The sequence below is a fragment of the Vanessa atalanta genome, chromosome 7, assembly GCF_905147765.1.
Source record: "Vanessa atalanta chromosome 7, ilVanAtal1.2, whole genome shotgun sequence".
NCBI lineage: Eukaryota > Metazoa > Arthropoda > Insecta > Lepidoptera > Nymphalidae > Vanessa > Vanessa atalanta.
Genome location: NC_061877.1, coordinates 3,241,960 through 3,386,138, shown reverse-complemented (window position 1 = coordinate 3,386,138; position 144,179 = coordinate 3,241,960). Strand labels below are relative to the sequence as shown.

At 31.3% G+C, this 144,179-nt stretch overlaps 1 protein-coding gene across 1 annotated transcript; it reads right to left on the bottom strand.

Moving 5' to 3' along the window:
• Positions 1–61,214: 61,214 nt before the first annotated feature.
• Positions 61,215–118,969, bottom strand: LOC125065338 (lachesin-like). The gene is made up of 10 exons (XM_047672887.1): positions 118,774–118,969; positions 80,629–80,726; positions 77,948–78,152; positions 74,504–74,662; positions 68,803–68,931; positions 68,232–68,369; positions 66,910–67,059; positions 66,525–66,617; positions 62,337–62,441; positions 61,215–61,486 (listed from the first exon to the last, which is right to left on the bottom strand). The coding sequence occupies exons 1-10, from the start codon at positions 118,847–118,849 to the stop codon at positions 61,467–61,469; spliced, it is 1,173 nt and encodes a 390-aa protein (XP_047528843.1). The 5' UTR covers positions 118,850–118,969; the 3' UTR covers positions 61,215–61,466.
• Between the last annotated feature and the right edge of the window lie 25,210 nt (positions 118,970–144,179).

Genomic DNA, 144,179 nt, shown 5'->3' with positions numbered 1-144,179 from the left:
AACGGCCTCAAGCAAAAAGAAACTAGACTTCTATTGATTTTATTTTCTTTATTCTTATCTAACTCTCTTTAATCTGTTTTATAAAGCTAAAGGGGATGATTCTTAATGAGGCTTAAATATATCAATTCTCGGAAGGGTACAGTTTCCAAGAAAATCTGGTTAATCATTTTATCCTTGAGAGCTTGAGAGTACTATTGAAAATTATGAGATATTTTATAGTGTAACACATCACGAGGGTTGAACTGGAAGGAACGTATTTCAACGTTATGTGACAAAAAACGGATCAGTTACATCGTTGGGTCGGTCTTTATCGTAAAAAACGTACAATGAACCACGAAGATTAAATGTCCATATTAAGACGAATGCTAAGTTATACATATACCTACAAAACCTCAGTTATTATTTTTGTGGGTCAAAATTGTGAATGATTTTAAGCCCGTTGCATCAACTATTAAAGCTGAACTGTTGCAATTTTTTTTTTATATTGGTGACAATTCAACCTAATTTAAATACCCCGTTTATTTCTTCGGTAAAGACTTGCTTTCAAAAAAGTATCTTTACCAAGAATTATAAGTTACTAATTAAGTTACTCTTAAAAATCGAAGATTATTGCAAATATATAATAAAAAATATTTGATGATTACCACCGTCCATGGACATCTGCAACACCAGGGGGATTGCAGCTGCGTTGCCGGCCTTTAAAGAATAAATTAGCATACATTTAATCTTTTGGTAAATTTGTAAATATAATTTTAGTTGTATATTTTCCAAATAGGTATTATTATATTATTTACTAATGGAATTCATCTCTCAACTCAATAACGATTTGTTTTTTTTTTTAAATTTTTAATTAGGTCTTCATTACGATATCGAAGTAATTTTTATTCAACAGAGGTTGTTAAACTCCTATAATATAACAACTGGCAACAAGCAAAACCACACGAAGCTCACTTTGGCTAGATATACGTAGCCAACTCGGTATATTACACTGGTTATTTGTCGAGTTGGCAACAAAACGCTCGTTTCAGTACCGACACACTGTTTTTTCCAAGATTTGTGGTATCTGACCGCACTAGACTATTTTGTACTTAAAAAAATGACGATTTATGTATATTTTTCGTGTAAATGCTAGGAGAATAAAATACTATAAATATCAATCTCTTTTTTCTGAATTCTTTATTTTACTCGAAGATATGTTGTCTTGTTGTTTGTTTTGTCGTATTTTCTAGGATTTTTTTTATTTGTATCTTATTATTAAATACAAATAAGGTCCAGATTTGTTACACTCGACTCAAGTTTTGGAGAGCTCTGAGATTCCTAGCGACAATTTTGTGTGAACAATAATTCTTGATTGAAGGTTAAGAAAATTATCTTAAGCAATCTTGTTTGTACTGAAATTAATTCTGCGAAATCTATATTCTCTAAACATCATAAAAGCGTAGTACGCTGAGCTAATTTTTCTTTTTCTTAATAAGAAAACAAGTCCGTTGTGTAAAATACATTATCGGAAATATTACACTTATTTCTAAATTTAACTCGATACCTCCACGAGTTCTTGGGATAAAGGGTCTTGACAGATAGACAGACGGACAACCGTATATAATATATATAAGGAATCTTAAAAAGCTTAAGAAAGAACAATTTGTAGTTCTTGTAATTTATTTCACTCCGAGTTTAATTGCTCATGCGTAGCTGCAAGGAACGTGTAGCGGATGGCAATACGATTTCGTAGCAGAGCACGTAGCATCTGCTACGTTGTGCCTACTGCTTCTACGATTCATAGTAGCATGAGTTATTGAATCTGTACATTTTTAAAATTTGTATAACTCTATCAAAACGTATTATAAAATAAAAATAAAATTATTAGTACGGTATTAAAATTGACACTTACCCGTACCCGTTTTAGATAGAATAATCCGATATCTTTTTACTGATCAAACCCAGATTTATATCCGAAACTTTAGAACTTAAAATTTTATAAGCTACCTACTAGAGAACTACTTGACTGACTAGTAAATTTAAATCAGTTGTACTTCTGCTTACAGCAGGATCCGAAAAAGTCCTGACTCTCTCTGATGCTAAATCGAAAAGAATGTAATCGAATGTTTAGATGCAAAAGGTAAGGTCATTGACGATACTATCTCAAGGATGAAACGGTCGCCTAAGGCTGTTTCAAGTTTTAAGTTTGTCAAAAGAAATACTGAGATGTTTCATCTGTTCTTCTCAAGTCTAAATATGTACATAGTATGTAGTTACGCATCTACTATTAGATAAGGAAATTTGGATTTTATTTACTGTGACTATATCATAGATATTTGATCTATTAATTCTATTTGTGGTCGAAATGTTTCCAATTGATTTGCTTAATACAAGGATTATTCGTGTTTGTGAGTGGAACGGTGACGAGTTGTGGTTGGTTTGTAACCGAGCTTGTTTATCATGTGCGGGAACATTTGATTATACCTTAAGGTGTGTGCGTGTGTGTGCCATGTATTCTATAGTGAAATAGAATACACCAATAAATCTTAAAATGTATGCGACGCAACACACATTTGCATATGTGTGAGTGCGTCGCAACTAAATCTTATAAAATATACAAGCTACCTATTTCTTGTCCAAATGTAAGATAAAATCGTATGTTGCTTACATTCAAATATTAAAACAAAACGATCTTGGCTTATAATGTATACGTTTGGTTATCACCATCCAGTTAGCCGATGAAGCGATTTAAAACTTTACATAAAGATAGTAGCAAAAATATATCTAGCATTAACATACTAAAATAATAACTATAAATACTAAATTAAATAACGTAACAAATATTTTCAGTACGTCAAACATACATTCTTTAAAATAATATCAATCATTTTTTTTTAATAATTTAAACGAATGTTTATACATCTACATTATTAACCATTATTAAGATTATATACGCATCGCTGATAAAATGGGCATGAATTCTGCACGTGACCCGCCGTCTAACAGCTCTGCGATAGCAAACCCAACGTCGTGAGTGTTTCCAACGCATATACAATAATATTGTACTTTTATTATTTTCATTGATTAACATACATTACACAAAGATTTTTCATGTATTTGTTATAAAGAAATGTCAAAAATATTATTAGGTAGTTGGATTATATATTATAAAGAACTATGAAGAACTAAAGATTATACATTATTATAGTCACGTTCACCAAAAATGACAACAACAAAGTGGCAAATTTACTCTAAGCGTTGTTACGAAATTTTACTTTTAATTTGTTTCAGATAATTACTATTCCCAATGATAATAATCGACATGTGCCTAAGCATAAAAAATGAACATACTTAATGTTGCTGGAATCGTAGAATGCTTGTCTCCCAGATAAAGTGTATTGACAGCGATCCGCTCACATCGAAATGGGGGTGATGAACGAAAAGAAAACTGTTTTCATTATGTTTCTTGACTAATGCCACTCAAATCAAATCATTAAAATCAGCTTTTATTTATTCATTTAAAGTATTTTTTTATGGTATTAATTGGTGGACGAGCAAATGTTGGCACATTTGATGGTAAGTGGTCACCATCGTCCATAGACAAGGGCGCTGTAAGAAATATTAACCATTCCTTACATTGCCTAGGCGCCACCAACCTTTGAAATAAAGTTATGTGCCTTGTGCCTGTAGTTACACTGGCTCACTCACCCTTTAAACCAGAGCACAAAAATACTGAGTACTGCAGTGCTGTTTGGCGGTAGAATGTCTGATGAGTGGGTGTTACCTATACAGACAAGCTTTCGCAAACACCTAGTTAAGTTATGTATTATTTTCATGAAGTTAATGCTAATGGAATCATTATTAAGGCAAAATAAATAATTTGCCAGACATATTTATGTTGCCAAAATAATATACCTCTTTTATGTGTCGTTTTTATTTTACATTATATATATTTCTCGGAAAGCCATTAGTCCTCATTTCAAATTGTTGGATTGTCGTTTCATTAGACAATAAGAGTGAGTCAGTTAGACTTTGAACTTGAGTGTGTATGACTGAGTTTTTGAGGTTCACAAGGCGCCGGATTCTCCATCATAGTTTTGTAATTCATATAAAAGTATAAAAAACGTTTTCGTTCTAAAATAAAAATAGTCATAATATATATATATATATATATATATATATATATATATATATTTTCGACGTTCGCACATAGTCACATAATAGACAATAACATAAAAATCGCTATAATATACATTCTAGCTGTGAAAACAAGTCCCAAAACTAATTATTGTTATCGTGAATTCGAAATTACAATATGATTTTATAATGAGAGTGTGAGATGAAACTAAAATATATCACGTAGTTATGACATATTATAACGTGCTTATAATACTTGTTAATTTCATACTAAACATCAGAAATTATAGCGATAACCTTTCAGTACGAAATAATGGAATTGTTATGGGGCAGATAGTGCGTGAACTATTAACATAATGTTTTGTGCCGAGATGGCCCAGTGGTTAGAACGCGTGCATCTTAACCGATAATTTCGGGTTCAAACTCAGGCAAGCACCACTGAATTTCATGTGCTTAATTTGTGTTTATAATTCATTTCGTGTTCGGCGGTGAAGGAAAACACCGTGACGAAACCTGCATGTGTCTAATCTCAACGAAATTCTGCCACATGTGTATTCCACCAACCCGCATTGGAGCAGCGTGGTGGAATATACTCCAAACCTTCTCCTCAAAGGGGGAGGAGGCGTCAGTCCAGCAGTGGGAAATTTACAGTCTGCTAATGTAATGTATCTAAATGTTTGTGTTAATGTATGTGCTATGCAGATATGTGTTAGTAAATAGAAGTCTGTATATTTCCTACGGCTAAGCTAAGCTTCTTCTTTTGAATCCAGTCAGGTGAGCTGCTAGTTCTTTCAATATCTTAATACGAATGGAATGATTTATAAATAAATATCTAACCATTTCAATCCTTTCATGACTTTGGCCACAATTTTCGGTTAAAATACACAATATGTCCTAATCACTCGGACATAATTTATGTTTTAGTACGAGTCGTATTTTGAGAAGCCAAATAATAATGTCTTTTATCTACAAAAAGTATTCATATGTACGAGGTGTATCATATTAATACGAAAATCGCACAAAAAATATATTATAAATGATAAAAACCATGTTATTTGAATATTTCTATCTGATACAATGTTTTTGTATCAGATACAGCCGCAAAACCAAGTAACCAAACCATTTGTTAACTAGTATAGGAAATTAACGAAACACCTCTATAAATTTAACCGGATGCAAAAACAGATCTACCGTCACCTGAACACGTATTAAACTGAGTTTAAAATCTTCCAAATCGCCGTATATATCCCTAAATGGAACCTTTCCGGCCCCTTTTAGACATTTTGTGCCGTACGCTTTGTATTGGTATAACGTTTTTATACACATAGGATACAGTCGTTTCGATTGCGATGAGTGCCATTCACTGCGTATTCTAACACAAAAAGTAGCTTTACCATTTTATTAATAGAGCAATGTATATCATAGTAAGCCTAGTTTAGATCTTTAGAGTTACAATCAACTACCTTTATTCAATGTCATGTTCTATTCACACCCACTTACGACAGACAAACTAAGCAGGTATTGTAAAATAAACGACACCATTTTATGGCTTCTGTAATGTGAGGTTTATTCGTTTTTGTTAGATTCGTACCTCCACGTATGGTTGTTAACGAGATTTCATTATTAAATGGATTATGTTATGTAGATTCGCATTGAATATATTTGAATCACTAAATAATAATAATAATTAGTACGTTGGAAATACAATGATGTTCACTGTCGAATAATGGTTGAGGATGTGAACAATGTTTCAATGGTATTGTTTGCGGGTGGACAGATATTATTGATAACAAAATGTACCTTAATAAGGGCCGACATAATACTATATGACATAGAACATTGAATTTGAAAAAAAAAAAACAAAAAGTGGCGCTCATTGAATTTGTAATTAAGTGGTAGATTTTTGACAATCAATAAGCAAGTGTAAACACTTCTAAATTGAATAAAGATTTTTGACTTTGACTTTGACTTTGAGTGAAATCGATAAATAAATTTAAACTAAAATGTTTTTTTTTTTTTTATCACTTTGTATTAGATGCCTGAAGATATGTATACAAAGATATAGCAGCGAAGTGTATCATATACGCGCTACGCACAAACAAGCGAGGAGAGAGCGGCGGCGGAGGGGGCATTACGGCATAAGCGTCATGTTGCTTGCCGTCACACGAGTCTGACTTAACCTCAAAGCTGCAGCAATAAAAAAGATCTACTGTATTATTTGCTCCGGTCTGCCTCTGAAATTTATGTTTGTAATCCAATTGAAAACAATGAAAATGGAAAGGGAGTATATCTAGGTCTTTGTACTAATATTTTCTCTCATATTTAGGTACAAATGAATTCAATTGAGTAGAAAATCTCATCAGAAGTATACAATGAAAGACAATGTGAAAGACTGCATTAAAACGGTTCACCAAGATATTAAATGATGTATGTATTACAGCTAATTTTATTAAATTTTATATCATATGACTTTGTAATTAAGCACGAATATCGAATAACGCAAAGAGTATAAGAATATTCATCGCAGAACAGAAACAATATTATACAATGATGCTGCTCAGTGTACAGCAACGATTATGTAAAAAAATATTGCGTATCCCATTCGTGAAATGTTGTCAACCGACTTACCATGATACGCCATTTTAATACGTATATCCTATGAATTTTATAATTATTATATTCAAAGTCACATATCACATTCTCACATTTCATACTGTTTACCGATGTGTTTGGAATTTATTCTTTGAGTGTACCTCTGCAGATACTCGTTTATTTGTTTTCAAGCAAGTGTCAAATAACGAAAACATTCATCTGAAGTGACATTATGTGTTTACGTATACTATTCAGAAGGCCTGAGACCTATCAGCCGGATAACTACTCTAACTAATGAATAGATAAGTTAATTGTATACATAGTAATTGTCATAGAAAATATTATAGCGGATATTGGCTATGCACGGATTTATTCCTTGGGTATTTAAGTGATAACGTTTTCGTTTTATTGCAATCGAGGCCTGAGACGTACCATCTGGACTACCTTAATTATAATGGAACAGTTAATTTTATACATAGCAATTGTCACGAAAATATGATAGCATTATATGATGTTTATAGAATGATTTATTCCCTTGAAATGCTGGTAACGAAGTTTTAGTTTCATTGCAATCGATTCAAAATAATTAATAAGGTTATGTTAAATTTTATTAATTTGACAACTTATAAACGCACCTTATACCACAAAATGTAACCTAATTTATTATTGTTAAATTTCAGTTTGGCTATTGTTCAGTTAATAATAAAGAATAAAATAAAAGTGTTCTAAAATAATATAATAATAATAACGTAATACACGTTTTATACGATTAATTATATAATAATATAATAATTTAATAATATATGTGTATGAACATATACATATATATGTATGTCCAAATATAGCCTTTAGAATATAATTTTCATAATCCAATAAGAAGGCAAAACCAACACGACCGGACAGAGTTTAGACGCAGAACCAGAATGCCTTATGTGTTTTCGTAGGTACGGGAACACTGGAAGTGTTCCAGACCAGATCCAATCCAATCCAGACTCCAGGCTACTGACTGGAGACGGCTGAGGTGTTGATATTACATCTAACATCAACTTCCTTATTTAACAATCGAATTCGTGCATAAAATTCTTTGCCATTGTATTATTATATAAAAAGCAATGTAGTTATTTTGTATATAATTAATTAAATTATACAAATTAAAAATAATAATTAAAGAGACAAAAATATTATGTTAACGATGTTTAGTTTAATTTTAATACTTTAAATCAATCGCTCGCTCTGTAATCACCGCTCTTTGCCTTTGTAAAACAACTTGAAATTATAAGAACATTAAATATTTGTAGTTCATTTTGTAAGGCAAGGGTGGGGTTCGTTCAACAGCGAACGCAAACAGTGCGGTTATTAAATCCCGCTCTACTCATTGAGGCTGTCTCTGAGGTTTGGTTCTATGACATAAGCGTGAGCGATAACAATTTAAAAATATTAACAAAATGAAAGAAAAAGGATTTTTTTTTATTTATATGCTGAAAGAATAAAAAAAAATACATATTTAAAAACTAAGTCAGTCAGTAAGTTGTGTCAGTGCCTTTGATCTGTTAAGGATTGCCAATCTTGAGCTAATTCAGGTTATATAATCAGATTATGCTTATCAGAAATATGCGTCGTCATTTGCACTAAGCCTAAGTACAAAGCCTAAGAGGTTCAGCTTCCAAGATTTTAATTCTAAAACTTAGATCTAAGCAAACTACAAATATACATATAGCAAGTTAAATAAAAGTTTTTAAAAATTACCAAGATAGGCGACTATGCCAGTACCAGAAAAAATTTTAGGATTAAATCCGACACGTCCTTGGGCCAAGGCCGTACTTGATAAAGCAATATTTCAGTGACAAATACGATGAAAATTTGAGAAAAACAAATCACAATTCTAATAAAGTAACCGATGTCAATATTTTGAGAAAACTTGAAAACATTTAAATAAATAACTGTCCGCGAACAGGTATATTTGGCATATTAACTGGTCCTTTTTATCTACGTATTATAAGCTGTTAGAAAATAAGTTAAAGTGTTAAAGCTCTTCTAGAATGGGAGAAATACTAATATGAATGAGTTTGACCTAAGAGTACCAAGAACGGTTTTATAATAAAAATAATAGACCATATATTTCAACCTAAGAAAAAATTATCCCACAACCAATAAATCTTAGTCAAACCTATGTTCCACTACCCACCCTAATCGACAGCGCGCACAAATTCTTACGTGCAGTGGAGCGATAGATTTGGCTTTTGACGTAATTATTAACCATCACGGCGGTCATCAATCAGTATCGTTAGTTTATAATTTATGTCACTGCTTTAAAATGCTGTTTTTTGATGAGTTCAGCTTTGAAGTATTTCACTGTGAAATCCTTTAAATAGTGTGCATAGCGTATATGGTCTGTTTTATCTTTTTTTTTATACCCGAGGCTCATTTTTTGTTTGTATTAATGCATTAACCACTAAGTCGATAATCTTGTAAAATTTTGATATAAAATCTAACTGTGCTTATAAATTGTGAATTTAAACTTATGTGCTTATAAGCTTTGTTTTATAAATATCCAGATCCGAGGTTCTGGTTTCGTATTTAATCAAAGAAACGTTTTGTTTATTTCTCGAAGAAAAAAATATACTTTGTGCACACCTTAGCTCATTGCAACTTCATGGTGTATAAACCATTCCCTACGCCGTAAATGCAAGCAATGTAACCCTTTGTGTTTGTAATTGCCTCACAAACATTGTTCTACATCGCGAAATCGTCACCAACCTCGGATATCAAGATGTTACTTCCCTTGTGCCTGTACTAGCTCATTTGTTCTTCAAATATAAAACACATTATACGAATATGAGATAAGTGGGTTACTACATTACTGTTAGTGTTAGTGTTATTTTCTAAGCAAAGACAACTGTGAAATATTATAAAGTAATTAAAAAATATATATCAAACTTCTTGATATAACGACTCTTCATCTTATTAATTCATGAGACGAGTTTTCAACAATGTTATATGATAAAGTGGCCATTGCTAGCTCGTATATACAAAGTTCTACCGATTCTTCAAAGTTTGTATGAGCTCAAGTGGAAGCATTTCAGAGTTTTATCCTAACGCTTCGCACTTCCCTCGAGAGTAAAAAAGCAAGTAATGGTTATAATGTATTACGTATTATAATATGGAAGAGGTAATACGCAAATACGACAAAATTGTCGCATTCTCGTTTAAATATTAAAAGTAAATTAACTTATATTTGGTATAAACATTGGTCGATATTCATTATTAAGTTACTCATACGTTATAAAGAACAATTACAAATTAATTCAAATTAATCAATATTTTTTTTATTTTATTATTTTTTAAATAAAAATTAATAATAATAGTAACAAAGTTATTATTCGTAAAATACAAAAATTATGTTGTATGTGTATAATGAAATGAAAAATTAGATAGTTATTATTGCAAACTATTTTTAATATTTTATAAATGAGATGGTCATTAAAAAACGCAATTATATTTATATAGCTTTTCAGAAGTGTTTCAAACATAGTTGTACCAGATATCTATCATTATCACTCGGCCCAGAATATACGGAATATATCCTCATCATAATTATGGGTTAACAGAAAGATTAAGTTTGTAAAAATGCTATTACTTTTAAACACAATTGTTACTTCTCATGTGTGCACATTTTCAAACCATAAGGCGAGTTTATATCATTCTTTGTAAACAATATTCTATGAATACAAACCAGCCAAGCGTGAAAGTAATGTTATTTTATATCCTAGTACTTTGACATAAAAAATATCTAATAGTTTAGTTAGTTTATTAAATATCTAAAATCAAATAAAGTATATAATTGAAATCGGAAAACCTATACCTTAGCATTTTATAAAGAAGTTCCAGTTTTGCCAAAAAGTAAAAAAAGGTTTATCTTTACAAATTATACAAGACTTTACAAGACTCTACAATTAATAAATAAAATTTACCCTATAGTACCCAGGAATAATATGACTTTCTACCACTAAAAAATGTGGATTTTAATCGTTAGTTCCACAGTTTCCCCCTACATACAAAAAAACAAATTTTACCTCTTTATAATATTTTTATAGATTTAAGATTAGCATAGATGTCAGATACAGATACAATTTAGCTGATTTCAACTATTTCCTTAAGTCGGTAAATAATTCATTAAAATACAAGAATACTAGAGCTAATGCCGATATCATAATATTTACAGATTGCCCTCTTAACTTCAAAAGCATCATTAGATCAATGGATCCTTCTAATGGATGCAAATCAAAACAACGATGCGGAATTATACACGATTAATTCTGAATTAGTTTGAAGCGTTATACGATTGCCTTGTGAAAAAAAACATACGTGATGTTAAATCGTTCGAAATAATAGTTACAACGCAATTTTAACTAATTTCAAGTTCAAGCCCAGACCACAAAATTTTCATGTGCTTAGTTTGTGTTTGTAATTCATCTCGTGCTCAGCGATGAAGAAATTCATCATGAGGAAATCTGCAAGTGTCGACTGGAAAATGCTTATCCACCTGAAGTATAGCTTCTAATACGCTTCTCTTTAAAGGAGGTCTTTAAAGAGACCTTTTAAGAAGAGGTTTTATTAGGTAAGTATGACTACTGCTCAAAATAGTCCTGAATTCGTACCCACTAATGTAAATACATGTGTTTTATCTTTGTTGTTAATCATCTATGGGCATGCCTTGGAGACCGAAGGATACCGTGACGAGAAACGACACGACGTTGTCTTATGCCGACATATCTTATTGTGCTTCCTGAATGACGGCGCACTGCTCGTAGTCCGGTCATATTCAAACATTACGAATATTTTTTTAACTCAAAAACTACCAAACGGATTTTTTTATGGTTTTAACCAATATACAGAATCTATAAGGTTTGGGTATATAAGTCATTTGTCGGAAAAAAGAAGTGAGATTTTCTAGGAGCTCTACTGGTCTGTATCATGTTAATCAATAGAAGTATACATATGTCTATGTTGGTATACCCTTAGTCTACCTGTTACAGTTTGCGACATTTAGTAAAATATATCATAGAAGTAACATAGCAAGTAGAAGACGACCTTCAATTTAGAATATTTTTTGGCTTCGATTTAAATTAGGGTAGTAGTATTTTCTATTAATAACAACTAATTAAATCATTATAAATAATATAGTAATATATACAAATACTATTAAAAAAAAAAATACTGTATAAATCATGACTGCGTGGAATGGTGGCAAGAATGTTAGCAGTATTTCCCCATGGAATCTCAATTCCGATTCTTTGGGCAAAAATGAATCTGTTTTCCGACGAACTCCTGTCAGCAGTGGAGGCAATAATTCGAGGTGTTATACTTTTAATGAAGCTTTTTATACTAGTACTCCAAGGTCCAAGTGTTTTAACAACAAATGGGAAAATAATTAGAATCGTAAGGATATTTTTTAAGATTTTATCACGAACTTCTCAGCCAATAAACATAAAACTTACACTAGAGAATGCAGCAGGTTTGGAAGAAGGTTTTAATATATAGCATTATTAAATAACTAGCTACTCTTCGCAGTTTCATCCGCTTTAAATTAAGACTATGGACGTGACAAGCATGAATTTCACCTTTTTATATATGTACATACTAAAAGTAATACTTAAAGGTTGGTTGAATGTTAAGTAAATATCATAATAAAACAATTATATCTATATATAATTACATATACGAAGAATGAAACGGCTTTATTTATATAATCGTCAATAATTGCAGCAGAGAAATTAAATAAACCAAATTTTTGCCGTCGCTACTTTTTAATTCTTATATATTAATTTCTGAATTAGTGGTGGTTTTTTGAAGTTTAAGAAGCAAGTAAAATACTTCTATTATTAAATAAATATTTCGTTAAAGTAACGTCTTTCGTATAATATGAACTTGATTAACAAGATCTATAATCAGATTGTGATATTATTTTTTTGATTTTAAGTAACGTAACTATATTTCTCTACAAACAAAGATTCGGTCAAAACCAACGTCGTGACCTGAAATTTAAAATCTTAGTCTTACTTAGTCTGGGTAGGTACCATCGATTCATCATATATTCTACCGCCAAACAGGTATAGTAGAGCCGAGTTGGCCCAGTGGTTAGAACGCGTGCATCTTAACCGATGATTTCGGGTTCAAACCCAGACAGGCACCACTGAAAATTTCATGTGCTTAATTTGTGCTTATAATTCATCTCGTGCTCGGCGGTGAAGGAAAACATCGTAAGGAAACCTGCATGTGTCTAATTTCAACGAAATTCTGCCACATGTGTATTCCGCCAACCCGCATTGGAGCAGCGTGGTGGAATATGCTCCAAACCTTCTCCTCAAAGGGAGAGGAGGCCTTTATCCCAGCAGTGGGACATTTACGGGCTGCTAATATTTAATTTTAAATAAATTTTATTTTTTATTTTATTTTATTTTATTTTATTTGGGAAACAAACAGTACAATAAGTCTTAATATTAACAAATACAAATTAAATCACAAGCCAATCAAGTTTCCACTCATAAATAATATACATTATTAGAGCAACAAGAAAAAAAGGAGGATATTACATAATTACAATTTTATTTTAATTTAAAGGGTAATTTATATAATTAACAAAATTAAAATAATCTGAGCTTGTCTATAAGATAAATTATGAAATCAATAAGCAATTATCAAGAATAATTATAAACATTAAATCAGTTATGTAAGATACAAAATTATAAATTAAATTATTAAACAAATAGAAAATTTATATATATTATTAAATTATAAATTATTATTATTATCATTAAGCAATTGCAATATCTTTATTTTCAATTTATTAGCATTATCTACTTCAAACAGATCAATATTATTAAATTTTTCATTATAATAATTACATGCACGATTAATAAAAACGTTTTGAGCATATTTACTTCGTGTTAAAGGCACATTAAACAGTAGATGTTTACGAGCAGCTAACCTGGGACATCGAAAGTTTACACAATTTAGCAAGTATGGAGAGTCTATGAAACCTCGAACCAATTTATACAGAAAAATTTGGTCCCTTAAAATTCTTCGATCAGCAAGAGAGAGTATACTAGTGCTGTTATTGAGCTTATGAGTGTTGTCATTAAATTTAAACTGTAGGTGTTTTAAGTACTTCCTCTGTACACTTTCCAAGCGGTTGATGTGCAATTTATAGTGCGGATTCCAAACAATGGATCCATATTCTAATATGGGTCTCACGAGAGAATTAAATAAATGAGAAAGTGTGGAGACGTTTTTAAAGTCCTTAGCAGTTCTAATTACAAAACCAAGCACACGGAATGCTCTTGCTACCGTCAGATTAATATGGGACTTAAAAGTGAGCTTTTGATCGAGATGTATCCCTAGGTCTCTCACCTCGGTCACACGATTTATTATCGTATTATTCAGACAATAGTCATGTGTAAAAAGACTATGCCTCCTAGTGAAGGAAATGATGTTGCATTTTTTTACATTTAAGAATAAAGAATTGTTCTTGCAATATGCACATAGGTTATCAAGGTCATCTTGAAGAAGTAAGCAGTCCGTAGGAGACGTAATCCTTTTACAAAGCTTAATATCATCTGCATATAGTAAGATTGAGGAGTGCTTAATAATTTTTGAGATATCATTTACATACAAGATAAATACAGGTATACTTAGTATTGTTGTGTTCCGAAGGGTCATTAAGACAGTATATAACGATAAGGGACATAACGTCTAAGTTGTCAAGGTTGGTGGTGCATTAGCGATATAAGGTGATTATTTCTTACAGTGATAATGACTATGGGGGTTAGCAAAATGTTACCATCAAGTGGAATATTTATCCATCCGCCAAACTGTTACAAATTTAAAAAAAAGTAGAATCTTGCATATTTTACGTAGATATTATTTATAATCAAAAGGATATTATTTATGGGTTATATATAAATCAAATCATATGGTAAAATATACATTTGTAAATATTAGGCGTTATTTTTTTTTTTTGGAATAGTCGGCAAACGAGCGACTTTTGTCCGTCCAACAAATTGTTTGAAGTAAAAAACAAGTAGAACTCGTTGGCTTTTTCAAAAAGTCACATAGTGTTAAATATTTGTAGTCTAATGCTATATGCGTGTAAACAAATACTTTTTGCCCGTATGTTGTTAAGCCTTTATCAGTTTTTGCCGTGGACGTTCGATTTGTTGAATCTAAGGGCGCGATATCTGACTTGATTAATCCATCCCTTCTATCGCTACGTAAAGTCCATTTTTGTTTTAAATTATTGGAGAGATTGAACGACATCTAAACGTGAAACAGTTTGATAATTTATATTACAGTTAATTCTCTGAAAGCTCTTTGCTAAATTTAATTCAAAGACAAGAATCTCGGCTCTTAAATTGATTTTGAAGGATTTCAAATTTTGCGCTGTCACTGTCTTAGAAAGGTGTTATTTTTTCGATCCTAATTTAACTTGACAAATTTTCTCAATTTATTTCAAAGTTTCATTTCAACTTTTATGTGATTACTTCGAATATTGATTGAATTCGAATTAAAATTAAAATTGATAGAACAGTTTATAGCGCTTGCCAACACGGGACTTTAGGGAACAAGAACATTTTTAGTGAAAAAATATTTAGTAGATAATCGTCGTTTTTACTGATAAGCTTGTACGTAGATATTTATAACAAATATTAAGCTTTATCATATCATATCATATCATATCATATCATATCATATCATATCATATCATATCATATCATATCATATCATATCATATCATATCATATCATATCATATCATATCATATCATATCATATCATATCATATCATATCATATCATATCATATCATATCATATCATATCATATCATATCATATCATATCATATCATATCATATCATATCATATCATATCATATCATATCATATCATATCATATCATATCATATCATATCATATCATATCATATCATATCATATCATATCATATCATATCATATCATATCATATCATATCATATCATATCATATCATATCATATCATATCATATCATATCATATCATATCATATCATATCATATCATATCATATCATATCATATCATATCATATCATATCATATCATATCATATCATATCATATCATATCATATCATATCATATCATATCATATCATATCATATCATATCATATCATATCATATCATATCATATCATATCATATCATATCATATCATATCATATCATATCATATCATATCATATCATATCATATCATATCATATCATATCATATCATATCATATCATATCATATCATATCATATCATATCATTTCACAGCGCTGTTTTCATACAGCTTGGTGTATGGCAGAATATCATCAGACATAAAGTGCATGAAAACTCTGTGGCGCTTTTCTGGATTTGAACCTGTAATCTTCTGTTAAGACTAACGTGTTCTTAAAAAAATTCTAGTAAATTGTCGAATGTACATTTTATAAAATATACTAAGTATTCACTATACTATATAAATACTATATGTTAATTTAGTGTAATTATATATATATAAATACACTAAATTAATTAATAACTAAAGATTTATATAATAAGACTTTTTAATGCGAAGTAATGTCTGCCAAAAGTAATACTTAAAATATATTTCAAATAAGGCTAGAAATTTAACAGGTCTGTAGTAAAAATTGTAACACAGTGTTAAGCCTCTGAAAGATCGCAATCTATACAAAAAGTTTTTGTTACCTAAAATGCACGAAACATTTCACAAAATTTTAGGTTCGCCCTTTTAGCAAACAAAACGTAATATACCCTTGGGCTTTACTGCGACATGGTTCTTAATTAGTCTATATTTGGCTTTGGTTGGTTCCTTTGTTTTTGTGTATTCACAGGCTGGTAAAGGAGATAAAATAATCGATTATAATTTTTCAAATGTATGTTCGTTTTAGGGTTCAACATATTATAATATATAACACAATGTATTAAAAAACAAAACGGAGTTAAAAGAAAGATTAAAATATCAGGCCTGTTTCATTACTTACAGAGTTGCTAACTAAAACATTAACTTGGAAAAACACTATGACTATGTATGTCTATGAATTTTTCTGAACGTGATACTGTATATTTATACTGCCTTTGTTTTATTTGAAATAAGGTCATTTCACACTATAAACTTAAAAGTACAGATAAGCATAAATTGATGGTCAATGAAATTTAATATATATATATATATATAATTTACGCACCAAGGACATTCAAAAGAGTAGAGAACGACGGTTGAGACGGTTGACAGTATAGGAGCTAAAACCGTTATATTGTTCCGTATTAGTTCCGGGTCATGCTCTAAGTCAGGTTCCAGATCAATAACAATAAAAAAATATAAAAAGATCACTTAATATAAAATGAACATAATTTATGATGAATAACCATAAAATCATGTTCACATATATAATATTACTGCAATAATCGACGTGAACATTTGAGGGTTCAGTCGATTACTTATAATAAAATCGATTTTATAGTTTATATTTAAATACTACAGATTTATAAATTAATGAAATCGTAATTAAATATCAACTACACAAACCTGTAGCGTGTGTTTTGTTTACATCTCTCAGATTGTAAATACATTCGACTCGTTAGTATATAGAGCTTAGTTCCATTTGATTGCAGAGCGCACGAGGTATTGAATTGATCGACAAAATGAATTTAGATTTAACGGTTATAAAAATTGCAAAGTTCTAAAATGAATTTCCGAACTGCAATTTTGGTTTTAAATTTCGTCCCGTGCGTTGAAAGAAAATATTTAAGTAAAATCTGCATATGACGTGTTATGTTGTAGTTCGTGTGTATCTATCAGCCAGCAATGGATAAGGTTAAAATATACTGAGATTATTTATGATTACAAAAATTAAATCTAATGTTTTTCATTTCCATTGGTGCCCGTGGTCGGACTTTCAATTATTTTAATAGAGTTTGAGTTTAATGAGCCGAGATGGCCCAGTGGTTAGAACGCGTGCATCTTAACCGATGATTTCGGGTTCAAACCTAGGCAGGCACCACTGAAATTTCATGTGCTTAATTTGTGTTTATAATTCATCTCGTGCTCGGCGGTGAAGGAAAACATCGTGAGGAAACCTGCATGTGTCTAATTTCAACGAAATTCTGCCACATGTGTATTCCGCCAACCCGCATTGGAGCAGCGTGGTGGAATATGCTCCAAACCTTCTCCTCAAAGGGAGAGGAGGCCTTTATCCCAGCAGTGGGACATTTACGGGCTGCTAATGCTAAAAAAAAAAAAATAGAGTTTGGTCGTTTGATGTGCCTGCAAGTTTATATAACAATGCAGCTAGAGCATCATAATCAAAATTTCAGGATAACTATTTGATTTCGTATTTTTTTTACTATTCATACCAAACAAATAAAAAACTTTTGATTTCCTCAATACAAATCGGAATCGTTTTATTGAACTGAGATGGCATATTGGTTCGAATAATTAAAACTTTTCTTATCCTTGACGGATATATTTATATTATCATATTTTTAATCACGGGAATGAACATCAAATATTTCCTTGAACGATAGTAAAATTAATTTAGATATTAAAAAAAAAAAAAAAAACATTCAAATTATCGAATAACACTTAAATAGGTTTCAATGAGCTTAAAGCTTTCAATATCACACAGGTCAGTTTAATTGTTTCAGATCCTTACTGACCCCACTATTATACCCCGATTTTCACTTCATTCCAGCATTTAAAATAACCAATTCGTTTCGTAAATCGACTGTGTATTGCCCAATATTGGATTAAATCTGAATGAAACCCGGCGTAATTGTTTATTATAGTTCTGTATGAACAATCTCTAAAGTATTTGTAAATTGAAAAAAAAGTACATTGCGCATTTAAATACAATTATTTGAATAAGCTTCACCTTTTGTAGAAATATTGTACATGTACCGTAAGTAAAAATCATTTAGATATTTTATTTTTGCCAAGTTAAAATATATTTTTCATGTTGTAATACTTTTATTTAATAAAATCAAAAAAGTATTACTTAGATGGTAAAAAGCGTGGATTGCGTATTCGCCGTATTATGTTAAAAGATCAGGGTAGATAATAATTTCACTGTATTTAATAAACATTAAACATTTCTTTATTGTTTGATCATTTGGTAAGCTGAATATTTTACCGGTTGCTGTCAGTATTATATACATTGCAAACTAGATCTGTAAGTTTAATTTAATCTTATATGAATGAAAATTCAAAAGCGCTTATTAGAACATACTTGAATAAAGAGTATTATTAAGAGCTTCTTATAACCGCAATCACAATCGTAAATAGAGTCCACAACGTATATAAAATATACGTGTTATATGTTTAAATTAAGTTTAAATTTATTAAATATGCAGTTATATACAAGCTATGTATACATTGTTAAACGTTTTAAACTTTGATTTAAATGTTTTTTTTTTTTTTTTTAATTAATCGTAATATGTTTTGAAACGTGTTTATGTTTAAAGATAAGTGCTTACATAGTTTATTATTTTGAGTGAGAGTGTACACAAAAATGTAATATTACTTTTTAATATGTTAAGATAACATCTTATTACTTAATTCAAAACAAATAAGAGGCGCGGTAAAACAAAAAGATGTTTGTACGATAAAATATAAATAAATATTCGAATAAACGCAAACCCTTATAATTAGGTTTGATATTTTGTTCTACGTTTGGTGGAATTGCGAAGTCAGAGGTCGCGATCCGATCGCAGGACTTTTGATCAAGGTCGTGACTCGGGGACTCGTAAGGGGCCAGTCCCTTATATCTTCAAGATCGCTGACCGCTCGTATTTGATGTCTTTGATTCTAGTATGTCCAAACAGGAAATGCTAGAATACGTTGGTAATTTTTTTAGACGTTTCTAAGCTATGTTGTAAAACATAATCATTTTTTTTATTCTATTACTCGCTAGATTAAATTGGCTTAGACTGAAATAAAAGAAATGGATACATACAAATTATATATTCACGTATATTATATAATATTTAATAATAAAAGATCGTACACACAACAATAGCTTCCAAATTGGATATTAAAGTTCATAAAATTTAGTATAATAATAGTACTTAGTATTATATTTATTCATGCATCTAGTTACACCAAAGAAGAAAATACCACCTGATAATTATGTAATTAAAATTAATTTAGTTCTATACGCAAAAAATGTTTACAGATTTTTTTTCGGCCTTCTATTTAATAAAATACTCTTGCGATAATGAGATTAATAATTTCTAAGAATTTATTTACCTATTTGCGATTAATAAGAACTTAAATGGCTATTGAATATACTTTAATTTGTTTTTATAAATAATTAAACTAGCTTACTGGAAACATCATAACTTGGTATAATAGTTTTTATAAATGTCATTCAGACAGACTGTCACAAGTATTACTATCAGTTAAATAATTCATATTTTATTCAAATAGATTTAACACAGGCTTTTAAATCTTAAAGTGTTATTACCACTGGATGAGGATGATGATTTTATTAAGACGAGCAAGAAAATTTACGGTGACTCGTTATATTGTGAACGCCGATGAATTAATTTAATTTAATTTAATTTGATGATTAATTTTTAAATTAAATTCAATAGTTAGGAAAATTTGTCACCTATTTAAGTTTAGATTTTTGTTATTTCACGATATTATAATTAGAATCTTAAAAAACAATTGTAATTCATTTAAAGAAAAAACTCTATCGTTTAATTGGTAGATTTAAATTGAATTTAACCCTGTAAAATGATAATGAAAAAAAAATCTTGTTAGATCCAACTTTGATATTAATTTAATATACGAATTTGTTTTTTAATAGTTTATTCCTCAAACGAAGCAAGTCTTCGTTTTAGTTTTATTGTTTATTAACAAAATATATTAAACATATTTTTTGCGAAAGAGAATTCTTTAAGCGTATTATCTAAAAACTTCTAACTAATAAAGTTAACATGAATAACGGAAAAAGTTGATAAAAGTTACGCAATACGAAAATAAAGTGAGTTTTATTCTGAACTAAGCTATCGATAAAAGTACTGGGAACAAAATAAGTCCTCGGTTCAAGGCCGTCTAGATATATCAGACAGAGATCGACCATATTTCACAACCATGCGATATTATTTTTTCAGATTGAAGGTTAATTTCTTACGTTGATTCCCAATTCGAGCATATTTCAAAATCTAATATTTAATTGATATGTTATTTTTAGGATTTGACATATTTATAATATAGTAATTATTGTTTTTAATTGACTTCTTCGTTTTTCTAGTAGCCTGGGTTTAAAGGCTGCTTTCGGTCATGACGATAAAATATTATGGAGCTTTTTTGTCGAGAAATTCTCAATAGTTTAGAATCTGGGCCCCTATGAAGACTGAAAACCTCAATAATCCAAAATTTTTCCAAGACACGGGAGTACACACTTCCGACTTCTGGAAGTTGAAAGTGTATACTCCAGTGCCGTGCCTAAAGCTGGTTTTGCGCCTGCATTTATTCCGATCCCGTTTGAAAGGATCTGTCGATACCTATTAAGCACGCTTATTATTTATTTAGCAAGATGACCTTGGAAATACACAACGTCCGTTTTCATGTAACACACTGTATAATATATCTGCTGAATGTCATTAAAATTGACCTAGTTATTTCCACTTGACGAATTAATTTCCAGCTGGACTTGTATAAAATAAATTCAAATATACTCATGTATTTGTAATATAGCGTTACTATAAAATATGTTTTATTCTGTGGGGACGGTATTGTTTACTTCATAATATTTACAAAGGATAAAAATATCTTCATATCTCGCTTTTTGTTTCAAATACGTACCTAAACCAACATAAATTGATCCGTACTTAATTGGAAAAGTTATTGGACAATATTATTCAGCAATTAAGATATTTGTAAAAAAAATATTGCGAGCAAGCAATGTGTAAGTTTTATATATTATGGAGCAATTTATTTAAAATGTAAATAAGAAATGCGCTTAGGAAGAAAAAAATTAAGAGAGGAAGGATATTTATTTTAAAACGTTCATTTTTTTAGTTAATGTGAATATGAAAATAATAATACATACTTAATCATATATATGCACATAAATGAGAAATGGAAATAATAATTTTATCGATTAAAATCTCAATTGTTTATAGATTCAAATTTATATATTCAATTTATTATAATTTTAACCACCAAGGTCAAAATTTTATTGATATTATTCAAATATTTATTTGACGTATAAAGTCGTTGGTTCTGTCCTGTAATAAATTGTATGTAGCTGAAATATTTAAGATAGGTGTATGGAGAAACAAGAATGGATATAATAATAATAAATGGAACCCTGAAATTAACGCCAATAACAGAGAAAGTGAAACTGTTCGAGTTGGTATGGACATGTGTGGCGCAGAGAGAAAACACACTTAACTAAAAGAGTTATGAGCATGGGTGTAGAGGAGTGAAGGGGAAGATGATGACCTTAGAAGACATGGATATGAACGATAAGATGATGAATAACAGAGGATAATGAAAGCGAAAGACATTCTATGCCGAACCCTTATCCATAGCTAGGGATAAGGACAGGGGAAAAGAAACAGCTTGCTTCCATAAAAATATTAAAATCGAAAAAATCTAGTTTATACAGTTCAAAGTTTTGTGAATGCAAATAATTATGATTGGACTTTAAAATATAAATATGGCGACTTAAACTTTTCTCAAGACATTTCAGACACCAAATGATACAATTCTTCAATACAATCTTTTATACCTGTAACAATTTTACAAGCAACGTCTCAAAGGAGTAGTATTGTAGTAATATTAATATAGCGTAGTTATATTGTAAAATTTTTATTCACTTCCGAGCAAGAGATAAATTATAAACATAAATTAAGAACATGAAAATAACCAATATTTTAAAAAGGTTAAAATACTTTTTTTTTGCCATAACATGAGCGGTTGAGATCTACAATTTTCTATTTTTGAATTGTATACTTTAAAAATATGATATCATAAGTACTTAATTATACTGCACGATTTTAAAATAGCCATTCAACTGTTCCGTCTTTCCATGCCGACCATTAATCTCGCTCATGAGATGGAAAAATTGCGTAGGTCTTAAGGGCGGTGGAAATAATGTGGAAACGAATGGAAACGAGCACTAACGTTTGATTTATACTCGCGAAGAATTTATATTACCCTTGATTAAAGTCTTTAAAACGTTTGGGAATTCACTCGATAGCGTACTAAAATGTTAGTACCAGCCGACTAGAATTAGCCAATATATTTATATACAATTTATATGAACTCCTTGGAAAACTGTATTTTTTAAAAGACTTTTCTATTAATAATTATGTCGAACACCGTAAACTCAAAATGATCACTTAAAAAGAAATATAATAAAAGAAATAGCAATTAATTATTTTTTCCGCCATATACTTGGTGGGAAGGCTTTGTGCAAATCGGTCTGGGTAAGTCACTCATCAGATATTCTATCACCAAACAGCAATGCTGTTAAGTATTGTTGTGTTTCGGTTCGAAGGATGAGTGAGTCAGTGTAAATACAGGCACAAGGAACATAACATAAAAGTTCCCAAGGTTGGTGATGTATTGGTATTGTAAGAATGATGAATATATTTCATGGCGCCGATGTCCGATACCAATTTAATAGAATACATAAAAGCTGCATTGTTGATAATATTATCAGACAATACAGTCTTTGATTTGATAGAACACCGTATAGTAAATCAATGTTATCATTGATCGTGTTTTTATTAATATTTATTATATTTGACATGTAAATAATTACAGTAATATTAATAAAGTCTGAAGTTAAAAAGAATTTCAAATTTAAGAGAAATTGTGAGCCACGTTCGTTTCTAAAGAAGTAATACTAATTAGTTTAACTTTTTATTAAACCTATCAAATGTAAAAGAAACATTAAATCAAACGTAAAATCATTTTATTTCAAATTTAAATCTTAGATTAATAAGGTTCAAAAGATATCGTTACAAAAACCAAAGACAGAGATAAACGAGGCAAAATGGAGTTACATTTAATCCGGTAATTTGGAAGCTTCTAATTCTTCTTGAAATGCGGCCTCTTTTATCAGAGAACTGAGATTTCATTTCCCGAGATATGTATCTGGTTTGAGCCAACATTGAAGCCTTTATAATGAAGCGCTTTATAGACATCAATATAGCAAGCGAAAGGATAGAGTTAGGTTACTCTTTCAAAGTATACTCGCTGTACGTCCCGACTTCGTTTGGGTAATTAATACATACTTTTTTTATATAGGTAGGCAATAGGGCAAATTTAAGAAATCTATATTTCTCATCATTCCTTTCATCGCTAATGCGTCATCAACCTTGAGAACGAAGATGTGCATGTAGTTACAATGGCCTACACACCTTTCAAACCGGAACACATTAATAATAAGTATCACTGCTTGTGAGCCGAGATGGCCCTGTGGTTAGAACGCGTGCATCTTAACCGATGATTTCAAATTGTGTTTCTAATTCATCTCGTGCTCGGCGCTGAAGGAAAACATCGTGAGGAAACCTGCATGTGTCTAATTTCAACGAAATTCTGCCACATGTGTATTCCACCAACCCGCATAGGAGCAGCGTGGTGGAATATGCTTCAAAACCTTCTCCTCAAAGGGAGAGGAGGTCTTAGCCCTGCAGTGGGACATTTATAGGCTGCTAATGTAATGTAATGTAAAAAAATTACTGCTTGTTGGTAGAATAAATGATAAAAGTTCGATAACTATCTAGAATGGTTTGCAAAAACTCTACCAAAAAATTTAGCCGATTCTTATGTTATAAAATAAACCTTTGTAGCAAATTGAAATTTTCATGCTAGTTAGTTTTGACTTTGCGTTGATAGTCCAGCAGGACAAACGTCTTAATAGACAGATGCTATATAATCAAAGGAATTATAGTGAGAAGAAATATGGGGTGCTATTAAACTTATATTAAATATTGATGAATATGGGAGGAGTGACGGCTGATCGAGACAAATAGACGAGGATGGCTAATTGTGTTAACCTCAAGTTAATTGATAACCGTTAATAAAATTTAATTTATTTCAAATTTAACGTAAAATCTCTCAATCAGATCTCGCAGTTTACTTGATCGAATTGTCTCGTGCGTTCTGTAACAACTCTATCCCTTACAAGTTAATACTAATAATTTAATACATTTATGTATAGTTTTGTATCTTTTAACACTTCTCTTAATAAGTAGAGTTGGAGTAACTTCACAGCTGGTTTTGAATTATAATTTTAAGGCTACATATATCGAACATATGTAGATATGAACTGCTGTTGGTCATCTCGGCTCATTTATTACACACATTAATTCTATGCACTAACGATCTTACTAATAAATGTCAAATAGCGAGTGATACACAATTACCTATCTCTGTCTGTCATGAGCAATTGGAATTTCAAAAGAAAAAGACAAATGTTGTTTCCTAATGCTGTTCAGCATTTAATAGCTAGCAAATAACAGATACCATAATTTAAAATAATTGGAAAGATGTCATATGTATTTGTAACATAATTTAATAAATCAAGAAGTGGTCGTGAGTTTCGAGGAAGAGATAATTTAATAAAAGTAATTAAATTAACTTGAATTATAAAATGATTCGAAACAAAATTATTACTTCATAAAACAAAGTAATGTACATACAAAATTTTCGCTCGGAAAATCTCACGTAAGAGGCGGCTTTATTTAATACTAAATCATAATATTGCTCTAACGAGAATTAGAGGATCCGACAGCACGTCTCTACTAAACAATATATTAGTTAAAGAAACATAGCCTCTATTGCGTATACAATAAGATATATTATGACTGTGCTTGATTGTAAGGGACAGTGTACAAGATCGAGCGTCGCGTGTTCCACAATACATCGTACGGTGTGTTAATTATATTGTGAGGATAAGGCTGAGTACACAACAACAAAAATTATGGGGTGTTGTTTTTTGGATGTTTTTTTTTGTAAATACTTAAATATGTAATTTGATACAGTCAGAATTTAAAATACTATATCATACTATGTCATATTATTATACATATTAAAAATCTTAAAATGACAGTAGCAAAATTATCTAGTGTGTGATTGTGTGCGGCATTTTACAACGACTTACTTAATATATATAATAAATAGTAGGTATAATAAAATATTGCAAGAGTCAACACAGCTTTAAAATCTTAAATCTAATTTTAAGTGAACTGTTTAAGTTTTTATTTTACAAATAATAAAAATAAATTTCAATGATCATGACAACAAATAACTTATTACAAAGTGAAAATGGTTTATAGCAGCCTGGTGGAATGTGCTTCTAAGCTTCCTCAAATGGTGAGAAGAGGAGCCAGGAATGGACCATATATATGAAATCACTTTACTTTAATTTTGGTACGTGTCGTTTTATTTATGTGTATACATATAAATGTTGTTTTATATAATATTTAATAACTTAACATTATTTACACCAATATATCAACGCCTTATATCGGTGAACTCATTGCGACCACTTAATTTTCCGCACCAAAGCTTCACACCTGAGAAATAGTGGATTATTAAGCAGACGATGCTGTGGTGATGTTTGCGATTAATCTGTGACGTAATAAGAGCCCGCGAACGCGGCACGTATGATAAATATGAACACACACACACACACATGACTATATTTTTATAATACTTTTAAATGGAACTAAATGACCCTCGTTACCAACTATAGCTAAGCATATACATTACCTAAAGTGAGAGATCTAAGAAGTACTAAGTCCAGTTTAATAAACTATATAATAGAATATAAAACGAGGAGCACCAACGTGTGCCTGTGATTAAAATAAAAATTATTATTACATAACACTTTAGATTATAATGTGTGTTATACTTGTGATCTCTTTTCTCTATATCATATGCAACATTAATATTCATCCCATATATATTTCTCCTTACGCTTGTCTCAGCTACGTTTATCACATTTACACCGTTTCCGCCGACAGGAACTAGGATCCGGCTTGTGACGTCATGACAAATCAAGAACCCGAACGCGAAGCGCACTCTACCGACCTCGTCTTGGGACGAGCTGTGATTTCACGGTAGACACATCGGATGGACGTTTGTTACTTTTACTCCAAACTGTGACGTTGTAAAGGCCTGTAAGACTGCAAGGACATATATTACGGGGTCAGAATAATAAAATAAGTAACAGTGCTTTTCTGCGCAGAAATTTTTTCGACACTGGCTGCAGAAATAGCCATTCCAGGTAATATGATGTGTGTTATAATTTAAATAATATTAAATTGACATTTGATATATCACTTTTATTGAAACAAAGTTCTCTAAGTGGCTTACAGTAGAGTGAACTGGCTGGATACGTTACGTAAGGAAAAAAAAATTATGCCCCATTCAGGCGTCCTTACCCTATCTTCCTGTCTCTCTTTGTCACTTTCTAAAATACTCGGTTTTATATATATTACACTTATACTAAGGCAAAAACTACGTTATGATTATTTCCTCTGCCCTAGGTCTTATTTAAAAGATTTTACTAACTATTTTCAGTACAAAAAAAAACATTCAAATTAACATTGATTTAATTTTGCTCATATAATGCTATAAGCTGTTTATAGCATAACATAAAACCTAGTATTAACAATAATAAAAATTAATAGTCAAACGCCAATAAAATATATATCTATCTACTTCTACCAGACGAGTTTCACCTGATTAATAAAATAAAGAAGCGGCCAAGTGCGAGTCGGACTCCCCTATGAAAGGTTCCGTAGCAGCAACTAACAAGGTTTATATTTATGAAATTAAATGCTTTCTTTTACATTTGAGTTGATTGAATTGTGGTTTTCGATTTATGACGTATTAAAACGACACACGGATGACAAACGACATACGTTCGGACAGACAGACAGACAGACAGACATGACGAATCTTTAGGGGTTCCGTTTTTTGCCATTTGGCTACGGAACCCTAAAAACAATACAAATCAGTGCTTTTAAACATTCAAGACATAATAACGATAATATTGCTCTGGGCGGATCCGGCAACGGCGGATTTCAAATAAGACTAGTCAACTACGCAGGACATATTATAATGCACAAATGTGTGCGAAAACACAAAATAATTCCCTCACTCTCACAATCCGATGACAAATCTGACACGACCGGAAAGAGTTTCGGCTCAGATCCAACGGCTCTACGTGTTTTCCAAGGCATGGGAGCGTAAATTTAAACTTCCAGACTTCCAGGCTGTTACTGTAAATTATATCGACGGAAAAACCCAATAACTTTTTATCGGCCTGACCTGGGGTTTTAACCCAGCATCTATTATTTCGCTACTATATCAAAGAGGTTAGTAGAGTTAAAGCTTAAGATATAGAATAGGATAATAAATAAAAAATATTAAGTAACATGTAACTTTAGTTTTTAAAATGTTTCATAACCCATTCCACTATACGGGAAATTCAAAGTAACGTTCCAGTCACAATCGCTTAAGAATCCTTTTCAAGACTCTATCAAAGTTTGAGAAATATACACTCTTTCTTTCAAAACTCCAAATAAACAGCAATTCAAAAGTTTCAATTGTTTTCTTTATTTCGTTTACGAGTTGCAGTTCGTATTGTGTAGTTTATTGGCGTAATGCCAAGGTCATTGAGGAACCTACATATTACCACCAAGAAAGGAGCTACAAACTTGGAAAATTTACATATTACTTTGAGCAGAGTGTAATTTGTACAAATATATTGTTAAAAGAATTGTCGTCGGAACTAGAGATTGTATTTTTTATAGAAAAATAAATATAAATATTTTAGATACTGTAATTTGTTATGTTATGTAGAGAAATAGAGTGCTGTAGAGTCAGATATTTTAAAAACAAAATAAACAAATATATATATGAGTAAAGATGATAAAAAAAATTACTGGTAGAGTAGAAATGTTGAGTTGTAAGTCTGGTGAGTGAGTACATTTTAATAATTGAGTTTTGAATCCCTACTTTGCAAGCCGTATGGCCGTTTGGCGACAGAATAGCTATTAAGAGGATGGTGACTCAGGAAGTTTTCTGTGCAATGCAGCTCTATTAGCTAAATATGTACTATCTATATCACATCATATTAAATATATTCATAGATTTACACACTCACACGCACATATATTCCTATTTTCAATTGTCCATGTATTCTAGGTTTTTTATCAATTTTTCCCACTCTCTACATACTGCCATATTATAAACACGGAATATATTATATAATATATTATAATATAAATAAATTATGTTTCTTAACTTCTGCCAAGCTCTTTTTTCTATCATTCTTTTTACTCAATAATCCCTTTTGTCTTTTACCTAAAGAGGAAAAATATTACCATCGATAGCTTTGTAGACCGTATGTAATAACCACCATCTCGATAAAACAAATATATTGTGTGATTATGACATCAAACGGTAATATATATTAGTAATCGCATTAATTCTGATAAATGATTAATTACATAGCGATCGAAACCTTCCCTGCAATCATCTTTATGTAAAAAAAAATAGCTCAGTACCTTTTTCAAATTATACATTTATCTCATCTACCAAATATATAGGCTTAGCTGAACCTGCGGCTTTACGCGCGCCAAATTTATACAAATTTACCTATAGTACACAATCATTACCTCCAATTTTAACCTCCAATTTTTTTATTTTTTTATATTTTATTTGTTTAGGGTTGTATTAAAAAAGTAGCCTTTGTCCTTCTCCGGGACCAATTAATAAAAATTATCTCCATACCAAATAACATCTAAATAGATTCAGCATTTCAATCATAAAGAGGTTACAGACAGTTACTTTCGCATTTATAATATTAGTATAGATTTTGCAAAGGAAATTGAAGACCGGGTAACGCAGTTATTTTACTGGCTATTGATTATTATAAATTCAATCTCCACTCGTACAAATATTTGTATTACACATACGGGTCTGGGTCAGACTAACGTAAAAGCTCACTATTATTTTACATATTTATTAAAATATTCAAAAGAAAAAAAAAATTTTTTAGAAAAGCAAATTGTTTCCTGATTTAAAAAAAAAAATATAACGTATAAAAATTCTATACAAATATAATAAATAACTCTGTTTGTCTGTGTGTTGCTCTGTCAATGCGTAACCGCTAAACGGATTTTGATGATATTAAGTATAAAGGAATCTTGTACTGCATGTAAGAACGTAGACTTTTTTATATCTGACAACCAACCCCAAAAAAACGCGAGCGAATCCCTTTTGATAACTAGTATTATATAAATGATTTGAAAGATTATGGACTGCAGCTCTATTAGCTTAATATTCTGTCGTACTATTATTATTATCTAATTAAATATTATAAAAATAAATGAAAGATACAAACCACCTCAGTAGTTTCGTGACTAATATTTATTTTATTTATTATTATGTATGACGGAGTGGCTTGTCCCGGCTTGTTTTAAAAAAACATGACGTCAGCGTTGCTGACGTCACGAATGTCAGGGTTTGGATTTCTATCCATCCTCGAAGGTGTGAAATTAAACTCAGGAAATATTCTTCTCTGATTTATTCCAAACTGAGAAGGTCCGATCGCTCCGACGGATCGAACAAGCCTCCCGATACCGGCAGGCGTTCGGCCTTTTATAACAAAATTAGGTGGGGGCACTATTCACTCAATATAACAACTATTTATGGACGGTAAAATATTTCAGACTAATTTAACATCATAAAATTGACTAAATATTATTAATTGAATAATCAAACAGTTTTCAATTATTAAAATAATTAGTTTCGGGCACGTGGTTTTCTTAAATATTTGATTTTCCGCCGACATGTATAATCTTATTTTACTAGCACATTTCTCCTAAAGTTTTATGAAACTCCATTGTCTTCTCGAGGTTACAAGCAAGCATGCCGAATACAAAAAAACGTTCTTACATTCCGACTTACTCATGTCAGGAAAGGCTTCGCAGGATCTTTTATATAGAAAAAAGCCTCACACAAACCACCATCACCAATGCCCCAATATTATTTTGCAAGGTAACTCTAATCAGCTCTGCAGAATCTTAGCTTTGTTTAAAAAAATATATCTACTTATAAAGTAAAACATTATAACATTTCAAAAATAAATCCCTAGAAAACAAGAGAAAGAATCAAACTAATAAAATACAAGTGGGATTGAAAACGACAAAAGAATTTACGGCAAAGACCTGAGGTGCGATCTCGTTTATTACGTCTCGAGGCTCCCGCACGAGTCTCGGTGACTTGCTCACGAAATGAAAGAACCAGTGAACAAAATAAGAGAATCACTGTTATACAAAATGACTGAAACGTATTTTAAATTATAAATATTAAATATGAAACAATTATTTAACAAAAGAGATTTTTCCAAGTTATAATAAATTTACTTAAACAAAATCGTTGCTACGCTGACAATTTTTAGCCGATTTCATAAAAGAAGTTTATGGCTACCGTTATAGTTTGCCTATGTTTTTATGTGTGCGTTCCTCAATACATTCAGCGTAAATAAATTCTAGTGTTGTAAACACCATATTAATTGGCAACTTTCAAATAATAAGGTTAAATTTAAAAAGTTTTTACTTATATACTACACAATGGACGGATAAAGACTCTACCTTGAAAAAGTTATAATAGATAAAATTTATTTAGAAATATTTTAAATTACTTAATGGACTCGTTATAAATGCCAGGTTTTGTTTATGCTGTCAGTAATTTAATTATCCTGTGGTTATTAGTTTTATACTGACAACCCTGTATAGTCAGTATTACTTTTACCAATATTTTAAAAATAATCATAATATTTAATATAAATTAATCTCCAAATGAATCTCTGTTTTCTTAATCATTAACTTTTTCCTTAACATATATATAACAGAAGATTGTTTTATTAACATCAGCATATCGAATAATATAACACCAAAGGACTCTTAATTAGGTCCCTTCAGTTTAATTTTTCAATATGCCTTTCATTTTTACAGGAAATTTATGCGCGTAATTATGTTAATTGACGACCCAGAAACACAGGGCACAGTCGGCGTGAAATCTGCGTATCATCGGTAACGCCCAATCGGCCAAGGTCAACGAGAAACTCGTATATTAATGGTAGTATTACATATGTCGTCCAAATATATGATAACTGTTAAATAAATGCACGATTAATGTACAAATATCAAGACTTAAAATTTACCTTTATTTGGTGGTAGGGCTTTGTGCAAGCCCGTCTGTGTAGGTACCATCCACTCATCAGATATTCTACCGCCAAATAACAGCACTCTGTATTGTTGTGTTCCGGTTGGAAGGGTGAGTGAGCCAGTGTAATACAGGCACAAGGGACATAACATCTTAGTTCCCAAGGTCGGTGGCGTATAGGTGATGTAAGGAATGGTTAATATTTCTTACAGCGCTTTTGTCTATGGGCGGTGGTGACCACTTACCATCCGGTGGCCCATATGCTCGTCCGCCAACGAATGCCATAAAAAAAAACCTATAAAAATTTGTGACCATATCTCCTAGCTGTCTTCAAAACATACATAAATCATAGAACACGAGCTTGTGTTATGATTTAAGAGAAACTGTGCAACATAATATATGAAGCCTCATATGAAAATTTAATAGTTTTGCTTTATACACTTTACAGTCAAAAAATACAATGTTTGGAAATCAATACATATTCCTATAGTGTCGACAGCTCTATTACTTGTTTGTGTCCATGATGGCCTAGGGAGACTCGAAGTGAAAATCCAAGAGTTTAAGAAATATTGAAATAACCCTGTCGTCCGGCCGAGGCTCAAAGGTCATAGAGATGCATTATGCAGGAGGCTTTTCGACGCTCGCTTGCCTCGGCACAGGTTACATTGTATATGCTCCGAGTGATTACCAAATGTATTGTTGAAAATTAATCTTCATATGCTTTAAGTTCTCAATTTTGTTATTTATGTGCATCAAAGATACATTCGACTGTTGATGAAATATTACTAACGGAGATTATTGATCCTAAAATAATGTGACTTCGCCTGACGTAAATCGACACTCGACTTAAAATATATAAATAGCACAGATTAACTTAAGCCTCTTTTAACAAGTCTGTGAGGATTTATTTAAGAAGCAAAAAAATTAAGGTGATTTTCATTAACTACGTCGATTTTATTAACATTATTTATGGAGGAATGCATGACATGTTTCGTGACCGTCGTTTTAACGTCGGAATCAGTAATTAACGTGTTTTTAAAGCATAAAAATATCTTAACAAACCGTTACAGTTAATTAAAAATAATGATATAATAAATATTAATGGAAATCGTAATTAGATATTTATGAGTCAACTTGGAAACATTTGAGAAATGGCTTTGATGTGAGATTTGATAATAACTTATCTGGTAATCTCCACTTCGAAAGTCTTTAATAAAAATATAGATAAATTATTTTTGTCTTTATTTTATTTGTTATCTTTGATCGGCCCCATTGCCTACATGAAGTTGTTTTTTGTAAATAAAAGCAGATGCAAAGCATACTCAACATGCTTGTAAATTTTTAGCGCTTAAGTAATTTAGTACATAAATATGAGTGTTTTATCTTTTCTAATTGCCTCAGTCCACGTCCTATTGATGATTAATTTTGGCAGATTTTCAATAAAGCTTAAGTAAGATTTACTTAAATAAGATATAACAATATTTTTAATTCTCCACAATTTATACGACGTCAAAGAGTTCGCGGGAAGACGGGGTTAGCGGGAGTGAGGTTGCTCATCCAGGTAGACGCTAATTAAGTGACTCGTTGTTATTGTGTATACTTAATCCAGGAGTAACCGGGTCATTAGCTTTTGAGGTATCAACGAGCAAATGAAGCAAACGGAATACAAAGCAATATGAAAAAAATAAACATAATATAGCGCCCTTATAAAGTTCCTCGTCAAAAATCGAAAGGTATCAAGGTTGTTCAAAAGTTTGGGGAAAAAGTAATTTCGTTTTTTTTTTTTTTATTATTTTTAGAACGAATTTATTCATATTCAATTATTCAATTATACACGTGCCCTTTTGATCTATAACTTTTTGCGACTTTTCTGGTAAAACCATTATTCCATCATAATAGAATGTCTTGGATTTTCCTACGAAAAACTGAACTAAATAATCTTCACAAGCCTATTTTGATATCAGCTTTATACCGTAGAGAGAATTTTGCAGTGATCGGAAAAAAACGGTAATCAGTTGGGTCAACGTCCGGGCTATAAGCTGGATGCAACAACACTTTCCATCCATTCTCTTTAAATTTTTCGCGCGTTGGTACAAAGAATGGCCAACATATGCAAATAAACCGAAAAGGCAGATTTTCGGATATATTATAGGGAATACTTAGAATGGCCCGATGATTTCGGGTTTCAACCCAGGCAGGCACCACTGAATTTTCGAACAGACAAATGTCACCTTAGTCTGCCCGTGACCACGAACACTGCAAAGTGCTCGAAACGTCGGGATGTTAAAATAAAATAATTAATATACGCGATTAAATCCGTTAAAAAACTAGTTTTATTTCAATAATTTGTGTTCATAATTCATTTCGTGCTCGGCGGTGAAGGAAAACATCGTAAGGAAACCTGCATGTGTCCAATTTCCATGAAATTCAGCCACATGTGTATTCCACCAACCCGCATTGGAACAGCGAGGTGGAATATGCTCCAAACATTCTCATTCAAAGGGTGAAGTGGCCTTAGCCCAGTAGTGGGAAATTTACAGGCTGATAATGTAAAAAAATATATATATTAAATGTTCTTGGTTTTGCACGTGCCCTAATCAGTTGATTAGGTTTTGATTTAATCAGGCTTCCGGTCAACTAAGATTCCTTACTTCAGTATATATCTTTTACATACATTGAAGAGTAAGAAATAATGAAAGGGCTTAAGCAATAATTACATATTACCGGTGATATCAATAAAACTTAATAAACTTACATTTAATGAAAAACATTCCGATTTTCTTGCAAAAGATTGAAGAGTCGGAATAAAAAATTCAATACTGAAAGTTGAAAGGCAGTCTTTAAGGGTATAGGATCCGCATTGAATTCGATATAAGATATTCTTGAAGAAACTAATACTGTAATTAATTGATACTTTAGATCTGTTTACACAAAGTTTATTCACAGGAAGAAGTACTATCAACATAAATACCAGATTATATCGCTTGGAACTTTTCATCGCTTATACATAGTTTGTAAAATCGGTACATTATAATAAGTGTAGTATTAGATTTAAATTTATAAATGCAAAATCAGACGGAACTGAGCAAAATTGTATTAAGTTAAACTAATTTATTTAATGTATTATTTATATAATAGATGTCGCTGTACTTAATAAAATCGCGCTAACGTTTGGTATTATTCTGAATATCAATAATGGACAAATGTTTTTGTAATAGTGGTTCAAATTTCACGTAAAGATTTATAATTCAGTGTGAGTAGTGACGTGTTTTACTTGTGTCCCGTTATGCCCAAAGTAAGCTTGTGTAATACGTTGCGGGTTGTACATAGTTAGATTCTACGGGCTTACCAGAAATTTCACCAGCACATTATTTAACAAGAACTCTATGTGCGTCATGTAGAGTAAAGTAGAGGCATTTTTAGAATAGAAGTAAATATAATTAGCGAGCAGTTTTTAAGTTGATAATTTTTTTTAATATAACCGAGACTGACTGCTATATCTATATGTAGTATATTTCTTATAAACGCTATATAGAGTGTGAGGAAAAAATGCAAAATTTATATTGGTTTTACCATAAAACGAATGTTCAGATATGGTAAATAAACTAATTATCATAATATTATCATAATACTTCTCATGAATGATTAAGCACTGATATGATTATAAAGTACTTTTGACACTGTTGGAAACAGTATATTTGCATATGACAGTGCCAATAGGTAGTCTGTGATAGATATAATTGGCAATAGTATACTATTGTAGAACGAAAACTGAGTGGTGTGGTCGAGGAAGTGACGTCACCTTTGAGATCTAGACACGCGGTAGCGTGTCAGCCAAGTTCTAGTAACAGAACTGGCTAGTAGCACCGTGTGTAATATTACACGAACCATTTGGACCCACTTTTGACCTCCTCATAACTCAAAAACTATTTGACATAGATGTGTCAAATTTGGCTCATATATTGAGACTCGCGAGATACATATGTTTTCCAAATTTCATAAACGCATCTCAAATGGTTATTTAGATATTAACGTCTAAAAATCGTCATTTTTATCACTGACTGACCTATAGATCAAAACTATATCCTACTTCCAGGTGACCTAGAAAGTTCAAATTTGGCATGCAGGTAGATAATTACGCCAATATAAAGGAAAAAATCTGAAACTGGTAATTTTTTATCATTTTATTATAATTTTTCATTTTATTGGGTCTATAGGAACACTTATATACTTAGTTCCTGTAATAACTGTAATAATAAAAAAAATATGTAAGAACCAGCAATCAAAACTTATGACAGCCGGTCTTCATGTGGATTTTAAGGTCTTCACGTGAATATATAACAAGTTGAATACCACCCTTAAGTTTTTTAAATCCAAATATTTCCGTTTTAGTACTTATGAGTATAGCCGATTTTCGTATTTATTACGTCATTAACTAGCATTTAGCGCACATCAATGGTGCCAAATAATTATACTTAAAAAAATAATAATAATAGGCATTTCGGTACACGGCGCGCGACGCGACGCCGGAGCAGCGGGTTAGGAGCGTTGCGATTAAACCTTACCGCGGACGTGTCTGAGCGAGTGGCAACCGCGCTCATAAGAATTATTTCAATACCTTCCGATGGAAACTGCCTAGTCTATTCGACTGCATATTTTTTGTTTGAGTATACTAGTATACAACAATAAAATAGGTTTCGTGAGATTGTAGTAGAGTATGTATATCGTAACTGGAATGATTTAAGTTTGTACTCTAGCGCTACAAACGGGGATCCTTATTGCTTGGAAGAACAGTATCGAGCAAGCATGCTGATGTCAGCAAAGGAGTGATGAATGGGTCCAATGGAAAAATAGAGAAGGTACATTGGGGATGTCGATAACAGCAATAGCGCACGTAAAATAACAATTCAATTTAAACATAATTTAATTTGCGAACTAGAAGTCAAAACCAAGTTACAGATATTAAGTAATGTACATATATGTTCAAAGGAAATAATTCTCTATTTGCTTAGCATATTCTACTATTATACACAAATTACAAGGCCTTCGCCTTGACGGTGCTCTTTTCGACATAGGCTCCTCTATATTAAGTAAAGAGCAGGCTTACGTTGGCCTCTCTAGAGTTAAAACCTTAGATGGAGTACATCTTATCAATTTAGGTCCAATTCAAATCAAGACACAAGAGAGCTCTATTGTAGAGTACAACCGTCTGCGCACGTTATACCACCCCTACTTGGCCAAATTAAGTATAAACAGAAAACGCGTAAAAAAAAATCCGGACACTGAATGGACAATTCACTCGAACATTTCAGAGGTACCTACAAGAAAAATAAGAACGTATCAAAAAAAAGACAATTATACCCCGTAAACGTAGGAAAATAGAATAGCTTAACAAAAACCATTTGGTATTAATTTTGTTATTAATAAGTACCTATTAATAATTTATATACAAAAAGTAGTGATATCCCATCAAAAACATAAATGTAAAAATGAGAGCCAAGTTAAATATTATGATATATACCTTGGTTGTTGACTTCAACGACAAAAGAAGTGAGATCTAAATTTTTGCCAAGTTAAATAGCCCTTCTGAAATTTATTTATAACTACATAAAATAGCATTTCTTCTTATAACTTGGGATAATATATTGTTGCCTAAGGTCTGACTTGGCTAGTTCTTATATGTTTATAAACACAACTTGTAGTTTGTGTTTAAAATAACAAATTATAACTCAGAACATCTAAGAAGAATGCAGGACAGCTCAGTATTGCTTAGTTAGTATATAAGTACATTAAGAGCTGCGATGGTCCATTCACTAGAAAACATGAATCTTAACCAGATATTGCGAGTTCATATCTAGACAAGTACCATTGAATATTTGCGTGCTTAATTTGTGTTTATAATTCATTTGTAAGGGCTTAGAACTTACGAAGGCTATAATATAATTCTTATATGAGAACTAGCCAAGTCAGACCTTAGGCAACAATATATTATCCCAAGTTATAAGAAGAAATGCTATTTTATGTAGTTATAAATAAATTTCAGAAGGGCTATTTAACTTGGCAAAAATTTAGATCTCACTTCTTTTGTCGTTGAAGTCAACAACCAAGGTATATATCATAATATTTAACTTGGCTCTCATTTTTACATTTATGTTTTTGATGGGATGTAGTTAAAGAAAGGGGCTATCTTGGGTTGTCATGGTGATAACAAACTTGTGACTGACAGTTTTATTTATAATGAATTTCATAATATTTTGTTGGTATATAACTGAAACTTAGTTATTTAGTGTCCGACGATATTTATTTTAAATGTTTTAGTGAATGGTCGATTATAATACGTTATATACACCCGTTCTGATTGCCATAAATTTCGCTTCAAGGACATGAATACACTCACGGTTTTGTCTCAATACATTATGTCTAACCTACTAAGCCGTTCTTAGCTGAGTTTAGATCTTATAAAAAATACCTATCATTAATTAGGCTAGTTCAAGGCAACGTGTAGTACAATTTTAAACTTAACTAAACTTAACTAAAATATCGTTTTATTTAACAAAAACACAAGCTATGTCAAAAATTTATAATATTTTTTTTTGAAAAATCTACTCCTTACTATTTTTATGACATCAAATGTTGACAACATACAGAATTTATGGAGTGAAGTTGCACTGACGGTGGGTTATTGCTGCCTACACTTTGCTACCATTAAAAATTGCCACAAATGACCAGACCCACTTAGAATTTCCATGTGGTACCGTTAAGATGACTTGTACTTTTTTATTATTTTGGCTTGCTTTAGAGTTTTCGTATTTAATAGAAGATATTTATTTATAACTATCCTCCTTTTATAGTAAGACAACGACTTTTATAGTTTATAAAAACAGCAGAATTCTTTAACATCACTACGGAAGTATAGCTGCCTTAATTTTCTGACATTCGAAGAGGGATATATGGGAGCGCAAACACAAGCTATCAGTGTCGCCATCAAGTACATAAGCACCCTAAAATACTATCAGTGTAAGCCGGAAGCCGCATTTTTCAATATATTACACAACGATATCGATAACCAAGCCTAACTCGCTGCCATAATATATTTCATACAACATTATTTACAGGGAAATAAACATTTTTTATTCTATCAGCAAAGCTATAAAAAGTCCCACTTGTTTTATAGATTAATATTTTTGCTTGTTTTAGAACTTTTTTTATTATGTACGTAATACTTTTATGTATGAGAGCGTTTTTTGTAATGTTTAACGATAATTCTCACGTCAATAAATGTCGCTGTACTGCGGTTAGATACTGAGAGAAATTAAATTTTTAAAACTAGATTTATAAATAGCAATATGAAAAAATCGGAGCAAAAATGAAAGATAGCTCTATAAAACAGAAAAAAAAGGTGTCTACAAAAGTGTCAACTGACCTGTTACCATTTATGTGTTGAGTAATCGAAAGAGCCATATGAAAGGGCTTTTTCCACGGCCGTCTGGGTAGGTACCACCCACTCATCAGTTATTTTACCGCAAAACAACAGTACTCAGTACTCAACAGTACTCAGTATTGTTGTGTTCCGGTTTTTCCGGTTTCAAACCGGAACACAACAATACTGAGTACTGTTGAGTGAGATTGTGTAACTACAGGCACAAGGCACATAATATCTTAGTTCTCAAGGTTGGTAACGCAGTGGCGATGTAAGGAATGGTTAATATTTCTTACAGTGCAACTGTCTATGGGCGATGGTGACTATTTCCCATCAGGTGACCCATTTGCTCGTCTGCATACTTACATACTTATATTATAAAAAAAAAGAAAAGAAAATGTAAAATGGGTAATTATAATATTATTAGCAACCAGAAGCGGGTTGAGTTTAAAAAAAAAGAAATATAATTTACCAACGTTTACAATAAATAAGGATATAATATTCTAATTACTTTAAGCAAACAATAATTATTCTAACGCAAAGTACGAATAAAGAGACGTCCGCTCCGCACGAGATTCCGACGAAGAGTGTCCGCGTTTTATACTATTCGTCCTGCTTGCACCGTCAAACATCTAACAATATCATTGCACAAACAAATCGCTTGGGAAGTTCAAACATGAAAGAATTACTAGTAGAGAAAAATTTCGTCCGACTCTGCGATATCTTAGTTTGTTCCATAGTAATGGAACATTCTCTTCACATTTAATATAACCTTATACGGGAGCTCGAAAAAAAAACTTTGACCAGTGAATCGGTAAAGTCGGTATAAGTTGGCTACGTTAGCCAGTCGAGGCCAAAGTGACAGTTATATCGAGATCCAACATATTACTCAGATATAATCCGCTTCCGTACAGTAGTGGTTTTTCAGCACCTTCATATTTTATTAATACAACAACATTAACAATACGAGTAGAGTGTCATTATATTCAAAAAAAGGTCAATTTTCATGATTAGCAATACGTTAAAATACAATTTATTCGTGAAAATTTATAGAAAATTTTCATGTAACACGTGCAGGTTTTCCCACGATATTTTCCTTCACGGTTGAGCACGAAATAAATTACAAACACAATTTAGGCATATGAAAACTCCATGGTGCTTGTCAGGACTTAAACTTGGGTTGGGTTTGGGTCGGTTATGGTTATTCATTACTCTTTCTTTTTATAAGTCTCTATAAAGACGTAACAGCCTGTAAATGTTGTATTGTTGGGTCAAAGCCTTTTCTCCATTGGAGTAGAAGGTGGAGATACCTCCACCACGCTGTCCTAATGTGGGCTGATATTATCATCGTGGCTCTTATCGATTCGGAATAATTAAATGAAATTTAATTATGACAATTTCAATTTTGTTCTACATAATTTTCAGATGTAAAAAAGTGACGTTTAAAAGGCTTGCTGATGAGATGAAATTACATTGAGTGATATTCCGATATTTTATAGGCACAGAGCTAAAAAACACTTCAAATACTAAATGACTTCATTTCCAAACTCGAATATACAGAAAGTATTAAATAAAGATAATAAAGTCAAATTATAAATTACTTATTCAATCCAATATGCATTATTAGTATTCAATGAATAACTACAACCTATTTTATAAACAAAATACTGATCTCGAGAAAAACCTGTGAAATAATTTATTATTGTGTACAATTTTTAATATAATAAAATGCACCTACGAAGCGATCAATTTATTTCATTGTGTGCTATCATGTATAAACTTTCTAATCGTGTATACCTTTTGTACACATTTTTTTTTATTTATTTAGGCTATAGACAGTTTGATGGTTTATCTGATCCTATCGTAAAACTTTTATATGTTATTATTATTAAACAATATGTACTGAAAATCAATATTAACTATTTTTTATTTCTTTATTCGTTAAGGACTCTTTAGCTTATATATTACGTAAATAGTCCTCTTAGTCCTGCCTTTACAGCAAATATATCGTACGGTTAGATAAACTTCTAGGTTTTGGAACAAAGTTCTCTTACGCGGCTTCCAGTAGAACTGGCAGAAATCGTAACGTAAGAAAGAAGTCTTATATAAAGCAGAGGAGGCTTCCGGGCATATTTTCCTCTCTTTCTATTATATACATTTTTTTTATAAAACATTGTTTAAAGTTTTTTTTTGTTATTGTTATAATTCACATGCTATTTAAAAAAAAATATTTCACGTTATTTAATTATTTTCAAAAGTCGTTCATTTATTTCATGATGTCTGTTACTTAATACTTGTGTATATAATATAACGAAATCAACTTTGTTTCAACCAGGTGCCTCACAACACGTCTCTTGGTATAAAATAAGAATTAAAACCTATATATATACCACATCTATTTTAGTGTTGTCGTCGTTTTTCATTTTGTATATACAAACTGATTCAAACTTTAAAATGTGAGAGTTCATGTATTATCCGTTAATTAACCAACTTTATTAACGACTTTAGGTAAACTTTATCCAAATACAAACTAACAAGGTATCACATGTACAAGATCTGGAAGTTACGGTAGACAGAAACTTTTCGAGTAAGGGATCAAAAGGGACGTAAACTGACACAAAAGATCACGTAGACAGCGAATAAAATTGAAAGACAACCATTTTTACATACCAATATATAAATACATTTTTTTTTTTTAAGTGCTACCTGGTGGTAAGTAGTCCCCATGGCGTAAACGTTGGAGACGTAACAAATTTAATTATTAACACATAACATCTCCAATAAGAAACACACAATATTAAGTACTGTTTTTTTGAAATGATGAGAGGGTAGTCCCGAACTAGACGGGCCTGCCCGTCTAGTTCAGCCTTAGTAGTAGGCCCTGTCCTATCACAATAATGATAATTTTAAAATAAATATTACTATATATATATAATGTGCCAGTCAATCTAAAGATCCAAGATCAATTTTGAGAATGAGTTGATACGGTTACATAAACACAGAAGTAAGTAAATTAAGCAAATGTGATTTGCTGTAGTAATAGCATTTTTAAATAATTTTTTTATTACTTTTTATTAATATTTAAAACATTTATAATAATAATAAACAAACACATATTATTAGTTTAAAACTGAAATTAAAATATAAATAATTTAAATACGCTTTTACGCCTTTTATTTTAATTCCTTTATTGATTCCCTTAATATTTTTTGTTGCAAAATTACTCCCTTGTTGTTCTATTGCAAATTTGGTTTGGTTTACTTATTTCAACGCTGCTCCAATGCAGGCCGGTGGAACACACATGTGCTAGAATTTCATCCGGCATGTATCGGTTTCCTCACATATTTTCCTTTGCTTCAGCTTGAGATGAATTATTATATTGTCATATTGAACATATGCAAACAAAGCGGCCCTGGTATTTAAAAGTTACGTGTTTTAGCTGCTGAGTCTTCTCGGTTATTTAAGATTTATTATTAAATATAGAAAAAAAAAATTTAATTTTTTAAAACGAGCTATGTCCCACATAATAAGTACTAGTGTATGGGTATTGAAACACTTTAGAAATTGTAACATTATGAAGTATCAACATTTGAGAAATGACTTCAACGTAATTGTTCTGCTGCTACAAATACTTAATTTCAATACCGTAACCATCGCAGTACTACTTATGTACAAAATTCAATAGGATATATAATATATTTAATCAAAAAGATCACATAACACAAAATAAGCATGATATATAATATCCTCACCTAGATAGGTCAAATCTATAATTATTGTGTACATTATTAATATCATACAATCAAGGCTGAGCTATTCGCCCAATTCCAAGTATGATATAATGTTATTATACCTACCTTATAACCAATTGTATTATTTAATGATATACGAGTAGACAATATATCATATATAAAAGCATGCCTTGTAAAATTATTTGTTCTGGCTGTGAATAAAAATAACATATATTAAATAAAAAATAAAAGTATATTTACGCTGACTTCAAACATCAAAGTTATTATTTATATTTCAGGTATCTAAATAATGTATAGTCAACGATATTTGTAATAATTATTTGAAATATTGAGAAACAGAAATATACTCATTACATATAAGCATTAGCAGCCTGTAAATTTCCCACTACTGGGCTAAGGCCTCCTCTCCCTTTGAGGAGAAGGTTTGGAGCATATTCCACTTGCTCTAATGCGGGTTGGTGGAATACACATGTGGCAGAATTTCATTGAAATTAGACACATGCAGGTTTCCTCGCGATGTTTTCCTTCACCGCCGAGCGCGAGATGAATTATGAACACAAATTAAGCAAATGAAAATTCAGTGGTGCCTGTCTGGGTTTGAACCCGAAATCATCGGTTAAGATGCACGCGTTCTAACCACAGGGCCATCTCGGCTCTATTACATAACATAACATCTATTACATAACATACACCTATTTTTTTTTGGGTCACTGTGTAGCGTACAGCATAGACAATAAAACGTTAAAAACCTATTATCATAAAAAGTACAAAATGAAACTTGTGTTTTAAAACAAATGACAATAGACTATAAATCATTACGGGAAAGAAAAATCGCCTACAGGTTATTTATTGTAACAAAATATAATTGTACTAGAAGAAAACTTGGCTTCGCTCGGATGAAATAAATAAATCAAAACAAAAACGGTTTATCGGTTACTTTTCATATAACTTTTTTATAAACGTGATTGTCAAACGTCTATATTTTCTATTTTAGTTAGTGAAAATTAATAATAATCATTCTTTACATAGCTTTCTGAACGCATCCGTAAACGTCAAACATATTGAACTGTCAAGTCATTGAATTTTTTATAGATTTAATATCGAAATATCTCGATAATACGAATTTTGCGGATATATTATGTTGTCGACTTTAACGATCTCTAAATGTGGAAAGGTTTCGTCGGGTCTATCGTAGACCTGCACGAAGCTATTAATATTATAGATACTTTAATGATTACGAAAATAAAAGCTGATTTCATTTCGTCGGGTATTTTTGGGTCTAAACCATACTTCCATGAGGATGATAGGTTTTTGACAACAAAAATCCAGTTTCATGCTTCTACGTATATTTATAAAAAAAATACTATAACCGAAAAAGCACTTTTTTTTCAGTAATACCTATTTATTTCTAATCAAAATGAGGACCTGCAATCGCATTATATTAAGTCACCTTTGACAAAATTCAAACTTATCATACAAATATCTAGTCTGACCCGTCTCAGGCGGATCCTTCCTTTACGTCCCTTAAATGGATAATTTTAACCCTTTCAATAGGACTACACTCTCCTACGGTAATGTTTGAGACGTTATCATGTCTAGACCGTGCAGATAATTTAGAATACAATACATATTTATACATAGCTTTATTAATTATTCATAAATAAATAAAATCATGTATATTTATAATAATTATATAATAAATTCTTAATTTAAATTTATCTCATTGGATTGTTCGTTTTATTCGTAATTAGCATATTTTAAGGATTCCAAAAAAAATGCCAAATTATGTAGAAGCAGACCTCATTCATTTTCTTTCAAAAGGAACTCTTAAAATTCACTTTTCGTATTATAACCTTTTTAAGAAATTAATATTGATTATAATAAAATTAATTGGTATATTTATTCTTTATTACATAAAATTATATTATATACATCTCTATTATGCCTAGAAATTTTGACGTAAATTCTATTAATACCAGCAACGAGCGTATTTAGTTAATTAAGGTGATTACATGACTACCGGGCTAATAATAATAATTTGGTCGAAAAACGTGTACGCTTTTAGTTATGGAAAATTGAAAAAAAGTACTTTGACGTATTGGGTATAAATATATGTATAAATATTATAATAACTCCATCCTTCAGCCCATTTTAAAAATATAATATCACTATGATAATACTATGTGTTATATATAAAGTTTTTTTTAAATATTTTATCGTTATTATTATAAATCCACGTGAAAATAATTAAAAAAAAAAAATTGTGTGTTACAATGATTTAAATATAAAATCATTTTAATTTCTTGCATAGTTTTGAAAATATGAGTCTTCACAAGCTAAGATTTTTTTTTAAGTTTGTTTTATAAATATATTCAAAGAAAAACAAATTTATGAAAAAAATAATCCCACAATTCATCTTTGCGGTCTAGGAATTTATTCCAGTGAAGTATAATAGAATAACATTAAATTTAATTCAACTGTTTTTGCAAAGTTGCGACTACATTAATTTGACTTGATAATCGTATGAATAGTAAGACTCAAAGGTTCCATGACGTCATCAATATGACCATTATCAGATTTTCTGACTTTTCCGTTCAGTCACAGGCCAAAAGCTAGGCCGGCTGAATATCTAATTTTAAGCTAGTTCAATAGCGCTCGCAGTACCGGAAACCATTGACGTTTTGTTAAAGCCTTCAGTGCTACGGATCGTGTTTGAAAATGTCGCTTAACGCATTACGTTTGTGTTATCTCAAAAACGGCTATAACCATTTGTATTAATCTCAGTGTGCTGGAAAGGACACGCACAGTAGATTGACTGAAGGGAATTGATGATTCACGTATATATATATATATATATATATATATATATATATATATATATATATGTGAGATTTACACGCCTTACGTTTCTCCAATCTCAAATACGTATAGATCTTTATATATTATGTTTTACGAAAATAATCATCTCGTACTTATAGATTGTCGTTGACAAACTACACTGAACGTAATAAAACAATATAACAACTTTTTTAGCATGGGAAACCTTTAGATATAACCGGGTTATATTAATAACATGTATGGATTCTTATTGACTAAAATCTCTCTATGGGCTATCTTCAACATGGATCGGATAAGTTACAGGATTTTTTCGATTAAATGTACCCATAGGTTCCCATGTGCTATGATTTACTCGTTGCTCGGTGGGATCTCTAAGAAATGCGAAACTATCCAAGCTAATGTTCTTCTAAAGAATACCATTCAGCTTATCTTTTCTTAAACTAGACTTTTTTGTTGAAAATTGGATCAGAAATCTTTTTAAATAAAAATGCACTTAAATAAAACTTTACATTTATTTTAATAATTCAGACAAATTTTAGCAATTGTAAACAATTAATGTGAATGTGAACAAAAAATACTGCGTAACTTGGTGTAGCAGAATTTCTTCCGATACATAATTATACGAATAATTTATATATATTTTTTTATAATAACAGTGACTCTGGCTCATATATGAGCTACTGAAATTATACGTCATTATAGAAGAGACAAATTAACATAACAATTTCCGACTTCAAATGGTTTGAACGCGATGGCCATGATAGTCGAAGTTGGTATAGGTCGGCTCAAATTAATTTCAAATTCAGCTTGTACTGTTCAAGATACAAACTTCGAAACAATGGTTTCCTGTAAATATTTAAAGCATAATGAATTGTGAGCCTTTTCTGAATAATTCCGATCTAATTATTACCATTTTAATTTAACGTGTTGTACGCTGACTTTACAATTGTTTGATGAAGGTGAAAAGTAAACTCATATTGGAACATCACTAAATATTCGGTTTTCTCACGATAAGTATCTTTAACAACGAGATAAACAAAAATTTTAATTTACAATAGAAATTCAAACAAGCCAAAAATATTGTAAGTGGGTCACTTTTACTCATAAGATAAATTTAGCAACTAGTATGATTACTAAAATTATCCTTATATTATTAAGGCATAGAGAAAAACCTTCAAGAGAAGAGAAACATCTAGGAAGAAGAAGAACTGAGGATATAACTGCAGTAAGAGATGATTGCTACAGCTATTTGCTTCACATGACGAGAGATGATGACGACAATATTGTAGAAGTATTTGCGGCACTCTCTTGGCAAATACAGATAATAATATTAAAATAAATGAATACATCATATCGTGTAGAAAATAAAACATTAACATTTCCTAATAATATTATTATAATATAACGTGACAATTATTCAAGTATTTTCTGGGCCTTGATCGTAAACGGGGCTTAGGCGTCCCTCATCAGCTTGCGACGTGACTGGATTGGACAAACTCATATACTCGTATTTCAAATGGCCATACGAAATTAAGTGAAGGATTGCGTAAGTAGTTTTTCTATTTCATTTATTTCGTATTATTCTTATCTGAATTATTTGATCATTTATATATTCCCAACACAGAAATACTTTTAATTCGTGATGCAAATGATTACAAAAAAAAACATTTATCTTATATTTTCATCTTATAATTATTGTCGCTAAAGAGTCGTTGGCTTGTGTTCACAAGCCAACCACTGTTTCAATACTGACAAGGGCGTCTACTCCAGAGACCTCATTCAACTACGCTAGTTTATTGCTAGGTAAGTAGTTGAATCAGTACTTCTTGACAGTTATAGTTTCTCGCTTTTTTCTCTAAAGGCAACACCTACCAATTTTATTAGTCTAATGCTAAACATGAATATTCTGTATAGGTATGTTATGATCTCACGGACAAGTGAGCCAATACAATTACTGGTATAATCGGTGTAACATCGTGATATGTATATGAAATGAATGATATAATATACCGAAGTAAAATTGGGATAAGTGCAGGAGGATGATGATGAGTTCCAATGTCTAAGAAAAAGAATCTTACCATCCGGTAATGGTTCTAACTACTATCGGTAAGTCCATTAGATGCCTTCAATTCTTAAATTAAAAAAAAAAAAATTCCCTTGCGGTGGCTGTCCTTACCTTTGTGTGCACAAACGTGATAAATAGAATACACCCAAATTAACGCAAAAAATTCTGCGTTGCTTTTTAGAACTTATCCGTTAGGTGGTAAATGTTTTATTGAGTTTCATTAACATACTCCTACTTTTAAAAGAGTAAGTTAGTAATAATTGAAAACCTCAAACCCTTTATATATCTTTAATTTTTTTCAATGATTTATAAATCACATATTTTCCGAAACGGATTTTATAATGGGGAAATTAAACGGAAATAGAATATTGATATCAAAGAGAATGATGACTTCTTAAATACAAATACATTTATCCATTAAGTTTAGTATAAAATTCTTTAATATAACAAAGAAAAAAGAAAATAATTCGATATTTCAATAAGAAATTTAATTTCCAATGTACATCTTAATTTGACATTCTTTTTCAATTTATTTTTATTCAGTTCTATTATAAGCGCCCACGTTAAGTCAACGAGGTCAAATTCTTGATTATCGTTAACAAACGATACGTCCGACCGTCGGTGGTCTCATTCATATAATCTAATCAAAACCAAAAGATTCTGAACCAATTCCAAGCTTATTCCGATATTAAATAAAGCCACCTGAACGTTCAATTGTACCGTTTCAATAGGCAGTATGGGTTCGGATCGTATTACGTGCCTAAGTAAAATTCAACAAAACGCGTTCCATATTGGTTTGGAGAATCAAAATTAGATCCTGTAATAAGATTTTCAAGGAGGAATTCTTTTAGCTACTATTTAAAGAAAATACAAATGTTTTTATTCGTTAGTTTCGTATATACAAGCTGTTCTATTTACTAGAAGTCGTACTTGGTGATTTGCAATGTAAAGGATGGTTAAGGTTGATTAATGATGATGTTCTTTTAACCGATTTTGGTAGTTGCGGTCAATCTCATGGGAGACCAGACGACTGTGCGGGACATATTATGTGTACAAGTGTGTACGAAAAAACACAGATGCATTATATTTTCTCTTACTCTCATAATCCAATCTAACACGACGCACGGTAGAGTACGCACTCCCAACATCCACACTCCGAGCTGTTACTGAGAATTTTTCGCCAGAAAAACCCAATCATTTTTTATCGGCTCGACCTGGGGATAGAACCAAGAACCTCAGGATTTATGACTTTATATTTAGGAACTACGACAACGAGACACTCAACAAGAAATAGTCTGTAAATTTGCAACTGCTGATCCTCCTCTCCCTTTGAGGAGAAGCTTATTCCACCACACTGTTCGAATGCGGGATGGTAGATAGACATGCATTAATATTTCATAGAAATTAGACACATGCTGATCACCGCTTAGCAAGAGGTGTGTTGGATTGATTGTTTGGAAACCAGTATGAGGTACGTGAAAATTCAATGTTAGTTGCCTGAGTTTGAACCCATCTCCAATAAAGTCCTTGGCATAATCGCTAGCAGACTGGACTATGTTTATAAGCCCTTGTAGTAACGTTCCGGTTGCAGTAGTAGTATAATTTTGTTACTAACATGAGCCCGTTTTGTAATCGAGTATGTTACTTAAATAAATAAATCGTTGTTATTGATACCCGATTTTCTGAACAAAGATCCCACTTAAGGTGCACCACCACCACTCGGCCATTTCGGATAATTTCACACCTATCATATAAATAAAATAAAATTAACTAATAGTATTATTAAAAACCACGCCCAACATCGAATAGTCAATAAATTAAAATGTTCTCTTATCGCCCAAAAGGTATAAGAATACTCTTCCAAGAATGTTTTACCATATATACCTACGTACTTACGTGATAAAGAGGTATATTATAAATTCTTTTACATAATAAGACATTTCAGATCCACTTTATCTTGTTCAGATTTGATCTCACGATGGAATGTTTATAATACGATGAAATCATTTCATTCGTGCTTAGATTGATGCTGCTTATATTATAAATGTGAATGAAAAAGAGATTATTCTCTGATTTAATACAGGCAACTTAACACTTGCCATCTTCTCAAGTTACTTGGTGGTAAGGCTTTGTGCAAGCCTGTCAGGGTAGGTACCACCGACTCATCAGATATTCTACCGCCAAACAACAGTTCTCAGCATTGTTGTGTTCCGGTTTGAAGGGTGAGTGAGCCAGTGTAAGTATAGGCACAAGGTATATAACATCTTAGTACCCAAGGTTGGTGGCGCATTGACGATGTAAGGAATGGTTAATATTTCTTACAGCGCCATTGTCTTTGAGAGGTGGTGACCACTTACCATCACGTGACCCATATGCTCGTACGCCAACCTATGTCATAAAATAGGTGGTGAGTATTAAGTATGAGTCCTTAGAAGTGAATCTATTTTTATATATATGGAATTTATAATACTTATCTGTTTTCTCCTGTACCAGTCAATAAATATGTTTGATGTCACCTCGTGTTCTTAAAAACTTATAAACTTTCTACTGTTCTTCAAAATGTTTAAGTTTATTCCAAGTTATATCTTTAAAATCGAGTTTATTGTAAAAAACAATATTTACTAATTAAAACGTCGTATATTCGTGTCGTATCGGATCCCCCCACCTAGTTACTATAGGTTCTTGAAAAGCTAAGGTTTTCACTCTGTCAAGGCCTATGGGATTTTTTGAAAGTACGTAGCTTGGTTTTGTTATAAATGGGTAATAGCCATAAAATGCACGCCTTTGAGGTCTGGGTATGTGCTACATGAATGATCACCAGCTGTACAATAGAAATTTGAAATCGCTTCCCACCCCCGCGCTGTTACCCTTCAAGTTCAGATTTGAAGGGTTACAACGCGATTCTTGGCTAGCAACTGTGATGTTGATTTTATACAGCAGTAAAATACCTATCGCAACCCTTAACATTAGACAGGATTAGGATAGTCATGACAAGTACCTGCCTTTTTTACTTTGGTTTTACTATATAACTAATTTTTTCTATGAAACCTTGCTCATTTCATTTCAAAGTAAAAGCGAACTAGTTTAATTTAAAACGCTGAAATCATTCAAATGAAATAATTTATAAAAGACTCTCAATTTAGTATGCTTCAAATATTTAAAGGAAACCATCGTTTCAAAGTTTGTATCTTGAACTGTACAAGCTGAGTTTGAAATTAATTTGGGACGATACCAACTTCGACTATCATGGCCATCGCTTTCAAAACGTTTGAAGTCGCAAATTGTTATGTTAATGCGAGTATATATTCTATTATAACGCAACAATTCAGTATTTCTATGTAAAATTTGTATCTAGAGTATTCGCATATCATATTAAAACCCGCGCATATCAGATTTGTTTCTATACTAACCTGCAAAATTAAAAACATGACATCTATGGCTTGGCGTGCTTCTATTTAGAGTACAGTATAATTTCGTTGGAATACAATTTAATACAACATAGAAATAAGCAGACATGCAGATAAAACTGAATTAATAAAACACGTATTTAGCCTACGTTGCAATGGAGTAATAGATATATCAGATCTATTAACACTAGATGAAGGATTATGATAGGTCATAGCCTGTTCATGTTTAGTCTACTTAGGTACAAATAACTACCTATTATAAATGACGACCTCCGTGGTAGAGTAGTGTGTACACCGGTTTTCACGGGTACGCCACTCCGAGATCCCGGGTTCGATTCCCGGTCGAGTCGATGTAGAAAAAGTTCATTAGTTTTCTATATTGTCTTGGATCTGGGTGTTTGTGGTACCTTCGTTGATTTCCATAACACAAGTGCTTTAGCTACTTACATTGGGATCTGGGTAATGTATGTGATGTTGTCCAATATATAGTAATAGTACCCGTAGGTGAATTTCAGTGAATAGTTCCAAGTAACTACTCGAATATCCCAAACGACTCAGAAATTGTTCCATATTAGAAATTGATCTAGAACACTCAGATTGCTTACTGTACACTAATTCAGACTTTTTGAGCATATTTAATGTTCTTGTTAAATTAATTTTTAGAAATGAATACGTATCTTGTATTTAATATTTCATTTCTTGTAATTACAATGGATTTTAAGAAAAAATCGAATAGTCAATGAACAACACGAGATTAAGACGCAGATTTCCAATCTTTACATAATCTCAGAAACGTGAAACACAATTATCGTGCAATGTGATAAAGATGCGTATCCTTTGTTCGTGGGATACGAGCCGACTCCAATAAAATCCTTAACATGATCGCTAGCAGACTAGACTGTACGGTTATAAGCCGTGACTGGAGCAGTATATTACAATCGTAGTTTATTGTTGTTACCAACATCAGCCCCTTTTGTAATTGAGTCTGTTACTTGAATAAATATTTCGTTATTATTATCTCCCGATTTTCATTATAATGGGACATTTTTGATCGTTTCAAGTATTTACCACTTTTGAATACCAAATGTAATTTCAATTACTCATATTTAAATATATTTCTTTAACATTTGTATATGTTTACTTTAAATATACATTATTTAATTTCTACTTATAGTTACAAACGTGTTATTCTTCTTCTGAAGTGAAAAGGAAATATTCTTCAGGTTTTTCTATTGCAACGGTATTTCGATCGCGTTGAACTTCGACGCGAGTTTGTCGCGTTCTTTCAATGCAGAGCTGCAAGCCTATATATATACATATGTACAAGATAATGTATTTACATTATGTCGATTAGTTAATTATATTATTAATTTGTTATATTATGTCTGACAACCTATTCTTTTTACAACTCACAACAGGAACTCATTGTGTTCCTTTTATATGCCCAAAGTACGCGTTTAAGTTATAAACGGGATGGAATATTTTAAAAACCTTTAATTAACTTAACAAAAGAATTCTGTTGAAGCAGTTATTGAATTTTAACGCACTTCTAGTTTAATGAAATTAATATATTACACGTGAATATAAAATATTTATTTACACATAATATATTATGTTACTTAAATAAAAACGTGAGTTATCGTGGAACACCTGCTTGAGACGAAGTTGCTATCGTCATAACGAAATAAATAATGAAATAAATTTTTTATTAAAAATCCCGTGTAAAGTGGGTTAAAAAACAATAACAAAAATTAGCCTTAATAAAACTTTATATAAACGAAAGAGAAAGTAAAAAACAGAAAGAGATAGACAACGCCTTACGTGACGGTTTCCACACGTTCACTCTAGTGTAAGCCGCGTAAAATAACCTCGTTCTAAAGAATAATAATTTTCCTAACGTTTTTAAAAATTACACGTCAGCATAATTCAACAGTTTTTACGTTTTCGATACTTATCCGAATCACGTGATATCTCTTCCTATACTAAGTATTAAATTCTTATTCCTATGTAATATTGTCAACTTTATCGGCTTTGTATTTCACTGACATGACGCGCGTATTCACATTTGTACTTGCTTTAAAACCCGACCAAAAGCCTTTTCGCTACCTATGTTGGTATAGCAGATTAAAAATTGTAAGCCTTTTTCACCCAAGGAATTGGATTACTGCGGCCCTTTTTACTTTACTCTTACTAGTATACGCGTTAAAAGTCAAAAAGCATACAATCTACATACGGCTTTGTGTTTGCTTAACAACAAGAATATTATATGTGGAAGTACCCTTTCATTTGATATATCGACACTTGTTTTTTTATTATTTTAATAAATTTCGAATAAAAACAAATTTTAAAGATACACACAACTATGTTTACTGGTTGGTTAAAATTATTACTTTCATCGTCTTAGGATAGTCGCAAGTTTAAAAAAAACTATATTTTATTCTAAAAATAATTTGCATTATAACAAAACACTGCCGCCGCGTTCGATTTCTTGACATTCTTTTTCTTACCGGTCAGTATCAGACATTCGGCCAGTATTAATCATGAAAAATTAAAATATTACATTACAACACATTATAAAAATAGTCAATCGACATATTATTAATTAAATTATTGTAATAAATTATAGTTATACAATGTGTAAAAAATAACTTTAACAGCTGTCATATGATAATAAATTCAGCCCAAAAAAAAATTAAAACTCTTGGAATATAAAACTAATAAATATATGAATCATAAAAATATAATCTTAATAATATAATTTTTAAATAAGAACGTACGCAAAAAATCAGTACAATTTTAAAAATTTTCATTACATCTTTCATAAAAGTCTATTAACAATTCAACGGCAATATGACGTGTGTACGTATACCAATTCCAATAACCACTTATCTTGTTGCACGAACTAGTCAATCGTATGGGTATCCTGCGGACAAGGATCGAAACGATTGTCTGGTGGATTTGCCGTCCCTTCATCAGCTTAAGACGTGACTAGAATAAAAAAACGTCAAATAAAATTGGGAGACGCAATCACTAAAAGACAATTGACTGCGCATTGAAAAGATTTAGGTATACTTACTTATTTCGGTAGGTGTTTATTCATTTGTGGCTCGTGTGATATTTAGCATTTATATTGTGTTCATATTATTTGAATGACAGTTTGCAATTTGACTCAATCAGAGATTGACATTTTTTAAACAGGAGAAGTGAAGATAGACTTGTAGCGCCACTCCGCAAATTCAGTATATCCTTCTTGGGGTAATATATTAGCCTCTATAATTTGATGAATGAAAGAAAAAAATGATTAAAGATCTCTTGCATATTAGATACAACGGCTACTATTAATATAAGTAAACATTGATAGATAACATTTACTTGGCGGCAGGACTTTGTGCAAGACCGTCATGTAAGGTGTCATAATATGCCTTCAAATAGCAATACGAAGTATTTCTGTGTCCCCGATGCGCTCAAGGAAGAAGAACATAACATTTTAGTTCCCTGGACTGGCGGCGTATGTTAAGATAGAATTCATATTACACAGTGACATATTAGAATTACATATTCAATCCCAATTTCCCGAAATTTAAAAACATTGTAAGGAATATTATATCTACGATTCAATGATCGACTGGAAATACTTAATAATTTATTGACAGATATTTCTGAATTAATGCATTTAAATCCTCTTTTAATCCTTTCTCTTTCGATAATTGTATTATTTTATGATTACTTGATTTAATTTATTATCTTAGTCTCATAATTCAAATGGATGTTTTGTTATTAGTTTAATAGTATTCAATGTTATTTAGAGAATTGATTGCTATAATTATTAATTTTTGATTATTACATAAAATAGTACCAGATTGCATTGATATATAATTGATACGAGCATGCCGCGTACACATGCTTAGGAATGTAATCTAGCTCAAAATTGTGTAATTCCATAATTTTAATGTATGTTCTAATTGTATTCTGTTTGTGTACCTATGAATAAATAAATAAATATGAAATTTAGGTTTCAGTTCCAAATCCATTGTATATATAGATACTAAAGTCTTAACGTTATATTTATTTGTCGTAACGTTAAGTTGATTTTATCATGATAAAGTAGATTTAGAGTCCGTAATTGTTTTATTTCTTTTTTTCACACAGTTGGAGTGTATACGTTATTCCAATTACTTTGTTTAACTATTTTCTAGTGGCCCTTAGTCACGATAAATAGATATCGTGCTAGTCATGTTAAATCAAAGCATGGAAACGGCAGAAGCAAATGCTTAACTAATAGAGTTCCAGCAAAATTGTCACTAGTTGCTTTGAGATCGTGTGTCCTAGGAAGCAAATACAATAGGGAGATCGGGGATTCAACTAGATCATGCAATTCTGTTTAGTTTTTTCTATTTCCATTTTCATTTTTGACATTTTTAATTGGTAACATTACAGTTATAGTCCGAGAAAGAAAATCTGTTGAAAAAATTATGAACTGTTCTATCTTTGCCCATTTATATACACATATTAAAACCAATTAAAAAGTTTTTTAGTTCTAAAATATGTTTCTTTTTTTTAAATTTACTTAAGGTCAGGATAGTACGATCTTCTAAACCTTAGATGAACTATTAACGAAAATATAAGAAGAAATTCAAGTTGAATCTCAAATAATATGTCAAAGTTTCTACGTGTCATACAACAGTTCTATTGTCAGGGGATATTGGGTACTGAAACAAATACTTAGTTGTCAACTCTGCGAATAAACAGTACCTCATATACTTATGAAACTAATATAATGTGTTACTAGTTGTTTTACATTATTATCTTATATATATATATATTTCAAATACTTATTTAATTTCGATATTTAAATGAATCAATCCGTTTATTTTTATAGTTTCTCGAATATCAATACTATGAAATAGAATATTATACGAGTACATTTCGAAAATACACTAAAAATAGTATACATTTTGATATTGAAGGCCAAAGGCAGTTAAAAGATATCAATGGATTATTAAAAAATGTCATTTTTTTTGTTTTGAACGTAGAAAGATTGCCATATTTTGATGTTATTTCGTCTGTGATTTTAACAGAAGGCTACAAAAATAACGAAGAAAGAAAAAAAACAATATAAATTAAAATAATTTTATGATACTTATGATGAAGTGTTTATGATTAATTCTGAGGTAAAATCTGTTATTTCGATAACTATGATATATGTATGTATGGATTGTAATGTATGTACGATAATTTGATACTCGTAAAATTGGTACAAAGGAGAAACACATACATATTACTCCTGTCACTGTCACTCAACTGCATAGAGTGAACACCTCTTTTTTGGGGCAATGTATACGGTTTTACAACATGATCCCAGAGAGATTTCAAAATGCCTCTGTTGCCAAAGGTATACAAGTTATACAATTAGTGAGTTCATGAACATACCATGGGAAAGATATGATCGCCTCCTGACAATTTTTTTAATATAGAATAACCGTTGAGTTTCTTTAGCCGGTTCTTCTAAGGTCAGAGTATTTTCCTTTCCGAACCGGTGGTTGTATTTAATTATAACAATCAATAAATGAGTCTAATGCTTCTATGTTGAATAAAGGAACTTGATTTGAATTAGCCAGAAGTTTCCAGGATATCTGAGAACAAGGCCATGTACTTAACTTTGACATACAGCTTGTAATTAATCTGATACTGAGTCAAGTGAGAAAGTTGATGTTCGCCTAAGCACATCGAGTTTAGTTTCGGATACTTGTGGCTGGATACCAGTTGCCCTTAAATAGACTAAGTATATTCACTTGTTGGTAGTTACAATATCTGTTACATGCTACACCACAGTTGGGTGAAATTAATATATTATCCTCAATACAAGACCACACGTATCAAGATTACGAACATGTTTATGAATGTCGCGTATGTCAATAATCGGTCTATATTTAATCTACGTTTGATTTATGACATTGTAATGTTGCTCAATTATTCAATTGTAATTTTCATCTTATGCTTGGTGGTGAAGGAAAACATCGTAGTGTAATTTTAATGCGTTGAATGAAAATGTCAAATGCGTCCATCAATTCACCAATCCACATTAGAGTTTCGTTCTTCGCTCAACATTGGAAAATGTAAAGGAAGTTTTTTTTTTTTTTATTTGAAGCAATACGGTCTATATTCAAAGCTGTATATAAAATATCCATCAAACAATTTACAATCGATAGTATTCCTTGAGTTTTCTAAATCGTACAAACACAATAGGAGCGAGTCTTTGTTGGGAACAAACCTGATCAATTTCACGCTATTCACCCTTATATTGAACCAATAGCTGATTATATTTGAACTCTGCAGCGTCAGAATTTCTCCGTTCTATCAATAGTCGTAAAATAGATAAAAAAAATCTGTGGTACTGAAACTTATTGTGAAAATATAACTTTCATACTTATTGAAAAAAAAAAAATTGTGCTCATCGATATCTATATAAGCGAAGACGATTTTACAAACATGAACCGTAATTATTATTTATAACGAATGAAAAAAGCCTAAACGAGTTATTTTGACAAACAAACCCTTAGAAGTTTGATTTGATTTCTTTAAAATTTACCACCATGCAAAAATTTGGTTGTGACTATATTATTTTTCTAATAATATGTAGCCTTACTTAACTTACTTCAATATACAATTTGTGTTAAATAATTCGGATACAGTACAATAAAATATAATAATTATCTTATAGTAGAACATTGATGTCAATTATTTTCTTCCTAGTCATGAGTCAAGTCAAGATAATAATGATCTAGTCTCTGATAAAAATCCTAAAACTTATTTAAGCAGAGACCGTTAAAAATTTAATTTTATAAAAATGTTACTTCGTCGCAAAAGTTTCACCTGGAGTGAAATTTGAGTTTTCACGTAATAAGACTTTACTAACATCACATTAAAACGAAAGTCATATAGGAACTCAGCTTTCGATCCCTGCAGTCGAAGGATTTTATTCTTAGTAAAAATACTAAATAATATAACGTTTAAAGATATATCTATGCAAAACGGTTTTTAACACGAATTATTATTCCCATTTAACTCCCATTCAGTTAGTTTTAAATTAATATCTACGCAAAGAGTATGCTATTTTTTTATGTTTTTTTTATATCAATCAAGCGCAAACATCAAATAATTTGGTTCTAATTTTAAATATTCGAAAACAGAATCCATACAATAATTAAAAACCTGAGTTCCCAGTCTATGTACATAATATTTAAAATTTGTAACTGCATATTTATATTGTACAGCTTATGCGTTTGTCATAAAACTCTTGCCCTTACCTTTAATATTATTGTCGCTGCTAGGATCACAAATCAGATAATATTTTTATTTGGATATAAATAGTTACAGCCACTTAGAGGTAGGGCTTTGGGCAAGCCCGCCTGGGTAGGTAGTCATCTCATATTAAAGCGTTAAACAAAAGTACTGAGTATTGTTGTGTATCGGTTTGAGTGAGCCAGTGTAATTACAAGTGAGTTTCCAATGTCAATGTCAATGGACAGTCCTGGGCTCTTACCATCGGTTGGCCCATTTGTCGTTCCACCTACGTATTCTACAAAAAATGCTGTAACTCTAATCCGCTCTCAAATTATATACACTTAAAGCGCTTTTATTCTTGCACAATTGTAGTTAACGCTAAAAATTCTAACTTTATTCCATCAATATTTTTATTGCTTTTTCTTAATTATCAATTAAAATGTAATTGCTAACGAGAAACAATAAAAACGAACTTTCCAGTTGTTGTGACGGCTTGGAATATAAAAATATATATACCGTTATATCTTACGTAATTTATTAATATAGTTATATTTTTAAGCGTGTTGCAGAAATTTTCGGGTTCGATTTCCGTCCGTAGCTAATTACGAATTCATAAGAGGTGATAAGATATAAAATTCTTGTTTGGTCAAGAGCTTAAATTTATTTATGAAAATGTTTCTTTTTTAAATTGATTTCTTTCTATTTATTTATTCATAAAACAACCTTTTGCGTCAAAGATTGTAATCCTAGGATTTAATATTGAAAAGTTTGGATTTAGAACTGACTTCTTAATGTTTTTGCATAATAAATGCCTAATTACCGCTAATGTTTAAAGGCAACTTAACGACAAATGAAAATAAAAATTAGTTTTTAAATATTAATCTCAAGGAACTTAAAAATCCTTAAAGTTCTGATATTAGCTTTATAGGATGACGGAAACATTTCTTATAATATTTATTTATTTATGTAGTAACATTCAAATAATATTATATTTTTGAGACGATGTTTCATTAACAGTATTTTTTATAAATTTTTTAGAAATTAATATAATAGATCGGATTTTAAGCTAAAGTCGAAAACGATTCCAGTTTTACATATCGTGAAGGATTGGACGGAGATTAATTTATGTATAAGATCAGTTCTGTGCAAAAACTATTTAGTTTTCATTTCAATTAAATGATTATATCGTACGTGGTCTAGAAATCTTTGTGAGGAAATCATTTTTCGGATGCAATTACACCACGCGTAAATAAACCAACCCTTGAAGGTTTTGCTTTTATTTTTTTTTAAACTCACACTACTTTATATGTACGTTTATACTAGAATAGCGTCGTAACGCACTAGATTTTTTAACTTGTATTGCAATTCAATAAAAAATTAGGTCACATGGCAACATGGCATTCCGAATCAAAGCGATACTTAAAACAATACAATTTTCTCTTGTCAAAGGCGATCACTTAAAATAAAATGTGTCCCATGTAGTCGTTTGTTATCCTACAATGAATAAAAATACATATTATTATGTAAATAGGTCCTTCGATTTTACCATTTTTTATATCAAACCCTTTGTTTTTCTTCCTCAATCGTATACGGTCAGAAGTTCTATTAGAGGGATTCGATTGACGAGGGTTCATTTGGTTTCACTTTTCCAATCCTCAATTATTATAAAAGACAATTTTATTTCCAAAAATTTATTTCTCACAACGGAACAGATCGATACATTAGTTTTTATACATTTATCTAGCATTTACATGTAACGATGAAAACAATTGAAAATCATTTCGAATTACATTGTGTACATTACTTCAGAGTGTATCGTAATGTTAAAATCAATTCCTTATACATCCAGATTACAATTAAATTATACAAATATCAGATAAAATTAAATTAATTACCATTATTGTGTTCACATAACAGTCTCACTCTTTTTATAGCCATGTTATAAATATTTAATAATCCATGTTTCTCTTCGTAATTTTATATGAGTTTGAATAACTCGCTTATAATAAACTAATTATGATAATTATTTCGAATTATTTATTTTAACATATACATATGTACAGTCACATATATAGTGAATACATACTCACATATAGATTTATTTTTTTAATTGAAACTTTATTTTATGAAATTAACGTTTTATTACGTAAAAGAAAATCTTCATTATAAAGCGTTCAATACAAAATATTTCGCTATATAATCGACTTGCTTACATTTTTGTTTCGGCGTGATTTATATGATATGACTAGTTCGTGCAAAATTATTTACAGCGATACCTTAACTTCTTACAAACTATTTTATAATATTTTTTTTTTACTATATAATACATCCAATATTTTATTACGTACATATACAACAAAATGTTGTTTTCGAAAAATTGTACTTTTAAAACAATATAACGCTTAAACAAATACATGGCCGTTTAGTATATATATTAAAATAAGATAAGATGTACGCTAGAAGGATTGCGATGAATATTCAAATTATAAATTTCGTATCTTCAAAACAGCTGTAGCAATAAACGCAACACTTTAAGTTTTAACTTCATTATAACGAGTTCTCAGTTTAAGCGTCTTATGTCAGCCAGCGAGGTCACGCGAGTAACACAACCGCCGTTATGATCCAAAGCCGGGAAAGGTGGGAGGGGGCCGCGTCGGGGAGGGGCCAACTCTCGCCCCACGGGGACTCGCCCTGGCCCCTTAGCTCCGGTCACATCGTCGTCACCATTTCTGTCAAATGAAGCCAATTAATTCAATCAAGGATAATTTGTTTAACTTTTATATTTCGAACACTATTATCGTGTGAATTCAGGTCTATATAATTGTATGTTTAAAAAGTTTAAATAAGGGTTTCGAAGGGTGTTAGAGCGTAAAAATTAAAGACCAAATTGACTTTACAAAGGTCGTTCAACAATTTAGTGATAATGAGACAAGTTTTACTTCACTTGGGATTTTATGATCCCTTCACGGTTTTATATTAAAGGGAAAGTTTTGGACTAATGAGATTAATAATTTATGAATTTATTTAAAGGTTAATTTACGTTTTAAGTTACCTGGTGTAAAATGTAATGTTATTTGTTAGTGAATGATTTTACAAGTTGTCAATTTGCAAATTAAGACTTAAAGTTTATATCAAGTGATTCAGCTAACATTTAAATTTAGACGGATGTTAGGAGTAAACTATATAATACACTATCTCGCTTATAAGGGATAATATTCTATCGAATCTTAATTAAGTGTTTTGATAAGTTATCTTCAATTATCTTCGTTCTATTTGGAGTTAAAACACTTGGATTGTAGTAACGATAAAAGAACATATTCAAAATATAACACAGGGGTTGTGTGTAATACCTCCATTGGTAAAGTTTTTTACATCCATAGAACTGGAATTGTAATTCAACGAGAAAGTACTGCTGACATTCTTGCCACCATGCAATGAGGTCAAGATTTTTACAGTTTTTATTTTTTATTTTTATTTCTATATATTTATTTTAAGCTAACTAGGCCCTAATGTATGCTGTATTCATGCAAATTTCAATCACATTTAGATAGGTATAGGTATAATACTCCGTTTAGTTACCAAGATTTTGCATTTGATGTTGACTAAGAACAATGTAGGAATTTTCAAGAGCAGGATCTTCCATCACGCCTCTATGTAACTGTTCCAAGTGTCTTTCAGCGTCATCTGTAAAATATAACATGATCAAAATATCCTTATCAGTAATCGAGATTATTATGAACATGAGCCAGGTGAAATGCTTTATATGAGAGACTAGCTAAGCCTGCGCCTTTACTCGCGCAAAATTATTTAAATACAAACTTCCAAGTCCCGTTTTACTCCCTTAGGGATGGAGTTTCCTAAAATCCATTTTTGGCGGATGTCTATAAGGATGTGACCCTATAAGAAACCTATATTCCAAATTTTTAGGTGTTATTGTTTCTGAAATTTCGTGATTAATCAGTAATATGTAGATAGAGAGATTTCGCTTTCGTATATATTGATTACGAGAATGTTTTTCATAATTTATTTTGTGTTTATATTTTCATCTTTGGCTACTCAATAAATTTTTCCACTATAATCCATTGTGAGGCAATCTACATAATATGTGGTTAAGTAACTTTCCATGATGAAGCAACTTATTACATATGTATAATTTATATACAATAGATACACTTTTATTCTTCTCTTTTTTCTTTCTTTTATTCATATGCTAAAACAGGTACAGGCAGACTCTGATAGAGTGCGCTTGCCTAGAAAAAGCCACGCACTCTCGAAACACAGACCCAATTGAGTTTTCAAATATCGTTCTACACAGGCGCCGGAAGGACTTTCCTTGGCTGTGCGAGAAATGAGGAAGCAAAACGTAACCTATTTTATAGTCAACATCCTGTACTTCATAATATAATTTTAAAATAATTCAAATTCTGTCTTAAAAAAAAGATGAGTTAAAAAGTACTAAATGTGTATTTTAGACGTTATGATTCTAGAATTGTCAACTTATTGTAAAATTTGCTAAAATTAAATTGCTAGGCTCAACATTAAGTCCGTAGGGATGTATAAAAATTTATAAAATTAATAATATCGTAGACATCGTGAATTAAGTAAATATATTATTGTTTGATTTATTAAATGTTATATATTTATAGTTATAGTTTTTGACAACTTACAACTATTATATTACATAATAAAATATGTAAAAATAATAATTGCAATTTATATTTTATGTGAATGATGATGACGATGATGATGTCATGAAACATTGTATTGTATAGAAACTACGAGGTAATACCTAGTTTACCATTACGCAAAGTCAATACAACCTTCCCGGGGAACAGTATTCTTTTCTATAATAAATATCCACAGTTATTTTTAACCTTAGTCTATTAATAAATATAAATCTCATTTCAATTTTTTTTTTTTGATAAATAATGCATATCTCTCGATACAAGATTTTATTAATGATAAAAAAGCGTGGACGTAATATTTGTTGAGTTCCAGGATACCTATATAAAAAGACATAAACCCTGCCAATAAAATGACGAAATAGACTACTGAACTTCTTGCCAGATGAACTAGGTAGAACCTACTTTCCAAACTGGTAGTAGCTTTACATTTAATTGAATACTGTAACGTGACAAAAGAATAAAGCCTACTTGAATAAGGAATATCTTGATTTTATGAGTACATTATTGCTAGTATTACAATATTATTTTATAAGTATACTATACGATATGAAAAAGTTTATTAATGTTACATATAATATTATATGTTTATTTTTTCTTGGATTGACATAATAAAGGCGCAATTGAGATATTTTTTTCTATGAATTAAAGACATTTATTTATTATTTACGATAAGTACTTGTTAATAATATTCAATAAATAATATTTTACTCGCCTGTGAATTAAACAAACAACATTCAAAGACTTAAGTTGATAGTGTTCAGAGACGACTAATTAATGTCGAAAGACTCCTTGTTGTTAAAATTATCGCAAATCGTCACCCCTATCACCTCCTAGCGGGAAAACGTCGAATTATCAATAACCCAGTATATACGTAAAGAAAACCATATATATAACAAACTTAAACATCTCCAATCATCTGACTCTATACACTTATATATATAATTTCAAACATACATGATATTCATAGTGTTCCTCACATGATCATATTTACACGCTTCTTGAGCATCGACCATAAATCTATTACATGTCATTTTGACTCTTTCGACGTTAAACTGACGTTCCTTGCCAGGGTTTTACTCTCAAGCAAGTAGGTCAGCGTTTAATGCATCACTTCGTGTAAGTATATAATATACATTCATACGTTCGGTATAAACGTTTTAAAAGTTTTAAAAATACACAACTACAATTTTTGATGTTATAGTTTTAGCGTAGCACAGTTGTTTTTTTTATATTTACGAGTGCTTTTTACTTGGATAGTTGATTGTGTATTTGATTTCAGATAAAGATTAAGTATCGAGTTTCTTTATAGCTTTTCTTTTAAATTATTTTAAGATTCTATTCACAGGTAGATAGACATTAATTTTTAATCATAAAAAAATAATAAAAACGTCTTATGTAATTATAATGAGAAAGAAAACTCATTAAATGTGTACCAATTATTTTTTAATATATCTGTAATTTCTTGTTTTTGTTGCATTTATTGTTAAATGTATGCAACATGTATGTATATGTACATGTAGCATGGTCTAGTTTTCTTGTTATTCGATCTTTTATCTTGCTAGCGTAGTAAGATAGCAGAGATAAGTTCATATTAAGTATTTTAAAGAGGGTATATAATACTTAAGAGCTTTTAAGTAGCGATTTATCCAATGAGATGTGTGAATAAATGTCTATAACATTTTAATAAAAGCATTAGTATATTTTTAATACGTTCCTTGGTGGTAGGTCTTTTTTGTACCGTGATGCACTTGCGTTTGTAAAATAAAATATAAAAATGAATATTTTTTTCACTATAGACTTACATCAGTCTGGTTAGGTACCAACTCATCATAAATTCTATTGCCAAAAGTTCCTATATATCATACATCAAAACTTTGTATTGCTATATTATGTTTGAAGGGTGAGTGAGCCAGTATAAATACAGGCACAAGGGACAAAACAGTTACATCCCAAGGTTGGTGGCGCATTGATGTAAGTTATAGTTAAAATTTATTACAGCATCAATGTTTATGTTATGTTATGTTATGTGGTGTATACTTTACACCATAAAAAGAACCTAAATAAATTAGTACACTTGGCAAGGAAATATATCGAAACTTGTATTATTGTACAGTGTGACTTAGCTAAGGCTGCTATCTTAATTACGGGCAATATACGATGAATATTGGTAACCATAGTTGGCAGCAAATTGGTGATCAGACGCTTGCCAAATGTGTTATATTATGTATATAACTACCTTATTGGTCTCTTACATTTGGAACATATAAGGCCGCAGATATTATTCTGAGTTCAAACCCTGTGTTTTCACTTCCTTTAATCAAGTAAAGCGTTGGTCCTGCATCTGAACTTTCCCGTTCTTATTGGATTAACTTTCCCGTCGTATCTTAAGAGTGAAGGAATAGTGCGGCCAAAACCGAAATCCAAGGTATCAGCCTGCTACATATAAATTAAATTACCCGCTTTTAATTTTTCACACTTTGATATTTAAGTTAAGACTCATTACGTCTTTTTTTATATAATTCTTTTCTAATCAAATTTCTATAAAAGGAATGAATGTAAAATAAATAAGACGAGACGTATATATCTAATACTGTCTATTACAAAAAGATCTTCTACCCGAGGGACGATAAACATGTTTTCCTCGTCCCAACGGGTCACAATTTATGTTTTCTGTTTAAACGAAAATGAAATACTAAAGGTTAGTTAATGAATTCATTCAGAGATATACGTGCTGATTGCAGAACTTATTCGAGAAATGATGGAAAACTTTTCATTTTATTCAACCTACGATTTTTTAAACGTATACTTAGTATACTTTGACTGAGGATTTTAACAAAAATTATATAAAAAAAAAAAATTTTTTAAGCTAATCTATGTTTGTTATGTAGTCGATATTGTCATTCTATTAAATTGTTTGCTCTGATGGTATATCATATAGCCCTATATACAATAGATTACTTACCTTGATACATATACACTTATATTAAATATTTTCTATAAGCACACATACACGTCGGAAGCTTGTACAGAATAATACTGATTTACTAATGATTTAAAAAAATTATAATTGAATTTTACTCACCCGGTGGCAATGTAGTTGTGGGAGGAGGTGTTGTGGTAGTCGTTGTTGTCGTGGTTGTTGTAGTTGTTGTTGTAGTAGTTGTCGTTGTTAACACTAAAATTAATTCATAGATTATTTTTGGAAAAGAAGAGACCGAACTTGGGTATTTATGTAAAAAAGACAAAATATTTCAGTACCTTTTTTGTATAAAAAAAAATACACACAAAAGCTAAAAATGAGTTTTCAAAACATACAAATACTGCTCAGTATATAGCTCATCGTGTTTATCTTAATATCCAATAATGTAGTTGAATTTTGATACTTCCACAACATAATTATTTTAGGTGAACATATCTGGTTAATATAAAATACCCAAAAAAAAACGGCATTCAATTGAATATCTTACTATGTAAGAAAACTTCCGCCTGAGCCTTCCCTAAGTTATTTTCGACATGGCAGCGATACGCCCCGGCATCGTCTCTTGACATTTCAGTCACTTGTAGCGTCAGTGTGTGCCGATAACCTCTGGACAGCTTATTTAATCTATACTTTGAACCTATAAAAGAAATATATCTTTTAGTTTCTAGGATATAATTAATTTATATTATATTATTTTAATGTTTGTTTTATAAATCTGAAAATTTTCAAAAGGGTTATCGTATACTACCACTATAACCCATAGATTATATAAATTTATTACAATGCTTACGTCATAATGTCTGAAAAATCTAATCTCGTGAAATATATAAACATAAAAACAAACAAAATTTAATAATTTATTTTAATTATCTACAAGAATCTCGATAACAATAATAAACTGGATCGATTTTAACAAACTGTACGATAATACTTAATACCTAACTAAAGGCCAATGAAATATGCATGATGAAATTACTCTATATTAAAAGTCTATGCGAATAAAAGCGATGACATAAACTTGTGATAAATTGTAATAATGATTGATAGTCTTAGGCGTTAGCGAAAGAAACTGGTAACAGATACATAAAAAAAAAGAATCTATTAAATGAGAAAATTCTACAATTTTAGATTCAGTTACATTTAAGGTTTAGTGTTAATTCACTCATTGTTGTGAACACGAAAAGCAGCATTAAACAAAACACATTAAACAACATACGATTGCAAGTGTTTTATTTGTAAGTCCTTTGTTTACCGAACGAACACTTAACTAGCTATTGTTGTAGCCAGTGTACATTCCCAAGTACACACGGATACAGTTTCCCAATTACACGAAAACATAAGTGGTCTGATTTCACGGGGATTCTGTTTCATCTAATATGTCCTTGTCATTATTATAAGCACAATGTAACAGAGCATAGAAATCACTTCCTATAACCATATATCTTGAATAATTTGTATTCAGTGAATGATATACAAATGAAGATTTGATACAGAAATTTGTAAATAACGAGTTGGCTCTTAGCAGCGAAATCAATCATCAGTTACACGAAGCACTCCTGGACATTTTGGCGAGTGGCCAAGACTTAGACATGACAACGAGTGAAATGATAAATGAGTGGGGTGATTATCCAGCGAGAGACATTTTAAAATATTCCGGATATTTTGTCAAGGAAATACTTTAACGTTTTCTCTTAACTACGACACTTGTCTGAGACAAATGATACGACATTAATAGTTCTGATTCTCTAATATTTGTGTTCAGAAATGTAGAAAAGGATTCAACTAAAATAATGAAATGTACTCTCTTACCATTAACGAGTCTCTGTTCGCTATTTAATATCCAGTAAACTTGTGGTGTAGGATATGCTTCAGCTGTACATGTCAGAGTGACAGCGGTGCCTGCCAGTGCTCGGATCGCAACTCGACCAGCCCAAACTGATGGCGTAACTGTACCAAAAAATATTACGTTTACAAAAAATCTTTATTTTTTCAGTAATTAATAAAGATATTATGCAAATTATCTTGTTAGTAAAAATTGGAAGAGAATAACAAATGAAGTTCAACAACGTTAATGTAATGCAAATAGATTCAAGTAAAGTAAATTTGAAATTTAAAAATATTTTGTGAATAAAAGATGGATATTGGTCTCATTCATAAATGCATCACAAAGAGCCGCCAGTATTCTGTCCAAACATCTCAAACGGTCCCTCGTATTCTAGTCTCGTCAGTCCGTTGGTCCATCCATCCAACGCGTCTAAGCCAATAGAGCGCGTCATTTTCAACTTGTCAGTCGCAATTTCATTTCGAACATTCCCTCCAATATTGGATGAAGTTAAGCCACACAATTTAATTTTGCGATGTGGCTATTGATTGGACTCACACATGACGTTTATTTGTATCCTCTTGCTCACGGAGGGTGGGACCCCGTTAGTTGCTATACAGAGGTATGCGCCTGACGTAACTCGTTCTACCTCGGTAAGATTCAGCCACTCTCCGCTGTATTTTGACACTGAAAAAAATCCTTAATTAGTCTTGAAGAAATCTGTTTAAATCAGTTATAGTAGGACCTACACCTTTAAAAAACTATAATGTGTAAAGATCAAGTTTAAAGTAAATGCTGCAAAACTATAAAGTATACTATGAAAAAAGCATGACCAAATATAGGCACACCTGCAGAACATATTGAGAGCCAGTTCAAACCAGTAGTGGAATCTTGATTCTCATTTCTATATTTATGGGGTGATAGTAAGTTTTCATAAATAAAGAACAAACTAAGATGAACGATTAAAATCGTATATTTTTGATGTTCTATGAACGTCAAGTGTATAAGAAATACCATTTCATACATAAAATAGATACACTTCATCAAAAACAACTTTCTTAAGAGCAATAACTCGAGGGGAACGTCGAAACGCAAAAAAAAGTGGTAAAAAAGGTCTCATGTATCTGTAACCATTAAGAAGCGGAGAGACGTTTTCCTCAATGTTTTGCTGGCACCGTTTTAACGTCACTCAAATGTTAACCAAACAGTTGAAAAAAAAAGACTTAATGCGTTCGACTCCCCCTGCCTCCTGTTATTCGATTGCAGACATATATATAATAAAATACTATACAAATGTAACCATTATTGTAAAGCGATTATTAAATTTGAGTTATATCTTTTTTAATTTATATAAGTAATATTTTTATCAAATATCCCGCGTGAATTAAAGCAATAAATAAATTAAGTGTTAATGTTGAATATAAACCATATATAATAAAAAGAGATGGAGGGAAAGAAAGACAAGGAAAGAGAAAGATCACCTGGTGGAGGCGTAACGCTTTTTACTTACGATTTCTACCATACAATAGTTCATTCTATTGTAGGCCGTTTTTAACTTTGCCGTTTCATAAATTCAAATCATTTGTAAAAAATACATTGGTAATTAAAGATTATATAGATGATAAAAAAGCGTGGAGTTAATACTTGCTGACTTACAGGCAGGATATATTACATACACATATAATTGTATTGATAGTTCAATACTTGACTGTAATTTTAGATGTTGAAAAAGAGTAACTACTGAGTTTCTTGCCGGTTCTTCTCAGTAGAGTCTACATTTTCTATTTTTAAATTACTATTCAAAAGTGCTTCTAAAAGCCTACTTGAATAAAGTCTATTTTGATTTTGATTTCGATTTTATTTTACATGGGTAGCCCTGACTTGATCTGCAGCATCATCTGAAATCACTACTGATTTCAGAAGATGCTGCAGGTCAGGTCAGGTCAGGTCAGATGGGGTACATGTCAGTCACCTCCTCGTGGTGTACCCTGGGCAACGGGGCCGGCTTGAGCTTGCTCGTCGGCCACGGCTAAGACTGGCGGGAGGGATGTCGCGGGGCTGCTCCTGGTACGTCCCTGATCGGCGTCAGGGTGGACCATGTGAGTGGCCTCGTTGGCTAGGAGGGAGTGGGAGGGCTCGCTACTCGAGCCTCCCAGGTGTTTTACACCGGCGGTCAGCGGCGGAGCCTACCATCTTATCCGCCGCAGGGCGTCAGCTTCGTTGACGCCCAGCCTCCAGTGGCGGACCCGCGTGGAGGATGAGGGGGAAGGCGCGCACTAGGCGCGCTTTCTATGAATATTCAGCCGCCTTACGGCGGCTGCCGCTGCTGGGGTCGTGGTTGCATGCCCTTGGCGATCCCGTGGCCTCACCACTCCGCGGCATGGTGGAAACCCGAGGATGGTTTTAGTGGGTAGGACAGGGCATTAGCACTAGCGTGCCCTGGCACGGGGCATTAGTTCCCGGTTGAGTCCCACATACCCGTCCCGGTCCCCCGACCGGGCGGCATGCATAAATGCATTTCCTCCTCGTTAAACAAAAAAAAAAAAGGTCAGGTCAGATAATATAGGATACCTACGTATCCTATATTATATTATCCTATCTTATCTCCGTCCCATCTTACAGTTGACTTATCATGTTTGAACTCATTGGAATAAAATTTATTTTTAATTATAAAACGATCTTTAGAAATTTATTTTATCGACTGCAATTGATCGAAAAATAGCAGGAATATTCTAGTCGAAGGAGCGATTGTTTCAGATCAAGTTCAAGACGAATCTTGATTGAGAGTAAACTGTTCAACGGAAAACTTATTCGGAGTTTGTTGTTGAAACTTTGGCAGCGATTGAGAAAATTATAATTGTTGAAATGGTTGCCGTAATATTATTTGTACTCGTAACCTATAGTATATAATATAGTAATATAATTAAAAAAAATTTTCCGTATTCCTTTAACTTTTTTTACATTTCATTTACATCAAATTGTCTATACATTTTTTATTAAAAAGGTCGTTGATTTGAACACAAGTTAAAGCCAAGGTATAGCTTGAAATTAACAGACAGTAATATCTGTAGACATGTATGGATGTAATTAATTTTACTATTAAGATTTAGAATATCATACTATTTATGTATTATTATATTTATTTATTCTTAAAATATTTGTTTCTACATACAATTGTAATGTTAAAGGAATCAAAGATTTATTGAAGTTCTTTCTTTTTTTTTTAATTATAGGATTTAACCCTCATAATAATATCTTAACCCGCTATGTAGGCACGGCTTAATGGACAATTATTATCATTTAGTAGGTAAAATAAATATATTTTCTACCAACATGACTCGTCTTACATTTTCTTCCCAATAATGCATAAATACTCGAAGTCTACTTCGAGTAAGTCGTTGGGTGTATCTCTGCACACTTCTATTGAAGGAAATATATATGTAATTGATTCAGATACTAATATAGATTGAGTGATCCGAAAACTAATATTTATGATTTTGTATACAATGGTGCAAGTATTTACTAAAAAATTAAAGTAGATACATTCTGTTTAAAGAATATATCATTATTGATAAAATTGTTCTCTCGCTAAGTGAATGTTGTAAATGATAATTGGGTTCTACAAATTCCTTACTATTTGGTTTTATTTAAGACATTGATATACAATTATACATTTTTTTATATATAATTTAATTAATTCTTAAGTATTCAAGTCATTTTCAAGCTTATTTTATTATATCAAAACACATATCTCAGAAAATGTTGCGCACAGGACATTTGATAGTCAATAACAAATTTACTCTATAAAGACAGTACTGTAAGACTATATCTTCATTTTTAAACTATATGTAAAAAAACGTAATAAAACTCGCTCGTAGATATATTATATCGTAGAAACTAAAGTTCAAAATTTTATACATTGAAAACGTAGAAAACTTCTGAAAGTGACAATCCGTAAAGTATATTTGAGCTGGAATGCAAATTAGTCTAGTTTACATTCAATTTGCAGCCGCAGGCGGCAAAGTTTCCTTTGTTTAGCTACACTAACCGCTGCTTGTTCTGTTTCTACCTATACAATGCGAATGTTTTTGTAGAGTATCACATTATATTTATCATCATCCGAAATAGTCACACAAATAACTACCTTATTTCAAGTCTATAGAGACTGCTATCCCCCGAACAGACGACGATTCTATTGCATACAACAGATAACTAGGATTTCCAACTAAAGTTTATGGATAAAACTGTACATAGTATGTATCTACTTTTAGACCACATTGTGGAATATGTTTCATTAAAACAACTTAATTTTATGTAGTGTTTTTAGTATGAATTTATCCAGCGCTCGAAGCCAACTCGAATGTAGATATATTTTTTATCACGACGTGACAAATTGAAGTTTTAGTTTGTGGTAGTGCTATTTTTATTTTTGTAACATCGAATATCTCATTAGTGAGCGAACAAAGTGTGTCAAGACATGACTGCGTGAGGGAGCCGATGTTTAAGGGGCGTAGATTTTAAATAATGATCAACAATTTTAATCTGCATACATAAAATTGAATCTGTATTGCCCGTGGTCATGCCATAACTTGAGAATGACTTTACCGATTCAATTCATCTTTTTATTAAGTTTTCTGATACCTTGAAAGTTCTTAAAAACATTAAAAATAGCAACGTTTTTGCAAATTAGATACCGAAATTCCACTCATCACGGGATCTCAGAAATTATAAGACTATTGACTTGAAATTTAGCATAGTTACTCCTTTTGCGAGGTGACTTAATAAAGTTTCAACTTCAAGGTAAATTTCTGTATGAATTTTATATCAACGAATTGGAGTTGGCAGCTACTACTTATGTTTTTGTTTGCTTAATTTATGTTCACCTTATATCCCATATCCTGTAAAATTAATAAAACTTTAACGTTCATGCAATTTTGGAATCATTTTCATTAAATATGGTTACTAAATTTTCGCTAATTGCAAAAAGGTTTTTACAAAAATATGTTTTATAGTACATTCCAATAATAATTATTTCAGACAGATTTCATTCAATGGTCATTGGCAGCCGATGACGTAATAGACAAGCAATAAGCGTTCTGATTAAAGTAAAATTAGTACGTCTGACTTTTAACGACGTTTCCGAAGTCAGTTATTCAAATTATTTTAAAATAAGTTCGTATATCATTTTAATAAAAAGCAATTTTTACTTTCCGATTTCTTTAAAAAGGGAAAAGGTATTGGAACAAACAGTTCTTTTTTTTTGTGAGTACGTATCATGCGATAATCTTAATGCTGAATTGTAATGGAGCGCTTGTCGGATTACCTTTCAATCCACTTCGGTGGATGTACAAAAGATTTTCTTTTCAACTAAATGGATTTTTCTGTATAGAATTATTTACATCGTCGGTATTGAATATGGTATGAGTATTTTTAATCATAGAAATGTTACATTAATTATATATAAATACATGGTTGTATTTAATTTTTTTAAAGGCCAACAATTTTGGGATCTTTTTTTACCAATTCTTACTACTTAAGTACTTTAGCTGTAGAATAATAATAAAATCTTTTTCATATTGAATACACATTGATTTTCTAGAATAAGTAGATCAACAAGAAATCCTTAATTTACCCACTATTAAATAAATATTAGAAAAATATTATGTCTAAAAATAAGTGCAGTTTATATCGGTAGAAGTGATATAGCAACTGGCTAACAGTTTATGAATAACCGTTGTGGAAAGTCTCAAGTCTAAAAATGTTATAAATAAAAAAGTACACGAAATCGATGAGGATTTCCACAAATTGAGTGCACGTCGTATATAGATTTTACCTGTCGTATAACTTCCAAGCTGCATATTTAGAATAGCTATATTTCCGTTTGAAAATCAAAAATCAAAATCAAAATATACTTTTACAAGCACTTTTGAATCGTCATTTAAAAAACTATTTAAAGTAAAGCCACCACTGATGGTGTTTGATGCTTTTATTATGATCAGCTGTGACCACTTACTTCCAGCTTATATTACTTACGAGTATATGTTAGAATTATTATTATTAAACTATATGTTTTCAACTATGCTATGTTTAAAATAATCGATAAGTCAGCATGATTTCCTCACCTGTTTTAGGAGCCAATAATATAAAAACATAGTTAATAACAATTTCATGTAAAAAAATATTTCTATAAAATCAATCCTTACAATAATAAGAAATACATCGATTACAATGAAAAATACAAACAGAGTTTTTAACTCACCAAGCGTTTGATTGTCAATCTTAAAATGCCTCGAATCTTCTCTCCTCCACATCACATTGGGTGGCGGGACGCCTGAGGCGACACATCTCAAGGCCGCACTTTCCCCTTCCTTAACTAGCACTTCGCCGCTACTCGCTTCGTCATCTATATCAGGGGGTACTGCAAAAACATAATAACATTGATATTTTGCGGGTAGGTTAATAACATATCCATACTTTTTTTTGTTTGAGTTTGTTTATTTGATTGAACGCGTAAGTGTCAGAATCTACTAGGAAATATTTTGTTATGGTAAATAATGTTTCAACATTCTCGTTTTGAAGGGGCTTTATACCTTATTAAATCTCCGGACATTAAATTTGACAGACTTGATCCTTTTTCGGAATTTGAAAACCGATCAGAAAAACGAGGACACTATATATATTTGCATTTTTTAATTTTGACATATACTGAGCTGATATTTGGTAGAAATATCGCTTACGAGATATGTTACATGATGATTCTATGACGCCAAATATACGCCAATATCAAAAATAATATATTCAATTATTTAAACTTTAATTAGCATGGATTTACGTTTAATTGAGATTTTATATTGTGTTGAATAGTAGTAGATCTTAAATTTTAATTAAAAGCGATATGTGTTCACAAGGAGGCGTAGGCTTCGGTTTTTAACCACGGTAATGCTCATTTAAATAGAGTTTTTGACAGATTTGCACCTGATATGGTCACGAAATAAAAATATTACATGAACTGGATGATATTTATATCGTATCAGTTTAATGTGTACACGTATCGGTTGCTTGGGAGGAATCACAACATGCCATCGGTGTATTCTTTGATATTTCTAAAGCACTTGACCTAGAAAACTCTTTTATATAAACTGGTGGTTAATTTTGTTGCACGAGAATTTGCGATACTTTTATCTTTAAATATACCAAAGGGCAATACACAGGCTTATCTTTATTCGTTTATGCATATATTTGACATAAATTCTTGTCATGGCAATGATATGCCATCTTGGATCTTGAGATGTTTTACTTCTCTCAATTTCCCATATTGGATATTCTTAATTTTCACTTATTCTTCTTCGATTTATTATTCTTAGTCATTTGATTGTACATACGACGTTTTCATAACTAAGTTTATTTTTCATTTCTTGGACATTGCTTTCTGATTTCATTTTTCATAATGGCATCATGAGAGAAGCAAATGCATTGGAATTAATATTTCAACGATCGTATCGGGCATATTCTTCCGCCTGTAGACACTAGACAACCGCAGCACTGTCTGTATGGCGTCGAATTCTATTTGTTCAGTTTTTAAGTATTTATTGTATTGATTTCGTCTTTTCATACAGGGCACAATGACTATCTATCGGAAGTAAAAAATCCTTCTTATTTCGTTCTTATAGATTATTGCTTTAAATTAAATATTGTTTAATGGCGAGACAAAATATTTTTGAAACTAAATTCGAATAAATTGTATTTTGATTATGGTTCCGTTAGATACTTACAACGTTAAAGTAATGTATGTATTCAATCAACTAACAAAAACCATTAGTAATAAATACACCAGCCTTTACGGTCTTAAGTCTCATTTAATAATACTCATAGTTTATAGAAACTGTCATTTGATATTTATGCTCTTCCGTTTGGATTCATTCAGAAAATAATTAAAATAACTACACGAATTCTACAACAGCTTATAACGTTTCAAATTTGTTTTTAATTTAAACCAGTCTTCGTATCAAACGGTGGATCGAAAATTGGATAAGTGGTAATTGAGTGTTAAGCAGTAACACTTTTTTATGTAGAATTTTTAGGTTGATGGGCAAGTTGGTCTAATGGTATGTGGTCATTGACAATGGCGAAGTGAGAAGTATCAATATTTCATTGAAATAAAACTAGTTTTTAACGGATTTAATCGCGTATATTAATTATTTTTATTTTAACATCCCGACGTTTCGAGCACTTTGCAGTGTTCGTGGTCACGGGCAGACTGTAATAAATAATTAATATACGCGATTAAATCCGTTAAAAACTAGTTTTATTTCAATGTGTAATAATCGCGAAAATCTAAGACAACATTATCAATATTTCATCTTTGTTACACTTTCACTCTTCAATCCGGAACAAAACCGGAATAGTAATTATTACTGTACCCAAAATGGACTTACATAAAGCCCTAACGCCAAGTGAAGACTAATTATAAATTAAAACATCAAATTTGAAGAGAGTTCTACAATTTGAACACTCACAGAGAACTGACGTTTTCTCAGTCAAGAAGCGTAAAAGACATTTGGTTCCTGATAAAGTAAGCTACGAGTAGTTGGAAAGAGTTTCCCTAAGTTTGTTTTAGACGTCCCATTTCCCCCATCCTTCGTAATATCTTCCGAGGGAATAGTTCTCAGAATGTTTATCATCGACATCATAAGTTGAGAATCGAAGTTGTAGGATTTGTTGTTTCTTCTAAATATTGATAAAATTTGTTCTTGCAGTGCTGTGCCGAGTTGGCCCAGTGCACGAATCTTAACCGACTATTGCAGGTTAAAACTCAGGCAAATATTAATGAATTTTCATGCACTTAATTTGTGTTCTTAATTCATCTCGTGCCCGTTGGTGGAGAAAAACATCGTGAAGAAACCTGAATGCATCCAATTTCAATGAAATTCTGCCACATGTCTATCCACCAACCCGCATTTATGCAGCGTAGTGGAAATAGGTCCAAATCTTTTCCTCAAATCAAGAGGAACCGATTAATGTCCCACTGTTGGGCAGTAGGATATTTACAGGTTTTCCCTTTTTTTACACTGTCCCTATCTGATCTTAAAAGATAAAAAGAAATGAAAAGAAACGAATTTCCCCGTAAATCCCTATAAGCTTGATTAATGTGCTTATCCAAGTTTCAGGCTACTATATCAAATTCTATTATTATCAGTTTTCTGGTTCTGTAATGAGATATAAACAAATTGACAGAGTTTCTCTTTATTTATAGTCTTATTGTGATAACATGATCTTCTTTTCTCAATGAGAAGAATCTACATCACTTTAAAGGACTTAAGTCGATGAACATAAAAACTACCTACCAAACTTTACTTCCGTAAGGGACAAATTTCCAAAAATATCACTCAATCATAAATATAAGTCGAAGCGCTGATTTTGACTACCTGACTTTCAATTTTGGTGATGAATTTTCAAAAAGCTTTTACTCATAAACGTAAGCCTAATATATAAATACCATACGAATTATCCTCCTCCATTTAACTCGACCTGAAAACGAATTTAAAGAGAACCTTCTCAGTGCTCACCTTTCCATTAATAATTCTTATGCAATTTTTCAGACCCTTCGATCCACTGGTTTAGATAGTGCGTCATATGTCGATAAACCTTTTTAAAATTTTATTCGGTTTATACTTTAATATTAAGTAAAAATATGAATACTCACCAACAACTTGCAATAGATGAGTCTGACTCATCATCGGCTCCGTGTTCACTTGACACATGTATCTTCCGCCGTCTGTCGCGCTGACATCACGTAGTCCAAGCGTCCATGCTCCGTCTCCATGCTGGACGCTGATTCGATGATTTTTCGTGATCACGTGTCCCGCTATTGTCAGGATGGTTTGCGTGTCTACGCGTAGCCACGCAACCTATTGCGTGAATTATAATTATTTAGGTGTTTATAAAAATATAAAATACTTTAATTCTGACAATTTAATATATTATGATCATTAAAATTTTAATATCATTAACTTTTGATGTGAATCGTGTAAAAAAAAGTAAGTAAAAAAAATCCATGTCAAATAATAGTATTCTAATAATTTAATTCCATAATTCTATGTTTGGACTGCAGTTATACATTTATTTCAAATAACCATTATTTAGACTCGATATTTTCTATTGCCAAAAAATATATTTGGGCCCTTACAGAACTATCAAGATACGATATCTTCTATCCTATTCCATATCTGCTTCCATTTTTTTCAAGATATATGCTGAGTCACCACTTTCTAGTCGGCATTATGATTTATTGTATATACTCGCTACCCGTCCCGGCTTTACGCGGGTATAAAAAGGTTCTATATACAACTTTTATATTAAAGAACCAATATGAAAAGAAAAATTCTTGTGTTTTTCTAACTCGGAAATTCGAAGGTCTCGACTTTTCAATACTATTATATACATGTACATTTTCAATCAGTGTGCTTAATAAATTAAACAGCATCAAAATCCGGCGTGTAACTTAAAAGATCTAAGCGTACCACCGGCTAGAAGTGATTGTGATTTATACTATGTACCGATAATGTGAATATTCTTTAAATAAACGAATACTACCTATTATACAATAAAGCAACGTAGCATGAAAAAAATATAATGCGAGTATATATATATCTCTTTTTATTTTGGGTCCGTATCATTTTCAAGTTTATAATATTTTTGCCAATTATGAAAATAACGCCTAACACGTTATGTGTTATTTTAGCAAACGCAAGTTTTCACGTTTTTAATAGGAATGTTTATTTTATGAATAATAACTAGTATTTATAAAAAAAAAAAACACACACACACTCACAAAGCCTAGAGAAATAAATAAACATTTGGTGTAAATTGTATTATTTTTTAAATTCCCAACAATCGATCTTCAAATAAATTTCATTAAAAATATATGTTTCCAAATTGTTTCAAATAAATTCAAATTCATATTAAATACGTAAGTAAAATAAAACTTGATACAAATATAAAAACTGTAAGAAAAATACACGAAAACTAAAATAATATATCGTAGCGTTGCACCCGATTTTTTGAGATCGATTTTTACTAGTTTACTCTAAAATCTTGTAGTCACTGTTTTTCTAAACGGATTAATGACATAAACGAACAACAAACCGTAAATGTTGAAAGAAGGGACGTTTTCCTTATTCTGTCAAGAAGATTGATATGTGGCTTAATACGAGATGAAGAGCTCTTTTGTATGAATAAACATGAAACACCGCAGAATACCATTGTAAAATTTTAGTCATAAACAGTAATAATTTTAACATTTAAAGCATAAATTAATAGAAATAGCGTACGACTATAAGTCAGCTTTCGACTTTTAATGAGTGAGAACATACAGACTAAGAATAAAGTAGAGCTATTCTGTAACAAGAAACTCTAAAATCACGCAGAATACGATCGTAAAACGTCAGAACGTGATATGACAAAATAACGTGATAAAATTGACTATAATAATTATAAAATTTATTAGATATACGTACCAAAATGCCATATCACCGTAAGTCGGTTGTCAAGAATTCACAAATGAGATACGAAGTGAATTGAATCGCTCTACTGCAGTGCAGTTTTGTAAGAATTCACTTCGAATGATTATTATAATCAGTCTTACATATGACATTTTAACATTTCACGATCGTGTTCTGCGGTGATCTTCGAGTCCATTCTTACAGAATACCTATACAGATCCGGTGTGGATTGACAGATAGTCATGTATTACAATGGTGTCATATACTAGTTTTTCTTACACATAACTTCCTTGCATAAATTTCGCTATTATTTAAATAGTAATCAATAAATTCAGTAATTTATTAGAACACTTTATCTTCGACTAAGAGCTTTGCAAACATCGACTTAATGAGCACAATGTATCAAATCTTAATTACTATGATATTTAACACTGTTTAAAATTATTTACGTTTTTCTAATATTTCTATTTCTCAAACATGAGGTTATACTTTATTATCGCTTTTATCATTATCTTACAACAGCCTACCTTTATATGACAAATGAGACACGATGACTTTATATTATGACATAACTACTGACGTCAAAATGTCCCAATGGTGAGAACGCGTAAATTTTGACTTAAGATTCAGGGCAAGCCACTTAATTTTCATATGAGCTTAATTTATTGTTAAAACCTATCTCCTGCTTAGCTATGAAAGAAAACATCGTGAACTATCGATGTACTAATCCGCTTTAGAATAGCATGGTGAAATAAGTTCTAAACCTTTTCCTCAAGCGGCCTTAGTCCAGTTCAACCCAGTAGGACATTTAATGGCTGCTATTTTGTCCGTATGTTGTATGTTAAAAGTTACCTTAAATGTAGTACAGTATGTTGAAAGTTACCTTAAATGTTTGTAAATTGTCAACTGTACAAGTAAGAGCTGCATCTCTGCCTACCGCCACCGTCACATTTGATCCCGGGCCCACAAATCGTGGCAAATCTGAAACAAAAAAAAAAAAGTTTTATATCCTCATATAAGAAAGGGCAAACTGTCCTTAGATGAAGATCACTAGCACACAGCTTTAAGTATTAATGAGGAAGTCTTAAATTAAAAAAAATACATTGTAACTTATTATAAAACATTAGCTGTTAGCACGGCTTCACTCCGTTCGTATTTATTTTGTGACAAAAATGGTTCAAGAGTGCTTGCAAGCATGCTTCAACTTGTAGTAGCCCTTTATCCCCAATATTATTTTCTCAAAGGTTAAAAAATTAAGCCAGTTCAACCTTGCTCCGTGCCCATCAAAAATATTTTCATGGTGGTAGGGCTTTGTGCAAGCTCTGGGTAGATACCACCCACCCATCAGATATTGTACCTCCAAACAACAGTACTCAGTTTATAGTGTTCCGGTTTGAAGGGTGAGTGAGCCAGTGAAACTATAGGCACAAGGGACATAACATCTTAGTTCCAAGGTTCGTGGCGCATTGGCGATGTAAGGAATAGTTAAAATTTCTTACAGCGCTATCATTCAGCTATCAGCTTCATTGTCTATGGCCGGTGGTGACCACTGACCATCAGGTGGCTCATATGGTCGTCCACCGACATATACCAAAAAAAATATTGTAACAGAAGTGACTCAAAATATGGTAATTTTTCTTAACATAATTACACATATATATACTGTTTTAGTTTGTGACGAGAGCCGAGATGGCCCAGTGGTTAGAACGCGTGCATCTTAACCGATGATTTCGGGTTCATACCCAGGCAGGCACCACTGAATTTTCATGTGCTTAATTTGTGTTTATAATTCATCTCGTGCTCGGCGGTGAAGGAAAACATCGTGAGGAATCATCTCAATCATAGAAATTGTGCCACAAGTGTATTCCACCAACCCGCATTGGAGCAGCGTGGTGGAATATGCTCCAAACCTTCTCCTCAAGGGAGAGGAGGCCTTAGCCCAGCAGTGGGAAATTTACATTATTACATTACATTGCTAATGTAATGTAGTTTGTGACATGCTCTTAAATCAATCCAATTCAAACCTAAATAAAAAAATAACACGCTTCCAATTTACACGCATACATTCTTTGCTTTTTCCCGGTTCATGAATTCCAAATATCATGGATATGAATTGATGGTACAAAACAATGACGTCGAATTCGCATGAAACACGCGCTATGGAATTTAGATACAAATATTTACTTGACTAATACTAACGATAATTGAATAATTCGAACTTTACACAGGGCGTGAATAAACATTGTCGTACCTGGGTGTAAAATATTGGAAAACTTTGCTCTCCGCGACCGAACTCAGCTAAAAATTTTCAGTTATAATTTATATCTAAAATTTTTAAAGTCATAATTTATTCCACTGGTTTCTGCGTCACTGAAAGGCATCGTAAATTGCTCAATGGTAAAGTTAAAAAGGGCGATACAAAAGTTTTATATTTATACGATTCGTGAGCATCTATTCATCGAAAAACCGTACAATTATCTTATGTGTTTAGAAATATATGTTGGTGTATATATTTTTGACGCTAATAAGGTTTAACGCCGTTTGAAATTTGTATTTTAATATTTTTTATTAGAATTTATACTTATATTGTATAAGTTTGTTTGTTTGCGTGTAGGGTGTAATCTGCGGATCTAATTATCTAATTATAATTTGTAATTTACTGGTAGAAGGCTATTATATATTGGTCCTATATTTATATCATATCGTTTTCTTAATTAATAAAATTCACACGTCCGTTGCAAGTTACATATATATTGAATACACTTCTAAGTTTATTAGGGTACCTTCGCTATTAAATCATTTTGTTATCTCCTTCTATTCACATGATACGACTCTTTTATAGATCTAAAACTAAGGCTGTGTCATTACAAGGTAATGTAATATGTTGTAATATAAACAAAGTTGAAAAATACAACGAGACGAGCCGTACGCCTCTCGCGTATTTTATCCGATTGTTGGTTTATTTGATAGTAGCACTTTGTGCAAGTCCGTCTGGATAGGTATCACCTCACATAATCTATCTCCAAATAGCAATACTTAGTATTGTTGTGTCCTGATTTAAAGCGTTAGTGAACCAGTGTCATTCCTGGCACAAGGGATATAACATCTTAGTTCCCAAGGTTGGCAGTAGCTCTTTAAGGTAAGATACGATGTAAGAAATGCTTGATATTTCTTACATAGATAGTGTTTAAGTTACCTACAATATTATTTTACACAGAATATACATTGGTATAATAAACCATGTACTCAGGAGGAAAAAAAAATAAACGAATTGAGAGCTTGACTATTATATATTTATCACTATTGTATACTTTTAAATCCTTTGAGGTAAAATTTGTACAAGCATTAATGCATGTTCTTGACTATTTCAGGTAAAATGTTACAAGAAAACCCTAATCAGCGACCCTTTGAATGTTAAATGGAAAAAAAATAGCAGTTAACCAAATGACGGTTAAGGTAAAATTACACGGTCTCTCACTTACCTACGCAAATTGACCTCAGGAACCCTTACAATGATATACCATTTTTCAAATGTACCCAAAACTCCCAAGAGGAAACCAACCATATTTCCAAGAAACGGACACTTCGCGAGGAGCACGAAACGACAATCGCTCCCCAGACGGATAACGCGAGAAAACATGACCGGACATGTTTTTCATTTTCACTCTTATATCTTACAGTATAAGGTTCAGTTTAAGATATACATTTGTTGTGGAATCGAAATCATTTTTCAAATTCAGTGGTTTTTACTAACCCTCAGTAACTTGTATTTGAAATTATGAAGATTGCGATTCAAAAACATTTTTAAATTAACATCGTTTACGTTCATATTAATACCGTTTTTTTATACGTAATAATCAGAAACATATCGAAGAGGGAAAAAAATATCGTAAGTACTAATATTGTGGGTGGTAGGATTAATTTGTTTAATTTTTTTTAGTTTTACGTAAATACTACGGATCTTTTTGATATCGATATTTCATATTATTTTAATTTATAGTTTCAGACCGGACAAAGGTTATACGATATGATAAAATGCTTCTTTTTTTAATTACTAGTAGCTTAATATTCCGCTAACATTTCGTAGGCAAAGAGCAAATTATAAATCTAATAATAATAATGATAAAATAATAAAGTAAACGCTGCCGAAATTACAAAAGGTATAAAGAGCATTACATGAGAGTTTTGTTAAATAAAGACAGTATATATCTATCTGTAATAGATAAAAAAGTTAAGTTTAACACTAGAAGGGCCGGGCTTCATACTATACCTTCAAAGACCGCAGCAGTCAATTTGACGGTACTAGAGATTGATTCACTCTGAAATTATTGCGTATATTCCATTAAAACAAAATAACGAATAGGTACTTAAGTTTACTTTGAATGTCATTTGGGATTTATCATAATCTTTTTTAAAACTTAGCTTAATCTGTGGATTGAATTTATAAAACTCTACCTAAAGCTAACTAGCCGTCACCCCCCATTTTACTCCCTAGAGGGATTAATAAAAAGCACTCGATATCCTTTTGAGCATTTAACTATTTCCTCACCAAATTTCATATAAATCTGTTCAGCGGTTTGAGCGTGGAGATCACGTTTATAATATTAGTATAAATTAACACATTCATTTAAATAATTTTATACAAATATATAATTAGTACCTTTACAATTTACAATTCGGACCGATAGTTTCAGTATCGATATATAAACAAACGCGTCGAAAATACGCGAGGCGTGTTGTTTGCGGCGATGCATTAACGCCTTTCGGGCGAATAGATCGGCTAGCGAATATACATGTCTTTGTTTGAAAAAAAAAATATGTTTGTTTTCCTGACACGAAATCATTACGGGTATGTAGATAGATATAATTATATATACATGTATGTATGTATGTACATAATTATAGGATCAACCTCTTTTTTAAACCAAAATATATAATATATTCTTATAACATAGGTAGACGGACGGGCAAATGGGATACCCGAAGGTAAAAGGTCAACACTGCCCGTATACACTGATGCCATAAGGCATTTTAACCTTTCCTTACATTCTCCACCAAATATGGAAACTAATATTTTTGTCCCTCGTGCCTGGTTACACTGATTCACACACTCTTAAAGCCGGAAAAAACAATATTAACAATAAGTATTGATACAAGGCGGAATGATATTTGATAAGTGGGATTAATATAAAGATTAATAATACATTTAAAATAAAAACGAACACCAATAATTATTTTGTCACTTCATTAATACTTTAAATGAGATTGATATAGTTATATACTATGATTATTTTGTAAGATATTCCTTATTGCGATAAGGTTTTAACTTTTGTCTATAAAATTCAATCCAAACTTTGATAAAAATATATTTATAACATAAATCCGAGCATCGAACATTGTTTCGCCGTAGCTTTATCCTTAAATCCGACCCAAGATAAGTTAACTTCAATAACGAAACAATTTAAACTAAAGTCAGGAAAATCGAAATAAAAATCATAGTTTGCTTTTTTATTATTATAAATACATATTAAATATATATATCTATCGTCAACGCTAAAAACACTCTTTAATGTGTGTAGTAGTGTAGTCTAAACTATATGTTTTTGCCCGACTACAATTAATTAAAATGGAATTAGGTCGTAATAAATTTTCCGTCCATACTATTACTGTATCAGTGAGTTTCACATCTGTATCGAACCTCCGTGGTCAAGTGGCTATTTTATCAGGCTGTCATAGGACCGAGGTTCATTTTCTGAGTCAAACCAATTAAAATTTTCGATCACTAATTTCTCATTTGCAGCTCGGAGTTTGGAAATTTGCAGTGTTAAATCGCGTGCTCTGGAAAATACGAGGGTCAAAGTCTCGTGGCTAAACTCTGTCCGCTCGAAGTCTTTTTGTTTGTATCAGATTTACCGTCCCAGCAGATTACGAGTAAAGCAAGAAAAGATAAAATAAAGATTTTACGTATGGCTTCGCCTATACTTGTACGCTATATATCCTTGGCAGTTTGTAGTCGCCTTTGAAGTTTGCCGCTTGAATTTGAAATTGAGGAACTGTTTTCACATGATTCCTTTGACTAGATGAAATCAAAACTGTTACTTTAATCTCTGGACGTTCTGGTTATTGTTTAGCTTTTGAGCTTTCGATATCTTTGGTAAGGCTTTGTGCATCCTTCAGTCATTCATTAGATATTCTGCGTTCATACACGAATGGACAATGTGGTGTAATTACAGGCGCAAGGGATGCTGACGTCTTAAAGCCAATGGTTAGCATGGTACTGAGAGCGTGGTTTGCGGGTTGTTTGTCTAGTGACTACAGGTCCTGAATTCAAATCCCAGGTCGAGCCGATAAAAGGTTATTGGGCTCCTTATCGTAAAATTCTCAGTATCAACCTGGAGTCTGGAAGCCGGAATTGTGTTCACTTCCATGCCTCGAGAAACACGTAAAACCGTTGGTCCTGCACCTGAATTCTTTCCGGTCGTTTCATATTTGACATCCCAACGGATAATGAGAGTAAGAGAATAGAGAGTTAACCTGTATTTGCGCACACACTTAGTGCCATATATTATTTCATATGCTGGTGTCGCTTGTGTTTGATCACTGTGGCTAAATCGCTGAGGCCGACATCATCCTCATCATCAGTGTCTAATACTTCTCAACTCAACATAAGCCCTTATATATAACAAAGGCGAATATAATAACCATTATCACTATCTGATTTTCTCCTAAATCTTCTTAAACTACATTAAAGTATTAAGGATTAAATACAAAGTAAGAACAGATCATTATGTGTCAATTTTAATTATGAACATAACAATAATCCCATTTCACACTAAACATCAATACTAGGTATTTATAACTAGTTTAAAACAAAATCAATATTTGCCTGTGTCTCTATCTCCGGTTACTTTTTCTATACAAATAAATATAAAGAGAGATAAGCGAGAGAGGTTTGTATATATATCATTTATATATATTAAGTATAAAATGAATGAACTACGAAGGTGTTTAATCCAAAAAACAGTTTCCGCACGCATTAACTAAACCTTAAAAGGTCTCACAAAAGCTTAATTTTGGTGGCGCTTTGGTGATGTAAGGAATGGTTAATATTTCTTACAACGCCGTTGTCTATGGGCGGTGTTGACCACTTACCATCAGGTGGCCCATTTGCTCGTCCGCCTACCGATATCACAAAAAAAATCTTATAATATAAATTTATTGTTTTTATTTTCATTATTAATATGTATATGATGATTTTATTATTATGACGTATGGATAAAAACATCACTCGTCATTTCAAACAAATCGTAATCGGAACGTAATCGAGTTTTTGCTGTAACATTTTGTTTCTCTGTTTTAATCCATGATTGATGATTCTTACAATTTTGACCAGTGATCAAAAAGCCTTAATGAAAAAGAGCTTACCGAAATAAATACATATGCAATATAAAGAAAAAACAAGAAATAAAAATACAACATCTATTAAATCTACCATCAATAACAAGAGACATATTGAATTGTCACGCATCTGAACGCGTACGTTCACTAATTAGTTGTGAATCGTCAGTCAAATAAACGATATAATAATTTTTCGGCCGCTGGAGTGCAATACGTTACCTCTTTACGTCAGGGCAAATGAACGATTATTCCCTGGAGATATACAATGGAAGAATTTAAATAAAGTTGTATATATATTCATCGATTATGGACTTATTATGAAAACGATCGGCTTAACACAATTAGTCGTTTGTATAATGATATTTTCTTATCATACTGATTAAACAGATTTCATAATTTGAAATCTGGTTCAACTAATTAGTCGATGCAGTGCAGTTGTTAACGCCCGAAGTGATTGGTGGGAACAAAATTATGATTAAAACAAAGAGGAATGTAGTCCACTATAATTATAAAAACATGGTTCATTCAAAGAGTTATCGATTCTTAGGTATATCTATACAAATCAAAACAAATTAATTTATTAAATATAGAAGCATTACATTTAAGCGTCAAAAGCGCAATGGTTTACGGGCCGCCTAGCGATGTAAAAATTCGCAGGATCGATCCTGACCCATTGGGTTATTGTCGTACCCACTCCTAACAAAAATGATAAGCTTAAATGGTGAATAGTAATATTAGTAATTCCTTATTTAATTTGGAGCATTGATAGTAGACTTTAAAAAAAAACTCTTACTTATTGATTGTCAAATTAAGCACTACCGGTTCGGAAAAGAAAATACCCTGACCTGTGAAGAACCGACGAAAGAAACTTAGCGGGTCTTTTTGTGATTATTTACAAATGATTAGTATGAAAAGAAAAAAGTCAAGATTAGAGTATAACGTTTAGCTAGCTTGTATTAATTTAATTAATTATAGCATATTCTAATATTATGATTATCAAATTTCCTATTTATATTTATTTTTCATTATTCGTTAGAGCTCAATATTGTAAATCTAATTGGTTAGGTAGATAAAACATCTCAAAAGATTATATAATTTGAACAAAAAAATTACCAGTTTCTAATTTAAATTGGGCCAAACGGTAAATATACTCCCGAACGAAAATAATAACAAAAAAAACTTTGAGGTAATAACAAAAAAAAAAAATATAAATTCAATTCGTTTTATAAATAATACAAAAAAGAATTGACAATGGATATTTTTAAAAATGGAACATTTGACGGAATAAAATTTGCAAAGTGTGGTTTGTGTGGGTGTATGTATGAACACTTAGATTTATTCTTAAATAACCTGAAGTAATAAATACAACTCAAACATTAAGTATTGCAATACAAATCGACGACACTTCTGCGCAGTGGCTTAAACTTGTGCTAAGAGTAAGAGAAAAAAAAACTCAGCAAGACGATTATCTCGCAATAATATCGATTTAGCTGCAATTAGTGAAACCGAAATCTGTTTATATTATTAAATTTATTTGTTTAATTTGCTACAATCTGTGGTCATTTAAGGGAAGGTTCTAGTTCCCGAAACACAGTTATCTAATTCAGGAGCTGGCTAAATTATACTGTAAATAATTGTGTTTTATCTTAATAAAGTTTTTATTAATTTAACTTGGTGTACATACGTAACATATCAAGGTATATTCATACTACTGAAAAACATTTTTCCAAAAAAAATCTGAATCCAAGGGATACATGTACAAAACATGTATGCATGTACAAAATAAAAACAAATGAAATATTATTAAACAATTGCAATATAAAATTTATTATTTAGAATTACATCGCGCACAATTTGTCACCGTTCGATAGTTTGATAATAACATTTGAAACGGTAAATTTAATTTGAAACCGTTCCATTCATCATGTATGACAAACGGATTAACATTTATCAATGGATTTTGTAAAATTTAATAAAACTATTAATATAGTTTTCAATTTAAATTATCACCGGCTTAATACATTTAAATACAATTACTTTGATTCATTTATGTCATGTCATAATAAGTAAGGTATGTGATTAGCTGTTCCGAATGGTGGGCCATAGCGTGATGTTAGATAGCCAACAACCTGGCTCGAGAATTAACTATGAAATCCTAAAAACCTTATTGAAAATCCAATTGGTAATTAAAAGTTATACGCGTCCAATTATCAAACAAACAAACTAGTAGTATTTTATTATAAAAGTATAAATATAGATATATACACAGATTTATATAATAACACTACCAAATGGGCCACCTGATGGTGGTGTTGAAGTGGTCACCATTACTCATAGACATTGCCGCTGTAAGAAATTAACCAATATTTAAATCACCAATATACCTTGGGCGCTAAGATATTATGTCCCTTGTTTCTGAAATTACACTGGCTCACTGACCCTTCAAATCAGAACGTAACAATACTAAGTATTCCTATTTGGTCGTAGAATATATGATGAGGATGTGTGACCTTCCCAGACGGGTTTTCACAAAGCCCTGTCACCAGGTAGAACAGTGTACGTGCGCAAATACAGTAAAATAAATTGCACTGTCTATTCGATTATTGTTTCGTCGTCCGAATCAAATAAATTTAAAGAATGAAAGTCTACAATAAAACAAGTCACTTTAGTAACATGCATATTAATTTATTTGCTACAAATATCATTTCATATTTCGGTGTTTTCAAATAAATAACGAATTTGTTAGTCAGAATTTAACCTTTGTCGAAATACTTGATTGCTTTTATACAGCTGGATTTATTGAGGAATTTCCTGATTGAGACGCCAATTAGTGATGTATAATGCAATACTATTTCTCGAATAGTACAAAAATAATTGATACGCATTTATATATTTGTTAGAAAGGTAAAAGTAATTAAAAATGTAATATGTGAACTCTAAATTTAAAAAAAGTCTAACGTAAACGTTCTAAATTTAAAAATATAAAAGTGTAACAAATTATTCCGTATAATATGTCATTATTTTATTTTTTTGAAATTATCTAAGGACTAAAGTTAAGTTATCCAATAATAGTATGAAGCGAAGTCATTATTTTGAAATATATGAAACAAAGTATCCAAAACAATTAAAAATAAATTTTAAAATTGCACGATGGCCGATTTAGGAGAATTTACGTCGCAAGCTGAATGCTTTGCTGGTTCAGCCAGTTATAACGATGTCACAGCAAAACTAAATTATAATTTTCAGGTTATCCATCTGTGAAAAAACCACAGAGACCAGTAGAGCGGAGATGGTCCGGTGATTAAAAACCTCAACCGGAGATCATGGGTTTAAGCCTAGGCCAATTTGCATGAACTTAATAAATGCTTATAATTCATTTCGTGCGCCGCAGTTGAAGAAAACATCGCGAGGAAACCTACACGCGTTGGATAGAAAATTGACAAATTACCAACTTGATGTGATTAATATGACAACAATCTTCAAATTTTCTTCAATATTTTATTGTCTTGTTCTTTATTTTACTTCGGTAATTAATTACTATTACCTAATAACTGCTTATATGTTCTAGTGACTAGACATAAGGCTACAGTACGTGAGGTTCCGGACTCAAAACCTAGATCAGATCGAAAAATTTATTGGGTTTTGTGGTCTGGAAATTGGAAATGTGTACCTCAGAAAACACGTTAATCCGTTGGTTCTGCACTTGAACCCTTTTCAGTCGTATCGAATCTGTCTTGGTGGTAGGCTTTGTGCTAGCCCGTACCTATGTAACCCAGTCATCAGACATTTGACCGCCAACCGTGGCCGAAGGACGAAATATGATCATCATCACTAACTTATGTATTCAAAATTAAAATAATAACAGTAATCAGTGCCGAGGGTCAAGTGCGGTCGCACATGGAAACATTTCAGATAAAAACACGCTGCCTTTGTTAAATACATGGAACCTACATTTTTATTGTCTTTACATATTTTGTTCTACGTAATAATTAGGTACAAAACATCATTTGGAATGAGCCCACGCATCACGCTCGAGTCAACGCTGAAATAAATTCTCGGTAATATTTTATAAACAGAGTTGAGTTAGTAAAATTTTGCACGGCTTATGTCGGCTCTATTTTACCTGTCCAAATATATTGTGTGATATTTATGTTTTCATGATTTTTTTGTTGCTTGACATTTTTTACAGTATATTAACTAATTATTTTTAGATCATTCATAGAAAAGTACAAACTTCCTAGGATTTCGCCTCGCCTTCGAATTGTGCCTTGTGGCTATTCCAACTTATCTTAAATAGTCACTTCAACGCGTAGACACTGGCATTACAAGGAACATTTATTTGGTGATAGGGCTTTGTGCAAATCCGCCTAGGTAGGAAACATCTATTTATCATATATTCTACAGCTAAGCTTCAATACTCTGTATTTTCTATTCCGTTTTTTAAGGTGAGTCATCCAGTGTAACTACAAGCACAGGGGACATAATATTTTAGTTCCCAAGTTTGGTGATGCAATGGAATGGTTAAAATTCTTTCCGATTCTTTGCCAATGTATGGTTGTTGGTACCAATGATATATGTTGGAACATGTTTGGTTACAACATACAGCAATAAAAGAAGTTTCTTTAGTTCAAAATATCCAACAATTACTTTTGCTGTAATTAAAATATAAGAAACCTAGATTTAGTTAGAGTCGTACACCCCCGAATTGGTGAAATAATATTTAATGTTGAAAATAAATTAAAAGTCATCGCTTTATTTGTATTAAAATATAATTTATGAATTAATGAAGAATATTTTACGAACGAAATTTATTATTTTAGACCGAATATTCTACAGTATCCACCCAGACATGGCACAAAGCTTTACTGTTAGTAAGAAATTTAAGGAAGGGTTTAAATATACCTGCTAAAATTTTGCCATTGTCCATAAAATATGCAAAATGATACCAACTTTGAGTACAATTATATTTCCTCTTGACATCTTATTGAAGAATTTATCAAAGTCAAAGTTAATGTCAGAGTTTGAAGTCTAATAATTGTTATTAATCTTTGTATTTTAATTTCTCTTTTAACTATTGAATCAAATTTATTTTTCAATAATTAAGGAGATATACAAATATATATCTGGCCTTGACATTTGTACTTAATACTAGTAGGTTTTCACAATGTTCCATTACTGGTTCATATGACATAAAATAAGCATCCAAGAAATGAAGGGTATTTCTTTCGATATATCAGCAAAGAATCTTTGTTCAATCCACATTTTTTATTGACACCGTTAACAAAATAACCGTTAGGTTGTGCTACCAGGTTCGCAAGATAAAAGAACATATTATTATTATCATTTAAAAATATATATATGACCGTAAAGTATTTCCCGGCAGATCTAAAAAAAAAATATATAATTAATAAAATTAATTATAATTGAAGAAAACTAGTAAATGTGTATAGATTGAAATGAATACTGACATAAATATGACCAATTTAGTATAGGGTGACGAAGAGGGCGCAGACGGCATAAGAGAGCGTCATCCCGGATGCTGTCACGGCATACAAGTCGTTACCCTACAGGCGCGCAATAGTTGTTTCCGATGACAAAAAGTGACATTATGATTTTTGATAACATTCCCGACATAACAGCTCTTTGTGACGTAAGTTTTTATTGAAGAATACATTGCTAAGAATTCTTGGCATCCTTTTCCTACAAAATTGTCTCCGTTTCGTAGTTTTTTATTCAACTTTTGACATTATCATATATATCAAACACGTCGCTATAAACTTTGTTTATTAAATATTATCTTTACTTTATTCAATATTGCGTTATACTTATTAATTAGAAATTATAATAAAAGTATATATTATTTTCTGTGCCATTCAACTGAATTCACTTGGTGGTTAGGCTACGTGCAAGCCCGTTTGAGTCGGTATCACCCACTCATATACTACCACCAAAAAGCCATACTTAGTATTGTTGTATTCTGGTTCGAAGGGCGAGTGAACCAGTGTAACTACAGGCAGAAGGGATATAACATCTTAGCTCCTAAGGTCGCTGACGCCTTGGCTATGTAATGAATGGTTAATATTTATCACACATAATGTTTACGGGCTGTTACTGTTACGGTTACGGGGTGGTGATCATATACGAGGAGTACCATTTACCGTCCGCCTACCAAGTTTAAAAACAAAAAAAGACAAACAATAATTGTTGTTGCTTTATGAATTTGTTTTAATAATATGCTTTTAATTAATTTTGGTATTTGCCAATTCATAAATTTAAGGCATATTATTGTTAACCATAACTTTGAAGAATACATTTGCTTATAGTTAGCAAATAATCATTTAATTTTAATTAGACACGTAAAACACATTAATAAACCTTGCCAGATAAATCATTGACTACAAAATATTCGTATTTATACATGAAGGCATTTCTTTGAGACGTTTTTAAAAAAAATATCTTATACATTTTATATTAACAGTCTGTAAATTTCCCACTGCTAGGCTAATGCCTCCTCTCCCTTTGAGGAGAAGGCTTGGAGCATATTCCACCACGCTGGGCCAATGCGGATTGGTGGATTCACGTGTGGCAGAATTTCGTTGATGTTAGACACATACAAGTTTCCTCAAGATGTTTTCCTTCACTGCCGAGCACGAGATGAATTATAAACACAAATTAAGCACATTAAAAAAATTGAGTGGTGCTTGCCTGGGTTTGAACCCGAAATCATCGGTTAAGATGCACGCGTTCTAACCACTGTTACAATAAAAATAAGAGTATAGTTTGATATGTTTCTTTCAACAATAATTTTGATAATTATAACAATCGTCACAGGCTTTTTTTATTATATCTAACACCACAAACACAAAAAAAAACATCATATAAATTGAAAATAGCATAAAAATATTTGTGAATTTTAAAAGGTTTAGGATCATATTAAAATATTTTAACTAGAAAAATAAAACAAATACGCCACAGTTTTTGAGGTTAGAATAATTTTACTTTATAAAACTAATAAGAATACTAGGAAAACCATTTTGTTGATATCATGTACTTAAATTTGCACGTAATATACCGATTATTTCATTCAAATTATAATTTTAATCGTTGTTTACGTCTTATGAACCATAAGAAGTCGCTGACTTAGCAGTTCAGAGAGGTTATAGTGTCAATGACCTGGGTATAACGCGACAAGACAACCTTTAGGATCGTGTATAATATTAACTTTAATTTTTATTTTGTGTCTGCTGAGATTATTTCTGTGTTATCGTTTTTATTAAATAATTAAGTTTTTTATAATTCTTATGAAAAATAAAAAGTAAATGCTTAGTACAACAATAATGAGTATATTTCTACTGAAAAAAGATACGTGTAAGTTGTTAATTAATTTAAAGAATCCAGCCAAGCTCGCAACTAAAATTCGAATTAAAATTAAAGTCAAATTAATAAAACTAATGAGATCATAAGTAAAACTTCTTTCCGGTAATACTAAATATATATTTCATATAATTATCGCCTTTATTTAAATAGCTCCCTTAACACATAGAAATAGACATAAGAACGAAGTTTTTGTAATTTCGTTGCAGAATTCCTCGCGATGTTTTTTTTTCCTAACAACTTCACAGCATATGGAAATTCAACGGAGTTTGTCTGGGTTTCAAAATGAAAATCAAAATATATGTACTTTAAATAAATGGCTTCTAAAAGCACTTTTGAATCGTCATTTTCAAACTATATTAACAAAAGCTACCGCCAGTTCGGGATGTCAATTCTACCGAGAAGAACCTACAAGAAACTCAGTAGTTAATCTTTTTCAACATTTAAAATACGCAAATTAGTGTTTGAAGACGCTTTAATCATCATCATTTAATTACTCATGATTAAGCAATACATCAAAAATTAATATTATCTATTAAATCATTGCAGGAAGTAAGCAATCTTAAATAGTTATCCTCTCAGGTGAATGAATATATATAAAAAATTCTCACTTAAGTCACGGAAACGATCATTTTGTTAGCGCACACAAAAATCTGTATTTAAATGCTCGCTTGATTAATTAAACCCCACACGCATTCATCAAGTCCTTTGACAGTTTGAGCGAAGGCTTCGGTTTGTCTGGTTCACCAAATTTAACCAATTACAAGCGGACGTGTTGCAAAAACGAACTCGTTTATAAGCATTAATGAATAGGGATTTAAAACCTATTTCGACGCTTTTTTTGTTACAAATTGTTTTCAATTCAAACATTTTTAGAAACATTTAAAAAGTTTGATTGATTCGTCAACTAGACTACATATATATAAAGTGAATTTAATTGTGCTCTATGTGCGTTCTTTTACTTGTCATCCGATTGAGTTAAAGTTTTGTACAATTAGATTGGATACTTGGATGAAGTTTTCTAGTAAAGTACGATCAACATAAAAATCTTATCGGATATTTTTTTTATGAAAAAAAGCATTGCAATACAAGACTTTATCCAATATAAGCGGTATTCTATATTGTATATTATATATGAGACATTAATTTATCTGATGTCAAAGACTAAATATAAAATAAAACGCGTACCTATATTATATGAGTATATTATTTTAAATCTAAACATTAAGATTTGACAAATACGTTTTCTGCAGACCCTACTCACTAAAGTCCTTACCTTATAGTACCTTGCTAATGTAGGTAATTTATTTAATTATTTAGTATTTAATTGAAACCTATATAAAAGATTAAAATGTAAAATTGAGAATAATAGTAGTTGTCCCGAGTTCATTGAACCTTTAGAATTTTCTTGTTTAGTTTTTTTTTTTCTGTCTTACTCTCAGTGCTCAAATTACGCAAAGGACTATATAGTATTTCATTGTATTCAGAGACATAATGTTTTGCATAAAATTTCCACTTCTTATCTTGTCTAATCTCGCAGAATACTTGAATGGTACATAAGCAACACTGACTAAGTACTGTGACGTAATTACTTACCTCTGACTGACACTAAATAAAATCAGTAATTAATAAATATTCATTCTAATTTGAAACCTAAATCCTACAAAATTTTACATGTGTGAAGTATCAGTTATAAGCAGATCGAAATTCATCTATTAGCTTAGCGCTACTAAGAGCTTAATACTTAATTTGAGCATAGTTTCCAAGTAGTTGGTTGCTGTAAATTGAGATCATTCTTTCTCATCTTAAGTAAGGGATTAGTTTATTCAATTAAAATGACGATACAATACTTATTATTATATATATGGTTGTATATGTCTGAGTAGAATATAAAAGGCCAGAAAGTGATTATGCTACTAATAATATCACTTTTCATAAATCACATAATTTAAATGATACACGCATTAAAATAGCGAAATCAATATTTAACAAGTCGCGAGTCACTTGTAACATTGTTGTATTGAAAATGGATACAAGCATTTTAATAATCACTCGCATTTAATGATTTTTTATACTTTTATTTTTACTTTTTTATAGCATAAGTAAGCGGATGGGAAAATGAACCATGCTGATGGTAAGTGGTCACCATTGCCCATATACATTAGCACTGTAAAAAATTTTCACCATTCCCTACATCCTAACCTTGGGAGTTAAGATGTGATGTCTGCTGGCCGGCTAGCTGGCTCACCCACCCTTCAAAACAGTGCTCAAAATTGCTGTTTGGCGGTAGAATATGAAATGAGTTGCTTGCACAAAGTCCTACAATATATAATATTACATTATACGTAAAGTTTAAATAGTCATTATTTATTTTTTACGGCGGTGCGTGGAAACTACGAACATTTTCCATTTATTTTTACATTTTACATTTTATTGTTTCTTCCGAATCATTATTGATGTATGACTCAGTGATATGTTCCTTTGTTAAAATTACCACTTTTAGATATCAATCGTTTTAACTGAACTTCGAGCCAACGACCTTAAGTTAAAATTCTTGGAATAAAACGTCTCTACCTATTCTATATAATATTTGTATTGTAAAAAAAATGTTTGAAATTGTAATATGAAATAAATCTTGAGTCAATTTAATGGAAACATTAAGAAATAACACAAGCAATTACGTTATTTGAATACTAAGCAATTTTTTTTTCGTCAATGATTGACTTAATTTATAAAATGAAATACGATTTTTAAGGTTGTAAAGTTTAAAGTTCAGAAGGTTCAATAGTACTCGAAGCCCTTTCAATCGAGTTAACCAAATTGAATTACTTGAATACAAATTGACAAGCTTATTCGAATGAAATTCAAATCCATTTTCTATTTTATTCAAATTCATAAAAACAAATTTAATTACTACCAATATGAAGTAAGCCGGTCAAGTGACCATGCATTCAGACCCGATTTCACAGCTTGTTAGCCACAGTCGACGGTAAAATCTGCGCATATGAAATGAATTTTTAAAACGTTTTTTATCATTTTTTCCCGTGCGTCAAGGTTGATTGATTAAATATTTATAAAAATATTCCAAGCTTTATGCCGTTCACGTTTTAATGTGATTTTGGCAAAGTTTTCGTAATATGTTTTTTTTATACACTTTTATAGTAAAAGTTATACTTGGTAGTAGGGCTTTGTGCTAGCCCGTCTGAGTAGGAACCACCCACTCATCAGATATTCTACCGCTAAACAGAAGTACCTAGAATTGTTGTGTTCCGGTTTGAAGGGTGAGTGAGCCAGTGTAACTACAGGTACAAGAGACATAACATCTTAGTTCCCAAGATTGGTGGCGCATTGGCGGTGTGAGGAATGGTTAATATTTCTAATAGCGCCGTTGTATATGGTCGGTGGTGACCATTTAACATCAGGTGGCCTACTTGCTTGTCCGCTTAGCTATATGATAAAAAAAAAGTTAAATCATTTTATCAATGGAATAAAACTTAAATGCAACTTCAACTTCGAAGTGATTTCGTTAAAAATACATAATATTTAATTTTATATAGAAACAATTAAAGTTTGATTTAAAACGAAATAATGAACAAGTTCTATTGCGTAGTGATATGTACATACAGATGAGGTGTGCTTGAGAGTAAAACTTGCAAATTGGTTTGAGTGGATTCAGTGTAAACGGTAAAATTAAAAAATAAAATTAACTTAAAATATTTGAAGATAAATTAGTAATTTAAAAATGGAACACTTTATTTTTAATATGCAATTCACTTTTATTTGACAATTAACGTTTGTCGTGTTCTGAATTATTTTTTACTATTGTTGTTATTTTGATTGTGTATGTTTTTTTTTTTTTTTTTTAATTTCAGTCGAAACCGCAAAAAATCGAATACCAAAATTGCTCTTTTAAGCCATTTTCGCGTATTCACATTCTCCCAACTGGTAGTTATTTCAATTCAGTTAAAGTTAGAATTTCACGAATGTAACGAAAGCTGACGTACGTGACCAAACGTTTGTACGAGTTTGCTTTTTAGTCCTATTTTCTATTTACTTCAGGTTTGACGATACGGTTTCGGATTGGTTATTCTACGTTTTGTTGTTTTAAATATAGATTCTTATTGGTTGACTACAATTTATAATATTTTAATGAATACTATTTAAGGTAAGCTAAACAATTATTTAATTTTCAACGTAAAAATCTTGATTAATTGAACGTATAAGTTGATTCAAATAATATATTATGTATGTGCTTATGTTACTAAACTGCTTCTAAATGGTTGAACCGATATTTTTTTGTCTGTACTTCATTAGATCCCTGAATGGTTTAGGCGACATTACGATCAGGAAGTAAATAAAATTCTTATTTCGGGTCGAAAATATTTTAGTAATTATTTTCAATTTAATCTCTGCCTGTAATTTTTAGCAATTCAATGTATTTGTCGATGACATTGTAATTACCTATAATAGAAGATGTATAATCAATGAATACGTATATTTAGATTTCGGGTCAAATTTTACCGATAGTTTGACAAATATATACATCATTTGTCAACATTCAACCTTAACTAAAAGGTAAAACCTAAGAACGTGGGTTATATTCGGGCAAGAACAACTGATTATACTAGCTTAAATAACACATAATTATTTTTATCACATGCTTAATCTTTAAGGAGAATATCTTAAACAATATACGTCGCACTAACACCGATGTAGTGCCTTATCATAATTTCAGCTGGACGTCGTCCAGTCCTGGACAAAGGCCTCCTCAAACGCTAGTCTTGCGCCAATCGCATCCAGTAGCTTAGCATTATCGTAGCAAGATATCTTGCTACGATTATTTATTACGATTAAATATTTATTATGTACAAAAACAATAATTAATATGATGTAACTAGTTTCTTTGGGTTATAAAAGTCACTAGGAATATGGAAAAACAATATGTATAGTACTATATACGTACTACACTTACAGTGATGCTAAGCGTCTACTTAACGGGACACGAATCTTTTTCCCGCAAGGATATTAAGGGGCTATTAGTGTACGTTATTTAACCAATAAATAATAAATATATAAAAGAAGAAAAATAATATTGTGTTTTCGATGTATTATTATTAATAATAAATAACTTCTGACTTAATATGTATTTAATATGTATTAGCTCATTATAGTCGGTTTATTTACGATTATATATAATATATCTATACATATAATAAAATTGAAGTGTCTGTTTGTAAAATTAAAATAACCGCTTTTTACTAAATGCATATGTATTTATATGCGGTACATATACCAAAATAACATATTTTTCAATTTTTGCCTATCTGTCTGTCTGTTTGTTCCGGCTAATCTCTGGAACGGCTAGACCGATTTTAATGGGACTTTCACTGGCTGCTGATGTAATAAGGAGTAACTTACTACAACAAAGGCAACAACAATAACTTTTTTGTTAAATTCAAACGCGAATAAAGTCGCGGGCATAGCTCGTATGTATAATAAAATAACGTATTCTGCAATACTGTGGACCCAAGTTATAGAAAGTTCCTGATATTTAATCTTCTCTACCAACTGGTAAAATTTATTATCTAATTACAACAAGATTTACCAGTTAAAAATAAAAATCAAATGTAAAATTTAAAATAATCGAATTTGAAAACTATAATTCTAAAATATAACATTAAAAAAAATCCTGCTGAGTTTCTTTCAGCGGTTCATCTCAAGTCCGAGTAGTTTATTTCCGAAGCTGTATAGATCTTTGATCAATAAGGAAGTGTAACGATTCTATATTGAAATAAAGAGTTTTGATTTTATTTTTTTAATCCATAAAAGATTATTAGGCTTTTTGGATATAAGAAAATCTGTATTTTTTTTTGTGTATCTGTTATTGTTTTGGCAGCGTTCACTTCGTAAGCCCCTGCATCGAAAATTTTCTCTTTGACTAGGTCCACACATTAATATATAAATTAAATAATTTTAATATTTTAATTTATTTACAATTATTACGTAACATTAATTGATCAGTGTATAACAATGACATAAATTGTGAGAAAATATAAAATTTATCATTTTTAATTTATCAATAGATATGAGGACTTTTTTAACTTTATTTTGTATAAATAATATTGTGACTTTATTTAAAACACTTATCTACGTAGTATAATTTTTATATACAAGTATATATAGGCCCATATGTGAGGTACCTACTCATACTCCTTTAATCTACCGCCACATAATAATTGTACCGCCAAACAGTAAAACTAATGTGTTTGTATTTAATCGTGTGTGTACTTAAGCGCGAGTGGGCCAGAGTCATTACCGACACAATAGTTATAATAACTTAGAGCAACCATAGGTTGGCTATGCGTTTACAGCTTATGGAATAGTTTAAACTCTTTATAGTGCGATTATTATAGTTTCTATGTACCATATCACTTATCCAACAAATTATATCCGTTCTAAAGGAATAATCATTTCTTAAGGCATGTAGAACATGATTTTATGAAGTAATATTTTAGGTATTCCATTGGGTTAGAAAAAGAAAAAAAAAAGAAAATCGGTTAGCTAGTGTAAAGAACGATTATCCTACAAGTAAAAACACACATCCCTTGGCTCGTGTTTTTCAATTGTGTGAAGAACAAGGGAGCGCTTCCAAGAAGAAAAGTGTCTTCGAGAGAAAAGTCCTATTTCAAAATAACAGCCCACCTTTATATTCCTCTTAATACAGTACACTTAGCTATCGATACATTTTGGCTCCTTAAAAATGGTATATAATATTATTTCATCAATACACGTTTCGTTTATTTTGATATAAAACATTCTTTGTTGCACACAAAAAAAAAAATTCAACACAGAATGAACGAAAAATAAAACTATAAATAGAAAAATAATTTTGATAAAATGTTCTCCTGAAATTCAAATAACTGTTTATACTCCGAAATGATACAATGAGAATAAATTGTGTTCATTTAAAATTTTAGACAAAGAAGGGTTTTTGCTAGAACAGTTTTGCGAAAAGGTGTATGTCTACACACACATCTGTGTGTCTGTATATATATATGTATATGAATAAAACTTATTATTTCACTATCAAAGATCAATATCTAAGAAAATATCTGCACTCTTAATACCTTGCTAGGTATTATAATGGACTCTTAGCTTATTAGTTTCTGGAATAACTTTACCCAAGCAAGATTGCAATCTATCTTTAGATTTTGAAGCGCTTTAAGGTAACTGTTTAAATCTAGACGAGGTAAAATATAGCACAATATAAACTTATTTATCCTTGTAAAATTGTTACATAACAAAAGTATATCATAAGTATACTTGTATTATAAAGAGACAAGTTTCGTTTGTTTTACTGGTTGTAAATACAGTTTTTTAATATGGAATTTTTTGGAACTTATTATATTAGTGTGTTTATGTTCTATAGAACATTCATATTATTTTAGTTTTTTTTTAACAAGTCGGTGTAGTACCTATAAAATTATATTCATCATTAAGCTATTCAACAACAAAATTTCAACGTGTTAACATATCGTAGCGCTAGCCGTTGTGTATCAATTTTTATGAATTAGACATTTTTGTTTATAAGAGGAGATATATGATGCTTTTTATTTAATCATATATCTAATTAAATATTTATCGCTTTTTGTACGATAATAATAAATTATATGGTACACAAAGACTTTATTTTTTTATTTAATTTTTTTGAGGGTTTTAATCCAACCGTCATTAAAGTTTTTGTAGATTTAATCGAAAATTTTAAGCTAGAAATCGAAGTATTTTCCTATTTTTTCTATCGAATCTAGCTTATAGAATATACAATTTATAGTGTACTAGTTATCACCTGTGGCTATGCTTTTTAGGTGTTGGCCGTCATGATTTCGGCGTAAAAAAGTTCAAGCTTACTTCATACCAAACAGACAGATAGGCGGACAGAGAGACTTTCTCATTTGTAATAATAGTACAGATATGCTTTGGTTTTTAACCAAAAAATCTTGTTTTAATCAAGCAATATTTTATTTCTGTAACAGCAACAATTAGGAGAAGTTCAATTAATTACGAAAAATAAAATGAAAAATAATAAATTGAAGCGAACAAATTTCTTGTATAAATATGATTATTATAACGAAATATTTTTCAAAATATTTGTATAATATGTCATAATATATTATAGTTTGAATAAAAATCCAACTTTTCCTGAAACAGTTTAATCAAAGAGACTAGGTTAGCTCTAAAGATTGCAATTCAAGTGTAAAGCGGAACGCTTTGGAAGTGCTAGAAATTGTTCAACGGCTTGCAAGTAAAGCTGCATTTTCTCGTATTTATGTTCCCCTCCTGAGCCCCTAAAGCTGAGTTGTTGCAATGTTCGTGATACGTGACGCTGTAATACGTTCGTATTTTGTATAACGTATATACAGCTCTGTTAGAGTATAATTCAGGGTGCGGGTATCGGCACGTACGGGTACGCCCACTTAGTAAAAGGAGACTAAGAAATTTTCTCGAAGTGTGTACATCAATTAACCACGTAAGTACATTGACCGTGGTAGTTAGGAACTATTCTATCTATATAAATATATGTAAGAAGGGTGGGGTGATATCGAAGTCATAGACCTTCCATTACTATTTATAAAAAATATGCCCTAAATATTTAAAAAAATATATTTGAATTTGAAAATAGTGTAGTAACATTCACTTTTAGAGATATTATCTTAAGTAACTACATTTTATAAAAATAAATGATTATTTTTGTGAATAGTGCCTACGCAACTCCCAACCTGTAGGCGTTCGTGTAGAAACATTAGCGATAAGCGACCGTGTCAAGACTCGTAACGCCAGCCTTCGCCTTTTATTCCGAACCATCGCGTCAGAAAACAGAAATTTACTTGTGAACTTCATAATAGAATTCGTAATACTCTGTAAATCTTGTATTTTAGAATGACTGAATTAGGCTATTTATATACGGTGCGATGTCTAAGAAGCCTTATTCAGTACAGCCTAATGCAAAAGAAGTGGCGCCGTGTGTAAACAGCCGCTTTTATAACGGCTTTTGAATTTGTACACGCTCTTTCATGCACGCGACGAATCGTGATACCGTGTCACCGGCGGCGAGCAGTGCCGCAACTCTTACAAATCTTTGAGTTTATAAGGATTGCGGCATAATTTCACGCACAGGGTTGACATTTATTCGCCGTAAGTAAACAGCTTTATACTTCTAAGTTTTTATTATATTAAATACTCACACCAGTTACTGGAACACTCTTTAGGAATGTCGATATGAGGTTTTATTGGAATTTATAACAGTCGAATAAATCCAATTCATGTCACATTTCGATTTTTTAAATATTATATTTATTTAAAATATTGAATGAGTTATCTAGAAACTTCGATTTAGAACGCGTCCTGAAACCTGTCATGCATAAATTTCATCTTCAAACATTCCAAGTAACATTGTATTATACTGATGTGAATATGTATACAATTTTTAAACTTGTTTCATCATAACACGTGTGTAAATATGCCTATTGTATCAGTAAAATAATGAAAACAAATAAAACTGTGTAAATACAAGCAATAAAATGTTCAAACATAAGCTACAATGTCGTCAACGTGAAAATTGCGAAAATCCCAACAGGAATTCCAATTCAAACGGCGGCTGGTCTTTGCAATCGTAATAGTTCGATTCAAATTGTCACGTCCCAAACACTGTTCAGCATTCGAAAGACGACGACAATTTTTCCATAAACCGCGAAATGTCTGGTTATTTAGAGAACAGGGAAAGGGTCGGTTTGGAGCCTATTTGATAAGCCCATTCGGGTTGAGCGAAAAAAATTACACGTATTACCTAAAATAATTTCGTAAATCTACAGAATTTTATGCTTAAAAAATTGTACAGCAATGAGGAAGAACCTTTACAAGTATATCAAGAAAATTAACGGATATGTGTATAGTCAATTTTATTAAAGGATTGTAGATTGTTTGATCCCATTCTTACGATTCATTTATCAATATAAAATTTAAATATTTATTAACTTGCTATCACTCTGACAGTTAATATTTCCAAAGGAACAAAATAGCTAATTTTAAGTTATTTTCTAAAATAATTAATGATTGATGTATTTCGATCGAATTTGTACCAAGCGTAAAATTTCCATTCAGCGACAAAAATCTTCATACGTAATAAATAAACATAAAATATCTTCCCTAAAAAGTAACGTGAGTATAAGAAGCGTGAGATACTACGGAATTCTCATGCAATTTTTTTCGTAGATGAGATACAGTTTTGTCATCATGACCATCCATTTTTCCAGCAATAACGATGATATAAATAGCAACGAGTACAACTGATAAAATATTCAACAAATAACCTTATACAGCCACAAAACACACATAGGCCGAAAATTCGATGTTCAAACTTTTTTCTGGTTAAAATATAAAGGTATTTTTACCGTTAAGAAATGTATGAAGCTAATGAAACTATAGTCAATTTCTACGCGAATAAATGTGAAAGTACGTACAATGTAGCCAAAACCATGTTATTGTATGCGATTTCGTAAGTGTCTCCCGACTCCCTATATGAATGGTCCTTGTACAATAACAATGTGCGGGTTCTTTTGATAAATATTGCGAGTGTTTATTTGGCCACTGACTTCATCCTCTGGGACTGACGGATGACGAATGGGTGTATTTGTGCGAAAAATTGTCTGCTACGCCAAGACATCTGCTGAATTATAGAGAAATGTGGAATAGTTTGGCGAGGATAACAATTTAGGTTGGATAAAGGTTTCCATACTCGTCTACATTTCAATAAATCATTTTCAGAAATAAATGAATCGTATCCGAATCTAACTTATATATTAATGAATTTAAAGATCTAACAGCAAGTATGTTTGTAAAAATTTAATAAATTTACAAATTAGTAATTTTTTTTAATGGAAGTCTTGATTAACCCTTGGCTTTTTTTTTATTCGTATCCCTTTGGACTAAATTAATTCCGAATGAGTAGCATTATAAAGCAGTGGTAAGCTGAGTAGGCATCAATTGCAAAATGGCAGCAATCAATTCCGCCAGAACGAACGGACCGTTAGCCGGCTACTACGACAGGCAATCAGTCTCGACCGCTGGTCCAAATGTTAATTTCGTTTATGAGAAAATATATTTTAAGCCAGTTTTACACGTGAGGTTTTCTTTTAGATGATTCTGATGAATCGAAACAAATAATTTCTGATTTGTATGTGATAGTCTACGATTGGTTTACCTAAATATATTTTAACAGATTAGTCAAATGTCAACAATGAAAATCTAGACTATTGAAACCAAATTTTATGCTTTAATTAATAGACCTTAAGGTCTAATACGGAATAACTACTTAAATATTCTAACTAAATTAAAAAAATATATTTAACCTTTTTGCTGTAACCTTAATTACAATAATTTTAATAATACATTCTAAACAAGGAACTTGTAGAACTGACTCTTAATTCTCAACGTGTGTAAATTAATAATCTCGTGCTCAGCGGTGAAGAACAACTTAGTGACGTGTCGCAAGAAATTCTGTCACTTGTGAAGGCGCTAGAAGCTCAAAAGTGAATACATATTTATTTAACAAGGTTGCTTTCAGTTAGCATTTATCTTATTATATATTTTAAAATTTTAAATTGAAATCTGTAAAAATGTTTGAAATATACTCATTCCTCAATTTAAACCTTTCAACACTTGCACCAGTTCTAACTTTGAACCGTTTCCAGCGCCCAATGATAAGTTAAATATAAGCCGTCGTGTATCAGATACGTAAAGCGTGTCTGCCAAATTAATAGCTATTGTGGAGCGAGATTCAGTTCTAGCACGATTAATGGCGATTTGCTGAAATGTGTCAGGTTGAAAATTTCGAAACATAGCCGTATCAGCATGCATTTTAATTCAACGCCCATTTTGATATATGTATATGCGTAATAAATAATGAATTATTTTGCTTCTTCTTCAAGTCGTGTACTTCGGACAACAGGGTTAATAAAGTATTTTAAATCGTAGCATAAATATCTTAATATTGCTTGCAAATGTATGGTATTCGATATTACCTATCTAGATTTCAGTCGTTTGAATTAATAGTATTTTCATGATGATCTAAAATCAGCAGGGATTAATGCAACAGCAACGATTAACGGTGAAAAAATATATATTATTTATTTTTGCTTTTTTCTACAAAATCTCGTACTGCTATGTATATAAATGTATGCTTAAATTGAAATCTCAAAATGATTCAATCAGACTTTTGACCAATTCAGTACAAAATATACTATATTTTTATTATTTATACAAAAGTTTTTTAACTAAGGACGAAAAAAAAATCTCATACATACATACATACATACATTAGCAGCCTGTAAATTTGTCACTGCTGGGCTAAGGCCTCCTTTCCCTTCGAGGAGAAGCTTTGGAGCATATTCCACCTCGCTGCTCCAATGCGGGTTTGTGGAATACACATGTGGCAGCATTTCATTGAAATTAGACACATGCAGGTTTCCTCACGATGTTTTCCTTTACCACCGAGCACGAGATGAATTATAAACACAAATTAAGCACGAAAATTCAGTGGTGCCTCCCTGGGTTTGAACCCAAAATCATCGGTTAAGATGCACGCGTTCTAACCATTTGGCCATCTCGGATCTCTTTGCAACGGTTTTTGGCTAATATTATTATTAATAGAAACGTATGAGGTGAATAATAAATTAAATAACGATGAACATATTACGTCATAGAAAGGCAAATGAACGAATACGCTATCTAATAGTAAGTGGTCACCAACACTCATAAACATTGGTGCTGTAAGAAATAATAACCAAACATCGCCAATGTGCCACCAACCTTGGAAATTAAGTTTTTATAACATAAAAATAGTATTGATGATTTGGTAGAATATTTATTTAGTGGGTGGAGCCTACCCAAGCAGGTTTGCACAAAGTTCTACACCGAGTAAAATCGTAATTGACTCATTGGATGAAATTATCATCAAAAAATCGAAACTCTGTCGCTCCAATGCGATTCATTATGAAACCGACGACAATAGCTCGGGTAAAAAACCATTGTAATATTGACCTAGCAAAGCTTAGTGAATCTTGAATAGATCCTCTGTTTTAATAATTGAATTGATTAAAATACCATGTAATTTACTTTGGATGAAAATAATTTAAAAACTTCCGTTTATTCTTTCTGATATAAACAGAGTGACCATACACAATTTTTTCTATAAATAAAATTGGATTTTTAACAACGTCACCTGTTGTTTTTATTCAATGTTTTTTTTTTTTCCTTTTTTAAAATATTTTCCGTCGTCCTGCGAAAAATAAAAACGTTGCCACAGCCACCAATCCTTATAATGGATTAAGCTCAGTCCTTCCTTTTAACAGAAATGGATGATAATAGTGCTTTTATAATACAACTATTTAACAAACAGACTTAAATGGAGCGAGAAAAGAGACTTCCTAGAGATCTCGATCATTAATAATTACAGTGAATAAGAGAAAGGCAATCTTACATAGACCAAGTAGCTCCAACTCTGGAACGTGCACGAAATTTGATCAGAAAATAATATTAGTAATAGTCTTATCTTGTGTGATAACTCATACCACTAAATACGGGTAACTAACAAATTTATTTTTTATGATATAGGCAGGTGAACTGGCGAATTGGCCACCTGATAGTAGGTGGTCACCACCACTTATAGACAGACGTCGAAAGAAATTTTATTCACTCTATACATCTTCAATACGTCCACCAACTTCTTATGTCCCTTATGCCTGTAGTTAGACTGACCTTTCAAACCGAAACACAACAATTCAAAGTATGTATAAATGCTTGTTCTGCTTGGTGGTAGAATATATGATTAGTGGTTGGTACCTACCCACACGGGCTTGCACAAAGCCCTACCACCAAATGAAATGCTCAAATAATCCTGTTACATTATACATACGAACATAATCAATGAGTCTTTATAATATTTCTTTTTCCGAACGCTTATTAAATTATATCTTCTCGACCTTAACGAGAAGGCTAAAATTATTCACTTCGTAACAGCTTCCTTATTATTCATAGTTCAAAAGAAAAATGAATGAGAAAAATTTTACGCTGGCAAACTTTATTAAGAACGGAAAAAGATTGATTAAAACAACTCGCTTGTTCAACTCACGAAGGCTTCAATAAAATTAAAGTTAACATTATAACTTCATAAATCAGACAAGAAATGGTAGATATCCTGTAGCTTAATTAAACGTCATTTTGTAATAAATCACAGTAGCAATTTTGAATGGATATTTTCTTAGGGTATTTGAAATGACCATTAATATTCATGAATAGATTTCGTCATTCCGTATGACCATTTTTGTTATAAAAATATTGAAAGGCCGTGATCTTTTTCGTATAAAATTGCCGTTAAATACGCCTCTCTGAATGTTTTGTAAGTAATTTTTTGGGCCATCTTTTCTTCCAAGTATTTGTTAGTATTTCAAATATTTCTTAAAGGAAACCTTTATATGGCTATAAAGAACCATTTAGTTTTTTTTCGATGAAAGATCGCGGCCATCCTTTGAATTTCTATTTAAAATAATAATCTTATTTATGTATAAGACTTTGGCCAAAATCATTCGTCATATTTGTCCAAGCAATGAATACCCATTGCATTGAATATCATCAAATATCTCAAAGTTTCTTGTTTTTGTTTAAATACGACTAGTATAACCTTTACAATATATCATTACAACTAAATTAAATACTAACCAATAGATTTCAAGGAGGTTAAATACGAAAAATAATATATAAACAGACAATTACTTAATATAGAAATACGTGCACGATGTCCAAATTACATAATATGTAATAACATATTGTATGTTATTACATATTATGGTTAGTATTTAATTTAGTTGTAATGATATATTGTAAAGGGTATACAAAACTAGTCGTATTTAAAAAAAAAACAAGAAACTTTGAGATATTTGATGATATTCAATGCAATGGGTATTCAATGCTTGGACAAATATAACGAATGATATTGGCAATAATATACAATTATATTATACAAATATAATATACATAATTTACACAAAACAGTAAAATCCCGTTTTAAGAAACATTATGGCCATGATATAACAATAACACACTCACAATCTCAGAATTCACACCAGAACGAATCAACATAAAGCAAGTTCGCTCGTATGAAAAACACCTCAGGTGGCAGTTAAACAATTCCATACAATGAAGAAAAAAATTAACTTAAGACGTGGCCACATGTGTATGAAATAATAAAACATTTATGCATTATAATAATCATAAGCGCTTACAAATAAAAGAAATGGAAGCAATAAGGGCTCAGGATGAAGGGTCCGTGATGTAATCACACAGTCGCGTGACCGGCGTTATTGAATACGTGGACAATGGACCAAATTATATTCTCCCTTTGACCCATAGGGGACATTCCAAAATCTTATTTGTATAAACGTTTCTTATATAAAAATAAATAGGGTCTCTGGACACAGCTTAAGGAATAATTTTACGGATATAGATTATCGATAAAAGCTGGGAATACAAGATCTTAAAATATTTTAATATATTCGAGTTTATTTTTTCATAGCTTGGAATTTATAAAAACAGATCTTTATTTTCAAAATATTGCTTACAAATCTGTAGAGTCAAAGGAATGTAAATCACTTACAATGAAACTTTTCGGTATAATGTAGATTATTTTCATAAAAGTTGATACATGTGGATTGGTTTTGTTAAATTGGTACAAAAATGTATACACGAGTGATTCATATGTCGTCATACCCGTTGGTCTGTAGTTTAATTTTTATTATAGTTGTATATGATAAAAGCTATCAGTCTCGTTTTGCTGATATTTTTAAAAATGTGATTATAAATAAAAAAAAATTCTCTGACGAATCGGCATAATAAATAATACGACACTAAAAATAAATACAAACACATCATTAACTAAAACTATTAAATAAAGTTTTATCATAATCGAACGAATAGTAGTCAAAACCAAAATCATCAATGTTCAATATTCTCAACCAAAAAAAATTTAAAGCATAAAATTATTCTATAAACATACCAAAATATATTTCTTAAGTTATCACGTGAAACATATCTTATTTCTTACGATATACAAATAACAGTTGCTATTTATAAATCGAATAACAAAGTAACACTAAGTACAATAACCTTACGTAAAACGAGTGGAAACGAAGAAATAAAACGGAATTCGGCTAAACACATATCGATCCAGTAAAGAAATATATCTCCCCAAAAAGCGTATCCAATATCCTCCGCCTACGGCTAACCACATCAATTGTTCACTCCGGCGGTTCGTTAAACTAATTATTACCTAATTGCCCGTTCCCTCATCTGATCCCTTACTTGATCAAGTAGTCTTTTCTTTGTTAAAAGTGCTTTTCCGTTCAAAATTTATCGTCTCAACATTAACTGTCAGATAATCCTCTTTTTTAATTACTTGTTAATATTGTCGTCATTGTATATAATACTTAGTCAACAGAACAATGGGTTAAATAATGACAAACAGTCTTTATCTGTAGCTACTAATATTGTAAGAGGCCTTGATAGACGTAGGCGATATCTGGTTTCAGTTTTAGGTCCAGAAATACAAAAATGCAAATAATTCCTAGCGATAAATTGGTAAACAGGTCCTTTTCGGGTTAGTCTTTTTTATGTAATAGGTGGATGGGCAAATGTGCCACCAACTGGTGATCTGCGGGTGACTGATCTTAGATGTTATATTCCTCAAGCCTGTAGTTACACTAGCTCACTCAGCCTTAAAATCGGACAATAGTACTAAGTGCTGCTGTTTGACTGTAGAATACTGAAGAGTGGTACCAACTTATATCAAGTGCCTTAGAATAGATCAAGTGCTTTGGATTCAAAAACGATCACGTTGTTGAATATTGGACTCCACTTTCTTTATAGTGGCTTAAAGTATAAAGGAAAAATGTGTAGAAAAATCTATTTCTTGTCGACTTATCTTAGTAGATGGTGCATTCGAAACCGATGGTAGGTTTACAGTATTGTTATAACAATTTTTCAGGCTCACCCTGGAAAATTGTTAGAAACGCGCCTCGGATAGGCGCGTTTATGTTTCACTTAGTTTCAATGTTAGTTAGTTTAGTGTTCAGCACAAACGGGCGTTTATTTGTGCTTATGCAAACCACAAATAAAATCTCGTTACCGAAAACGTTTCGTATTGATTTATTCTTTTTTAATATTTAATGGTACACTTTACAACTCCAAAATCATCACATAAACTCAAATTCGAAGTTAAGTAAGTTTACTAGACTCATCTGGATAGCCATACCTATCAAATTATGACTGTTCAGTGCAACTTCCATTATAACATCCTAATCTAGTGTCCAAACAGTATGAACTGGTCCCAAGTTCAAATTTATTAGTTTAATTGGAAGCATAAAGGACAATGGCTTTGGTTGAGAGCGGTCTATCTTTAAGAGGTCCTATCGTGGACTATTCGGTTCTTATTCTAAGTTTGCTGTAGTTTGTGAACAGCTATAATAAACTTAACTTCAAGCATTGTACTGAGTTATACTTAATACACTAATTAGGCATTTTTCGTTCGCTTTATTTAAATGATACTTCTTTAATATTTTCTCTAGAGAAATTACTACAATGGATTCAAACTAATAATTCGGTTTGAAGTAAATTAGAAAATTGTGGTTTGATTTCTATTGAAACTTATTTTTTGTTGAGCTAAATATAATAAGGTTTTGTGGATTAATTAAATGAAAACATTTTTTTCTAAATGGTAAAATGATAGCTTATTATAATTTGCTTGGTGGAAAGGCTTTGCGCAAGCCCGTCTGAGTAGGTACCACCCACTCAACAGATATTCTACCGCCAAACAGCAATACTTAGTATTGTTGTGTTCCGGTTTGAAGGGTAAGTGAGCCAGTGTAACTAAAGGCACAAGGGACATATTATCATATCTCCCGAGGTTGGTGGCTCATTGGTGTAATGTAAAGAATGGTTATTATTTTTTACAACGTCAATTTTTATAGACAGAATTTGCTAAAATTTCTTGCGCATATATTTATAGTTATCACGTACCATCAGATGGTCCATTGGCCCGTCCGGCGACATGTTACATAAAAAAAAAACATTTAAAAGTTTTTTAACAATTCTGTATTTTATTATAAATCACGTGTTACGAATAATCATTCATCATCTACATTTTGGTTTGTAATTCGTCTCGTGCTAGACGATGAAGGAAAACATCGTGAGGAAATTTTCGAATGAAAATCTATCACATAGGTATCCGCTATCCGCCCACCCGTAATACCTAACTTTCTTTCAAACCTCCTAAAAAGGAGAGGAGGCCTTAGTCCAGTAGAGGTAGCAGTTTTTATTTCATTACTTACTTATTATAATAAAAAATATCTAAATATTTTCAGCCATTTATGTTTGCATTTAATCATATATATATATAATCATATATATATATATATCTGAATCATTTAAGCAAAAACAAATATGTGTTATTCAAAATCATTTCAACGATATATTTGATTGTTTACTTCTGTTATAATAAAAAAATAATTAATTTCCTGTTACGTGACAACTTGAAGGTAAGTTGATCGAAGCGAAAATATTGACGTAATTATTATTTTAATTTTTAACTTACTTCAAAGAAATATTAATAATTTTGAAATGTTAAAATTTTAACAATTACTTAGGAACGTTATTTTTTTAACAATATAAAATAAATAGACGGACGGGCAAATGTGCCACCTGACGGTAAGTGGTAACTATAAATATATGCGCAAGAAATATTAGCAAATTCTTACAACACTGATGCGTCTCCAACCTTGGGAACTAATATCTTATCTATCGTATCTTGTCCCTTACTGACCCTTCCAACCGGAACACAATAATACTGAGTATTGCTGTTTGATAATTAGTGGCAGTATATGTGATGGGATTACTATATATGGCACTACCCGGGTAGGTAACCCTATACATATTTTTAATATTCTTATCTTTTACCTAGTAACACTGTTAGCAAAGCTTTTCATGATTTTTTTTATTTGTATTCGTAAGAGCCGATATGGCCCAGTGGTTAGAACGCGTGCATCTTAACCGATGATTTCGGGTTCAAGCCCAGGCAGGCACCACTGAATTTTCATGTGCTTAATTTGTGTTTATAATTCATCTCGTGCTCGGCGGTGAAGGAAAACATCGTGAGGAAAGCTGCATGTGTCTAATTTCAACGAAATTCTGTCACATGTGTATTCCGCCGCCGCCGAGGCCTTTATCCCAGCAGTGGGATAAAGACATTTACGGGCTGCTAATAAGAAAAAATTCGTAACGACAAAACCAATAAGTTTAATTCACTTTAATAGAAATACTTTTCCTATTAATAAACAGATATCTAGATAATTATGTATAGATAAATATTTAGGTTACTATCAAGGTAAGTAAGAGTATATGGCGTATATTAGATATAGTCGGAGAGATATTGATTTTTAATCTCAGTAAATATTTTTGCTGTAAAAGAAAGAATCTAATCAAATGTTAAAGCTGATACAACACTGCACTTTGACTATGAAACGGGTCCAATTCATTTTTGTTTAATTTTAGGAAATCGGCTTAATATAGCGAGTTCAAGATGATTATGAACTGAAAATAAAATGGCGGATAACAATTGATAGAGGTGATTAAATTATGGAAAGGCCAACCTAATACAATCCAAACCAAATCAATTTTATTCAAGTAATCTTCACAACGAAGCGTTTTTGAGGATTATTCCAGAGGATTTATCGTCAATAATACAAAAAAAGTTTAAATCCTACTAATAAAAGAAGGAGTAAAATAACGTATGACCAAATCATAAACACGACAAAAAAAATGTCTTTGGAAATAAGTTTAATGTAGCTCCTCATGTTAAAAAATTACAGTAGAAATATTCATATATAAATTTAAAAAGTTTAGCATTATACAGGACTGGTTTGATCCGCATCATTTAACAGAAATTTCATGTTCAAAGAATAGATAAAGAATAAATAATAAATATTGCAATTAATGTCGGAAAGATTCAATCTCAAAATGTATTACTAGTAGTAATATAAGTAGAGACAAAAAAAAGTGATATACAAAATAATTAACATTTTTAACTAATTGTACTATAGAACGTACAGAAATGATTTCAATTATTATAATAATATAATAATAATAATTCATTTATTTGCCAGAATATGGTACATAATATAGATGGTCATTTATAATGATTCTCATATTCTACCGATTTATCGGTGTGCAAATATTAAGCATGCATTAATGATAATGAATTAAATACAATTAATTAAATCAAATTACAATTAATAAAAATGTCATTCAATAATAATAAAAGAATTGAGAATAGGTATACATGATTAAAGATAAAATGTCAAACACAATAATACAGCTAGTTAATTCTTGTCAGTTAAAAAATCGTTAACATTATAATACAGTTTATTTATAAGAAAATCAAAAAGTTTCTTTTTGAACATAGTTGTTGGTAAATCCTTGTAAATATTGTAAATAGTAGTCGAAAGCTTTGAACAGTAAAAAGCCTACCTATAAAATATACCTAGGTTACATAACGTTATTTTATTAAAAAAAAAAAATTATATAAGTAATAAATAGTACTGTGCAATGAAATTACTCGAGGTTCAAATTATGTTACAAATATTATATAGATGTTTTTTTGTTTCATTATTTTTTCGATAACTACTACTAATCTGATTAATATGGAACTTTTTAAATGTCTTGATTATGATTTCAGGTCCAATATGAGTAGTGTAGTATGTTTATATGTTAATGAAGTTATGTAGCCGGAAAGAAAATTGTCGATACAGTCGCTTTACAGGAGAAAGATCTTAAAACCTTAACTAAAAAAACTATATGTATAAAATTTAAAGATCCTTAAAAATTATACATTAAATTCTGACCTATAGGATGCTATCTGCATAAAAGCTAGATGGAGGCTGCCATCTAGTCTTTATAGCTATAAAGTCACAACGACCACTTTTATGTATAAATGTAAGAAATAAAATATTTTATAGCGTAATTTATTCGACATATCGTATTGATTTTAGGGGAATTTTGTTATAATTTTGTAAATCGAAGTAGAACAAAGATAGATCGACCCGCTTCAATTTAGTTTGCATCTCATTATTATTATCAAAAATATCATCATAATCTTTTTACATACATACATTACATTAGCAACCTGTAAATTTCCCACTGCTGGGCTAATACCTATCTCCCTTTGAGGAGAAGGTTTGGAGCACATTTCACCACGCTGCTCCAATGCGGGTTGGTGGAATACAAATGTGGCAGAATTTCGTTGAAATTAGACACATCCTGTTTTGCTTCACCGCCGAGCACGAGATGAATTATAAGCACAAATTAAGCACATGGAAATTCAGTGCTGCCTGCCTGGGTTTGAACCCGAAATCATCAACCACTGGGCCATCTCCGCTCATCATAATCTTAGATATACCTTATAGAGGTCAAGTAACTAGTAGCATATAAAATGGAATATATTTGAATAATCTGACTATATCAATTTGTTTTATCATAATTGGCATCAATCAGGAATAAATTCCTGTTAGCAAATTATTCAAACAAAAATTTAACTTAGATACTGAGCTGAGAATATTGTTGTAAGCATAAAAACACATACATAACATAAGAACCTCATAAGAGCTCCGTAGTTTATGTAAAATAAGTACATTCTTATGCCTTTGATTTTATAATTTGTTCAATGTTTTATAGATCGTATTTTAAATTGGAAATTTGTAACAAGGACTTGAATCTGCCCTTACGTTTATTGGTTTAGACTTAAGAGAAAAGGTTTGTCGTTCCTCCGAGAACTCTTTAACGACTCTAATAATTACACTTTCGAGAGAAACAATATTCACTTTAATTACTCTTCTTTTATTAACACTATCAAGTGAACTTATTAAACGAAATGGCAATGTCAATCAGGGAATATTAATAATATATTTTTTTATTATATTTACAATATAGAATTAACCTCGTTTCATTTTAGGAATCATGCAATTATTCTCACGTTATATAGTTTGGCAGACGAGTATACGGGCCACCTGATGGTAAGCTTAACCATTCCTCACATCACCAATGCGCCACCAACCTTGGGAACTAAGATGTTATGTTACTTGTGACTGTAGTTACACAGGCTTACTCACCCTTCAAACCGGAACAGAGCAATACTGTGTACTGTTGTTTGGCGGTAGAATATCTGATGTGTGGGTGGTCCCTACCCAGACGGGCTTGCACGAAGCCCTACCAACAAGCAATAGTATCTTTTGTTTATTATGACGTTATTTTAATAAATATGTAAAAAACAAAATTAGTGTTGTATATATGTGCAATAGAAGCAAGGATGTTAACTGCACCATACCATACCATAATAACCACCCAATATCGTTTATTAAATAATTTACATTTTTTCAGTAGGTATTAACTCAAATTATAAGAGCCGAGATGGCCCAGTGATCAGAACGCGTGCATCTTCACCGATGATTTCTGGTTCAAACCCAGGCAGGCACCACTGAATTTTCATGTGCTTAATTTGTGTTTATAATTCATCTCGTGCTTGGCGGTCAAGGAAAACATCGTGAGGAAGCCTGGATGTGTCTAATTTCAACGAAATTCTGCCACATGTGTAGTGCGTGGTGGAATATGCTCCAAACCTTCTTTTACAAGGGAGAGGAGGCCCTTATCCCAGCAGTGGGAAAATTTACAGGCTGCTAATGCTAAATTAACTCAAATTAGTTTTCGACTAAAAATATTATAAAAAATAAAAATAATTAATTAAAAGTTTACATCATCTACATCGCAAGATTTACTTAACGATATACATTTAATTCATTCTTTTGCGCCATGTCTAGCCAATTTTTAATTCTGCTTTCTTATATCGCCCTTTCACAAAGGCCTTTATGAAAGTTTAAGGCTTTTGCAAATCCGCTGCACATTTTGTGTTAAGCTGAATTTTCTCGACTTAAATTTTGCATATTGCATAAACGTCTTTACTGTACATAAAAATATTTTATACCGCAAAAAAGAAACGCCTTCAACGAGTTACGTAATTTCTTAGGACTTTGAAAACTGAAGTGTTCCACTGGCGCAAGTCTTCTTATATTATGTGTTTTCAGTTAACAATTATTAAAATTCAAGAGAGTCATATAATCCATTCCCGGTTTATAATTTAAAAATAATTACAAATAAAATAAGAAAAATGGGTTATTTTCATTTTTTTATTGGACTTTAAAACAAATATAGGTAATTTTTTTTTATATTATGTAATAAAGAATAAATAAGGATCAACAGACCTTTTACTATTAAACTTAAATTTAATTATTAGTTAACAAAATAAACTTGTAGTTAAATAAATCTACCAGACGCTTTACTTAAGCTATAAAGAACAGTGATAAGTGTACAGCTATCTCCAATTTCGTCGTCCAAATTGCAACACAATTTGTAAGATAATCGTTAAGCTTATACGGTATTTATTAGTAAATAATTATATATATTAATTAAAGTTATTTACTTATACAAACTTATATAAGATGTGTCTATTTTTAAAATTTCTCATTTTCTTTCTTTTTTCAATTTTTTTTTAAGTATAATAAAATTTTTTTTATTAACTATTTTTCTGACATTCATTGAACACTAACCACTGTGCGATCTTCACACGTTTTGATTTTCTGGTATCTTTTTTTTTTTAAACATTTCTATTGTATTTGAGATTTATTCCCATTTAATTCTTAATTCCATGAACTCTTTGCACTATATCACCACTCAGATATGCTTTAAATCGTATAACAAGAAAGAAAAAAAATCATTATCGTGGAAACCTAATGCAAACAAATATCTGCGGGCTCCTACTAACAGTCCATGGGAATATACTTACCATAAATATAATAAAACTTTAAAATATGTTAATATTTTATTTATACTTCAATAACACAAAAAGTAATTAAATTTTACTGTAAAAAAACTTATCTTATCTTACAATGCCTCACTGTTAAAAGTTAAACTTTTAAACTCTAAACTATTTCAGTCATTTCTATTTATTATCAAAATTAAATACATTCGTAATAAAATAATATAAATTTGTATTTATTATCAATGATAACTTAAAACAGTAATTAATTAATAATAAATAAATTCTTACCGACAGAGTCCGTACAACGAAACAACACTGTAATTCCCAAAAGTATTATAACTTTATGAAAAGATGGCCACATCATCACAAACCACGTTTCACATCTATAAAGTCACTAATAAAACCATACTACATCAGTACAAATGTTTGGATATATTTTGAATTAGTTACGAGTCCCGCGATAGCAAGCGATCGGATATTTAAGATGACGATAATATATCTCACCGACGTCCTATTTGCAACTGTTCGAGGGAACTTTGGCTTCTAGGAGCAAATCCTCCGCGCATGCGCCGTTTATCAACAAACTTGTACGCGATTTCCTTCTGATAGCTCTAACGCTGTTTCCCATTTGAAATACAAGTACTATGTTCTGCGAGCACGAAAGTTGCTATAACATTTTTATACGATAGACCATTTGATTTGTAATATTATTATCTTTTCATGTAGAATCAAGTTATGAAATAGCATTATTTTTTTACAGTATATATTCCCTAATAATTAACTTAATTTCAGGTTTATAATTATTCGTTATAGACTATTTAAGCATCTTGAATATTATGTTGGAAATTATCCAGGGTGACTTATAATAATTGTCATTTTAGTCTCAGCTTTGCACGAGTGAATTAATAATTGTACTCCGTTTTTTTTTAATGATAATATTGAGATAAGAAACATTTTGTTATAATAACAGTTTCGAACCAAGCAATCTATCCGCCTGACATGCTTTAATAAATTTAATAATAAGCACGCACATTCAAAAAAACATCGAAAAATATTTTACTAGGTATATTTATAACTAGTAATCAAAGATATCTTCGTATTAATATAAACGATATGTTTATTTACATGAGCTTAAAGTTAATGCGATTTATTTTTGCAATAATTAATCATTAATACTATCGTAAATAATGACTGGACCTTTCTTGCTAAGCTCGCGCCAAAATTACCGGCTATTTGTGATACGCTGCTATCTTTAGGATATCGGTGTTCATGACTGGAGTACTGTTTACGTTGCACTTGCCAAACTGTGGTCTACGATAGCCTAAGACTAGGCTAGGCTAGTCCATCCGTCATTGCAGATACGAATACGTGACCAAGCCACTATTGTCACTGTCAGCTGATTTAATAAAGAATCAAATAAATAGTAACCTATTATAAGGGTCATTATTTTATAAGTATTTTTTTATCTACTGAAATCTTATTTGGCTTCGCTGAAGGCGAACTTTATGGCGAAAAAAAATTAATGGATTTAGAGCTAGACGTTATTTAATAAAATAATTTATTTTGTCTTCGTCACAATATTCATTCGATTTTGAAACAAAATTTAATAATATTCCTCGTTATAAAATAATGATAAAATAAAAATTGTCTTGTAAATGAATTACGAGCAGAGCGGCGACTCTGAGTTTTCACTAAGGAAACCACAAAGAAAAACCCATTAACATTTTTACTGACTACATCCGGGTTTTAGACTCAGGAGCACAGAATCTTGAAGACGTAAAAGTCAGCCACTTAATTAACAAAACAGCTTTTTTGTTAATATTATTTAAATAAATAGGTTGACTGGCAAATATAACTGGGTTATATAATAAGTAGTCATCGCTGACCGAATAATTTTGCACTCTAAGAAATATTAAAATATACAACGACTTACGACACCAGCTTTGGAATTATCGAATTAGGTTGTTATGACCCTTGTCATACATATAAATAGTTTAACTCATTTACCGATATAAACTAATTGAAACCTAATGTATATGTAATTATATAAATAATTATCCATCTATATTTCTATTAACTATAAGACATCTTCTTTTTTTTAACTATATGACATAAAAATAAATTTTACAAAATATTTTAAATTTTCGTACATAGAGTTACGCAGCATTCACACTCGTTTTTGATTGGCACTCGACAGTATACAACATTCAAAAAATGCAATTTTTTCAGAACGAATTGAAAAAAATATCGTGCTAGTTACGAAACTTTTCTTTATTTATAACAATCAAACTTCGTCTATTAACTGTCATTCCCTAATTTATCATTACGAACATTTATTATACAATTTAAATTTATGCAGATGAGTCATAAAATTTCCTTATTATTTTGAGTGAAACAGCCAAGATAGCATGACGTGTTTGAACAGAGAAAAAAAAAAACTTTAAATACCAATAAATCTATATAAAAACAATAGAAAGTTCTAATACTATAAAAAATAGTCTGAAGAAAAAATTATAACGACAATAAATGAGTGGTTACTCTATAAATATTAACATAACTTTATTTTTATTAGTCATTGCAATAATTGCATATCACAAATCAATCTAAAATTATTTTTTTGCAGGGTTACAGGAGTACGATGTCCCCCATCTTGGAGAACTTTTGTGTTATCTCTATAATGTTAATGTTGGAGGGGAGACTCGGGGAGGTTGAAGATTGAAGATATGCAATCTGCCCCAGAATATGAAATTTATGGAATATATTACCCAATATCGCAAAATGAAAGGTGTTTTCATAATTGTTAATTTTAACGGGTTATATTTTAATCGAGATGTTTATTGTAATATTTAGTCAGTTTTTTATATATAGATTAGCTACCTGCTCCTGTCTTTGTACGGATGAAAAGATTTATTTTTATTTAAAATCAATCCTTAAGCTTAATTGGAAATAGGAAGTGGGTTCAAATCCAGAAAAAAAAAAACATCAAAATTTGTCCAGCCGTTTAGGAGTATGTTAGCCAAATATATATTTAGACAAGTTGATACTAATATACAGCTGTTTCAATTGAAGATATGAGGCATATACGACTACAACTTAATGTCTAGACGTACTACATATTAATCTTTAACGGATAAATCAGAAACTTAGCGTGAATTCATTGATTAAGTAACGTTAACGACTTCCAACTTGCAACACGTTCTAAACAGCATCAAAAGCGATGAGATGCAACTGTTTGCATACAGCCTTCAAAATAAGCACACATTAATGAATCTTATTCCAAAGGCAATAAGGGCTATAACTATTAAAATTACAAAATTCAAAGCCGACGAGTGTACAACGATGTTGGTGATTGATGATATTTAGCTTACTGTTCGCGCTGACATAGTTAATGTGTGTACATAGCTTGGGCCAAACCTTTCCATGAATCGAATCTCAATCAAATATAATTATAATTACAAAGATATAAGGACCAAATTGGTCTGAAAGTGAAATATAAATATTCCATTTATTTCGCTATAATATTGGTGTAAGGTTGTAAGAGAATATATCTTTTAGTCTTTAAGTATCGTAGACGGCGAGCACGGCTTTTAGTAGACGAACTGGATCAGATTTCTCAAAATTAACAGTGTTGAGTATAATTATAGAGCCGATATGGCCCAGTGGTTAGAACGCGTGCATCTTAACCGATGATTTTGGGTTCAAACCCAGGCAGGCACCACTGAATTTTCATGTGCTTATTTTGTAATTTGTGTTTATAATTCATCTCGTGCTTGGCGGTGAAGGAAAACATCGTGAGGAAACCTGCATGTGTCTAATTTCAACGAAATTCTGCCACATGTGTATTCCGCCAACCCGCATTGGAGCAGCGTGGTGGAATATGCTCCAAACCTTCTCCTCAAAGGGAGAGGAGGCCTTTAGCCCAGCAGTGGGAATATTTGCAGGCTGCTAATGCTAATAATGCTATAATAATTATAATCTTATGCATTGAAAACTATTTCATGTATATTTAAGTACTACTAAGTTTTTGTTAAATGAAGTATTAATGTTTTTTTTTTTTTTATAGAACACCACAACGCGATTTATTAATACAGCTATCGGTCTCAATTGGCACTATGTCCGTTCCATTAAGAGTAAAATCTCTTTCATGAGTTCTAATATATTTCCATTTTTCCGTTCGACATTGATGTAAATAGCTTTAAAATACTTTTAGTCGACGGCCTGACTAAAAAGCGTATATCGGTAATTTAAAAGCGAACGACATAAATAGTTAGACCGAGTAAAGAACGTATGGTCTTTACAAATATACATCGTGTGCGAGAAATAACCTTCCACTGTGCAACAACCAGACCAGACAAGAGCACTTTCTACAAGATATTAAATGGTCGTAAAGAATGTGTCTTTACCAATTCTGATTTGAAAGATTGATAATGAAAACGATTTCGCTGACATTATTAACAACTCAATGAATTATACTATTATTATTTATTATGTAATAGTGAAAAAATTATATTATAACTCTTATCTTTAATCATTGATTATGTTTAATTTATATTTTTAATATATGTTGTGAATGGAGAGTCTACCTGTAAATAGTAGAACATTTGCCAAGATCATTTTGAAACGTATTTTTTTTTTGATGTGGTATTGATGTATCTTCTGTTGGTTGTTCTACTGAAAATAAAATATTAAATAATTTGGTTTTTTATTATTCGTTAATTATTTTTATTCGATTGTAGTTTTTTTACAAATCTGTTTTTTGAATAATATTATGTAATGTATTTATGTTCCAAGTATTGTATTGTTTAAACATTAATTTACTGAAATCCTCGAGATATTAAATGTTACGTCAAAATCAATTGGTTGTCTGTCATTGAAAATGTCCCTTTTGAATTTTTAAGATATATGTACCTATATAGTAAATGTTAGTGACATAGCTTGAATGAAGATTTGTGATATGGCTCATTCGTTTCTTAACGAAAGTACTTACTATTACAGCCTTTCGAAACCATTATAGGTTTTGGAGGAACGGTATGCGCGCAAACACGTCGTTGGAGCTAACTTTCCGGTCTTCTATACAGTGATAATGGTGCGGAAGAGGCAGATTCTAGTCCGCGAAATTGGATGAAAACTTTCATTGAGAGCAATGCGTGCGATGCTCTGCGGTGAATTGGCATAGAGGGCCGTAGCCTCCTGCTGTGAGACTGTAGTGATATAGAAGATGGTGGAGCGGGTAGAAAAGAGCCGTACCTATACAAATGACACAAAAAGTACATCGTTCAAAACATCTCAGATGACATCACAGTTACCAGCACAATAATGGAAAATTCTTCTGTTTTATAATATCAATGTCTAAGGTCGGTGGTGGTCATTTATTTAATAATTAAAAATAAATAACAAAATAACTTTTTTATTAGATTAACGTTAAAAATAGTTAAATATGATATTATACGAAATTACTCAATTAGTTCGATATTTGTTCATATGTATATTCGTTTGTAGAGAATTATATATTTAAATATATGAAAGGTTTAAATCAATCCGTAATCGAATTACAATTATAACAGATTTGTTTGCACGAGCCTATTTGTGTCACTGAACTCTTGAAACTTTACGTATTTTGAATAAACTTAACAATGAGCTTGAATTGATACCGACCCATTAAGAGAAGATCCCTTCGAGACCGGTATTCACAAACTCATTTATACTCGTATATATAGTATATAGTATAAATAGTATAATAGTATATATAGTATAAATAGTATAAAACAAATTTGCTTTCTGTTTAAATCTGCAACGTCAGTTTTCTTCTGATGCTGTTGACATTGAGTGCATCATGCACTCTTGTACGATAATTTCTATAGGCAACGGTGATTTTTGAAAAGCGTTATAGAATTAAATTATACTTGTAAAATACACATTGAGTAGTCTTTCGCGTCTTATGTGTAAACTTGCATTCATTTGTTTTCGGAAATAAACAGCGCTATCTATTATTTTGATTACATACTAAAACATAGTGCTGCATACTACATTAGATAATTTGTGCATACTGTTAAGTACTTGTGCCAATTCTTAAGCAATTTGGCTGAAGAAAATTATGTCGTAATGCAAACTTTGCTTCACATGTTTGCCTTCTTAAAACGTTGGCTCATGGTTCGATTTTATGGAATCATGATATACGTATTCAGTTATTAAATAAATGTGTTTTCTTTTTTTCATACTGAAAATCCTTTATTTATATTAAAAAATATATATTTTTAGCCATAATTAATTTATTTACAAAATTCAAAATACCCGTACATGACCGCGTGAAATAGTGGCAAATATGCTAGCAGCGTTTCTTGTGGAATCGTAATTCCGATCCTCTGGGCAAGAAATGAATGTGCCCCCATGTCATGTCATGTCACCAATGGAGGCAATATGGTAAGTAATTTTTGTTTTTTTTTTATGTCAAAGGTGGCAAACGAGCCGGAGGCTCACCTTATGGAAAGTGACTACCACCGCCCATGGACATCTGCAACACCGGGGGGCTTGCAGGTGCGTTGCCGGCCTTTCAGGAAAGAGTACGCTCTTTTCTTGAAGGTTCCCAAGTCGTATCGGTCCGGAAAAACCGCCGGCGAAAGCTGGTTCCACAGAGAGGTTGTGCGAGGCAGAAAATACCTTGAAAACCGCGCTGTTGTGGATTTTCGGACATCTAAGTAATTATACTTTTAATAAACATTTTTTTCTTATTGTGTCTTCTTACATTCAACGATATTATTACTAGCATATTTTCTGATTTTTTTTTAACTCTCCGTTTGAACAACGAACTAAAAAGTATTAGAAAAGAAAATAATATATGTAATCGGTAAAGTCGTTCTTAGTTTATGAACATAAAAATAAGACACGTCATGATTTGTATAAAAACCGTTACTATTGTAGTTAAGTTACTATAGTACACAAGTGTGCGCGCAAACGCAGGTGCACTTTCATGATCTGATGGTACGACAAATTCAATACGACCGGAAAAAGTTAAACCAGCAGCCAACTTTACGTACTTTCCGAGGCACGGGAATGTACACACTTCCAACTTCCAGACTTAAGGCTTTTAATGAGATCTTTTCGGTAAAAAAAACCAATAACTCAATATCAGCCTGACATGAGGTATGAGCCCAGGACTTCGGGTTCTGCGCTACTTCTAGCCTCTACACCAACGAGTCAGCTGCAGTTTATTTAACATACATATTTCTGTTATATGTAAATACATTCGGTATCGGTAACATTAACCATCAGATGGTCCATTTGCTAGTCCGCCTATTTATTTAAAATCGAAAAACAACTACCCAAATGAATTCCAAACATCGTATGAGATATGTATGTGGCTAAGATAAATGAAGACAGAAAATTGGCAAGTTCCAACATTTCTAATCTAAAACGTGTTAATGATAGCGGCTGTCCATTAAGCTGCTTGCGTTTGCTATTTGTGGTTTGTTCATCACGCAATTTCATGTTCAAATGTGACAGCCTCGTCGCCTGATTTCCATCATTTCTGTTTGGTTAGCTGTTGGAGGTGGTCTATTGGTCTTTTCGTACGACATATATACGTCCAATCGATTTCTCTACATAAATACTTATAGCTGTAACAGCTGCTAGACTTAGGCCTTTTTTTCATTTTGACAAGGTATGAATGGATAAAGATATTACTTATTGTGCTGAAAAAGACTCCTCGGACTATTTACAATAAATAAATAAATAAATAAATAAATAAATATTGGACAACATCACATACATTACTCTGATCCCAATGTAAGTAGCTAAAGCACTTGTGTTATGGAAACCAGAAGTAACGACGGTACCACAAACACCCAGACCCAAGAAAACGTAGAAAACTAATGAACTTTTTCTACATCGACTCGGCCGGGAATCGAACCAGGGACCTCGGAGTGGCGTACCCATGAAAACCGGTGTACACACTACTCGACCGCAGAGGTCGTTAAAGACATAATTACACGAAACATTTAAACTTATAAGTGTTTTAACGGCTGCTTCATGATACATTTATGATATATAATGTTTGTACAGAAGAATATACAAGAAAATTCTATTAAAACTGTTATACATACTATTAATGCAAGAAATAAAAATAAACTAGTAAACCCTGCTTTCCGCTTGCATAAGGTACAGAGAACGTTTTTGGGCAATCGTATTCGTAGATGTAATAAGGTACCGGTTTTTTATAAAGTTTGTTAAGATTGATCAATAAACCTTTGACCAATAAATTCATTAAAATGATACTTTTGCGAATAACAGCATTTTAAATCTGTTTATTTAAAAAGAACAACTCTTCTCGCTAAAGGCTGCCTTCCAAAACAGTTGTAGACTATCAAAAACGCTTTAATTTAAAATGTACTTAAATAAAATTAATTTGATTTGATTTATAGAACAATTTCATTTCCTCTATGCTGATTTTCCACAGTCATAATGAACGGACGAAATCTTGCCCGAAATCTTCGGTTGAGATTTCTGTGTTCAAACTATTAGGGCCACCTTGGTTCCAATTTCAAATTCAGGACCTGCAATAAATCCTCAATATGTCTACTTCATACTATATTAAATTTCATAAAGCTGTATAAGATATTATTATTAACAATGTCATAAAATAATAAAAAACTAAATGTCTAATTGAGATTTATTTTTATAAAATCACATTGTTTGTCTGTTAAGATTAATCACATTGTATTAAACATTTTTATTTTTTTTTTAGTCTACTCTGGATTAAAAACGTTTAATTTTAATAAAACAAGTAATTGAATTACTTACATATAACATTTTGACTGCTTCGGTCTAGTTATTAGACAAAGAGCTGAAAATTCCGAGGACCGAACCAGGGACGGGTTCTAACCTTAGGTCGGTTTGATCAAATAATATTGGTTTTTTCTATTGAAAAGTATGTGCGACTCCGTATCTTGGGAAGTATTGAAAATCGTTTGTCTTGCGCCTGAACTCTTTTTTCGTCGTGTTAGATTATGAGATTAAGGAAATAGATAATGTACGTGTATTTGCGTACACACTTATACTCTATAAAATGTCCTTAACTAAACTACTTGACTTAGTCTCTCTTGAGATTGGTTGCCGTAGTCGACATCAGGATAAAACCGTTATACAGCATTTTAGTCAAATACGAAACTACATTCATTATTGAATATTATATAATAATCACAGAAACAATCTCAATTCAATAACGTAATGAGTAGTTACTATTAACAATTCAATAATAGAACAACGCAGAACTGTATATTTAAACGAAATCTCGGTTAAATTTAAATTGCACGAACGATTGGAGCAAATTTAATAGAAAATAAACAGGCGGGTCGGACAAATACGAACATAATTCCCAATCCAGGTCTAATAGCTATTACCTTTATTTGCGAAGGTCAACGAATTGATTGAGCGGTCGCGGGAACCAATAACGGTGAACTAACAATAACGAAGCATCCTAAACATGTAATGAAATTAATAATATATATGAAATTATAAATATATCATGTGATTGATACCGTTTAAAAAAAATATGATATAAAATTAACATTTACTTATTAGATTCATTCAAGCATCGGTAATTTTCAAGGCTAGATAACACAGAATGTTGTGCTTAAGTGTGACCACACATTAAATACAATTATGCACAATCATGCTCATTACAGTAATCTGCTTTATTTTAAGTTTTTTTTTTTCTTTACTTTAAGCTGTCTTTTTCGTAAGTACTAATAGTACGTACTAAAAGTTACTCAACGTGGCTTCTAAGGAGATAAACGGAGTGGTTATTCTGTTTGTGACGCGGTTTTATTAAAAATGCAATAACTCTCTTTTTTTAAATTATAATTTCCTTATTTTATTTTAGATACCCGTCCTTTTTTGTTTTTTGTTAATAGTGTATAGTTATATCGAAATAAAGTGTTATTATTATTAATAATCCGATTGAGTGGCAGCCCAACTAGATCGAAGAAAGCTTTATATTATGCTTTCCTGTGTACATAAGTTTACATTGTTTCTAATTTATTAAATTAAAAAAATTTGGTAAAACAAAAGTAGATGTTGATGGCCAGGAATATATATCCATCCATGACCTTAGAGTCTGCATTAATATGAGCTCCATACTAAATGAAGGAATTAAAACATAAAACTGTATTATGATAATTCACTATTACAAAAAAGCCGAAAGAGCCTCAACGTGACGGTCAGACCAGTCCAGTAGCTGCAAATCAAGCAATGTCACCTTTACGAGGATGACTACTGACAGATACGATGAAAACAAATTACCGATATTAAGAGCCTGCACCACAAGAACCGTGATCATTATTATAAAAAAAAATGATTAAAAGGAGAGACATACCTGTGTCGACTACATTACAGTTAATAAAATAAAAATAAAATTTCATCACCGTGCACGTTTTCGTATAATGATAATAATTATTATTTTGATTTATCGTGGGGACCGTAATTAAAATTTAATTAAATTAACAAACTCTTTCATCCTTGCGTTAATGTTGTTTACTTCCGAATAAAGTATTATGAAAATATATTTTGTTATATGTATTTAATTCATTTTTACATTAAAAAATAATATTGTAAAGCTGAAAATTTTGCTATTTTCTTTTTAATGGGATAACTCAATCATTTTCGTAAATTAAAAACCAGTGTACTAGTACCAAAAAAACTCAAATAAATAAAAAAATCAGCGTCTACACAAAAAAATTACATTGTCGAATATGCTAACATTACATTAGCTATATTATTACAGCTATTCTTCAACATATTCTAGCAATATTTAGTGTTGCCATATTATATTTGAAAGGTGATTAAACCAATTTAACTAGAGCTACTACAGTAGGGATATGACATCTTAGTTCAAAAGGTTATAGGCGTATATACTGATACGACTCACTCGTTAGTAATTCAACGGAAAAAAATAGTACAATGTGTTGTAAAATTTACTATTAAAATGCTTCGCTTTAGCACTACAAATGCAACGCAGATGATAAAAGTAAAACAATTTATATGTAACGATTTAATCTAGATTGTTTCGGAGTATTGTTCCGTGTTCTTGCGAATTCACTATTCCACATATGCTCTGAGATTAGAGCACATTTAGGGAAAGTATTATTCGTTATGAGCTTTAATACTGGTACTAGTTATAACCCGAAGCTTCGCTAGCTTGTGGGAGAGGGACTTGGTCTTTTTCTGTACCCCTGAAAACGTCTAAGCAAAACATTATAGCAATCGGTTGAATAAATGTCCTTATTATATACATCCACTTTTATATTTCATAATATTAGTTAGTTTAATAAATAGTTAATTAAATTATACTAGATCTACTTCATATATAAACTTAGAAATGGGAAAATTTATTATCCTCTTCACCTCCATTGATGTCAAGGTTACTTTTTCGTGTTAACGCACGTAATCTTATTACAAAACTTTGTTCTATCTCACAGATCATTAATAGGTGCCAATATTCGAATCCCGAGACTATAAGATCGTGAATAATGATGGTAAAGTTGCCGACAAATACGCTGACAGACTCAACATGTCTATCTAGAAATTTTCCTTGATATTGTTCAATATTAATTTGATCATATTAAATTTAATTTGGAAACACGGTAATTGTTGATTGATTATGAATGGCTTGGTATATGAGTCAATTTGACCGTATATCATCCAGCGGTCCATTCGTCACAAATCAACTTTCTGCACAAAAAATAACGAAGATCCAATTTTTTTTTATAAAACATTCTAACCATACATAGATAGATACAATATCCACAATATGCGAAGTTTCAAGTACAGCTTCTAGAATTCAGAGAAATTGTGGTCGCGAAAAACATCGTTAAAGATGTTTTCGTGTGAGGTGCGTGCCGTTTAAATCATAACTTTTCTAACAATTACCATAAATCTGGCAGAAGGGGCGAGTAAATCACATCGCGGTACACTTACTTGTGTATTATGTATGCTGAATATCCGATTTAGGTCGTTTAGCGTATTGAATTACGGATAATCAAGATATAGTACTTTTTTGTTCGCTGTTGTAATTCACAAACTATGCGTACATGAATATTATTATAAGCTTACATGAACCAGTTAAAACAATTGAATTTTATTCGAAGATTAATTGTTTTTTGTGTTTATAATAATAATAATGAGAAAACCTGGATGTTTGAGATGAAACACTGCAACCATCTTCAAACCTGAATTGGAGCAGAGTGGTGGACTAATCCCAAAACCTTTTCCTCTAAAAAAGTGAAAGTTTTCTGGCTGTTATATTTAATGTTACATGAGACTGATTAGCATTAGCATTATTAGCATTAGCAGCCCGTAAATGTCCCACTGCTGGGATAAAGGCCTCCTCTCCCTTTGAGGAGAAGGTTTGGAGCATATATCACCACGCTGCTCCAATACGGGTTGGCGGAATACACATGTGGCAGAATTTCGTTGAAATTAGACACATGCAGGTTTCCTCACGATGTTTTTCTTCACCGCCGAGCACGAGATGAATTATAAACACAAATTAAGCACATGAAAATTCAGTGGTGCCTGCCTGGGTTTGAACCCGAAATCATCGGTTAAGATGCACGCGTTCTAACCACTGGGCCATCTCGGCTCTGAGACTGATTAAGTTAGGTTTATTTATAAATGTTGCGATTAAAATATGATTAAATTGTTAACGAGGTTATAAGTTTCTCGAGAATTTCTTTTTAATCACGTCCACGGTTGTATGGAATCGCATGAAATTTATTTTATTAAAGTATGGCCTTAATTGGTCTCACATATTTTTCAGAAAATAAGGATATATATACTAAAAAAAAAATTGCATCAGCCTTTGAGTTTATAGTTTATTGCTCTCATGAAGATTTACTATAACTTTCATATAAAAAACAAAGTAATAGAAGCGATTATTGTAGTGAAGGTGAACGTTGATAATCAAATGACTATTTAAGCCTGTGCCCGGGACAAAACGGGACAAGAGTAAACTCTGAGCCTGTTCCGCCTTTGTTTTTTTTTTCAATATATATATTTATTTGTTTATTGTAGGATAAACTATATATATATATATATATATATATATATATGTAGGAAGCACAGTCTATTTAAGTCATCGACGAGCTGCATTCAAGGGGCATTCTTGTCACTAGTATTGTGTATTAAATTATTGTTTTCTTTAGATAATTCCTCTTCTGATCTCTTACAATACATTATTTATATTGATTGATTAATGGAAAAAGATAGACATACCTGCGGAATCTTGTTATAGAAACAAATACTTTCTCCCAGGAAGGACGAATCAAGTTTGCGAAGTCGGAAACTTGGTTTATAAGTTTACATTTACCCCTCGTGCTTAAGTAATGACTGTCGCTGATCCTATCAAGATAATATTTATCTCAAAATATCTATAAGTAATTCCTGTAAGTATTATTTTTGTGACACAATTGTAAGTTATCCTACGTCGTTAAAATCATCTCGAAGTGATTCTTGGGCTCTAAGATTATTAATATACCGGAAGGCTCATTTTTGCAATAGGAAAATATTTTAAATATTATAAATAATTAACGTTATTTAAGCAATATGATGTCATGTAATACCAAAAATACAGAATATACTAATCAAGCAGTATTATTATGTATTAGTAACTTTTCTAACACGTATACTGTGGAGGTGTCTTCCTGTTAGGGACGATAAATGAGATTAAGGGACGATAAATACATATTTACTCAGTCTTGTTGAGCAATGTGCCAGAAAAATGATTTGTTCGTGCCCTACAAAGTATCAATAACATGACAAATATAACAAAGCCCGAAGAAGTAAAAAGGTACGTGTATTTATTACGCGAAGTTCGGAGTAATTCATATTTTTTAATTGCATATACATAATTTAATAATAATAATTTACCTTAACTGAAAGGAAAATATTTATTATTACGATAGATGTAATTTCACAAATTTAAGTATTCACAATTTAGTAATAAAATAAACATTGTAAAATAAAATGATGTGAAGTAGTCTATTATATTGAACGGCTTTAGGTTTTATTGGCGGCAGAGCAATGTCAATGTGTACTATACATGTCTAATTCGCTCTCTAATTTTTCATAACACGCTAAAGAAATATAACTTCAAAAAACGCGATAGTCGATAATTACTTATTTGCTAAGTCTGGAGAATGAATCACATTTTGAGACCGCTCTTTATAAGTGTCTAATAACAAATAATATAAATTTAACAAACTTATTTAAACTTTGTAAAACAAGCGTTCAAAGGAATTCGAATGTAACATTTTTGTCACGGAATCGCAATGGCGTTTGCATCGCGTTTACGATTGCAACGTGTGATGGAGTGCGTTCAACACGTCACCGCTATTGTACGGAGGTCGTTTCGAAAATTGCTATCAAGGCCATACAATTTGTTTTAATATTTCACACTACAACGCGTTGTTGTTTCATAAATAAAAGTCCAACAATACGCGTAAAAAATGTTTAATGTTTATTGAACGCTCCATTTCAAATGTCCTGCGTTGTACGTTTTATTTATGGATGAGAAAGAATTTTGTATTAAACAGTTATTTTGTTTATTCATCAATGTTCTCTTTTCATCAACGAAATTTAACTAACATAGATTAACATGCCTTTAGGTACATATTTCCTGCTCTAATAATAATTGTAATATCTACTCGTATACATTTTCAATTAATATTAGAGAGATAGCTCTTTAAAAGGCGTCAACTGATAATAGCTCTACATCTGGTTACCAGGACTTGAGTACTTGTGTGGCTTTTTATATGATATTCATACGTGTTACAAACTTTTGACATGATTTTCAGAAGGAATATTATTTTAATAATATTTTGCAGGAAATATCGGTTAACACTGTTTTAATTCTTCCACATTCATTGTTCTTTTTTTTTCTATGAATCCTTTGTTATTTTGAAAAAATGTAATTTAGAAATTAATATTAATAAATAAAAGCAACCAGCTTCTCCCCTTTTTGTAAATTACGCGATTATTATTATATGTAGTCGAATTATCATAATATAACTTTTATTATAGTTTTTTGTTATAGAGTTAAAAATCCAGATTAAAATACTCGAGGTGACACCATTTTTTTTTACAATTAAATATAGTGTTGACCATCTAATGAAGTACTCAACGGGCAATGGTAAATGGAAACGACATATTATAGTACAGGATCAATCACAAGCACTCTGATGAGATGACAAATACGACACGAAATAAGAGAGTTCACGCACTGAACCAATGGCTTTCTGAGGAACAACCTTTTACCCTGAACCGATATTCGAACCCAGGACATTAGGGTATGTGGCTTACAAACAATGTGTGTATTCCTAATATGTATTGATGAGCCACCAATCAGTAAATGGACACAGCGGCCATAAACAGGAACGGTGTAAGAAATTTTAATAATTTCAATGGACTCACAACATGGAATCTAAGTTGTTAATAATATCCTTTGTGCCTCCATACTGGTTTATTCACCTTATAAAGTAGAACACATCATGAATAAAAATAATTACTTTTCAGCGGTAGAATAGTTAATCAGAGGCTGGTACCTACCCAGACGGCTTGCACAAAGCCCCACAACAATGTAAAGCAACACGTACTTCATATGTTAGCTCTTACAAAGCCAGTGTTAAAGAGAAACTTTATATTACTATTTCAACAAGCCCATAATCCACGATCCTTTTAAAAAGTCTAATTTATCTCGAGACCGGCTTCTCTGTCCGGTTGCTAATTACGGCTGCTGCGGTTAAAACTTCGACCATCGCTTCACATTAAACAAACTTGGCAAAGATACTTTGTAATACTCTACGACGCTCTAAAAACTACTAAGTACAATTTAGTTTAATCTTATTGATGCTTTGTTGTCGTAGAGTAACCATGGATTTTAGTTTTAAAGGATAATATATGGTCATATTTGATACGAATAAAAAAATAAACATAAATAGCAAGGTACAGGCAACACCTAGTAAATGTCCCGAGGCTAGAATATTTAATGGCCTCCTTTCCCCTTTCGATTTCCAATGTAGGTTGTTGGTCATAAATAAAAAGGTATTCTCACGACGTTACACTGAGCTAGAGATAAATATTTTTGTATATAATTTATCTCACGTTTGGTGGCGATGGACAATCAATCCGAGAACTCGTTTAAGTTTTCAGTGGACCAACTCGGCTCTACCTTAAATAGTACGGATAAGGGTTTTGAGTTTGTACTGCTACGTGAGTTATTGACTGGTCAGCGGTTGCCGAATAGTTCCATTTGAGTAATATTTATAAAGGGCTAGAAAGTTGGAAAACTGATTTAGTAGCGGCTTAAAGCAAACTATAGAGTTTATAGTTTAATATATTCGTAAAGTGATGTTATTTAGTAAAACTTTTTTCATCAAATATAAAAATATTGTATATAAAATTATTTGTAAAAAAATAAAAAAAATAGAATTAAGAGATTACTAAATTAATAACTAATAGCAGAATACGGGAAATAATAACTTCCTTACAATCCACTATTTCGTAGAATAAACTCACAGAATTGCTTCAAAACGATAAAACATAAATTAATTACTAAATTTAAACTGTCATGTGATATGTAAATGATATCAGTTAAAATTATAATTACAGCAAAGACCAAGTAGGTGTTTTTATTCGGTCAACCACTGTTTCTTAAAGTAAACGAGCTGTTTATAATAATATTTTTTATTTATTTCACACAACAAACGTTTATACGAAATAATACAACGAAAAAGTTACTTATCTTTAATATCGCTAGTACATTTTTTTTCTTCAAAACTATGTTAGAAAATTCGATATCTAGTGTTTAGATATCGAAACAATATTAATTTCCTATTAATCACATAGTGATCTTATAAACATGACTTCATATCAAAGTATACAAGATTTACTCCAACAAAGGCGCCATTCGGTAAATATATTCTTAATAATAATTTGTTAATTATTGCATATCTGTTTTTAAATATGGACAGCATGGTATCTCTACATCTTGAGACAAGCTCGGAGCAACTGAGGACTAAGTAGTGGAACGGGGATTAATTCGGCCACAGAACAGTACTTTATGTACTATTTACTAGCTAATAATGTCTTCTGTGCTATTGAATGTAACCGCTTTTGTATTAACAAAGAAAATCTTAACGCTGAGTATTTTTAATTATATACACGTTATATACAAATGTATATAACGTGTATAAATGTATGGTCCGACGACATTCGCAGGATCAGTAGAAGCTGGATGAGGGAAGCAGAGGACAGAGCAACGTGGCGCGTTCTAGAGGAGGCCTATGTCCAGCAGTGGACAGCAGCAGGCTGATGATATATATACAAATAACAACGACATATTGTTTTCCTTTATCTATTTAATTTTTTACATAGATGCTTAGAATATCGTAAAGCATTATCAAATATATGATCTTGCTAATATTATAAGTGGCCATGTTTTGTCACTTTGTATATTGTAAGTTCACACAAAAAATTCTAACCTGATTGATAACGATGATGACGAACTACTTTAATCTATACTTCTATACTATACTAATACTAATATATATTATAAATGTGAAAGTAAATCTGTCTGTCTGTCGCTCTTTTACTGCCATACCAATGAACCGAATTTGATGAAATTTTGTATGAAGCAAACTTAAACTCCAAGAAAGGACATAGGCTACTTTTTGCCTAACACATGACAACCAACCCTTAAAAGGCTACTGATAACGCGGGCAACAACTAGTATTTAAATAATTTATAATTTCAAGACATACTTATGACTATACATATATTGCTAACTTAATAATTTAAGCTTATTAATTGAATAAATTTATCGCACGTACTTTGATATTTAGATTAGTACGAAATCATGACGTAACTGCTTTATTTTTATTATTCTTTTGGAATGTTAAAACTCTTGACATTAATTTATTTAACCAAAAAGATTGCATAATGAAAAAAAAAATGTTATAATGTACTGTATAATAGTCAAAGTTATTATTGACCTTGTAAAAAAATAAACTTAGATTTTCTATAATATATATAATCTATATAATCAACAAATGTACCATTTGCATCTGTATTGTATCGCATCGTCTTATCTCAGGCCGATGCATTCCGAGCCTGCCTTAGTTCTCAATAGCAAACATACAGTAAGGAAAATGTTGTGTAAACGTATTATTTATTATCAATTGAACTGAAGATGATCTTTTCGGATCATTTATTTATTATTAGGATATTTTAATTGTAAATATAAAAATAAAAATAAATATTGGACAACATCACATACATTACTCTGATCCCAATGTAAGTAGCTAAAGCACTTGTGTTATGTTATGTTGTCTTTCCATAACACAAAGTGTTATGGAAAATCAGAAGTAACGACGGTACCACATACACCCAGACCCAATACAACATAGAAAACTAATGAATTTTTTCTACATCGACTCGGCCGGGAATCGAACCTGGGAGGACACACTACTCGAACCCAGGAAGGTCGTCAATACATCTACTTATATAATATTTGTATAACTATTATATATGAACAAGATGAAAGTCATGTGACCACTTATCAGGTGACCCATTTGTCAGTCTGCCTATATATATAACAAAGAAAAAATACTTGAAGCAGAACACGGCTATGGATTATCGGAATGCAACGTAATATATTTACTATTATAATAATTTAATTAAACCATTCAATGAATACGCACATCAAAATATCGTATCATCGTCGTAAGTCGGTTATCATAATTTCACAAGTGAAATGAGAATTCAGTTGTTATAGAACAGTACTTCTATTTTTTTTTAATTGTTCTTATTTTTGTATTCAAATAATTATAATGCTGTAGACATATGTATTCGGAACTTTTTTTATCTTTAAATAGGTAGATCGACGGGAAAATGGACCACCTGATGGTAAGTGGTGACCATTTATAGACAAAGGCAATATTAATTGTATTCGGAACTTTTTTTATTTAAAAATATGTAGACGGTCGGGAAAATGGAGCACCTGATCTTAAGTGGTGACCATCTATTGACAAAGGCAATGTTAGTCATCCTTCAATGTGCCACGAACCTTTCACTTGTGTTCTGGTTTCATACCACAAGCACACGATCGAGATAAACACAATATAGTGTACATCGGTATTATCAATGATTGAATTTTCTTAAAGTGCTCAATATAAATTCATGTCTATCTTCTTGTCTAAATAAAAGCCGAGCCGAGATGGCCCAGTGGTTAGAGAAAATTCGGGTTCAAAACCAGACAGGCACCACAGATTTTCATGTGCTTAATTTTTGTTTATAATGCATCTCTTGCTCGGCGGTGAAGGAAATCATCGTAAGGAAACCTGCATGTGTCTAATTTCAATGAAATAGTGCAACATATGTATTCCACCAACCCGCATTGGAGCAGCGTGGTGGAATATGCACCAAACCTTCTCAAAGGGAGAGGAGGCCTTAGCTTAGTGGGAAATTTACAGGCTGCTAATGTGAATAAAAGTAGGTACTCATAAATTATACAAGTTAACTTGAAAAAAAATATAAATCCGTATGTTTTCATATATTTGTTACGATTATTATAACGACACACGATAAGCAAGGCTAATGACTAAGCTCATTGCATTATAGACGTAGATATTAGAGACATTAGCTTGAAAACTTCAATTTCAAATACCATTACTAGTTTAAGAGTATTCGATTTTATATCGAGATAAAATATTTTATCTATAATACTATTGGCATATTATGATACAAATATTTTAAAGAGAAAAGTTTTATTACAAGACTAGCGACCCGCCTCGGCTACGGGTGATTTTTTTAATAAAGAAAATAATATGATATAAATATAGGCTGTTTCAAATAACTCTAATATAATTTATCATTGTACATGCAAAATGGTAAAAAAAAAAATGTATCCCGCTGAGTTTCTTTCGTCGGTTCTTCTCAGGTCCGAGGTGCTAAATTCCGAACCGGTGGTAGATCAATAAGCAAGTGTAAACACTTCTATATTGAATAAAGATTTTTCACTTTGACTTTATAATTTATATTCATAGCACTTAGGTATAATAAGATTTCTACCTGTGAAAAAAATATTAGAATTGTATCATTCGTTCCGGAGATCACCCCAACATACAAACAAACAAAATTTACCCCTATAAATAATACCGTAGATGACGAAAACATTGAGTAAAATGAAATAATTGCGTTTAGAAAAAATGCGTGTATTATTATACTAATAAAACTTACTTTACTGTTTTAAAGCTTCTGATTGATTCAATACCCAACTTAGGACTTGAGAAGATATAATTTGGTCAGCGAGTTACAATTACGTTTTTATTGAGTAATTTTCTTAATAAAGTTATATTTCTGTGTCAAGTCCAAGACTTCAACTGATTCATTGAACACAATCAAATTAAATAACATTTTTGATCTGTTTTTAAAATAAAGCATCATTTCATAAAATGGCACAAGGACATGACATCTTAGTTCCTAAGGTTGGTGGCGCATTGGCGATGTAAGGAATCGTTAATATTTCTTACTGTGCCATTTTCTATTACCGGTGGTAGCCACATACCACCAGGTGGAGCATTTGCACATCCGCCTACCTATATTATAAAAGAAACCTTACACAATTTAATATATTTAAAATTATTTAAAAAAATGGTATTTCAATATATCTCGCATTGAAATTTAATAAATCAAAACGCATTCCAATTTACACGGCTTCCATGGTAAACACTATACAATGACTTTACTCATCACGTACGCATCAAAAATCACGTAATTCCGCGACCATTTAAAATAATAATAGAAGCTACGCATACTTTATTGCGTAAAACGCAAATAAGAATGTCACTTAATTTTATTCATCTCGGCACATATATCAATGTGATGAAATTTTGTTACATTTGTATTCATGATTAGTAATAATTAATATATATCAACAGATAAAATCTATACTCAGCCGTGTCGATATAAACTGGCTGTCAATCTAAAATTCAGCCATTCATAACCTCTGACATTAGATAGAAATCAGTTTCACAATAATCATCCATTTAAATTATTCTAAGCACCTGTAATTTGCTGAAGAAGAGCATAAATTACTGAACGCAAGGAAATTTATGCAAAACCTCCGCGCGGCTGTCAGTTTTAATCAATGTATTGCAAGGAAGGGACGCTGAAATTAAGGTTATAATTTTACGCGAAATGAAAATAATAAATTTGATAAAAACAAATCCTTGAAAAAAGGCCAAATTAGTGTAATGAGAAGTTATGAGATAGGATGTTGAATTCATATTTTAAATAAAAATAGATTGAATGGGGGCTCCTTGGATAGGTAATATATTACTGATTCAAGACAAAAAAATATATTACAGAGATTCTTCCGCATGATTTTTCAAGCCAGGGTAAATTTTCCGTTGGTTTTTTTTTTCTTTTGTGGAATCCAATTGATTTGAATATTAGAGCGACGCACCTAATGTTCTTTTTTGTTAGTACTCTCCGATAATTCCTTAAACTTCATCGAGTTTCAACTCTTCGAGTTCTGTTCCAAAATTGTCTATTTTAGTAACCTCTTTATCAAGAATATTCATTCGATGAACAATAAAATTAATGCAAGACTCGATCGAATTATTTTTTGTGGACCAAAAGTAGCAGATTGTGAATGGTATTTTAATTCCACGGTAATAAAATACTTGTATGACTCCATTGTGGTATTGAAACGGTCATCAAAATGACCAATCAATGATTTCACATCTATGATTTGGGCTAGTATTTACTTTCTCGGAGGTTATATTTTATTTTGGACTCATAGTATTGATTTTTTGTCAGTCTCGCTTTACTTTTTAGTCTACAAAAAATAATTCAATCGAGTATTACTTCTTACAAGGCCTTTCAAGGCCAAACCACTGCACTTACTTAGTACTTCAACCAGAAGTAAATATTTCCATTAAAAAAGAACACGAAGTCTTGTGTTTTTTATTTGTTCTGTATGTTAAGAAAAAAATGGCCAATTATATATTTTTACTCGTTATGTAGGATACTTTTTTTTAATCCCTTTCGGCTTAAGTTTATTCCGAAAAATATTTGGCGCTTACTACATTTTTGTTTTCGTGATCACTCGCTGTCACACCGTTTATATGGGAGGACTATGGAAAATCTCTACCTGCCTCTTGGTAAAATTATCATCTTATCTTTGAAATCAAGAAGAAATCATTGCAATACAATACTACTCGTTTTGCTTAGAAACACCATAAAAATGAGATTGCGTACTGAGCGTACGAGTGGGAAGCTCCTCTTATGTTCATACATTTCCTACGAATATCTAAATACAAAATATTTATAAAATGTGTATATGAATAATTATCTTATAATAAATAAAATATGTACCTGTATATATAAACACTACAACTACCGAGCTAAGAGATCATTGCTTGATTTTAATTTTTTCACTGTGCAACCATTTTAAAAGAACAAATATTTTGTACGTTTTTAAATGAAATGCATACAAACCGTCCGTTTACATCGTGTACGGGAAATAGCTTATTATTTTCACGAGAATTCAAGCTGCGAGGTAAAAGTGAAAAGCTTAATATTCATAGCGCAGACTACTCGCGGCATCATGTTTTGTTATTGAAATTAACTTGGTTTAAAATTCATACGCACTGCGTAATCCCCGCGAACGTTTCTTTAAACAAACACGAGTAGTTATAATATTCAAGGATTTTTACATAAAATGCCAGCTTCGGGCGTTATGGTCGAGGTAAGTTCATATAGTTATGATCTTTATTGCTATGTAATAGTGCATAGTTTTGTATGATAATACGTTTCACAGAATTGAGGATTTCATGGAAAGATATATTAATTTATATAACATGAATAATGTTACACATAAAAAATCAATATAGATTGGTGGATGTGGTCACACATGTGGCAGATTCTCATCCATTACTTTTCTGCCCGGCAGGTTTCCGCACGATATTTATCTTCACCGAGGAGAATGAGTAGAATTATTATCACTAAGCTTATATACGCTTTGGCGTATGATTTCCGTGGGTTAGCTCGCAATTATCGGTTAGGTCAGGTTTTCTAACCAATGAGCCATCTCCGTGGATACAATATACATTTTTATTCTTCTGTTTTGTATATAATAAGACGAAATCAAAATCACATAACATACGTAGGTAGTTTAAGGAAATTTCACTACTTTATAACGGAATAATTTAATTTAAATCACAGTATTGAAATTGTGATTTTTTGCACTCGATGTCATTTCTATTAATTTATATTCTGTGCTGTTCAACGAAATAACCATTTACGCTTATAAAATATTTTTACTACCACATAATAGCACAACCCAACTTTAAATATAAAACAGGCTCATTATACTATGATATTTTAAAAATCACTGAAGTCTTGGATCATATGTATAAATAGTACTAACAGTACACAGTACTAACGTTTCCTTGCAAACGTCATAAAATTATTTTTAATTATTCATCAAATATTGTTAAGAGCAAATATAAAAAATAATAATGTTTAACACTTTAAATTAATGGTACCTAGAGAATATTTAAATACTAACATATTAATTTCTACACCGCCTACACCTTTTTTTATTGTTTAAAGAAAACCATTTAACACCTCTTTAACTTGCTGTTTTAATATATATAGGTATATTATCAAAGAACTTAATATACTTCTTATAGTCTTTATTTAATCATAAAATGATATCATGTAACAATCACAACAATTTTAATAGATAGCTGTTTATTTATTTAGTTTGTATTATGGCGACGAATTTTGTTAGATTTTAGAGTTTATTTTATGTACCGGGGGGGTTATCAAAATTTTTAATTTTACTTTTATTTACAGAACTTGATAAGGTGATACTAGAATAATACTATAATAAGGTAATATATATAGTACATTATTTTGATCTATCTCGTAGAGTTCAGCCAGCGTTTGCAATGTAAGCTCAAAAAATTTACGACATCATATTAGAAACCTCTAAAATTATCAATGTTAATTTACTATATTATGCATGTATTAAACATAAAAAATCATACATATAAAACTTCCTCTCAAATCACTCTATATATTAAAAAAAGATCTAAGCATACATAGGGACAGACAGCGGGAAGCGACCTTATTTTATACTATGTGTGCGATATTGATAACTTTGTTTTAAACATTGCAACCACAAATCTTATTTGTGTGAAACGTTTTCATTATGTCAAGTTATATATTACTTCAATAAACATAGTACGAGTATGTGTAGTAAACGAAAGTAAGTTAACAGCTCGTACTTCTCTACTGCGGTAATTCTAGATAGTTAAGTGATTTATTTGTACCAAAATGAGATAGACGGATATATATTATATACCAAACATTAATAAAATATGTAATATTTGTTTCCGGCCGCTGCTTCGCCCGAGTTATAGGGCGTAAGATATATAATATCTCTGTCGAATTTAACTCAGCAGTTCAGGCGTGACTCTGTTACAAACATCATCCAAACTTTCATTATTAAAAATGTTAAAATGATATTATGTATTTATGATAGCATCATTGTATTTTGTTCTAGTTTAAATTCATATATATTTATAATAAGGTATTCTATGAAAACAATACTTTATACGGCATTGGTCACCAATTTGCCTACCTATGACAATAAAAAATATTGTGGTATTTTTTTAGTACATACATACATTAGTAGCCTGTAAATTTCCCATTGCTGAGCTAAAGGCCTCCTCTCCCTTTGAGGAGATGGTTTGAGCATATTCCACGACGCTGCTCCAATGCGGGCTGGGGGAATAAACATGTGGCAGAATTTCGTTGAAATTAAACACATGCAGGTTTCCTCGCGATGTTTTCCTTCACCACCGAGCACGAGATGAATTATAAACACAAATTAAGCTCATGAAAATTCAGTGGTACCTGCCTGGGTTTGAACCCGAAATCATCGGTTAAGATGCACGCGTTCTAAACACTGGGCCACCTCTGTTTTTAGTAATTCAAATGCACATTACCGACAACAAATGCAATCAGTATCTGTTTAGTACTATAAATATCAGCATTGAAATAGCTGAATAGCAAATCGATAAGGAATTTGTATTACGTACTGATAAATTTCATGAAGCCATTATTAATTTTACAACAGTGTTTAAAATTTCGCTTTAAACTCACTGTAATATATTTTCGTTAATAAATAATCGTTAACAACCAAAGATGTTTCAATTTAATAATACCAATTAAATTTGATATAGCTTTAATCTATCAAAATATCGCGTTGATTGAAAATAATTGAGTATTCGGAGCATCATTCGAGAACATGATCCTGTTCGAATTACCTTTTATAACTTGAGCGCTTAAAGCAATATACGAATTTATTTGCGCTGGATGTACCAATCTCTTAAGCTGCTTAATACATTCCAATTCGTTGTTACAAACATTGTTTACGTGTGCTACTAATAACCTATTTACGATTTATTTTAGTTTGTTTGAATTATAACACTGCATTGAGACAATATTAGAGCAGTGGGGACGATTGAGGAAGAAGGAATACAAAAAATGCTATGACAATAGTTGTTTTCAGTGTTTGTGTAAATTTTTTCATAAAACGATATATACATGTATATATTTAAATTATAAGT

Bases quoted from the DNA above. Each gene is read 5' to 3' on its own strand.
- LOC125065338 (XM_047672887.1), bottom strand. From the start codon at position 118,849: ATGATGTGGCCATCTTTTCATAAAGTTATAATACTTTTGGGAATTACA. The intron at 78,153-80,628 runs GTAACTTTCAAC...TTCACGCAATAG, and splicing joins ACAATTTACAAACATTTAAG to GTTGCGTGGCTACGCGTAGA. The intron at 68,370-68,802 runs GTGAGTCCAATC...TTTTTGGTACAG, and splicing joins GATACAAATAAACGTCATGT to TTACGCCATCAGTTTGGGCT.